Source organism: Myodes glareolus, chromosome 5 (assembly GCF_982192425.1).
Source record: "Myodes glareolus chromosome 5, mMyoGla1.1, whole genome shotgun sequence".
NCBI classification, from domain to species: domain Eukaryota; kingdom Metazoa; phylum Chordata; class Mammalia; order Rodentia; family Cricetidae; genus Myodes; species Myodes glareolus.
The window spans coordinates 92,032,418-92,134,050 of record NC_142030.1 but is presented as its reverse complement, the minus strand read 5'-3'; the positions used below and the strand labels follow the sequence as shown (position 1 = coordinate 92,134,050).

The following is a 101,633-nucleotide window of genomic DNA, read 5'->3' as shown; positions in this document are numbered from 1 at the left end:
CCATGACTGACTAATATATAATATGTATATCTATTTAATTTTATTTTTAAGATTTATGTGTCATCCAGGTGTGGTGGTGCACACCTTTAATCCCAGTACTCTGGAGGCAGAGGCAGGAGGATCTCTGAGTGTGAGGTCAGCCTGGTCTGCTGAGTGAATTCCAAGACAGTCAGAGCTACACACAAAAAACCTTGTGTTTTTTGCAAAACAAACAAACAAACAAACAAACAAACAAAGGCTTAGGTGTTTTACCTGTATGTTTCTCTGTCCACTGTGTGCCTGCTGTACCAGCAGAGACCAGAAGATGGCGTCAGATCTTTTGGAACTGAAGTTACAGTTAATTGTGAACCATTATATTCTGTACATTCTGGAAATCAAATCTGGCTCCTCTGGAAGAGCACCCGGCATTCTTAAGTGCCGAACTCTCTCTTCAACCCCATATAGTAAATGTTTTTGTTAGCATTGGGGATTGAACTCATTGTCTTTCATGTGGTAGGTAAGCACACTATCCCTGGAGGTATGTCCTGACCCTTTGGGGACATTTTATTAAACAGATACATCAGGACTCCTGATTCAAACTCAAGATGACAGCTTTTATTTACACATGTATCTTATCTATCTCATTTTCCCCACACTGACAAAGAACTGAAGGCCTGGTCCAGAGTGAGTGAGTGTGTGTGTGTGTGTGTGTGTGTGTGTGTGTGTGTAAAAAGGCCCACTGTCAGGTTATCACTGTGACTGGCCATCAGCTCAGAACCTGACCCCTTGGAGCCAATGGTTTTTTTCTCTTTGGGGTCCCCCGCTTCTCCACAGGGTTTACAAAGGATGGATCCTTAGGAACCAGGAAGCTTAGGCACAGAGTAACATTTCTGCATAAATTCTGAGTAACGGGGACATGTTACTGTCCCCACAGGTGACTAGGTCTTCGTAGGTTTGAACCACATTCCTCAAACTAACTCCCGACTGACTGAGAAATCAGAAGGACTGAAGAAATCAGAAGCAGGAAGAAGGGGAGCTATGGAAAGCGGGTAGGAAGTGGTCTCATACATGAGCTAACTGGCCCTCTCGCTGTGGCTGGCAGGCTAGTGCAGCCTGGGCCCTGAGGGTGCATTTCATGGGGGTGGAGAGGAAAAAGCTGGGCTAACTCTAATGCAGAGATGTGTCAGACAGTTGGTGAGTAGCAAATGCAGACTGAGTTCAGAGGAGGGGAGAATGTGATTTCTTGTGGACGGAGGAGGAAAGTCCAGACTGATATAGCTTCCCGTGGTAGTCTGAATGTAATTGGCCCCCATAAGCTCTTAGGGAGTAGTACTATTAAGAGGTTAGAGTGGGTGTGGCCTCGTTGGAGGAAGTGTGTTTCTGTGGAGGCGGGCTTTGAGATGTCATGTATGTTCAGGCCTTGCCCTGTGTCTCAGTTCATTTCCTGTTGCCCGTGGATCAAAGCCGTAGAGAGAACTCTCAGCTCCTTCTCCAGCACCTTGTCTGCCTGCCTGCCGCCTGTCCCACTGTGATGATAATGGACTGAATCTCTGAACTGTAAGCCACTCAATCAAATGTTTTCCTTCAGAAGAAGGAAGGTCATGATGTCTCTTCACAGCCATAGTAACCCTAAGTCACTTCCCCTGCCTGCTGCTACTGGGCCCAGCTGTTTCAGATAAGGGACAGTGACCCGAAGATGTGAAGAAGGGGCTTGGGTAGGACTGGGTGTGTGATGTCTCGTCTTCCATATTCTCTAGACCTTTTTTGGCCCTCTGGCCCCCTCTGCAGAGCCTCGAGTTACCCCTGCACCACTGTGTGTGTGTGTGTGTAGGGGAGAGGGACGTTGGTTTCCAGAGTAAGGGTTGATTACAGTAGCCTGGCAATCCTGTCACTGTTGGCTGGAGGCTGTTGGGAGCTGCAACTTTCAGACACACAATACTGTTACCAGATCGCCCTGCGTTATTTAGAGACGGCTTTATATGACCCAGAACAATATTGCTTGACCTCAGTCTGCTCTCGCTGGACCTTGGCCATGGACAGATGGCCATGCATGTGTCCGTGGGGTACTGATTAGCTCAACTTCATCCCTGTAGCCTTTAGCAAATTTGCAGCTCCCACATATTGCTGTCTTTAAATCATAGTTATCACTTTCGATGTGCTGAACCTCTGTGATCCCTGGGCTGGTCAGTGGTAATTGTGTGCTCGTGGAGGCACCGGGAACTCTGGGAAGGGTGTCTCACAAACCGTAGACTGCAGCCTGCTGGTATTTTGTTGCAGGGATGTATGATAGAGTGGATGGCTCAGGAAGAGATGTTGACACCTAATCCAGCGCACTGGAGGTTGTAGAACCGGGCCTTGAGGAGGGGAATCGGTCATGAAGAGTCAGGAGGGTAAAATCCTGAATGGGGTTTGAGGCTCCACAAGCCAGTCACAAGGCCTGTGCCTAAAATCCTAGCACTTGGAAGGTAGACACAGAGGATAGAGAATTCCAGGTCAGCCAGAGCTTCAAGCAGAGCTTCAAGCAGAGCAGAGGTGTACAGAAAGCCACCACAATATCTTACACCTTTTCTACAGATCTAATATTAAACATTTAGAAAGCTGTTTTAAAAAGTGCACGGGGCCTTTAAGAAACCCTCCTGCCTGACAGTAATGCATTAGGTCATCCAGTCATCGCTGCATCCTGAGGTCCTGGTGGGCGCTCAACTGCTGGGCACTGTGGGGCAGCCTAAGATGCTGTTCTTGCTCTCTGTGATTCTCACCGTCTGTGCACAGGAGCTGAACCTTTAAACTGTGCCTCATCCAGAGGGCTGTCATCTAAGAAGACCATGGCTTGGCACCTGAGAAGCCTGTCTTCCACCTCATCCTTAGCTAGCAGGTTGTACAGGGAGGGTCATTTGGAAGTCAGCCATTCCAAAATTTAGTCTTGCCCTCTGGCCAGGAGGTCAATCTTGTCTCTGAGATTTATAGTTATCTTTTAGGGTTTCTATTTCTGTGAAGAGACACCATGACCATAGCAACTTTTATAAAGGAAAATATTTAATTGGGGCTGGCTTACAGTTTCAGAGGCTTAGTCTATTATCACTGTGGTGAGAAGCATGGTGGCATGCTTGCAGATGTGGTGCTGGAGAAGGAGCTGAGAGTTCTACATCTTGATCCACAGGCAGCAGGAAACTGTGCACCGCACTAGGTGTAGCTTGAGCATATGAGACCTGGAAATCTGCCCCCACAGTGACACACTTCCCCCAACAAGGCCATACCTCCTAATAGTGCCTTTCCCTAATGGGCCAAGCATTCAAGCCCATGAGCCTATGGGGGCAATATTCAAACCATCATGATAGTGTACTTCCTACCATATCCTTTCTCTGTGCAGCAGGGGAGGGCTGATGTGTATCAAGGCCTCTGACCTTTGAGTCTTGCATTTCTCCTAAGCCTGATGTTTGGATGGCATCTAGATCGAAGGTTAATCCAGAACAAACAATTAGCAGTGTATGCCTGTAGATGCCTTTCTGCAGAACAAAGTACATGTGTGTGTATGTGGTTTTTTTTTTTAAATCATGTGTATAGATGTTCTGCCTGCATGAACATCTGTGCACCATGTACTTGACTGGTGCCCATGGAGACCCAAAGAGGGCATCAAAGTCCCTAGAACTGAAGTGTGAGCTGCCATGTTGGTGTTGAGAATTGAACCTGTATCCTATGGAAGAGCAGTCAGTGCTCTTAACTGCTGAGCTATTGCTCCAGCCCCTATATGTGCTCTCTGAAGGGTTCTCAGATGATCTCAGTCTTCCCAAGGGAAGGGCAAGACGTGTCCAGTGAACTTGCTTCTCCCAGGTGGCCAATGCTAGCATGAATTTGAGGGGTGTGGCAACACCACTGATAAGGAAGATGTCTTAAAACAGGAATAAAGATCGGTGTACATGCCTGTAAATCTCAGTGCTCAGTAGGCTGAGGCAGGAGGACTAAACTCCAGAGGCCAGCTGGGCTACAGAGCAAAACACTTGGATAAAAGTCATTTCCCAACCGGACTAGTGGTAGCACACACCTTTAATCCCAGCACTCAAGAGGCAGAAGCAAATGGATCTCTATTTACAGCCTGGTTTACAGAACAGGTTCCAGGACAGCCAGGGATACACAGAGAGACCCTGTTTTGAAAAAAGAACAATAAAAATAAGTAATTTCCCTTAGGAAACTAGTTTAGAGCTTTTTTTTTTTCACTTAATGAACTGAGAAAGATGTGTGTGCTTCAGTTGATAGTGTGTGTATTCATTCAGCCTTCATGCATTAGTAAAACTCCCAGCCTAACAGGACAGAAGAGAGAAGGCCCAGAGGTTAAAAGCACTGTCTGCTCTTCCAGAGGATACAGGTTCAAGTCCTAACAAACACATAGTGGCTCACAACGGTCTGTAACTCCAGTTCCAGGACATCTGATGCCCTCTCCTGGTTTCCATGGATGGGCACCAGTCATGCAAATCATATACAGACATGTATACAAGCAGAATATTCATACATATAAAATAAAATTAAAAACTACTAGGCCAGCCTGGGCTACATACATAGCAAGACCTCAATTCTACATCCCAATATCCCTCACAAGGATTGTCTGATGGCTGGTTGACCATGGTGAGTCAAGGACTCTTAAGAGACTTCACACTACTCCTCTCCCTCTCTCTCCCTTCCCTCCTCTCCTTCCCTCCCTCCTTCCCTCCCTCCTTCCCTCCCTCCTTCCTTCTCTTCCTCTTCATCCTTTCGAGTCAGCATCTTTCATCTGCCCCAGACTGGCTGCAAGTTCAGTATGCAACCAAAGATGGCTTTGCAGTTGCGACCCTCCTGCCCCTAACTTTCTAGTGCTGGGCTCACAGGCATAGATTGTCGTGTGCCTGGCTAGAGACGCACACTTCTGCGCATAGCACACGAGCCAGGTGCTTCTCATATTGCCCCATCCACCGCTTTCACACACTAATCCTGCTTCCCCAACTCAAAGCCTGTGCTAACCACAATGAGCTGTTTCCTGGCACTCGAGCAAATTCTGCTCATGGGTGCCTCTGTGCCTTTGCGCTTGCCGCACCCCTTCTGTGGAGAAGCCTCCACCTTGTCTCTGCCCCCTGAGGTCGTGCTTATTCTCCAACTCCAACTGCACCTTTTCCTTTTATGACTCCCTGAGGCTGTTCGCTTTCTCCTTTGTGTGCCTATATCATGTACTACTATGGAATTAATGAAAATTAGGTAGTGGCTTCAACTTACCTGACATAATCATTGATCTAATTTTTTTTTTGAGATAGAGTTTCTCTGTGTAGCTTTGGAGCCTGTCCTGGAACTAGCTCTTGTAGACCAGGCTGGCCTTGAACTCACAGAGATCCGTCTCCCAAGTGCTGGGATTAAAGACATGTGCTACCACTTCTGGGCATAATCATCTGTCTTTAATACAAAAATTCATTAAGTCACCACCACATGACAGGTTGAAGACGGGGGATGTAGTTCCTACTTCCTTGGATGTCTGCAGCCAAGAGTGTTCACAGACACCATTCCAGAAGGCGTGATGGCGGTGGGCAACTGGCTTGGCACTAGTCGAGTGGGTAGAGGGTCCTGAGACCAGCCTGAGATGGGGCCGTGGGGACCAGGACGACTCCTCGGGGAAGTAACAAGCTCTTCCAGTGAGAAGCCTGCATCTTAGTCATGGCTGTATTGTTCCACATCAGCTCAGTGTTTCCACGCAGGAGGCTCTTAATGTGTATGTGCTTGGTTAAATGCACGAGTGAGCAAATGCAATGGATGGCCGGGTGAAATGCTGAGCAAGAGTGTGACCTCAGCCTGACACTCCCGTTAGCCACCCAGACTGACACCGAGGCCGCCTTGGCCTTTGCATAACACATAGTTTATTGTGGGTTTGCCTGACCTTTGCGCTGAGTTCAGTGTTACAACAGCTGTCTACATCCTAAAACCCCAGTGCATTCCTGAGATTGCAAATAGGGCTCAGCCAACCAGAGTAATAAATAGATACTCTTTCCCCATATATATATATAACACATAAAGCGTTTAAATCCTAAGTTAGGCACAGGGACACTAACAAGAGTAACTAATGAAATCAGACATTTGTAGCTATATCCCACAATGAAAGTTGTGTGGATGCAGTCTCTGCTCCCACAGGCAGGTAGCGTATACTTTGTGGAAACTCTGAACGATGGCTTATGTCTCAGGTGAGATGGGGCAGGGTAACGCAGACGTTTTCGCGCTCGTCAGAAAAGCAGGCGAAACTCTTATGAATTGTCTGCTTCTAGAATTTTCCACTCATGTTTTTGAATTGTGGGTGACTGTGGGAAACAAACCACAGAAAGTGAAACCAGGGAGAAGGGGGAACCATTGTGCCGTGGGAGTGATCAGCGGTTTCACAGTTCTGAGGAAGAATTTGTGGCTTTTGTTTTGGTGTATGAAGCCAGAACTGCTTATTTAGCAGCACTCGGGAGTAGAGGCAGGAGGATCTCTGTGAGTTCAAGGCCAGCCTGGTCTACAGAATGAGTTCCAGGACAGCCAGTGCTACACAGTAAGAAATCCTGTCTTGGGGAAAAGGAGAGTTAAAAAAATAAAAAAGGGGGGCTGGAGAGATGGCTCAGTGGTTAAGAACATTGCCTGCTCTTCCAAAGGAACCGAGTTCAATTCCCAGCAACCACATAGTGGCTCACAACCATCTGTAATGAGGTCTGGTGCTGTCTTCTGGCCTGCAGACATACACACAGAAAGAATATTGTATACTAAATAAATAAATTTAAAAAAAAATTTTAAAAAAGGTTATAAAGAGTAATAGAAAGGAATCATGGGATATGGGCCGGCGTTGAGAGAAGTCATCCAGATAACTGAGCTAGCTGTGACTTTGTAACCTGAGTCCCAGGAACCTACTCACCTGGAAGTGCCCTGTTCGCAGCCAAGCTCAGACCTTGGGGGTGTCCATCACCTGCCTCTAAGAATATGCTGGTGAGCTGGGGGGGGGTGACTCAGTGAGTAAGAGCACGTGCTTCGTAAGTGTGATGACTTGAGTGTGAAATCCAGGCACCCGTGTAAAAGTCAGGCATGACTGCACATGCCTATAACTAAAGCCAGGCATGACTTCACATGCCTGTAACTCCAGCACCAGGAGGTACAAACAGGCTGATTTCAAGCCCTCACTGGCCAGCCAGCATAGACTAAATGGTGGGCTTCAGGTTTAGTGAGAGACCCTGCCTCAAAGCATCACAGTGGAGAGCACCAGAGAAGGACACTGGTGTCCTCTGTTGGCCTCTCTGCACCACAAACACACATGCACGCATGTATGCGCACACACATATACATACACACAAATATGATGATTTATGTGTCTGGATGAAGTACCTAGATATTTGATCAAAAAATATTCTCAGTGTTACAGTGAACCTGTTTTGGGTGAGCAGCTAAGTATAGCTGATTGCCCTTCTTTATGTGAGCAGTCTCAGCTAATCAGCTGAATGCCTGACTGGAACAAGAGGCTGAGCCATTCACTGAACACCAATGAACTCTTCCTGCCTGGCTGCCTTTAGCTGGTTATTGATGTCTTGCACCACTGCTCTCCTGAGGCTCCAGCTTTGGAAAAGTGCAGATTTGAGGATTTGGCAGCCTCTATAATTTTGTAATCTGATGTCTGTCTCTCCCCTTCCCCCACCGTGTGTATATGTCTGTCCTTGTGTTCGTGTGTACCCATGTGCATGAAGTGGACAGAGGTCAATATGAGTGTCTTCCTCTATCATCTATTACTTTCCATTTTATTTATTTATTTATTTGAGAAAGCATTTCTTATTGAACCTTGAATTCATTGGTTTGGCCAGACTAGATGGCCATTGATCGCCAGGGATCTGCCTGTCTCTACCCAGACCCTGCTCTGCAATGCTGGAATTAGAGATGTCTACGTTACACCTGTTTTTATCTGCCGTGAGGTATCTGAACTCAGATCTTTATTCTTGTACAGCAGGCATTTCAACAACTAAACCATCTTCCCAGGTTCCTAATGATCCAGTTCCTTCAATTTGAAAAATTATTTATTTTTATTTTATGCATTTGAGTGTTTTGCCTGTGTGATGTGCATGTGCGTGTGCGTGTGCGTGTCTCTGTGTGCTCGGGCATGCATGCAGTGCCCATGAAAGCCAGAAGAGGGCATCATATCCATTGGAACTGAAGTTAAGGTTGGTTGTGGCTTCCTTATGAATAATGGCAACTAAACAGGAGTCTCCCAAAAGAGCAGCAAAGGCTCTTAACCTCTGAGCCATCTCTCCACCTGCCCCATTCTTTATTGTAATTTCCTCCCTCCCTCCTTCCCTCTCTTCCTTCTTTTTGGTACAGTTTTTTTCACTATGTAGCCATTGGGCCAGGAAATTGCAGTGACTCCTTTCACCCTGCCTCTTAAGTGCTGTAGAATAACAGACACATACCACCACAACCAGCATATATACAACTCTCTCTCTCTCTCTCCCTCTCCCTCTCCCTCTCCCTCTCTACTCATTCCGTTTCTCTGGAGAGCCCTGATTATGTAGCATAGCTGTGTAGGAAGCCCAGGGCTGGGTAGTACAGAGGCAGCCCTTCCTGTGTTTACTAACACCAAGGAAGCTGTGAACTTTGCATGCTAAAGCTAGACAGACTCTCAGTGAGTGACAGGGGATCTAGAATCAGTCTTACCCCTGACCTTACTTGGAGATCATACTCAGAAACAGGACTGTATGTGCAAGGGCTGCAGAGATGGCTCAGGAGTTAAGAGTCTTTGCTACTCTTGCAGAGGACTTGAATTCAGTTCCAGCACCCATATGAGGTGACTCATAACCACCTGTACCTCCAGCTCTAGGAGATCTGAACTCTCTTCTGGCCTCCTCAGGCACCTGTACTCAGATATACATACACACATAATTTTCTTTTTCTTTTTTTTTTCCCGGCTGTTCCACACATAATTTTTAAAGAAAAGACTTTGTCGGGCAGTGGTAGCTCACGCCTTTAGTCCCAGTACTCAGGCGGTAGAGGGAGGTAGATCTCTGTGAGTTTGAGGCCAGTCTGGTTTACAGCGCAAGTTCCAGGTCAGGTTCCAAAGCTCCATAGAGAAACCCTGTCTCAGAAACAAAACAAAACAAAACAAAAGACTTTGAACACCAGAATTCCTGGTTATAATAATATGTTGGCATTGCTTTTTATGAAAACTTAAACAACTGGATGAAAGGTTTCCCCCTCAAATTTTTTATTTTCAGTTCTGAGCACTGAACTCCAAACTTCGCGCATGCCAGACATTCTCTCCCCTTGAGCCGCACCTCCAATCATGAAGAGCCACTTTGGTGAGGGAAAACACATAGGAAACCAGATGGTAGACTCTGTCTTCTCAGCAATCCGTGCAGTGGGTTTCAGAAGGTGCACAAGCAGAATCCACACAGCATGGGCTTCCTCAGAAAGGAAAAGAAGAGGCTCCTGAGACAGTACCTAGGGAGGAGTGGAGCAAACCATGACCCCAGCTCCTTGTCTGTGGGGCACTGCAATTCCTGAGAATTTAAACTGTATCCATCTTGGGGGAATGAATGACTCGAAGCTTAATTCAGAAACTTTCTGAAAATGGACTTCTTGCACCTCCTTTTAAAAATAACATTTTGGGAACTGGGTGCAGCGCAGTTGGTAGAGTTTGAAGGACTAGAGGCTGCTGCAGGACAAGTTACTATTTTATCACTTGTGCCTGTTTTTGTTTCCGTTTGTTTGGTTTTAAATTAGGTAGAAGCCAGGTGTGATAGCACATCAGAAGTAGAGGCAAGAATTATCTATGCGTTTGAGGCTAGCGTGGTCTACATAGTACATTTCAGGATAGCCAGGGTACCACAGCAAGACTCTGTTTAAAAAAAAAATTTGTACAGAACTAGCTGAGCCTGGGAGCTCAAGCCTGTAGTCCTCTGGAAGAGAAGCAGTTGCTCTTAACCCCTGAGCCATTTCTCCAGCACCTCAAATTAATTCTAACTGAAGAAGAAAAACTTTGTACTCAACGCTTTTAAGACATACAAGATGGGAGCTGGCTCAGTGGTTAAAAGCATTGACTGCCTTTACAGAGGACCGTGGTTCAATTCCCAGTACCTCCATGATGGCTCTTCCCAGGGGACCCAATACCCTCTCTTGACTTCCTTGGTTACCAGTCATTGCATATGGTGCATGGACATTTCAACACTCATACACATAAAATAAATAAATCTTTTCTTTTTAAAGATCCACAGAGGAGAAACCCTTCTATAGCTTAAAATTCAAACCCTGCGAGGCGTTGCACCTTCTAGCCAGGATCTTCAACTGTGATCCAAGATTGAAATTCAAGAGTTTTTAATCAATCAGGGAGTTTTCTTCCAAGGTCCAATTAGAAACAGAGTAGTAGGTTCCCTCTGCCACTTCAGTTTTTATAAGCCCAGAAAAGTGCATTTATCAGACTAATAAAATTATTTTTCATCAGAGGTATTAGTGGAGAAAGAAGCAAGTAGACTGGGTGTAGAGACCAAGATTCAAATCATATGATGTTCTATTCCTGGCTGTGTTTGTGAAGCAATTAGTCTTAGGTCATGGCTATGCCCCAGGCACGTAACTGTGGTAATTCATGTCTTGTCAAGCCCTCTGCAAATGATGCATACTGTGGGCTGGCAGATGGTGTCTGAGCTTACCTCATAGTCTAGAGGCCATAGTACCGTGTTAAAGGATCTTTCTATGAGGATTGTCTCTGAGCCCTGAATCCTTTTTGAATTATCTTAACAAGGAGGAAACTTCTTTCCCGAGAGTAATATTGTTGGTGAAAGATATCGCTAAACATCATTTTATTGGTTTTACTTGGCAAAGTTTTTGACTTGGCTATGGAGTTTACAGATGCCACCCACTAGGTTCAATTTACAACTACTCAGCACTTATTTTCAATAACAACTTCTCTTCAAAGATGTTATTTCACACACATGGTATCTGTAAGGTAGTTTAATATGGGCTGGAAGCACAGTTTGATGAACTAACTTTTCCTTTTACTCTATCACAACCAAGAAGTGAAAGGTGTAAGCCTCTTCTCCTTTCCTCTCTCCCTTCCTTTTCAGGATCTCATGATGCCCAGGCTGGCTTCCAACTCACTATGTAGCTAAGGCTGGCCTGGAACTTTTGATCCTTTGACCTCTACCTCCCAAGTGCTGCCACTACAGTTGTGAACCACTACACCCAGTTCTGAGTCTCTTATTTTTAAAGAAGTAAAAAGTGATATCCAGAAAGGCCATCACAAGCATTCTCTCAGGAGGATCAAGCTCTTGAGTTTAGGGAGGCCCCAGAGGCATGAACCAGCAATCTCTGGTCTTTATTCTTATGTGTGGCTCATGTTGAAATTAATCTACTTTGAACTTCTCTCCTGCTGGTGTGGGTACCTCCTCCAACTTAAAGACATTGCAGGTGATGAGATGGTTATTTTGTTGTTTGTTTTTTGAAACAGGGTCTCACTGTGTGGCTCTGGCTGGCTCTGAGCTCTTTGTAGATCAGTCTGCCCTTGAACTGGAAGAGGTCCACCTGCTTGTCTCCTCAGTGCTGGGACTAAAGGAGTGTGCCACCACACCCAGCCTCCCTGTTTACTTCTGTTAGCCAGAATCAAGGAGACATGACTTTAGAGAAGAAGGAAACTAACTGGGGTCACAACAGGGCAGTGAAGTAGAAACGAAGGGAGGGACACCATCTTGAGAAGAATGATCCTGAGCAGGTGTTTCTGGGATAGGAAAGATCAATCAAGCGGTGGTCCCTGGGCTGAGCTGGGTGCCAGGACAAACAACTGAGGGATGGGGAGACATGGTATGTTCTAATAACATCCACTCATGTGCACTGAGGTGGCCCTGAGAAGGTAGGGTAAGACTGGACATACATCTACAGTGGAAAACGAAGAGACAGATAACAAAGCAGCAGTAGTTTTGGTTGACCAATCACCATGAGGTTTGGCAAAAGCAGACCCATGTGCTCTGTAAGAAACAGTAGAGAGCCACTCTGCAGACTCCTGAGGGCAAACCAGGCGCATTACTGAGTCCTCCAGTGTCTAGTACTCTGATTGGAAATTCACTTTCCCCAGTTTCTGTCAACATGTACAGCATTAAAAAAAAAAAAAGTCAATGTAAAAGCAGACAGGCTTGCTATGACTAATATCAGAACTCCCAAAGCAGACTTTTTCCAAAAATACACTGTAATTGATAGCAGTATAAGCTCAGTATAAAAGGCTGTGACACAGCTTCTGGCCTCGGGCTGAGCCAGATGTTTCCTCTTGGTTCAGGAGCAACAGGAACATCTGCAGGTCTCCATACTCCGTCACTGCTTTTGCTATGGTGCTTTAAGTGACTTAAGTCACACTTTTCCAGAAGTGAATGTTTCCAATGGGTATATTCAAACTGTCCTCTACCTTTGTAGTCCGTAGTTTTCCTTTTAGTAAGTTGTTAGAAGAAAAAAAATTAGAATAGAGGTCAAGATGATTACTGCTTTTCAGATATTGTGTTTCTTTTACTCTCTCTCTCTCTCTCAATATACATACATACATACATACATACATACATACATACATTCATATATATATGCATGCCTGGGACAGAACTCAGGGCCTCACTCACATTAAATGTGTGCTCTACCATTAAGCTATATTCCCTTTGTGGAAAATTTATTTTGAGACAGTGTCTCAACTAAATCTCCTAGGCAAGCCTCTAAATTGTCATCCTCCTGTCTTAGGCCCCCAAGTAGTTGGTGTTATGACTGTGTACCACACTAGACTTAAACAAGTATTTCTGAATTAAAATATTTTACATCCTTTGTGGGATTTTTTTTTTAGGTCTGTTTAGAGAAGTCTTGCTGTGTAACCCGGTGTGGACTAAGAACTCTCTCTGAAGCCCAGGATTGCCTTAGTTTTGCAGACCTTCTCCTGTGCCTCTGGGGTTACAGACATGCACCATCATGCCTAGCTTGCCCAATTTAGGCTTTGGGTTCGGTTCAGTTGTTGTTTTAAGACAGAGATTTCCTATGTGGCCCTGGTTGGTCTGGAACTCATTATGCAGAACAGGCTGGTCTCCAGTTTGTGGGTCTCCTGCTTCTGCTCCGGAGTGCTGGGATCACAGGTGTGTGCCACCACACTCAACTCCAAAATTAGCTTTGAAAAACTCACAGCTTTTGGTCAAGTTGGTCTTACAGGCTTAGTTATCTCTGTGTATTTCAGTTATCAGGTGTTATGGGAAAGGTTGGAGACACAGGAATTTTCCAAAAATTTACAGAGGGATGACAGGGTTGCAGTCATGCGGTGTGCCCAATTAACTTTACCCTGAGTTCAACTGTGGGAGAGAAGTGATAGGGAGAAAGAAATGACATCAGCTTTACAGAGTGTCCACTTTGTAGCATCGAGAAGTCATGGTCTTCATTTAACCCTCTCTAATGCTGCACATTACCATCTTTTGACAATATGCACGAACTAAAAAGATCAGAGCAGTTGAGCAGCTCATCAAAAGCAACCCAGCTAGCAAACAGCCAGGAAAACCAGTAATGCAGACACTGACCTGTCTGGCAACCCATTAAACCTAAGATCACAATCTATTTCTTCAGAGTTTTTCAGCAGTCACAGTTTATTAATGGCCCTACATTCCTTTGGCTGCTATTTCAAATGGTTTCCTGAACCAAGTGTGACTTGGCTCCTTAAGAATAGCTCTGGGGTGTTGGAGAGATGGCTCAGTGGTTAAGAGTGGACCTAGCTAGGTTCTCGGCACCCTTGTGGGTGGTTCACAACAGCAGTCAGTTCAGCTCCGGGAGATCCGGATTCGGACATTCTCTCCCGGCTTCCTTGGGCAGGTACTGACTGGGAAGTTTCCCCTTTGTTGATTAGCTTTCACAATACTGGGAGGGGTTGTGCAGGTTTCTGGGGAAGAAAAGTAACCAAGTCTTATCCAGCAGTGAACCCTGTGAGCTACAGTAACAACTGGCTTTGCTAGACGCACCAGTGGTGTAATAGTGCCATGAATATTATGGAAGCAACCAACTACTTTCTGGTTGGGTTTAAGTGCCACTCTACAGGAGGTAACTCGACAGCCCAGTACTGTAAATTTGGCCATGATTCAGTAGCTAGAGAGCTCATAGGTTTAGAAGTGAATCTGCTTCTAAGGGAATTTTGCTAAATGCACGCAGTATCAAACTGCCCTGTAAACACTTATCATTAAACCAAGATACTAGTGCAACTCTCGGCCCTCCTCAGAGAAGCTTCGTTTTGCCATGCACAGCAGGTTATATATAGAATCACAACTGGTCAAAGTGCTCAGTCATAAACGGGACAGCTCTATCAGGTCACCTCCACCCGCGCGAGGCTCAGGGAGCCCTGAGGAAGAGGAGGTGGAATGATTGTAAGAGCCAGACATCTGGGATGACTGTTCTCTTCTGATCATGACCTCTGCACTCATGAATCCACAGCGGTCATGGCTGCCTGTGAAAAGATCGCTCCAAGAGCGAGCAGCCACCATTTCAGTACGAATAGCAATAGAAACCCCGCCCCCAGCTGAAGAGCTATTGGCTCTTGATGGTTGCTTGGAGAAAGAGTCAGTTTTCTTTAGGAATGAGTCCCTGGTTGATGACCCTAGTGGATGGCCTCACACCCGTAAATACATGGGCAACACTAACTGGACTCAGGGTTATTTAACAAGCAACAAGAAAAAGAGGACATCAAGTTGAATGGGGTACCTGGGAGGAGTTGGAGGGTGAGGGAAGGGGAATATGACTGAAATACACTGTATGCATGTATGAAGTTCTCAAAAGATAAAATCATAAATAAAATAAAATCACGTTGATATATTTTTAAAAATTATACATATGAAACTGGACATGGTATTGAAAGTCCATAATCTTATCACTTGGGAGGTAGAAAACACGGGATCAGGAGTTCAAAGTCAACCTCGGCATGGACTTCATGAAACCTTGTTTCCAAAAACAAAGCAAATTTGTATGAACCGGCTTGGCTGCTTGCCCTTATCATCCTAGCACTGGAGATACAGAGACAGAATTGCTGAGAGTTCAAGGCTCACCTCAGCTGCACGGTCAATTCCATGGCAGTTTGAACTACAGAAGCCCTGAAGCCCTGTCTCAAAAAGCCCAAGTAACAGACACACTCATTTGTTTGATGGGTCGGGGAGACATGGTCTCAGTGTGCAGCCCGGCTAGCCTGGAACTCTTAACCGCCTCAGCCTTTAGAATTCGAACATACTGAGACCCATATTGCAAACGTGTGAATTTGGCAGTGATTTTTGCACCCCTTCTTTAGTCGTTAGAACTTTAAGACTCGGTTCTCTCAGTCACTTTACAGACGATTAACTGATGTTTCAGATTTTTATTTATTTATTTTTGGAGACTTTTTTTTTTTTTTGGTGTGTGTGTGTGTGTGTGTGTGTGTGTGTGTGTGTGGCCTTGGCTGTCCTGGAACTCAGAGGTTCACTTGCTTCTGCCTCCTGAGTGCCAAGATTAATGGCCTGCGCGACCTCCGCCAGGCCTTATTTATATTCGTTAACTTAGCCAGGCAAGGTGATACACATTTGTAATCCTAGCACTCAGGAGGTAGGGGGCGGCAAATCTTTTGTGCATGTAAGCAGTCAAGGGTTATGTGTTGAAACGCTGTCTCAAAAACAAAAATAATAAAGTCACTTAAAGTCCTGGAACTAGCACAGCTGGTAAACCGGAAAGCTTTTCCCACACCACCAGAGAGGCTGCTTGTCAATGATAATGATCAAGGGGTGGTGGAGGCTCCGCGGAGGGCGTCGCCCTCACACGTCAATTCCGCTGTCACCGAGCTCTCCCCAAACTGCGACCCCCGACGTCCCAAGCCCGACTTTGGGCCTGCGGGGAAGGACGAACGTCCCGCCGCCGAGCTGGAGGCCCCAGAGCGAGGGCACCGGACGGCCTAATAGGGTGCAAACGCGAGCCAGAGGCCAGAAACAAAACACGGGCTTCGGGGCTCAGCCCCTCCCCCGGAAGTGACGCGAGGCGACGGCGTCGAGGAAGGGCCCCGGCACTGCCGGGGGGGTTTGAGAGTGGCGGCGGCCGCAGAGTGACGGGGGAGCCGGGCCGTAGAGCGCGGGTCTGGCGAGTGGCAGCCCAACTAGCCACATCGCCGCCCCAGCCGCGTGTGCGGGGGCGGAGGGCGGGGCTCGAGACCTGTGGCGGCTGGAGATGCGGGCGGCTGCAGGCACGCGGCTGGCTCGGCTCGGCCGCCGCCGCCTTCTCGGGCCCCGGTGCGGGGGTCGCCGCGGATGCGGCGCCGTCCTTGAGTTCCTAGCGTGAGGAGCGGTCGGAGAGTCGAGCACCGCGTTCGAGGCCGAGGTGGAGTCCCGCGCGCACGGCCTGGTGAGCGGTACACCCACGCCCCGTCGGGGTCTCGCACCACCGCCCCTCAGCCCGGTTCAGCACGGGCCGGGCGGGGGCTGCGGGCGCGGCAGGAAATGCGCCCGGCGGCGGCGGTGGGGGCGGGGCCGGGCGGCGGAGAGGGCGGGGCCGGGCGGTGGGTGGGCGGGGCCTGGTGGCGCGCTCGCCTAGGGAGCTGCTCCGCGGCGCTCAGGTGCTCGCCGGAGCGCCCTCTCCGCCCTTCCCGCACAACGGTGGGTCGTGAGAAGTCCCTTAGGCGGAAGGCAGCGGTTTTTGTTGCCTGGGTGGGGTGGAGGGGAACAGTTTTAACTTGTTGCAGTGGCAGGAAGTTGGAAAGTGAAAGTACTTTCATGGCTCGCCCACGGGCCGGAGGTTTGCGTCTCCCCGCACTTTGATCTCGGGATGTGCGGCCTCGCGCCGCGTTCTTTCCTTCCCCAAGCTCGCTGTCTATCCGGCCACGGCTTTTTCTTTCTTTCCTTTTCAGCAACTCTCCTCGCTTACTGTACAGCTGTGGCAAGCCTTTCCTCCGAACAGCATTGGAAACATCTTTTGGGCGAGGAATTTTAACAGGCATCCGCAGGAAATAAGGGGAATTTTTTGGGTGAAGTCAGAAGACACAGTTGGCTTTTTTCTCGAGCTGTTGCAATTTGAAGATTAGGTCATTTTAAGTAAGATTCCTTCAGCAGAACGGTTACCTGTGTGTCATTCTAGAGTCAGATTTCTTTTCCTTTCTCCCCGTGCACAGAACTTCTTGAAGCTTCTGATTTCCAGCTGGCCGTGGTGTTTTTGTTAAAACAGTATGATTCAACTTTCCCCTGTAGGAACTCTTTGTTCTTTGAGCCTTGGTTTTATTTAAAAGTGGAAACTGCTTACGTGGAGTTCATTATATTTTTTGGGAAATACTTTAAGTTTTGGGATACCATTATATGTTTGAGTCTGGGAATGTATTGAGTGATAACTACTCAGTCACCAGCCTCCCCCGCCCAAAAAGGGAAAAATTTACATTTAATATCCTCTCTGTAGGATCCTGTGACTCTCGCTTATCTTTGTGCTTTCTCTCTCTCCCCTCCTCCTTGTGTTGGGTACCCAAACCCCGGTCTGTAGCAGGTGTTCATCAGCTGATCTGCACCCCAGGGTCCCCTGTTCTTTTTCCCTTGCACTCCTTGGCGAAGGTAGCAGCAGCTTTCATTGCCTGTGTGCGGTACTAGCCGTCTAACCCTTGTTCTCAAGAATACTAGACAAGCACGCCATCGCTGAGCTGCTCTCATCGTTGAGCTGCTCTCCAGCCCTTTCTTTCTGTGTCGCTTAGAGCTTGGTCTTTGAGTGGTAAACCTTTTCTAGCATTTAACCTGTCAACGGTCAGATTCCATCGTTTGGGTCCTTTTAACTCTGTCTTTGTTATATTTCTAAAAAACCTTTGGCCGGTCTCTGGTGGCACACACCTTTATTGGTAGATCTCTGAGAGTTCCAGGACAGCCTGATCTACGAAGTGAGTTCCAGGACAGCCAGGGCTGTTATACAGGGAAACCTTGTCTCAAAAAACAACAACAGCAAACAACCTTTAAAGCATTGACTGTTGTTAATTAGACTCTGTCTTTCTTCATGTATTGTGTATGTTTGTGTTTCTGTCTGTCGATACGGCTTACACACAGCCCTCCATGCTTCCTTCATGGTCAGGAGAGCCAGGATTATAGTCATGCACCTGGCCTGTTTCATCTTGTCTTCTGGTTTGGTTTTGGAGACAGCATCTCATGTAGCCCTAGCTGGCCTGGAACTCACTGTATACACTGTGCTAGCTAAGAATTTACAGAGGTCCAACTGCCTTTGCCTCAGAGTGCTGGGATTAAAGGTGTATGTCAGAATGCCAAGCCCAGTTCTCTATTATATTTGAGGAAATCATTGAAGTTCATAATTAATATCATACTTGTCGGAACTAAAGTGAAGAATTACTACTGTGTATTTAGGAGTTCATTAAAAGAATAACCTGACACAGAAATTGAATTATGGGTTGAGAATTGTAGCTCAGTAGTAGAGCCCATGTTTACTGTGTGAAACCTTGGATTTGATCCCCAGCACTACACATTTTTGGTGTTGTGTTTTTACTGTCTTGAGACATGGTCTCATACAGGTCAGGGTGGCCTTGATCTCTTAATTCTCTGCTTCCCAAGTGCTGAGGCGTACAAACTTACTGTAACAGATCAGCTGTCCTGGAACATGCTGGCTGTGAACTCAGAATCTACCTGTCTCTGCCTCCTGAGTGCTGGAATTAAAGGCGTGTGCCACCAGGCAAGGCTCCTGCAGACATTCTTGATGTGATGGTGATGTCTGAAATGTGTTTTCACTTTAGGCTCCTATTTATTGGAGTAGTTTTAACAGGCTGGACTAGAATATAATTGCCAAAATTGGGAAACTACTAATAAAAAGAATAAGAATAGATATAAGAATTGCTATAAGAATAGACATCAAATAAGAAAAAAAAAAGGTCCGTTTGGAAAACTCAAAACAATGGCGGGGATCATGCCGCCCTCCCTTGCTACACTTAGTGGATAATGACTTTTCAACTCTTGCTTAAGTAAGGCTGTGGGGACGATGTCTAGTGGCATGAAAGGAGCTCGTTGTGGATTGGTATCGCGGTCTCTGGTGTTTAATGCTGGCAAGGCTGTGGCTGGATGGAGAAGCAGCTTTTCTCAGGCCTGGCGGAGTGCGTGACTGATGGAGGAGCCTGGGATTCCTATCTCACTTCATCAGCTCTGACTGTGGGAGGCATCCCTCTTCTGTTTTACTGTCTCTACTTTTGGATCACAGTGCCTGCACAGACAGCATCAAGACTGGTAGCTAAGGATGAAAGGAAGGCACTTTCGTGCTAGAGAGCAGTTCTAGAAACCCAGACATTTTCCTGGCTGCCGCTCACTCATCCGTCCTCTGAGTCATGTATTGTTTGGCTTAGTCTTCTCATGCCTGGATTTTGTAATCATGCCTGGATGTTGGTTACGTTCGATTTGTTTGTTTTAAACATCTTCATTGAGAGTGGCATCACCTGCCGAGAGCATTTAGTTGAGTGCTTTTTAATCCACATAGAACGGAATCTCTATGATCTTGGCTTGAGAACATTTTCAGCCACCTGAAAAGAAGCCTGTGGTCATCGGCTTTCATTCTCCAATTTTCTCCCCACTGCTCCTTCCACTTGATGCTTCTCCATCTCTCTCAGCTGGCTCAGCCACATTGATCTCCCTTTGGTCTGTGGAATGGTCTGGTCTGAACATTTCATATCACTGGAGCCACTCTCTGGCCCTCTGTGGCTGGTGCTTTTCACTTCTGTCATGTTTTCAAGGTTCATCCGTGCTGTGTCAGTGCGTGCTTGCTTACTTGCTTCCTTGCTTCTTTCCTTCCTTCCTTCCTTCCTTCCTTCCTTCCTTCCTTCCTTCCTTCCTTCTTTCTTTCCTTCCTTCTTCTTTCCTTCCTTCCTTCCTTCTTTTCCTTTTTTTTTTTTTTGAAAAAAGTGTGTGTGTGTGTGTGTGTGTGTGCGTGTGCGTGCACACGCGCGCCCACTATTAGGAACCAGTTCCTTTCTTTCACTGTGGGTTCTTGACAACAAACTCAGGTTATCAGATGTGGTTGTTCGAATGTAACTGCCCCTATAATGTCATAGGGAGTAGCACTATTAGGAGGTGTGGTTTTGTTGGAGTAGGTATGGCCTTGTTGGAGGAAGTGTGTCACTGTGGGGGAGGGCTTTGAAGTTTCCTATGCTCAGGATACTGTTCAGTAAGTCAGTCAACTTCCTGCTACCTGCAAGGTGTAGGCCTCTCAGCTACCAGCTCCACATCTGCCTGCACACTGCCATACTCCCTGTTCTGATTTAATGGGCCAAACTGAAACTGTAAGCGAGCCACCCAATTAAATGTTTCCTTCATAAGAATTGCTGTGGCCATGGTGTCTTTTCATAGCAGTAAAAACTCCAAGGCATCATGTTTGTATAGCAAGTGATTTTTATCCAGAGTCACTTATTTAAACTTAATAGGGTTTTTATCTTTGTGTGTGATCTTATGTTTGTGTGTGTATGTGTGTAACATTATGTACCAGGACAGCTTCCAGTGTTAGCTCTCCCCTTTCATCTTGTATGAGACAGGGTCTTGTTGTTCTGCCACCATGTACTGCAGCCAACTGGCCCTGAGCTTGTAGAGATTCTCCTGTCTACTCACATTTCCCCAGACACTGGGGTTTCAGATGTTCACTGCTGCTTTATGTAGATTCTGGGAATTTGAACTCAGCCCTCATGCTTGTACAGCAAGTGCTTTAATAACTGAGCCATCTTTCCAATCCAGTGTCTCACAGCAGCTATTGTTTTTGTACATTGCCATTTAAAAAAATTGAAAGTCAACGAAGCACCATACAGGATCCAGACACACTGTATTTCCCATCTTTACATGGCTTATGTTTTTATATTACTTTACTCTCTTTAAAAACTTTATTTTGCTATTTATAAACTATTTACTTTTTTTCCATGACAGTCTATATACATTTTCTTCAGCAACTAAAACACATTTTTAAACATACTGTACTTTTTTTTTTTTTTTTGGTTTTTCGAGACAGGGTTTCTCTGTAACTTTGGAGCCTGTCCTGGAACTAGCTCTTGAAGACCAGGTTGGCCTCGAACTCACAGAGATCCACCTGTCTCTGCCTCCCAAGTGCTGGGATTAAAGGCGTGCACCACCACTGCCCAGCTCATACTGTACCTTTTTAGAGGTTTTTCTGCATTGGGACCTGGCTTTACTAAACATCTGCAGTGTTTTCTGACCATGTGAGACAAATCTTTTCCTTTTAATTGTTTTTATTGCACTATATATTTTTCTCCACTCCCCTCCCTTTCTCCCCCCTACTCTTCTACCCTCTCCCATGATCCCCACACTTCCAGTTTACTCAGATCTTGTCTTTTTCTACTTCCCATATAGATTCGATCCATGCATGGCTCTCTTAGGGTCCTCTTTGTTTAGTTTCTCTGGGATTGTGAATTGTACACTGGTTTTCCTTTGCTTTAGGTCTAAAAGCCACTTATGAGTGAGAACATATGACATTTGTCTTTCTGGGTCTGTGCCTCACTCAATGTGATGTTTTCTAGATCTATCCATTTGTCTGCAAATTTCAAGATTTTTCCCCCTTGCTGTGTCCATTGTGTAAATGTACCACATCTTCTTTATCCATTCTTCAGTTGAGGGGCATTTAGGTTGTTTCCAGGTTCTGGCTATGACAAACAATGCTGCTATGAACATCATAGCACATGTCCTTGTGGTACAATCGAGCATCCTTTGGATATATATCCAAAAGTGGTATTACTGGGTCTTGAGGAAGGTTGTTTCCTGATTTTCTGAGAAATTGCCATACTAATATCCAAAGGGGTTGTACCAGCTTGCATTCCCACCAGCAATGTAGGAGTGCTCCCTTTTCCCCACATCCTCTCCAGAATAAATTGTCATCAGTGTTTTTGATCTTGGCCATTCTTAACAGGTGTATGAAATCTCAGAGTTCTTTTGATTTGCATTTCTCTGATGGCTAAGGATGTTGAACATTTTTTTAAGTTTCTTTCAGCCATTTTAGATTCCTCTGTTGAGAGTTCTCTATTTAGGTCTGTACCCCATTTTTTTTATTGGATTTTTTGTTCTTTTGATAACCAATTTCTTGAGTTGTTTGTATATTTTGGAGATTTATAGAACAGGCTCCTCTAGATGGATATAAAGTATCGCCAAGTCCTTTGAGTTTTAAGCTATGGCTAGTAGTTCTCAGGCAAATATTTTTGTTTTATAAATGTTGAAGTTTAGGGCTAAGCATAGTGGGGTATCTAATCCCAGTTTGGGTCTTAGCTATCGTGTTTTGGGTGAATTAGAATTATTTTCGTTATTGGTTTTAAGTCCAGCGATAAATTTTCACATATTGGATGGATTTTAATTCTATTTTTTGTGTTCCCAGTAACACGTTTTACGCCGAGAATAATTAGTTTGGGTTAATCGTATGACCGCGGTGGCTGGCACGAAATTTACCAACCCTTAAAGAGGTATGGCTAAGTCAAACTTTCGTTTATTGCTTAATTTTTATCACTGCTGGGTCCCGTGGGGGCGTGGCTAGGCAAGGCGTCTTTAGCTATGTTGTATGTACTTGATCCCCTCTCCTTAGAGTTTAGAAACTCTGTGGGATTTGACACTGGTTTAGGGATGTTTGCATGTGTAATTCTACCTCCAATTAATTATAAGGCCAGGACCAAACCTTTTAATGTTTATGGGATGCTTGCATCCATCTAAGCATTTTTAGTGCTTTGCTTTATATAAGCTACATTAACAAATGGACATACTAAAATTGTACTTAAAAAATTTGGGAGTTTTGGGTTGTTTTCCGGTGTTGAGATTTTAGTTATTTTTTTTTTTTTAATACTAAATTTTAAGCTGTGTTTAGAGCATTACCAGAATAGATGAAAGACCTGAATATTGAGTCCCTTGCTTTTGGGGTTTGACAAGGATAGGCAAATTCGGGCAAAATCTCTGCCTGATGTGAGGTTATTGAAGTTTTTTTTTCCATTCTGTAGGCCACCGTTTTGTCTTGTTGACCATGTCCTTTCCTTTAAATGAAGCTTCTCAGTTTCAAGAAGTCCATTTATTGTTTCTCTCAGTGTCTGTGCTACTGGGTTGTATTTAGGAATTAGTGTCCTGTGCCAATGCTTTCAAATGTATTTCCCTCTTTCTCTTCTATGAGGTTCAGTGTGGTTGGTTTTATGTTGAAGTCTTTGATCCGTTTGGACTTGAGTTTTGTGCATGGTGATAGATACGGATCTATTTTCATTCTTCTACATGTTGATATCCGCTTATGCCAGCACCATTTGTTGAATATGCTTTCTTTTTTCCATTTTATTTTTTTGCTTTGTCAAAAATCAGATGTTCGTAGGTGTGTGGATCCCTGTCTTCGATTTGGTTCCATTGGTCCTCCTGTCTGTTCTTATGCCAATACCAGACTGTTTTCATTATTGTAGCTCAGTAGTAGAGTTTGAAGTCAGGGATTGTGATTCCTCCAGAAGTTCCTTTATTGTACAGGATTGTTTTGGCTATCCTGGGTTTTTTGCTTTTTCATATGAAGTTGAGTATCGTTCTTTCAAGGTCTGTGAAGAATTTTGCTGGGATTTTGATGGGCATATCATTGAATTTGTAGATTGCTTTTGGTAAAATTGCCATTTTTACTATGTTAATTCTACCTACCCAAGAGAATGGGAGATCTTTCCATTTTCTGGTGTCGTCTTCAATTTCTTTCTTTAAAGATTTAAAGTCTTGTCATACAGGTCTTCCACTTGTTTGGTCGGAGTTACTCCAAGATATTTTATGTTATTTGTGGCTATTGTGAAGGGTGATGTTTCTCTGATTTCTTTCTCAGCCCATTTATCATCTGTGTAAAGGAGGGCTACTGTTTTTTTTCGAGTTAATCTTATACTCTTGGATTCTTTTAATGGCTGAATGATACTGCAACATATGTACTATATTTTATTATTGTATTCATAAGTCAGATGAACATTTGAATTGGTTCTGTGCTTATGATTTATGATTAAAATCAGCTATGAATATTTCTGGGTTTTTTGTTTGTTTGTTTTGAGACAGTTTTGCAATGCATTTCTGACTGGCTTAGAACTTGTTATGCTGACCAGGCTGGCATTGAGCTCACAGAATTCTGCTTCTGCCTCCTAGAGTTGGACTTAAAGGCATGTGCTACCGTGTAGCTCTTCTATGGACATTCGTTTCCATTATCTAGACGTGTACCTGATCATGTGGTAAACTTGGCTGTAGAAGAATTGCATTTAATACTTCTACCAGCAACGTGTGAGTTTCAGTTTCTGTCTTCGTCAGCTTATTGTTGCTTTTTCTGGTTACAAGAGGCATCTGGTGGGTTTTGCTTGTTTTTGAGTTCCAGTCCTTATTGTTAATGATGGGGAGATCTTTCTAAGAGCTTATTGGCTATTTCCGGCTTTTCTCTGGAGAGACTCCAGTACCTGGCTTTTCTTTTTATGCTATGAGAGTTGTTTACCTGCTTCAGGTGCAAGTTCCTTTTATGGCACATGATTTGTGAGAGTGTTTTGGGGTTAGAATATACAGGGGGGATTGTTTGCTGGCTTGCTGGTATTCACAGCACAGTTTGCAGTTTTGATGTAGTTCAGTTTGCCTGTCTGTGTAGTGTTTCAGTATATCTGATCTGTCTTCAAACCTTCTTCTGACCTGCTGGGATTTCATTCCTAGAGAGTGAGGGTTTTTCTGATTTTATTATGTGAATAATCGTATGTTGATCCGGTCAGAGGTACTGTGTAAGGAATCCTTCCCTTGAAGTTCTATCTGGAAAATGTCCCTGTGAGAGCAGGGTTTCTGTGTGCTGTCTGGGAGAGTGGTTGTCAGCTGGGATGGTTTGATTGCAGAGGTGGTCTCAGTGGCAAGGGGACTAATGTCTAGTGGGTGAAAGCCAGGGTGCTGTTGAACCAGCTGCAGTGTGCTGGACAGTCCCACAGCACCGGGTTAACTAGCTCCAGTGGCAGGCTAGCTGGAATTGAGAACAGTGCAACTGGAAGACCCCAACATTGAAGGCTTTTTCTTCTTTTCCTGTTCTGATCACTAATTAAATAGAAGAAGAAACTCTGTAGGCTGTGAACAGTAACAGAACTTCCAGATTGAATTGGGGAACATTTTGTTGACTTCTCAGCGTTGCCAATTTATATGTAAACTACCCTGCCATGGTGCTTACTATTTGGAGGAGAAATACCAGTTGAACTAGGAACAAATTGTTCCCTCCACCTCAGCCTCCTAGACACACAACTTGTCAGATAAGCACAGTGGGCTTTTAGCTAGACACTGAAATGGTGGTCTTCTGAGACTTTGAAGGTAAAAGTTAACTGACCCTCTGTTGACTTCCAGTCTTTAGCTTGCTCCTATCATTTATGGAACCAGTTTTATTTTCCTTGGAAGCTGCTTGTTTTAAGGTAACTTTTTTCCTGTCATGCTGGAGATGGAACCCAAAGCCTCCTGCATGCACTGGGTATTGCTGCTTAGCCATACCCAGCCACGCTTAAGACTTGTGAAGCTGAGGACTGGAGAGATGGCTCAGCTAATAAGAGTGTGTACTGCTTTTGGGTACTTGAGTTTGGTTCCCAACACTCATGTCAAGCACTCCATCCAGCTCCAGGGGCTCTGACAACCCCTTTTGGCCCCTGTGGGACACTGTCATGTCCACAAATGCACACACAGACACACACATACACATGCATAATACACATAATTCAAAATAAAATTTTTTGAAAAGGATTCTTAAGGGAGCTGGCCATAGTGGTACATAATTTAATCCCAGTGCTTGACTGGCTGAAGCAGGAGAACTGTGAGTTCAAGGCCAGCCAAGGCCACACAGGAGACAGACACTGTTGAAACAAAACCTAAGTAGCATAGCTTATCTAAGAATGTGAGCTCTGGATTCAGGTTTCCTAGGCATAAGTCTTAGTGTTAGCATTTGCTGTGTGTCCTTGGACAAGATACTTAGCCCAGTGTTAATCTGCCTTTTAACTGTGGAATGATGGTGGAGTAGTGTGTGTCTTGCAGGAGTGTTGTGCAGGGCACTTAGAACACTTATCACAGTGCCTGTTGGCATTAAGTGACTGTCTACCTATCCATATGCTCTTCCAGCCAATTGCTATGGACAGTGCCATCACTCTGTGGCAGTTCCTTCTTCAGCTCCTGCAGGAACCTCAGAATGAGCACATGATCTGCTGGACATCTAACAATGGGGAGTTCAAGCTTCTGCAGGCTGAGGAGGTGGCTCGTCTCTGGGGAATTCGCAAGAACAAGCCTAATATGAATTATGATAAGCTCAGCAGAGCTCTGAGATACTACTATGTAAAGGTAAACCCCTGCCCTGACCCTGACACTATACAGAGAATCTCAAAACAAGAAGTAGTCCTTTGTTTCTGTTGAGGTGTTGAGTACTAATGTGGCTTACTTAGCCCAGTTTATTTAACAACTTCAGTGATTTTGATTATATTCCTACAATCTCCTTAAAAGTTTTTAAATATTATCTTCATTGGTACCCATGTGGAGGTCAGAGGATGACTTGTCAGAGTTGATTCTCTCCTCCCATTATATGGGTCCCAAGGGTCAAATCCAGGTAATCGGGCTTGGTGGCAAGCTTATTTTATGTGAATGAGTGTTTCGCCTGCATGGATGTCTGTGTATCATGTCCATACAGTGCCCCCAGATGCCAGAAGAGGGCATCGCCCCCTTAGAACTGGAGTTACCAACAGTTGTTAGCTACCTGACATGGGTCTGGGAAGTGAGCTCAGGTTCATGTTCTTAACCACTGAGCCATCTCTCTAGCCCAAAATTTTATTTTTTACTATCTTGTGACTTTTTAATATTTTCTTGGAGAAAAATACACATCTCCAAAGAATGGACTCAGAGTAGGAGTCTGAGCTGTTGCTTCTTCCGCCTTGCAGGAGTTGACCTTTCCAGCCTTCCTGAGGTCAGGTCAGCTGAAGAGGGAAGCTCACCGCTGTCATGCTCTGAGACCCCTTAGCTTCCTCAGAATGCTTGTGGTTTACTCCACTGGACCTGTTTGAGATTGGAGTTCAGTGAGTTCTGACTTAATACAGGTGTATGATGGAAAGCGTCAGACAATCACAGCCTCAGCTCCTATGTGCTATCTTAGTCCAGTTGCTCAGGAGGCTTTGAACTGCTTTAATTTCTCTGAGCAGGCACTGTATTTGGCCTGGGTAGGTGAATATTGATGCTTCTAAAGCTTTTTTAAAGCTATGCATAGTTCTCAAATAGGGCACTCACTTAGGTTCCCTTTTGCATGAATTATGAGATGTAAATTTATAAGTAAGTTTGAGTGTGCTTATCTTTTCTGTCTACAGAACATCATTAAAAAAGTGAATGGTCAGAAATTTGTGTACAAGTTTGTCTCTTATCCAGAGATTTTGAAAATGGATCCACTGACAGTAGGCAGGATTGAGGGAGACTGTGAAACTCTAACTTCCATTGAAGCCAGCAGTTCCAAAGATGCTGAGAGCGGGGGAAAGGAACGGGCACCTCAGCCGACAGCCAAGACATCTAGTCGGAATGACTACATACACTCTGGTTTGTATTCTTCATTTACTCTCAACTCTTTGAACACCTCCAATAAGAAGCTTTTCAAGTCAATAAAGATAGAAAATCCAGCTGAAAAACTGGCAGAGAAAAAAACTCAGGAGCCAACACCATCTGTCATCAAATTTGTAACAACACCTGCTAAAAAGCCACCCATCGACCCTGTTGCCATTACCCTCTCAACAAGCCCAAGCATTTCTCCGTCTTCTGAAGAAACTATCCAAGCTTTGGAGACACTGGTTCCTCCCACACTACCTTCTCTGGAAGCTCCAGCCTCTTCATCCATTCTGGCTACCACTTTTAACCCCACTTCTCCTGTTCCCTCCGGACCCCTTCCTCAAAAGGACCTTCCCAGGACGCCTTCTCCACCATTGAGTTCTAACCCAGACATTGACACAGACATTGACTCAGTGGCTTCTCAGCCAATGGAACTTCCAGAGAACTTGTCACTGGAGACTAAAAATGAGGATTCAGCTTTGCCAGAAAAGGACAAAACAAATAACTCATCAAGATCCAAGAAGCCCAAAGGGTTAGAACTGACGCCTGCCCTTGTGGTCACAGGCAGTGACCCCAGCCCCCTGGGGATCTTAAGCCCATCGCTCCCAACAGCGTCTCTTACACCAGCACTTTTCTCACAGGTAGCTTGCTCTTCCTCTTAAGTGGGACTGCGTTTATTCACCTTTTAAATTGTCTTGAGAGTTTATACCTGTAAAATTCAATTTCTGCTAATTAGGGCTGTCTTAGAAAGGTTATATGGAAACTGGGAAATTCATTTCTTTACCTTAACTAGAATCTGCAAAACAAAAAAGATTTGCCATTTCATCTTTTAAAATTCATTGTTCTTGGGTCGAGGATGTAGCCCGGATGGTGGAGTGCCTGCCTAGCATGCACAGATCCCTGGGTTTCATCCCTAGCATTGAATAAACCAGACATGGGCTGCATACCTGAAATCCCAGTACTCAGGAGGTAGAGGCAGGAATATCAGAAGTTAAAGGTCATCTTTGCCTACATAGCCAGTTTGAGAGCAGCCTGGGCTACATGAGATTAAATAAAGCAGAAGCATTTATCTGCAAGATTTTCTGTCTCCTTCTAAAGAAAGCAAGTTCAGAGACTCCCTTAAAACTGTTGCTGTCTTAGGAGAGAGAAAACAGAAGTGACTGAGAGCCTTGAGAGAAGGAATGTGTGGCTTTGTAGCCTACCTAGTTACATTATGTATTAACTTGGTCACCTTGAGGAGCTCTTGGATAAGATCACCCCAGATGGTCTGATCTAGGGACTTGGCTGTTGTTCTTTTGTACTGGATTTAGGTTTGCTTTCTAGTTTGGAAAGACCAGGTAAAAGTTAGGTTTTAAAGTGATTTTTGTGACCTTTACCTTTTCTAGGTTATAAAGAGATTTCTGAGCTTTTCATCATGATAAAATTTTGGGCTTAGAGATGTTTGGGGAGGAGAAGGACATATTATGTGGATTCTGTTTGTATCTTTGGAATGACAGAGCAATCCTGGCAAGTCCTTGAGCGATCTTCTTGTGTATTGCAGACACCCATCTTGCTGACTCCGAGCCCCTTGCTCTCCAGTATCCACTTCTGGAGTACTCTCAGCCCGTTTGCTCCTCTGAGCCCAGCCAGACTGCAAGGTGCTAATACGCTTTTCCAGGTAAATTACACAGTGTGCCTCTTGTCATTGGGGAATGTGTACTGCAGGAATGGGCAGGGGTTGTGCTCAGTGTCATTGTCACACACGACTGCAGGTTCTTTGCTTTTCCTTGTGATCCAGTATGTGATTGGGGAACTGTGGCTCTCAGTTGCTGCCCAGTATAGCAAGAAACTTTCATACTGAAAATTGCTAGCCCAGAAAAATACTGATGTTCAAGGTATAGTTTCTATTGAATGCATATGGCATTTTTTGTGCTCTGTTAAGTTAAACCACTGTAAATCAGGCAGTCTGTGTACATATACTACTATGTGTATACATACAAAGCCAATATGAGGTCACATTTAGTGCAATTTTGATCGGAATTGCATACGTACACACACATTCAGCCTAGTCCCCTTGCTTATCCTCCTTCTGTTCTCTTTGGAACCCTTCTTCTCCCTCTTCACAACACATCCTCTTGTTTATGTCTTTTGTTTTTTTGTTTTGTTTTGTTTTTTGGTTACTTGCCTTGCAATGAATGGGCATGGGCTTATTTACTGGATCTGGGGCTACACCCTGAAGAAAAGTGAGTCCTCCTCAGTCAGCAGCTCCTAACTATCACAGATCCTCTTCTATCCGTGCTGGAATGTTGATTTGCTTGATTTTGCTTGATCTAGTGTGAGCAACTGGAGCTGCTGTGAGTTAATGACTGAAACACCATGTCACACTGAGAAAAAAGTACATCACAGCACTGTTCCCATCCTCTGTCCCCTCCATCACAATGCCTCCTGAGTCTTGGGGTGCGTGTGTGTGTGTGTGCATGTGTGCGTGTGCTATAGACATCCCATTAATGGCTGAGCATGCCACAGACACTTGCTGGTGTGGGTCTCAATATTAACCATCATTTATTGCAAAAAGAAACCTCTCTAGAGCTGGAGAAGCGGCTTAGCGCTTAAGAGAGTGCATTGCTCTTGCTGTGGACCAGAGTTCAGATCCTAGCCCCCTTTGGGCACCTGCACTCACATCTGCAAACCTACACACACAGACATGTAATTTTTTTTTTAAAGAAAAAGCTTCACTTATGGGGGTTGAGAGCTGCATTCATCACTTGCTGAAAATTTTAAGTATTTAGAAGGCTGTTTGACAACATGTCCATTTAGCAAAGCAATAATACTAGGTCCCTTTAAGGCCTATGAGCACCCCAGCCATGGGTTTTGACCAGATTTATAGTACTAGGCATGGGCTCTCAGCTGTGAAGTGGGCTTTAAATCTAATTAACAAAAGTGGTTGGTTACTCCCATAATATTGGTGGTACAGCAGCACCAGTACACATGTTGCCTGGCAGGTCAATATTCAGCATGTAAGATCCATTGCTAGTTATCACTGATGGCTCTTCTCTTCCAGAGGCCTACATACCATGTTCCTGCACTATGCAAGCTAGCCAGCAGGGAGGAAGTTTCTGGGTCAGTTCCAGCTTGATTTCTCTGACCTGCAACCAAAGTGTCTTTAGCAGTAGGTCTTAGCAACAGGTGGGCAATCAAGAGCAGTAGCAATAACCTACATTGTTTCTGAGGACTCCCTGGCCAACAGCTCATAAGGAGGTGTCCCGTGCTTGGCACTGCAATTTGTTTAATTGCCCATGACTTCTGGGTGCAGCATTATTCACCCATGCAAGGTGTCTTCATTTAAACTACTTTTTTTTAAATCTTTTTTTTTTAATCAGCTTACAAAGTAGTAAATTACATTAAGAATTTTAAAGTACTTTGGTTTTTGGTTTATCTCCCACTCCCTTCTTTCTCCTCCTTCCTTCCCACTCCCATTCCTGCTTAAACTTTTCCTTTCTCAGTACCCCTCGTCCCCCCGGAGCACACGTGTTCTACTGTTGACAGGGACATATTTTGAGAAAGGAATTACTAAGTGGTTTTTGTTTTGTGCTATCATGTTGTACTTATGTATGATGGAATAGCCTGGTATTCTGTGTGTATGTGAGGTGCAAGGTGAGAAATAATTCTGGACCTCATGCCTGTAATCCCAGGCCTCATGCCTGTAATCCCAGGCCTCATGCCTGTAATCCCAGCATTTGGGAGACTAGGGAAGAGGGTCACAGTGAGTTTGAGCTACTTAGTTCCAGGCCAGCCTAAGATAATGTGACCCTGTCTGAAAACAGTGGAAAGTCTAAGGCTGCTGGTGCTAAGAGGACACTAAAGTAATAATGTGAATGGTAGATATATAAACCAGTGATGTTTTCATTACTAAGTTCACAGCTCCGTGAGCTGCACTGGTGCTTCCCTCCAAGGAGCCCTGCAGTGGATGATTGACACAAGCAGTGTGTCACACGAAGACTCGAGGATAGCTGTAACTAGCTGATCGAACGTTTCAGCCCCACAGAAGTGTGCTCTGCCTGACTCTGGGTACACACGTGCTAGGGGCAGATTCTGCCCATAGGTTTCTCTCTTTAAAATGTAATTACTTATTTGTAGGTTCCCACTTTTAATTACATTTAATTTAATTTTCTTTTTGAAATTTTTTAAGTTATTTATTCCTTTTTATTTTATGTATGTTGGTGTCTTACCTGCATGCATGTCTGTGAGAGAGTTTTGGGTACCCTGAAACTGGAGTTACAAACAGTTGTGAGCTGCCATTACGGTGCTGGGAATTGAACTGGGTCCTCTGGAAGAGCAGCCAGTGTTTTTAACCTCTGAGCCATCTCTCCAGCCTTTTTTTTTTTTTAAGAGGAAACTCTTGAGACTCTTGTATCAGTTACCTCTCAGAGTTGATATATGCCAGCATTTTCCTGCTGAGCCATCCTCCCAGCCTGTATCAGCACTTTAACTAGGAAGTGTAGGGACTGAATTTTGTATTATCTCCCCACCAAAGTATTAGGAAGGTTCTTGTATTGAGGTTTCAGATCACTTTATTTATTTATTTATCTATTTATTATGTATACAGTGTTCTGTATGTCTGTATGCTTGCTGACCAGAAGAGGGCACCAGATCTCATTACAGATGGCTGTGAGCCACCATGTGGTTGCTGGGAATTAAACTCAGGTCCTCTGGAAGAGCAGTCAGTGCTCTTAACCTCTGAGCCATCTCTCCAGCCCTTCAGATCACTCTTAATGCCCCCCCTCACCCAGGGAAAATCACTCCTCATATACAAAAAACGTAAAAATGAAATATTGCAAAACTTAATGTTCTTCTCATTTAGTAACATTTAGTAGTCTGATCTCACCTTTATCCTGCCCCAAGCATTTAGACTATAAACGGCAGGCATTCTTCTAGCTGACTTATTTACTTCTGGGGTGACTGGCCCTGGGTACTTTTCTTAATAAAGAAATTTTATAATTAATAATTTATTCTCTCAAGAATAAAATAATAAAATAAAATAAGGCTGCTGCCACTGCCTGTAATCTCACTTACTCCAAAGGCAGAGTTCAAGGCCAGCCTGGGCAGCTTCTTGAGACTTGATCTCAATATTATAAAGGAAGGATGTGGTTATATAGCTCAGTGATAACATTCTTGCCTGGCACATGTTCCTAATACTGTAAAAAATAGAAATATCAGCCGGACGGTGGTGGCGCACGCCTTTAATCCCAGCACTCGGGAGGCAGAGGCAGGCGAATCCCTGTGAGTTCGAGGCCAGCCTGGTCTACAAGAGCTAGTTCCAGGACAGGCACCAAAAACTATAGAGAAACCCTGTCTCAAAAAAAAAAAAAATAGAAATATCATAAGGAGAGCTGGGTGTGATGACACAAGCCTATGATGGTAGCACCTGAGAGGGACGTAGACAGTGGATGTTGAACAGCAGGTGATATTAGGCTACAGAGTCAGACACTGGGTTTTATTTTATTTTATTTATTTATTTATTTATTTTTTTTGAGACAGGGTTTTTGTGTAACATTCCTGAGTGTCCCGGAAGTTGCTTTGTAGACCAGACTGGCCTTGAACTCACTGAGATCCACCTCTCTCTCTGCCTCCTAAATTAAGTGTTAGGATTAAAGGTGTGCACCACCACTACCTGGCCAGAAATTGGTTTTAAAAAAGGAAAAACAACAGCAGTCAGGAGACAGAAAAAAGCATGTCTCTGTGAGTTTGAGGCCAGCCTGGTCTACAGAGAAAGTTCTAGGACAGGCTACAGAAAAACCCTGTCTTGAAAAACAAGACAAAACAAAAAGGAAAAACAAAACAGAGCAAAAAAAAAAACAAAAAACAAACACTTCAACATCTTAGGGACTGGGGTCTGAGTAGCTCAGTGATAGTTAGGCTGTGGATTTGGTCCCAGCACTAGATACTAGATTCCACCCTAAGGCCGTTCTGTTTCTGCCTGATTTGTTTGTTTGTTTTTTGGTGTGATACTGGGGATTGGATTTGGAGCCTTGCATGTGTGTGGAATATTCATCACTGCTGTCCTATGCTTTCCCCCCAATTCTTAAATTATTGGATGTTACTGTATGGGAAGAGCATCGAGAGGTTTTTTTCCCCTGTTACGTTTTTAGTTCTCCGTATGTGAGGGGTGGTTCTCCCCAGAAGTGGAGTGTGGAGCCATCTGAAACCTTAAGCCGCTCCTGATGCTGTTCCAGGAGTCTCAGCCTGGAGTGCTGTGCAGGCGCTCTAAGAATGTTGGGCCTCTGTCTTCTAGGATGAGCATCCGCTAATCACTATGCCTCTCTGGACTTCTTGTTGAGAGTTCAGGGTTGACCCTGTTACTAACCCCTGTAGTGACTATTGTCATTTAATGAATTTCTTAACCCTTTCAGATTAGATGTGAAGGTCTGTATCAGGATATCATTAGGGTAAAGGTCGCCATTCCTTTGCAATAGATTAGAAAGAGTTAGTCTATACATTGTTAGGATAAAGAGTTTTTTTTAAAAAAATTTATTAAAAACATTTTTTAGGGGCTGGGGAGATGGCTCAGTGGTTAAGAGCATTGCCTGCTCTTGCAAAGGTCCTGTGTTCAATTCCCAGCAACCACATGGTGGCTCACAACCATCTGTAATGAGGTCTGGTGCCCTCTTCTGGCCTTCAGTCAGAAATAAATAATATTTAAATAAATAAATAAATAAATAAATATTTTTTTAAAAAAACATTTTTTTTACAATATAGTTTGATCATATTCTTTCTGCTCCCCCAACTTCTCCAACGTCCTTCTCACTTCCTTACCCACCCAACTACACGTTCGCTTTCTCTTTCTCTCTCTCTTTCCTTCTCGCTGTCTAATAAATACATGGTCTGTTTATCTCTTAAAAACTAACAGAAAGATGTGTGGTGGTGGCACATGCTTTTAATCCTAGCACTCGGGAGGCAAAGGCAGGTGGATCTCTGTGAGTTTGAGGCCAGCCTGGTCTACAGAGTGAGACTCAGTCTCGAAAACAACCAAAAAACCCAACAGAAAAAAATGTAAATCAAATAGACAAACTAAAAATAAATCAGTAAGACAGGAGAAAAAAGCTCAACCACAAAACCAGGGGTCTGTTTTGTATTGGCAACTACTGCTCCTTGACACGGGGTCTGGAGTATGGTTGGTATACCCAGGAATGGTTCATGGAGAAGACTGATTTTCCCTTCGCCAGCGGGGATATCAATTGCAAATAGCTTCTGGGAGGACAAAGAAATTCTTGTTTGTATGTCCTTGCCACAATAATATGTGGGCCTGCGAGATGTCACAGTGGGTAAAGTACTCGCTGAGCAAGTCTGGCAGCCTGTCTGATCCCTGGAACCCACATAGAGGTGGAAGGAGAGAACAGCGTTTACAGTGGTCTCTGACATCACACCGCTGCCATGGTGCCCGTGTGTGTACCACCCCACCTTGCCCCACACGTGAAATGCATTGTAGTCTTCTGTGATATGGTCACTGCTGTTATCTTGAGGACGTGTCTTGTGTTCGTCCTGCTGTGGGGGAATAGGAGGGACAGAAAGTGGAAGCAGAGGTTGTAATAGGATGCTGATCTGCTTTTGTCTCCCCAGTTTCCTTCTGTGCTCAACAGTCATGGACCATTTACTCTGTCCAGCCTGGATGGACCTTCCACTCCTGGCCCATTTTCTCCAGACCTGCAGAAGACATAACCCATGCAGTTGGGAACTAAGAGACCAAGGAACTAAGACGCAGTGATGTCCAGCAGGATTGGTTTGAAATGAGGGATAGTTCTGCAGTGCTCTTATAGACTGTCGTAATTTTCCCATTGCCTGTTGAAAGCCTTTTCAGGATTCTCAAAAGTTGGACTGTATAAAGATGCCTTAATTGGAGTTCAAACTCCGCCTCACTTCTTTTTTTAAAAAGGTGTTTTGTTGTTGTTGTTGTTGTTGCTGTTTTTTTGTTTGTTTAAGCTTTGTGCAAAAAACATTGGTCTCTTGGGGTTCAGCAGCTGTGTTTTGCAAGAAAGCCGCAGAACAAAGTTACTGGTCCTGGATGTTAGGACTCTTTGGCCAGGGGGAAAAGTATGCTTAGAATCTGTTATTTAAAGAAATACTTGTTAGCTGTGTATGATGACCTGCTTCTGTGATCTCAGCACTTGGGAAGCTGAGGCAGGAAGAGAACACCAAGAGTTGAGGGCCAGCCTAGGCTATAAATAAAGTGAGACTGTCTCAAAGGGATAAAAATACTACTTAAACGAAGTTGATAGTATGTTTAGTAGTAAGTGTGCTCTGTTGAATGACTGAAAGGAGCCACTCCCCAACAGTGGGAGAGAGAATCATTCCTATTCTGAGGAGGATTAGAGTATTACCACACGGGAGGCTCTGTCATGCCGTGAGCTCTGACGGGATAGCTCTTGTTTGTGCTCATCCTGGCTGGATCTCTGCTCTACCCTTGATCTCGTCTGAACCTGTCAATTGATCCTGGCCCCGAGCTTTTTAAACACAAGACTTTGGAAGCTCAGTTTTAATGTGGGTTTTGGAGCATTCAGTGGGACTTACAGGACTCCACCTGGGGCACAGCGCTCTCGTCTGCTCTGCGTGGTGTGGTTCTGTGCAACACATCTTGGAAAATGATGACTTTAGGAAGTAGAGTTGGGGTTTGAAAATTGAATATTAGAAGCAAGCAAAAAAGTTGAATACCCTGAGACACAGGTGGGGGCTTTTCCAGCTAGAAAACCCAGAGTGACAGACTCCCTTTCCTTCTTCCTGCTAATTTTACCCACTCTGCTCTGTACTTACCAGGCTTCCTTCTAAACCTAAGGTCAGAGGGTGAAGCACCATTCATTCAGGTGCAGTCAGGAAGGTGGACTTCAAAGTGATGTTTGCCGGTCAGGAAATAAAGATGTGTTTACTTCTTTCCAAAAATGTTTTAAATGAAGGAAGATCAGATTGCATTTGGGCATTCTCATACATAGGAATATGACTGTTAAATTAGTAGTGAGAACTACTTTTCATTGCTATGGACCTTCGTCTGCAGATTGTCACATCTATAAAATGCTGTGTGTAAGTCAGAGACAGGTACATTGTAAGTCACACAGGTACATTGATCTCTCAGTCTGAATTGAGGGCAATATCACAGTAGAATCTTGAAAATTTCGACTCTACAGTCCAGAACTAAATTAAATTACATGCCCTGCCCTCCACCCATTAAACCCCAGACATGACCAGAGTGGAATGATGTAGGGACCTGCAGGCTCAGAATAACACTGATGCAGAGTGACATCTTTCAGGTGCACAGCATTGGCTGTCCAGTGCAGAGATGCTTACATATGGAAGTGTGTGCTGGCTGGGTAGTGAAGGGCGACAGTTGGAGACCTGTTACTGGTTCATTTGTGGTTATCTAAGTGTCCTGTTCCCATGATGTGCAATAGTAGGGCTGAAAGGTAGTGCTCAGAGTGCTGGGATCAGGCACTGCAGTGGGCTTTCTTCCCATGTTGGAATATGTAGTTTGAATGCATATTTGGAATTACCCTCAGCAGCACTTTGTAGTAATTTAGTGGGTTTTCATTATGTGCACTTAGTAAATATTGAGAGTTGACCTAACTAGATGTTTGCAGTTCTGAAAACATCAAGTTTTATCTTCTTGAGTTAAAGGAGAAAAGCCATTGGTTTGTTTTGACAGGTGATATATTTGATAATTTACTGTTTTAGCACAGGGTGCCATGGGCTCAAGGGCACCATTTAAACTCTGGCTGGGTGTGGTAGCAAGGTCTGTGATCCCAGCACTTGGGAAGTAGAAGCTGGAGGATCAAGAATCAGGGATAGCGTCAGCTACATAATGAGTTTGACACTAGCTTGGACTATATGAGATCTTGTCTTAAAAAAACAGAAGCAAAAAACTCAGAGCAAGTTAATAAGAAACCATGAGGCCTTGGGGGGCAGATGGACCTGCTCTCTTCTTGAAATGAGTGAATTCCAGGAAGCGTGTGCTTGTTCTCTGTGCGTGTGTGTTTCCGCCTTGCTGTGTGTGTGAGGCAGACATTTCTTTCTGTAGACTACCTCCTTCCTGAAAAAGTTTGAGCTTTGTATAGTTGAATAGCCATAGAATTCTTAGTGTCAACAGATCAGTATTCAGGGAGAATTCTGGACTTTCGGCTCACATCTGGTGTCCACCCAGCCACCTTGCCAGGCGAATGGTGCTGAGCATCGGTAGCCTGGGCAGGGTCTCTAGGTCCTGGGAATGCCTGGGTTTGAGGGATCTGCCAGTTTCCTTGGTTTTCTGTGGCTCAGTGTGGCGCTGCCACACACCCTGTGTGTGCTTCTCTGCGTGCATTTTCACTTGGACTGTACTTTGCTCTTACTCAGGCTGATTTTTCTTAAAATACAAAATGAAAATGTCAGGTCTAACTTAAATAATCTTTTAATGATTTCTTAGAGTATTATTGTGATGTTACAGTCTCTGTGGCATAGTCTGTGTGTTTGAATAAGGGTAGAAATTTCCACTGATTTAAAAAAGTATATAATATATAATTGAATCTAGAAGCCCTCAAAAGGCCAATCTTAAGCTTCATCAAGTTAAAATATAAGTTTATTTTCCTTTACATCTTAACAGTTAAAATATAATTTTTTTCACTGTGTTTTTTTGTTTTTTGTTTTTGAGATAGGATCATTCTTTATCACCCCGGCTGACTGTGAACAGAATCCCAAATGCACAAGTGTTCACCATTGACTGTTTTTTCAAATTTTGGTGGAGAAAGTAAGGCCATAAACTTGCGTAGAGTACTGGATTTTTCTTCTTAACCTGGAAAATTCCTTTCAGATGTGTGCTATACTAGAGATCAAAAGGGGCATGAGTAGCTGGCCCTGTGCTGGAGGCTTGGTGTTCATGGCTTACTGTCAGCTGCTGATATTGCCAGCGTTACTTAGTTCACCTTGGCCCTGTGCTGTGTGAGCCTATGGTTTAGCATCTGAAAGGCAGCTTTGTGTCTGACGTCTTCAGCACCATGGAGGCCCTCAGTGAAGGTGCCCAGCAGTCAGCAGTCTTCTGGACACACATCTTGATTAGGAAAAGGTTTTCTTTTTTGATTTTTGAAACTGGGTCTAAGTCTTTAGTCTAGGCTGGCCTCAAACTTGGCAATTCTCCTGCCTTGACATCCCAAGTACTGAGATTATGAAAGTGAGCTACTGTTTGGCACAGTAGAAGTTTGTCAACACAGAAATTTCTCTCAAAAAAAAATATATATACATATCTCACTCCATTAAAGTAACAGTCCCACTCTACTGTAACATACAAAGGAAATTCTGTAAAGCATCCAGTCCTTCTGAGTCCTTCCTGCACCCAGCAGATGCCTCTACACCTGGAATCAATTTCCTAAGTCATTGACTCAACATGAAGTTGCTCATTTGGTTCTCAAATACAGATTTTTTTTTTTCTTTTAATGTGGAGAAATTCTAGCTTAATTTTCTGGAGCTTTGTCATAGCTTTTCAAATTTCCCTGTAATTCTTTCTCGTGGGGATTCATTCCCAAATGCTGTTTGCATTCCGTGCACGTCCTGACAGCTTTTCCTTTTCATCTCTGTGTTACGCATGACTGACAATTTTATTTTTATAGTCTTCTTAAAAACTTCTTTGGCCTTGGGTTATATTTATCAGTAGCCTCACAGTACGTCAGGCCATTTTATGCTAAAGGATATGGCAAGTTCAGCTTTCTTGCTGGATTAGAAAGTGCTGTTTTTGTTGTGTCTTTTTATTTGGGACATTTAAGCATCTGAAGGAATAGTTTACTCAGTGGCTTGTTCTGTTTGTCACTTATTTACTACATATGTGTCATTTGCCTGTGCCGAGAACTGCGAGTCATGCCATGGTGCCGTTCTTTGGCTTGGAAAGATGTGGAGACAAGTGCAGGCCTGAACAGAAACCCAAGGCTCGGAATGGATTCCAAACCAACAAGATTGAGAGTGTTGATGCTGTAGTCTGTTGTCGGGTGGGGGTGGGGTCCCGAGTGGATTGGAGCAGCTCAGTGTTCTTTGACACACAGTTCTGGGAAGGGACAGACACATGGTCTGTCTCTGGCAGACTCTCCCAGACGCTGGCTTCTGTGGGAAGCGCTTTGCTCCTTTTCTTCTAGGTCTGCTGTTGTCAGTGCTGGTGCTGCCCCTTCTTCTCATATATTATCAGAACTACTTACTGAAGGCGCGGGCTCCGTCTCTGAGCGGGTTCTTAGGGGCGATGGTGTGTCTTGTGCTCTGTGGAACTGGTCACTATCAGGGTCATGTCTTCACCTGTAAACAGATGGGAGAGGTCAGTTGTCTTCACACTGCCAGTCCAGCCAGTGTTCCATCTCAAGCTGCTTTGCTGTTGCTGAAACAGAATGTGACGTGGCTAGCTTGCCAAAAAGAAGCCATTTCTTAGGTGCTGCTGTTTGTAGTTAGCCCTGTGGAAGGTAGCGATATAGGGTGGCTTGTGGGAGACTTGCTCTGTAACATGATTTGACTTGATGCTGTGGAGCTGGGGACGGAACCGGGGCCCTCACACATGCTAAATAAGTGACCCTGCTGGACTGCATCCTAGCAACACCTCCCCGAAACTAAATGGCAGCTTCACCAGGAAATTCCTGAGGATTACAGCGGTCTCCTGAAGGTCAAGTGTACTGCACACAGGGAAGTTTCAGGAAGTTAACTTGACCTTGAAGTACGCACCTGGGAACCAAGCACATTTCTAAGTCCTTCTGAGGTACTGGCTGTGTACAACTTTATGCTACCGTGTTGATCAGGCTATGTGAATCTTTTTCCAGGAGAGGCGTATTTCTCTCCTAGGATGGAAACCCCTTACTGCTGTGCCTACAGCTGTCACCTTTTAAAGACAGTGCCTTGTTCTGTTCAGTTCTTAGTGCACAGGATTATAGGCCTTACAGACCAGTTGCCGCTGTGTTGAGACCCCAATCTTAGACTACTCCCAACAGTCATCTTGCCCTGCACGCTTCTCTTCATGCAGTAAGTGTGAGGACATCTTTCCTAAAGCTCTCTGCATGTCTGTTTGCTCCTAGGTTGTCTGGGAAGTTTCTCATGAGGAGTCCAAGGTGTAAGTGGAGGGAGGACTTCTGGCTTGTTGGCATAATGAACCCTTTAAACCCCATATTAGTAGCATTAGCAGAAACCTCCGAGGGGGTCAGGCTGAATAGCCTCAGCTTTGCCTTGTTCCCATCTTAGTAAGGTCCACTGATTCCCATCCCTCCAGGGATTATGAGCTGTGCTCACACAGTCTGGAATCTTCTTGATAAGGTGAGAGGGAGATGGTGTGTCTGACGGCTGGCCCACGAGTCCTGCCAATAGAATCATTCACTCTGCCAGTTTTCAGGAGTGGGAATTCTGTGGACTGCTATTAAATCACTTGGCACTTTCTTGGGATTTATATTAGCACTGTTTGCTTGTTTGTTGTTTTTTGTTGGTTGGTTTTTGAGACAGTGTCTCACTGTGTAGCTCTGAGAAACTTACTATGTGAACCAGGCTGGCCTTGAACTCACATAGATCCTCATTCCTCCGCCTCTAAGTGGCATGCACCATCATGCCAGCTGTTTTTGTTCTTAATAACTGGAAGCAGTTAAGGGTTATTTTGCTTGATTTCAGCTTCAGGATATTGAGGGTCAGGGAATTATGGTTCATTTCTCATTTCTAGTTTTGGGAACCTAGGTGTGTCTGGAGAAGGAGAAATGGATTACCTGATGAGTCTTCTTCCAGGCTCGGTAAGACACCTCTTCCAGCTAAGATGTAAATGACTCACAAACTTTTAATATTGTTCTTTGTAGAAATTTATGATTTTGAAAGATTTGCATTGGTAGATTGCACTGTAAATTTGAAAAGTATACAATTGCAAGGAATTTTAGTTGTTGCTTTCCTTCCTTGTTTATTTCTGTTATGTAGGGAACACAGTCCTTTCTGAGATATTTCATTGTTTGCTTGAGGACAGTATTACCAGTGGCCTGTGTTTGGCAGCAGTTGCTGCTGCCTTTGCTGGTATGTGCGATGGAACAGCGTGTTTCAGCCCTCCCCGCTGGGCGTTCTGGAGGCCTGCTTACCAGTGTGGCCGAGGTTCTTCCCTTTGCTTCTAGTGGTTTCATGTATCTTTGTGGGTAGGAAAGACTAAGTATAAAAGCACATGCCTGTAATCCTAATGCTTGGGAGGTACAGGAAGGAGGATTCTAGAGTTCAGGGTCATCCTTGGCTACAGAGCGAGTGAGCAGCCTGAGTTTTATGTGACAGCCTGCATTTAAAAAGAAGAGGCGAGGGTTCAGTGGTTCAGAGCACTGGGTGCTCTTCTAGAGGACCCATGGCAGGTGGCTCAAAATTGCTGTACTCCCGTGCTAGAGGATCTGACACCCTCTTATGGCCTCCGTGGGCATCTGCACGCATATTGAACACACGCCACCTTTTTTTTTTTTTTTTTTTTTTTTTAAAGAAGCCTTAGTTCATTTTGATACTGATTAGTTTGAGTCTAAACTTAAAATTTTGGGTTAAAATTAGTTTATTAGAATTAAGTCCTTTATTCACCAAATAATTAAATTGACTTTTTTTTTTTTTAAGTAGATTTTGTTTTTATGTGCTGGGTCTTGTCTTGCTTGCCTGGTTACAACAGTCTCTTCAGTCAACATCCTGAGTAGCTGGGACTACAGGTGCATGCTACCACATCCGTCTTAAGTCTCCATTTAAGAACAACCTAATGATTTCCCGTGAGTCCTGCTAGAACTTCTTTTTAAAGAGGACCTCCTAAGCTGGGACTTCAGCTCAGTTGGTAGAGTGTCTGCCTGACATACTAGCTCAAAGTTTGATCCCTGTTATGTCATAAACTGGGGGAGGCAAAACCTGTAATCCTAGCACTAGGAATGTAGAGTCCAAGGTCAGGTGGCAAGTTCGGGGCCAACCTGAGGTACAAGATCCTTATGATTAATGGGAAATAACCACGGGTTGTTTTAAATGATGTGTGCTAGGTGGTTGAGTCACAGTGAACCTGGCAGTTGCTGCACTATAAGGAGTGAACATGAGTTAAAAGGTAAATGACATTAAATAACAAACTCTTTCCATTCAGTTAACCTGTAATTTAGTAAAAAGCATGTGTTCTGCCATAGAGTGATTGCAATGTATACCCACCAGTGTTTGCACAGGATGATGGGGTGGGGACAGGTTCCTGTGTGTGTGAGTTTGGGGTGGGTGGTAAAGGACCTGGCAGGGCATAGCTCCTTAGAGGAACTGCTGCCTGTGTGTCCACCCCTCCTTGCTTATTTTATTGAAATCTATGTCTCATATTACTCAATGTCACCACTTGGTATAAGTAGATCTTAGGTGTAAGCAACACCTGCCCAAAAGAGCTGTCAGGGCGATACTAGTAACATGTCTTAATTTAGTTTAGTTTATATAAAAGAGATCTGCAGAGTATTAAATCACTTTTTGTTCTTTTTGGAAAAAGCAGTTGAAATGGTAACTGCTAACAGTCCTTAAAATTAACACTGGTGGTTCTTACACCTGGACAGACTGCGTCATCTCACCCAGCTACAGAGTAGTAACACTTAACTGTAGAGACAAAGGGGTGTTGTTTTCAGGCTGGTGAAGCCGGTATGGAGTCTTGAATTCTGCCTTGGGGTGACAGAAATGTCATGGAGTTGGGGGGAGGGGGTGAAGGACGCATGCGCACTTTGAGGGCTTTCTAACGCACTGCTGTTCAAAAACAAGATGGCGGTCCACTGGGTGCCGTCTGCAGGCATTGCAAGGGACCTTCTGTTGCTTCTAAGCTTTATGCAAAAGCTTTGTTAACTTCTATAAAGATCATGTGTATTTTGAGAAAATGATACATTTTTTTAAAAACTTTTATGTAAGAACTGACAGAGGGATTTACTTGTATGTGGGAAGCTGGCTTTGAGGAAGCACTCTGGCGTGTTTACTATAAGTCCAGAGCTGTAGAGATCTGTTTATAGTTATATGTGCAACTAGATATGGACAACGTATTTTTTTAAAATAAATATTTTTAACAAAATGACGTGAGTTGATCATTCCTTCCCCTGCCTCACGTCCATCACAGTATCGCTGGTATTTTCATCACACTGACTGGGTAAGGACTGAATTCGGTGGGTGCTGTTGAAACGTGGTCTCCGGCTGCTTGACACGTCTCCGTGAAAGTGTTTAAAGCCCAGGTCAGAAGAGGTAGTGAGGAGGGAGATGGCAAAATGATTGTTGGCGTGGAACAGATGGGCTGGGGGCACTTGGTCACAAACACAAGATCTGAAAGCCACCTCCACAGCGACACACTTCCTCCAGCAAGGCCACACCTCCTAACAGTGCCACCCCGTTTTCTTACAAACCACGATAGAGACAGTGCTTGAGAGTCATAAGATCACACATTCATCTTTACTACCAAACGATTCGCCGACCAGGGTACACCTGAACAGAAGTACAGTGGCGTGTCAGTGAGACTGCCCAGGAGTGGAAATTTCAGCAGTGGTGTAGGCTCCTGGCAGACGCTGGCAGTGCTGCTGGAGTGTAAGTGTGTTGATCCCACATATTTTGAACACACTGCTATCATTTACCAAAGTGCCCCTTGTCTGGCCCAGTGGTGGTTTGGTCCTGCTATGACCTCTCCTTGAGATGCCCTTTGCATACCTTCCAGGAAACCACTTTGGCCCTGAAATGTCTCTACCTCTGGCTTCTCATTTTTATTCTACTGCATCTGTTCCTTTTCTAACCCTCTAGTTTTGGGAGAACTGCCAGGGTTCAAACTCTCCCAGTCCCTTCAACCACTAACTAGGTAATTTCATTTGGTCCCTTGGCTTTGAACACTGTAAGTTATATGACTTACATAAAACATCATAAACAGATATGCAAAACGGTTTTTTGGGGGGATTAAAATTTTTTAATTGATTTTTATTAAGCTCTACATTTTTCTCTGCTCCCCTCCCTGCCTCTCCCCTCCCCTTTAACCTTCTCCCAAAGTCCCCATGCTCCCAATCTACTCTGGAGATCTTGTCTTTTTCTACTTCCCATGTAGATTATTAGATCTATGTAAGTCTCTCTTAGGGTTCTCATTGTTGTCTAAATTCTCTGGGATTGTGATTTGCGGGCTGGTTTTCTTTGCTTTATGTTTAAAAACCACTTATGAGTGAGTACATGTAATAATTGTCTTTCTAAATCTGGGTTACCTCACTCAAAATGATGTTTTCTAGCTCCATCCATTTGCAAAACTGTTTTTAAAAAGACATGGCCTCACTATGTAGCTCTGGCTGGCCTGACTCAATATGTAAACCAAGCTGGCTTCAAACTCACAGATCTACCTACCTCTCTCTCCTGAGTGTTGGCATTAAAGGTGTGCACCACCACACATATCAGCTAATCTGATTTTTGGTAGCTATTCTTGAAAGATACATATTTTCACTTTTTATGTGTAGAAGTGTTTGGCCTGCGTATGTATAAATGTAGCACACAGGTGCGAGACCGGAAGCAATGATCAGATCCCCTGGGAGGAGTTAGAACTGACAGTGGGTTGTCAGGTGGTGCTGGGAACTGAACCTGAGTCCTCTGGAAGAGCAAGTGTCCCCAGCTGCTGACCTCTCTCCAACCCTAACAGCTCTTGGGTATTCCTGGGCTTCCAGTGTTGAAACTGTTACCAGAGGCCTCTGTCTGGACTGAGCGTTTCTAGCTTCATGGCATCCTTCAGAGAGTTCAATAAACAATAGTGAGGCAGTGAGAGTGTGTCGAGGAGCTAAGTGAGCACGGAGTAGATACACCTAGATACACCAAGCTCAGTGGGTAACGGTGCTTCCTGCACAAGCCTGGCAACCTGAGTTTAGATCTCCGGAATACAAGGAAAAGCCACATTTACAATCCTAGCTTCTTCTATCCCAGTGGTTCTTAACCTATCGCTGTAACCCTTTGATAAGTTTCCTGGTACTCACACGTGGGTGTGTCTGCATGAGAGTGGACCTGCCTGGAGAGAGGAGCAGTGTCCCAGTTCCTAAGGCCATCAAAAATTGTGTTTTCCAATGGTCATAGGTGACCCCAAAGGGGTTGTGACCCCCAGGTTGAGAACTACTGCTCTACCCAGAGATGGGAAGCTAAGACCGGAGAATCCACCAGAAGTTTTGGGCCTGTGCAGCAGCAAAGAGCTGTCCCTTCCCAGACAGGATGGAAAGGCAGGGACTAACACCTGAAGGATGCTTTCTGACCTCCACAGGTGTGGTATGGATGCATGCACTGTACATGCCTTTCCCATGATGCATCTGATTTTAACATCCTGCACAGGCATGGTGAGGGTAAGTAGGGATTTTCTTACATGTACTCCAAACCAGTCCAGGCTGCCTCACATTCCCAGCCAGACACGTTTCAGACTGTGTGTGACCATAGAAGGGGGGTTACTAAGGATTGCTAGCAGACTCCATCCAGGTCAGTGTTTCTAGGTACTTTATTTAGGGAGGGGTGTGCAGCTCCATGTTGGCAAGCTCTCACTGGTAAGTGCCGTGTATATAGTTCAGGCTAAGTGGAGTTTTCCCATTGCGTGCTTGCCTCAAAACGGGCTCATACCCGGGCACAGGCCAGACACCTGGGGCTTATCTGGGACTGCCACCTTTCTCAGACACACCCAACCCATCAGCAGCTTCCGCCAGCTTGACCTTCAGACTGAATTCACTCTCACCACTCCTACCCACGCGGTCACTGTCACTTCTCTAGCTGAGCTGTACCTGAGTTGAACTTCTCAACTCAGCCCCGCAGTCGTCTGACAACCAAGACCATTTTAAACACGGAAATCATGCCATGTCACTTGCCGATTACCGCACGTCCCCCAGAAGAACCGACATTCTTAGCCTGGTATGTGTGATCTGGGCCTCAACTAGCATGCCATCCTGTTTCTTGCCACCGTCTGTCTCTGCAGCTGGTCCACACCAGCCTGCCGGTAACTTCTCAGATTCTAGGAAGCATAGTCCAACTCAAAGCCCTTTCTTTCCCCTGCTGTAGCCCCTGCCTGGCAAGATTATCCCCAGGTACCCAGCCGGCTTGCTTCTGTGTAGCACAAATGCTGTCCTCTTGGCAAGGTAGCCTGAGCATCTCTAGACATCTCCATGCCTATGCCTTACCTGGTTTTTCTTTATGGTACTCCACCATCCACATGTTATCTGCTTATTTGCTGTTTCTGTGGCTTTGACCTTCAGCCCTTGTGAGGCAGGGACTTTCTCATCCACTGCTGAAACTGCACTTCAGCTTCTGCCTGCCTGCCTGCCTGCCTGCCTGCCTGCCTGCCTGCCTGCCTGCCTGCCTGCCTGCCTGCCTGCCTTCCTTCCTTCCTTCCTTCCTTTCTTCCTTCCTTCCTTCCTTCCTTCCTTCCTTCCTTCCTTCCATTGGGTAAATGCAGTCTCTAAGAAACCAAACCCCTCTGGTACCCTCTGGTAGATCACCTCCTTCCCTCCCTCCCCTCGTGCACTCTGCGTTTGGTCCCCAGACCCACATAAACTGGCTGTGGTGAGGCATGTCTGTAATCTTAGTTTTTGGGATGTAGATACAGGAAAATCAGGAGTTCAAGATAATTTGAACTACATAGCAAGATCTATGTAAGACCTGCTTTAAACAGAAAGAAAGACCCTTTCCAGTGGAGACCCTAGAACTTGCCTCTCGCAAAGATCTCCTTCATCCCTTTCCAGAAGAGGAGAAGAGGAAACACAAGAAAAAGTGCCTGGAGCAGAGCCCCAGCTCCTAGTTTACAGGTGTGACGTGCCCAGGATGCTGTAAAATCACCATGGTATTTAGCCATGCACAAATGGTGGTGTCGGCTGTCCCACTGTCCTGACAGCCCACAGGAAGAGCAAGGCTGACAGAAGGGATGCTCCTTCAGGAGGACGCAGCACTGAAAACACCTGATTCAAGATGAGTTGGTACCATCCCAAGAAACACTTTGGAAAAAAAATATATATAGATATATGAAAGAAAAAATATATGAAATAATAATAACCCTCATTTATGTCACTGTGCCTTCCTTTAGGGAACAAGGTGTGCTGGCGGGTTAGATTCCCATGTCTGCAAAAGGAATCTGGGAACAGGGAGGCTTCACAACACTCTGAAATGACAAGAGTTTCGAGAACTAGAAGTGAGGCTCAGGGATAAGTGCTTGCCTGGAATAGAATAGTGCTAGCATAGAAATCCCTAGCACTGCCCCACACCCCCAGTGTTTACATACATAATACATATGTGCTTGTCATATAGGTATCACAGATATGAGGTATGTGCGTGTGCACCGTGTGAACCTATAAGGGAGACCTATCTCCGGGGAGCATTAGACCATTCGAGCGTCTGTAAAAAGGGTCACCTGCCTTTCATGATGGATCACACGCCTACTAATTTTAAAATAGTTTATTTTAGGAAAGTATTAGATTTATTTAATCTTCTCTATTAATACATCAATCGTCACCAATGTAGATATAACCAGTGATTTTTCTTTCTAAATCTGTATAAAAAGAATGTTTTCTTGAAAAACTACAAGAAAAATACGACTGCTTTCCTCCTTGCCCAGGTCAGTTACTGCAGTTAGATTGCACATTTCAGCTTGGCTAGCATCAGGTGCTTCGGAAAGGATTTATAAATAGAGTTAAAAGGATTTGCTTAGGCCATCGGCGTTTCAAAGTGGCCTTTGCTTGCATTACAGTTTGTACCAAATGTGAATGGCGTCGAAGCTGCTCACGAGACTTGTAATAAAAGTGAAATCTTGAGCACTCGGAAGGTAGTTCCCGTGTTGGGCATGTAGCAAATACTGCATACACACTTAATTCTCTCAGAATGCCTGTGAGGTAGGGTGCTTTTAGAAAGCCACCATACTGGTAATGCCTGGGGCGGGGTGGGAGGCGGGGCCGGGGGCGGGGCCAGGCTCATAGCTTGAAGGTGCGGCTGGTACTTGATCCAGGTCTCTGCTCTGTTAGTGTCTCGTGTGTGAACAGCCCTTGGGCTTTCACATGAACACATGTCTATGCACGGAGAATGTACAGGTAAACCCCATGACTATAACGGAATGTTTCATTCCTTCCAGAAGTCATGTAACAGCCACACCAGTGATTCCAGAAACCTTGTGCCCAGCCTTGTCCAGGCTGGTGAGCCTGCATTCTTGCATTCTCTGCATTACTAACCCTCTGTGTTCTGTACAGAACTGCGGACTCCTGACAGACACCGCTCTCTGTATACTTCCTGGCTTGAATTAGTCAGTAGGCCTAGATTTCTATGAAAAAAAAAAAAAAAAGACTTTGACACCATATAAAATTTTCCTCTATAAAAGGTACAAAACGTCAATGAGCTATTTTCTAAAATTCTCAGCGCTGCTTCTGCACCTTGTAGATGTCAGTAAAGAAAAACAGGATGTCCATTTCATTCTCCTTGTGCTTTCTGAACCAATTAAACTTTGCTTACTAGCAGTGCGATGCTGGTCAAACCATCTGTTCCCGGGGATGTGTAGGCTTTGCCATTTCTGTGCCATGGCTGACCTCGGGCTGTCACTAAGCAGCTGAGAGGAGCGGCAGCATTCTGTCACATAGAAATGCCACCCCTCCTGTGTCACAGACACATGACCCCAGGAGCATCAGCCATGTAAAATTGGAAAGTGGTGTCTTGAGTATTACCTTCGTTCAGCTGCAAATTAATGTACTTAGACATCATGGCTGCACAACTTAGCTCTCAAAATGAAAACTGAACAGTCGACTTCTTTAAAGCTGGTCCAAGTTAGCCCCGTGTGCCACTGACCTAGGGTCTCAAGACAAGATTCAGCATCTCCTTTGCTGTCTTAGGACACAAGTGACCTCCTGGTTTCTGCAGGAGTAATGTGAGGGACTCTGGACCATGGGTAAGGGAAGAAACACATAAATCTTCTTCAACATGCCAGAGGGTTTTGATTAACTTAAAATAGATCTAAATATATCTATACCTAGCAGTGATTAAGCTTTATGATTTTGGCATTTTTGTCAAACCTCAACTAAAAGTGATCTCAAACCCAGAGTGTAGCCCATGCACAGGGTGATGGGGCGGGGAGATGTGAGCGCTGTCTTTTGCCCTCCCATCTGGTTACCGTGGACTAAAAGTCTGAACCAGAGAAGAAGACACTAAAGTGCCAGGCAGGTGCTTGATTTGTCCAGGGAACACTCAGGGAACAGGACCCAACTTCTTGGCTAAGTGTGAAAGGAAAAGATAAGAAGCGAGGTGGCAGGAGAGCCCTCCTGTGACCCTTGGCCTCCTGTGTCAGTTTGATCACCCTGTCGCTCAGGAGGCTGAGGTCTTCACCTCTGGTAGCTCTCGGGGTTCTCCACGCCAAGGGGTTTGTCTTGGGTAAGGACTACGAAAGAACACATAGACAGCACAGGTAGCAGACGTGGGTGGTCCCAGCTTGCTCCATGACAGCTCGCTCTAGAGAGTGAAGAAGGTTTTCGCTTCTCTGCTGTTCTGGGGCTCTGTAGCTAGCATACACGGTGGGAAGTCAGACCAAGTTCTGGTGAAGTGCTGATAGGGGCAGCTAGCTGAGACTAGTGCCTGGGGCTCAGGGAGACACAGGGGCTGTCAGTCATTGGATATTTGATAGAATGGCGTTCTTTTTTCTTCTTCCTCCTCCTCTCGTCCTCCTCCTCCTTCTTCTGCACAGTCTTTAGTGGGATATTTGTGTGTGTGTGTGTGTGTGTGTGTGTGTGTGTGTGTGTGTGTGTGTGTGTTGGCCTCTCTCCTGCTGGGCCTCTATAGTTCTTGGCAGTGGGGAGTCCTCTCTCCTGCTGGGTCTCTAGTTCTGGGGGATGGGGTGTCTTCTGTCCTTCTGGGCCTCTATAGTTCTGGGGGTTAGGGTGTCTTCTCTCCTGTTGGGCCTGTATAGTTAATTTTTGTTGGTTTCTGTTTTGTTTTGTTGAGACAGAGTCTCACTATGTAGTCCCGACTGACCTGAAACTCACTCTGTAGACCAGGCTGGCCTTGAACTCACAGAGAACCACCTGCCTCTGCCTCCCAAGTGCTGGGATTAAAGGCATATGCCACCATGCCTGGTTCAGTGCTTAGTATGTAGAGTGGACATAGCTACTTAGCAAGACAGGGTAGTAGTTCTTCAGGGTTTTTTTTTTTTTTTGTATGTGTATGTGTGTGTGTTGTGTGTATTATTCTGCTTTCACAGAAAGAACGCTGGTTCTGCTTGGGCACCTTCTGCTAAGAACAGCACAATGCATGGCTGAAGTCCCTGGGCAAGGGACATGCAGAGTTACAAAAATAGCCTTCGCACTACCCTGGCCTGGGGTCTTTAGGAGGGAGACTATTCTTAGGAGTGTCTCTGTCCCAAAGGAACTCTTCCCTGCCATTTGGCCAAAATGATTTCGTTTTGAAGAAGCAATTTGGACAAGAGTCAAAACCTCAAACTGCAAGGAAGTGGCCAGTTAGGCCACTGGGCCAAGCTCCAGTCAGGGAGGCAAGCTCTGTCCTCTCCTGCTCTCGACTTTTGGCCCCAGACCCACTGTGAAAGGAACTGCAGGAAGACAGGTTCACGGTCCATGCCCCTCTGCTAGCAGGGAAGCCGTGAGTCAGCCTGTTCTACTCTCGGCTGCCTTCGGACTCCAGTGTGAACAATCAAGGAAAGCAGGAAGAGGGGAAAGGGCAGCGGTAGGAAAATAAACACTTCCTTGCACTTCACTTGGGACAGAACAGCTCTTCTGACTGTTAAAATCACATTCTTTCCCCGCCCCCGCTGTTTCCCCCCTCTATGCAGAAACAAATTTTCTCCTTACCTGATGAGAGTTCAGGGTGTATCCTGTGGAAAAACAGGAGCGAGATGTAGAAGATAAAAGCCAGGCAGCCAAAGATCACCCCACAGACCAGGAAACTGTAACTGCCCTGGGCCTGGAAGATCTGCCAGAGAGGAACAGAAGAGTGGCCATTAAATTCCCACGTGACCGAGCACCGGAAAAAAAATGGTCGCCTTGGGCCCTGGTAGGCTTCTCAGTCAAGTTGGGGCCATTTTACCAGATGCAAGAATGTAGGGAAAGTCTTCCCAAGGTTACAGGTCTGGTGAAGACAAAAGCTCTGCTCTAAAGCCAGGGTTGGACCTGTCTATACCCCATATACTCTTTCAGCTGCATCTTCGAGAACTTCTGGAAAACTCCATATGATAACTGAAATTTCAAATACATGAGAAGTTTCTATTCTCATAGGTCTAACTGAAACCTTGCAGAAGGTGTGTGAGAGAGGGGGGGGGGATCTTTTAATTTTTTATTACGGGAATTTAGAACACGTCAAAGTAGCAAATAGAGCTTTCCTAGGCCACCAACTTAAACCACACCACGTCCAGTATGGTGGTGCACACCTTTAATCCCAGTACTTGGGAGCGAGAGGCAGGTGGATCTCTGTGAGTTCAAGGCCAGCCTTGTCTACCTAGCAAGTTCCAGGACTACATAAAGAAACTGTCTAAAATTTAAAAAAAGAAAAAAGAAGAAAGAAACGACATCAAATCAGACCCCAGACATGGCATTTAAATGCTGAGAACAACAAAATTAATTCTTCGCCTTCATCGGGATGGAGGGAAGAGAAAGGAGGCTCCAGGAGCTGGCGGGAATTTTGGAGGGTATACAACCCACAACCTAGGCTACACACCCCTGCTGGCTGTTACTAAGAGTCAGCTGACCTAGGGAAAACTGCTCTGTTTATTTATGTTTCGGGGTCCTGTGCTGCAAAAAGCCTGGCCTCTCTGCATGGTAGTCAAGGGAAGCAGTGTTGATTTTAACATTTGATTTCCTGGGAAACAAATGTAACCTGGACGTGTTGAAGGAAAGCTAGGGCAGGCGCTGGACGTGAGGGGGGTCCTGGTTAGCATGACCACAGACTGGGAGACATGGACCTGGGCAGATGGATAACGAACACTGCCAGACTCAGGGCACACCATCTGGACTCTGAGGGCCAACAGCATTCTCATGGGGCCCCCTGGCCTCAGGCCCAGACAGCCGTGTTTGCTTTGGATTCGTGCATTCGGTCATTAAGGTCTCCACATCCCACATTTGGAGGCCTGGCTTTTGAGTCTGGCTGGCTCGGAAATGGAAACAGCTAGCTCCAGCCTGGTGGGATTCAGGAAGTGAGAGCTTGGACTTAAAGGTGGTTGGCCGAATCTTCTCATCTACTTGGAGGAGTGCTCCCCAACCACTGCCCTCCACCTGAGAGGACCCCACTTACCAAACCAACCAGCATCTGTAGGACCATCTCGCCGATTCCTGCCCCGGTCACCAGCACTGTAGTTGCACAGCCTAGCCAAACGGGAAGGGAAGGTTGGGTGAGAGCAAGCCAAGGATGCAGAAGTGAAGCTATCTGAATCCAGAGCATCCTGGGACGCCTCCGAAAGGTCTAAGAGAGGACTGTGGGTTAAGACATCTAGGGCTCCGATCTGTGACTACTTCGGGATTGTCTCCCTCCGGTTATTCATATGTCTCTTTCTTGTTCTCAAACCTTCAATCCTTCATAGTTGTGTAGCCTGGCCATTTGGGATTCTTCTCAGCCTGACCACTGCCTGCCCTTCCAGAGGGATCGAGACCTTCAGAGCATAAGTGTAGCGTCAGAACCTGAAGTCCAAGGCCGGTTATAACACCCCTCATCAGGTGCCCTTTGACAAGTTGCATGGTTCTCTAGAAAGCTGGTCCAGGACAGATGCTTGAAGCCAGGTCCCTCCACTTCAGGACAAGTTTAAATGCTTATGTGGTTTGTAAAGTCGTCTCTCACACTTTCCGGCTCCCAAGCCACCCTTCAACCAGGATAAATTGACGTCATGACCTGTGTTGCGGCCTGTCTTGGATGAGGTCCTTTACTGACCTGTGGAAGATTCCTCTCGCTCTGCCAGCTCATGTGTTGTGCCTGAGTTTCCTTTAAGTACATCTTCCACAGTCCCTATGCGTAGGATGGCAGCTTCTTCTCTATCCCTAAGTGCCCCGTTCCCAGCACATTCTGACCCCACTAGCTGATGGCCTTTCTTGGCTACCAGACACTATTCCAGGAGGGTGACTGCCTCTCTGGTTCCCTGAGGGCTCCACTTTCTTCCAGCTCTTTCTCTCTCAAGTCAATCCCTGTCCTGCTTGTGCCTGCACATCCTTCCTCTGCATCTTACTTCCGTTTCCCACCCTTTTCTCCGTGCAGGGCGGCTCACATCCTGTCAGATTTCTAAACTGCACGCTGCTCACTCCCCTCTCTGAATTCCAAGGGCTCCCCACTGTTGTGTGTGCTCTTTTGAGTCACCCTGGGACCCTTCTGCACATCAGTAATAGTGTCATAAACGTGCAGCTAGAGAGTCCTGTGAGCTGTCGGTGATGCCAATCAACCAAGAGCTTTCCATTTTCTACCATGCAGAGCATTCCTATGGGATCAGCATCTGTCTTTGGGTTGTTTTCGTGGTGCTGGGGAGCAAAGTCAGAGCAAGTGCTCTGCCAATGAGGTACAACCAGCCCAGCAGAGGAAGGCTGCTGCTGCTTCCTCCCTCTTCTTCCTCCTTCCTCTTCTTTCTTCTTCTTCCTCTTTCCTCCTCCCTCTCCTTCCTCCTCCATCGTCTTCCTCTCTCCTCCCTACTCTTCCTCCTCCTTCTTCCTCCTCCCTACTCTTCCTCTTCCTTTTTCCTACTCTCTCCTCTTTCTCCTTCTTCCTCCTCCCTCCTCTTCCTCCTCCTTCTTCCTCCTCTTCCTCTTCCTTTTTTGAGATCAGGTCTTACTATGTAGCACTGACTGGCCTAGAACTTATGTAGATCTGCCAGCTTCTGTTTCCCAAGTGTTAGAATTACAGGTGTGAGCCACCGTATGACAGACAAGAAAACTGAGGCTCTGTGAGAAGTAAGAAATGAGGTCACTGGAGGTCACTGACCTGAAAATAAAGAGGTGGGACTGATGCTTGTGTCTGCAATGTCCCTAAAGCCTAGACTTTCTGTCGTCCCTTTCTGGGACTGTGTTGGAGAGGACACAGCCTAGGCACAGAAGCTGTGAGATGGGCCACACAGCAGGGACAGGCCTGAGTCAGTGGGCCACAAAGAAGGCGGCCACTCCTCTCCGTGGAGATCAGAGATACTTCCTGGGAGGACACAGGGTGGGGGAGTTGATGGAGGCGGTCCAGATCAGGAGTGGTTATGGCGAAAGCATGATGGGTCAAAGTGACCGCTGTGTCATCAAGGAACTCCAAGTAGTTAGTGTGGCTAGACTGCAGGCCTGTCACTCAGAGGGCCCCCTACGGCAGCACAGAGAGTGGCCTTGTGACATTCCCACACCTAGATGCTGTTAGAGCAGGCCACCTCCTGCTCTGTGCCATCCCACTCAGAGGAGCCTGGGCTCTGGCTGTAGAACCCCAGGGAATCCCAGTGCTGAGCCAGTGGGTCAGAGGGAGGCAAGACTGAAGGGCAACGAGCAAGTTCAGACCTACAAAGGCAGAGGGGGTGACTGGAAAGGGCAGCACTATTAATATTAAATATGCCAAGCAAGTAAATGATAAGACAGGCTGAATTAAGTGTGGGCCGTGGGAAGTGACAGGCAGATGGGGCTGAGTGTCATCTGGCAGAGCCTGTTACCGCCATGGGGCTGAGCGGTCATCCGGCAGAGACTCTTACCACCATACTGGAACACCAGTGCATCTCTCAAAACTGACATGGGACATTGTTCCATCACTTAATTGACTCTCCTGAGTTAGAGTCTGAGAACTTTGGTCTCCCGGGAACTTGCCCTCCCTGCTGCCAGGATGAGCTGAGGGAAGGGACTGTGTCTCCTGGGCATGTCCCCTGTTCTTCATGATGTCCTCAGTACCAATGAGGTACAACCTCAGTACGGGCGTGTTCCCAGGATGGGTGCTGACTCTGCCCTCAGTTCCATCTAGACCAAGGCTGCTTCTGAACCACCGTTCCAAAGAACTTTTCCTGATTGCAGATTTCAGGTGTGTTTCAGCCATGTGCTGAACCCCACTTAGAGGATCCAGAAGCCAGAAATCAAAGACACTTGATTCTTCAACTCATCCTATCCCATGAATTGTTTTTCTTCTAAGTTAAACACAGACATGACACGATGGCGGCCAATATGTCAGCTGACCCATAATGTTTGTGAGGAAGAGGAAGGAGATGAACGAGGGAGCCGCAAGACTTCCCTGTGGCCTGCAAGGACACACACACAGGAGACACAGAAAGCCACGGACTGGACACCCATGACCAAACATGCTTGCTCTCACAAGGCCAGTGGGCATTTTAACTTTCCCGGTAAAAGAAAGTCCAGGCCTAGAATTCCACAACAAGCTGGGAGCGGGAGAGGAGGTGGCCACCAGCTGTAGAGAACATGCTTCTGTGTGCCTCCACCACTCACCTTTGTATTGGAGGATGTCCTCAGTGTAGGCCAGCATACTGGGGAAGGTGCTACTCAGAAACAGGCCCAGGCTTGCGGTCCCCACGAACAGGAAGATGATATTGTAGGAGAAAATAAGCAGCAACAGGAATGTCACCACCACTCCCACCTGTCACAGCGGAGGCAGAGGCAGTTTAGAGAGGGCACAAGGCCGGGCATCTTGGAGAAAGGCAGGCGCAGCCTCGCTGGCCCCAGGAGAATGGTGTAGCCCACGCGCCACCCTGTGGTCTCACTGGTACCTGCAACATCGCTAGTGCAGGGTCCGGGAAAGACTGCAACCTGGGCCGTCAGGCACTCCCACCCCACCTCCAGCATACAGTGAACACAGGGACTAAGCACTGCTGGTCCCCAGGGTATGAATCTATGAATCTGGGTCATCAATATTCCCCACTCTTCTACGAAGTGTCGTTTCTTGTCCCGATACCTGAGTGCCAGGGTCCAGAGTGAGGAAGCCATGAGCCAGCAGGAAGGGTGGTGGACATTGGGTCCCCACCCTCTGGGACTCCAACACAAGCACCCAGGAGGATCAGTGGTGGTGGCATCCAGCTTGGTGCCTCCTAGATTTCTCTTAAATCCCATGGCTGGAGCTCATAAATGGTTAGCTCAGATTGCATGCTCAGACATCTTTGTGGCTCAGCCAAGTCTCTGCCCTACAGGCAGAGTTTCACGAAAATAACCCAGTTTCTATGCCCTTTAAAAATTTTTTTTATGTAAGTGTTGAGTGATTTCTATGCGAAACCCAATTGGGAAGAAAGCAGAGCAGTACAAGGCTGGGAGTCCAAAGCCCCAGGAGCGGGTCCACGCTGAGAGCCTCCCAGTGTGGAACCCTGAAGTGGCAATCCCCGTGAACCCTGTAGTTTTCATCTTTACACCAGGCATCAGCAAGGGGACGACAAGCTGGTGGTGAAATGATCTGAGACTGTTCTAGGATTTCTGTGTGGTTTCCCCACCCCAAAGGCTGGGAGACAAACCCACGACTTAGTGCCCTTGGCAAGTCCTGCACCACCGAGCTGCAGCCCCAGCTCTGCGCTCTAAAGAAACTCCATGTTCTATGTCAAGTCCTAGCTTTGATGGGAAGATGTCCCTGGATTTGGGGCTGTACATGTAGATCAGCATTAGAGAACTCAGCCTGGGCGCCCAAGGCCCTGGGTTTGATCCTCAGCACCACAAAGCAAATTGTATCCTAGGATGTGCCTGTATGTTTGTTTCTAGGAGAATAAATACACAGACCTAAAAATCATGCAAAAAATCACAGCCAGTCCCGAACCCATTCCTCCATTCGCAGATGAAGGACTGGACAGGCTGAGAGGAAGGGACCTTCTTAGAGTCACAGCAGACCTTGGGGGAGAGGGAGGTGAGTGACCCCAACACATGAACCCCATTAGCTCTGCCTCAAGATCTCTCAGAGGTGAGGTGTTCTAGAATCACCCTCCCCTTCCTGTCAAGAGAAAGCCATCAGGAAATAGAAGCTAAAGATGAACATGTCTCTTCACCATGGAGAGGCAGCTTCAAGGCCTCTTTCATGTGGTAAAAACACAAAGGCAACGGGCTATGGTGGTGCACACCTGTAATCCCAGGGTTTAGGAGTCTGAGGCAGGAGGATTATGAATTAGAAGCAACCTGGGCTACAAGGTAAGACCTTGTCTCAAACAAACCACACAAAACCAGAAAAGTCAGCACTGGAGTGATTACTCCGGTTAGAGAGCATTGGCTATTCTTTCAGAGGACCTGGGTTTAAGTCCCAGCACCTACATGATGACTCACAGGCAGCTGTAACTCCAGTTCCAGGGAGTCTGATGTTCCCCGCTCCCCGCCCCTGCCTCTCTGGGCACCAGGCAGGCAAGAGACACACAGACATATATTCAGGCAAAGCACCTATACACAACACCCTGGAACCCTCATAAAGTTGGAAAGAGAAAACCAGCTCTTCAGAGTTGTCCTGTGGCCTCCACATACATACCATGGTCCAGGTATACCTCCTGACATCTCTCTCTCTCTCTCTCTCTCTCTCTCTCTCTCTCTCTCTCTCACACACACACACACACACACACACACACACACACACACTCCTACTACTACTACTAAATTAAGTTAAAAGAGCAGAAGTTGCTGGGCGGCAGTGGCGCACACCTTTAATCCCAGCACTCAAGAGGCAGGCAGACCTCTGTGAGTTTGAGATCAGCCTGGTCTACAAGAGCTAGCTCCAGGACAGGCTCCAAAGCAACAGAAAGAAACCCTGTCTCAAAAAAGAAAGAAAGAAAGAAAGAAAGAAAGAAAGAAAGAAAGAAAGAAAGAAAGAAAGAAAGAAAGGAAGAAAGAAAGAAAGAAAAAGCAGAAGTCACAGGTATATCTATGGTTCCAAATATAACACATTTCTTTGACACAATGACCCCATAGCTCTGTTTATTCTTTCTTCCTCTCTGCTCAGTTCCTGGGCATGACCAGAATTCTATTGTGGGGTCTCCATTCATATCCCATTTGCTGCAGTCACAAGGTTCAAATGTCTCCATGCTAGGGACACTTACTATCCTTACAACCATGATGTTGGTCCAGAAATCCAGACACACGTAAGAAACTGCTCCACAGACACAGCCATCCCCTGGACCACTGACAGTGTGATCCCCACTGAACTCAGAGTTTCCACTACCTGTCTGTCTCTGCCCAGCAACTAAATGAAAACCCTATTCATTCTCTGCTGCTCACCAGTTGTGTTTAGGAGTTGGCTCTAGGGGCTGGAATAGCTCAGCAGTCTAGCACATCCTTAGCAGCTCTCACAAAAAAAAAAAAAAAAAAATAGACTCCACACACCTGTAACTCAGAAACAAAGCAGGCATTGTTCTGGAGTCTGCTGAACATTGGTGGTGCTTAACCAGAGGTGCTGAAAACCATCCTGAACCCTGGTGGCCCAACACTTGGAACTCATGAAGCCGTGAAAGCCTCTGCCTAGCGCCAAGCGCCTTTTTGTGCACCTGCACCTAACTGTGAGGAGCTGCTTTGTTTGTCAAGGTGGTGAAGCCTTTGAGGCTGGGCGCATCAACCTGGTGACTAAGACATAGGGGTGGATTGGTGGGCTGCGGGAAACCCCTAGCGTGGTCAGCTGCTACCGTGTGCTGGTTAAAGACTAGCGCAAAGAGTCACCTCAAGATGCCATCAAAGATGACTTTACGCACAGGAAATGAGCCAAGGAAATATTTAGCTCTGAGGGGCGGGGGAGCACTTCCGTGTCCTCATTTGGATTTCAGAAGACCCACAGGTACAGGCTGGGTCTTTAGGGTCTTTTTGCAGCTTGAACTTACAGGCGGTAGGATCCTGACCCTGTGGGAACTCCCTAGGTCACTGGAGGCATGTCGTTGGCAGGGACTGTGGCAATCCTACCCTTCCCTTCTGCCCTTTTCCCCGGCTTATGACACTACTCCAGCCTTTGCCACCCATCACCCCATAGACTAGATCATAGACTAGAACACCCCAAAGTGAGAGCCAGACTAACCCCTTTCTCTTTATAGTTACCGTACGCATGTCACTGTAGTGACGGAAGGGCCCCATCCATGTGGTCGCTCTAGCCCCCTCCTTGAATCCTGTTTTCTTCCTCCTTCACACGGAAAAGTCCTGTCCACCCTGCCCCACGAAGCGTCAGAGAACCTTGCTACCTAGTTCTGCCCTCTCTCAGCTATTCTGCAGGAGTGAACCACCTCTCCCTGACTACCGTCAGAAGCATTTTAATTGCTGCTTATTTATTCACAGGTGAGTTTTCTCTGTTGCCCAGGCTGACCTTGAACTTAACCCTTCTGTCGCCTCCCAAGTGCTGGGACTGTAGGGATGCACCACCACCACACCCAGCTGGGAAGTCTTTCTTTGTTTGTTTTTCTTTTCTTTTCTTTTTTTTAAAAAATGTTTTGTGCATGGGTGTTTTGCTTGCATATATATGTCTGTGCACCAAATGTGTGCAATGCCAGAGGAGGACACAAGAGGGCGTCAGATCCCCTGGAACTGGATTTACAGAGAGTTGTCAGTCATCCATCCTATGGGTACTAGAAACTGAACCTGGGTCCTGGAAGGGCAACCAGTACCCTTAACCACTGGGCCATCACTCCAGCTTAGGAAGTGCTTTCTTTCAGTGGAGTTCCTAGAAAAGCCGTGAGTTCCCAATCCCTGGAGGTTTTAAAACAGAGACTGGCAGGGATATCGCAGAAGTGACGCAAGACTCAGGGGAAGTTTGACCGAGATGTACCCTAAGGGATCTGTAATCTGGAGTCCTGTGTCATAGATGGTGACATGGACCTACATCAGGACATGAATCTTTATCTATCGCTTGGCCCAGACCCTGTTCCCAGCCAAGCTAGTTCCTTTGCCTGGCTACATGCTAGTCTGGCCATCCAAGACTCTCCTGGAGAGCTGCCAAAGGCAAATCCTAAGTCAGGCAGAAGCATTGACTCCAAAGCCTTGCTCCACTGGTGAGAGGGCTCCGAACAGCCGGGCTCGGTGAGAAGAGCAGTAGGACCAAGGCTGAGATCCTCACCCCTCATAATCCCGGCAGATGTCAGCTAAGGACCACTTCCCACGCCATAGTAACCACCTACTGTCTCTTCTGTTGAGGTGTTTAAGGATGTAAAGTCAGAGGCCCAGACAGAGGAAGGAACTCTGCCAAGGGTACACAGCAGGCTCCTCTTCCTTGATCTCCATCCTCTTGCCGGCATCTCCCCTCCGCCATTTCTACCTCCTCACCGCTCCAGAAGAATACAGTCCTGAACAGATGCCTCGGGCAGTGGCATGGACAGGAATAAACACAGCCTGTGTTCCTAAGAAGGGAAAGGCGGCCGCTTGGCCACTTACCACGTTGATGAACACCATGGTGGCTGGCCTCATCCTTGAGGAGACAGGGATGGAGATGAGCCGGCCCAGGGTGATGAAGCCCCAGAAGAGGCTGGGGAGGTAACCAGCCGTCTTGTGTCCGACAGACAGTGGCTTCTCCACCGCGTAGCTATACACAAAGGCAGAATAAGCACCCTGTGTGGAGAGTGGAGAGATGGAGCCTCACTGAGCATGCCAGTGCTTCAGCTGGGACAGGCTGGGGAGGGTGGCAGAGGCCATCTGGTCTCGTCCCTAGTGGCTCAGCCCAAGATCATGTGGGACACTCACACCCAAGCTGAGGACAGAAATGGTGCCACATATGGCACCTGAGATGTCACTAGGTCCCCATGGGGAGTCCCCACAGGGCTTGGGCAGACAGGCCTGGCTAGAAGGAAAAGGTCTTAAGCTCTTGCTTTACAGATGAAAGAAAGAGAGGAGAGGGGTCCACATTCACCCTAGAGCGGTCTGCTGTGGGTTTGGGCTTGTGACTAGGGCCTTCTCTTAGGAATGTCCCTCCTACAGCAGACAATCATTCAGCCCATCAAGACTTCTCTAACCTAGAAGACTTCTGGAAAGGGCACTAAATAGAGTTAACAGAGTCACCCACTGGATGGACAGATGGGCTGGAGTGTGGCTTGTTTATGACATTAGTTTGTGAAGCCCCATTGACAGCACATGCCAAGAACCTGAGCACACTGGAGTTTACAGAGTGTGGCCTCTTGCAGGGCAACAGGGCTGTGAGCTTTCAAAACTGTGGGTCACAGCCAGGCATGGTGCTTTTGGGAGAAGGATCAAGAGTTCAAAGCCAGCCTAGGCTACATTTGATCTTGGCCAAAAGAGAGCAAAGCAACTAAAACTGAAAAATCTTGGGCCACATAGAATTGGAAATAAAACAAACAAAACAACAGACAGGCCTCTTTCTAGAATTCAGCAATAAAACCAATTGGTGAGAACAGAATGGACTCCTGGTTCTCATGGGCTTTGGGCACCGTAGGAGATGGGCAGGACACCAGTTCACTGCTCTGCGGACCCCCTGTGCTTTCCTCTTCTTGCCAGTTCAGATTGGGTGCCAGGGTAGAGGCCTCTCAGCAGAGCATGCTTCGGAGGGAGGCTCACCATCATCCCGTCCGTCATGAAGAGGACCAGAGCAGCTGTGATGTGGATGGCGAAGAAGGAGCACGGGGCACCCCGGAAGTTCGTCCTCTGACAGCAGCTGAACAGGTCCTCCTGCCCTGAGGGAGGCACAGAAGGGCGGGGAGAGTCAGCCCTTGCTCCCTCCCCTCTGCTCGCCTAGTTAGGGGAGTCGGCAGGGGCTGCTTGCCACCTCCACCTCTCCTAGCTTTCAGGTACCTGTGAGGAGCAGCCACTGTTCTTTGCCCACTCCTGGGGGAACTCAGGCTCACAGAGGTTAACTAGCTCCCCTAAGGTAACCCGGGAGAGAGCGGAGAGGATGGAGACAGTCTGCCCTTTTCATCCTTCCTGCCAGGACCAAAGATCGTTTCTGACCCCCAGCCCTGCGCTCTAGGTTCATCTTCTGGGTGTGGGGTTTCTAGGGCAGCCAGAATAGATGACAAGAGCCCGCACCTGGGTGTGACTGAAACCTGGGGGCCAGTGAGGAGGTGTCTTCCTTCTCAGCGGGCCGGGTCTCCAGTGCCAGCTCGTCTGCAGACAGGAGCAGTGGCTTCCGCTGGGGGCAGGTCAGCAGCCGCTCCTTGGACAGCAGGAACAGAACAGCCAGGGGCACTGGGAGCTGAGGACAGTCGAGGGATCAGGAGGGTCTGGCTTGCTACATGTGGTCCATGTGGCAGGCTCACAGTCCAAGGTGCCCACCTCACCAAAGAGCCTTTGCCAACCCATGAGCCATGTATCTGGGTACCATCTAGGCTTGGTGTGAGCACTGCTGGCCTTGGCCACACCTATTTCTCACGGGAGATAGGGAAGCCTTTCAAAGCCTGGACTTACAAGGGTCCTGACTCCTTAGGCCAGGTGCTGGGTGACTGGCTACTAATAGCCTTACTCCCAATACTGCTACAGCACAGTGCGCCATGTTTCTACGTGTCACAGCCAGATAAAATGTGACTGGGGGTGGCAGTCTGGAAAGATGGCTCAGCAGTTAAGAGCACTTGCTGTTCTTGCTGAGGGCTTAGATTTAGTTCCCAGTACCCACATGGTGCTTCACAACTGTCTATAACTCTAGTTCCCGGGGATCCGACACCGTTTCCTGGCCTTCGCCGTCACTAGATGCACCCGAGATACACTGACACGCAGGCAAAATACTCATATGCATCATGTCGTTTTTGAAAGGGTCATTAGGGGGCAGAGGATGCGGCTCAGTGGACGGTACCTGTCTACCGAGCATGAGGCCCCTGGGTTCTCTCCCTGGTACTATCAAGGGGTGAGAAAAATGTGCTGAAAAGATTTGTTATCACATTTCCCAGATGGGACAAACGAGGCTCAAAGTTATTATACCTCCACATACTGTTAGGACTGGAGGAGACCTGGGAGGTGGACTAGACACAGAGAGTGCAGGGTTCCCCCACACAGCCAGCACTTGCTTTCGGATTCCAGCCTGCATGTTCCTACCTCTGGGCTGCTGAAGTGACGCTGTATCCTTGGAGGGTACCGAGCTCTGTTAGGAGCTAGATGACTAAGCTAGAAAACACAGGCATGGGAAAGTGCCCATTTCCCCTCCCCCTGCCCAGCTCTCTGCTCTCCACACGGAGCCATTTAGTCCCAAAGGTGCTCCCTAACCCAGTAGGAAACTCCTCCTACTTCTGGGGTTGCCTGGAGAAGTGGCCACTGCCTCCCACAGGTGTTCCTGGCCAGGCCCAATCACCTTCACTACCAGGAAACCTTATGAAATCTAACTGCTGTTCTTCCTGGTCTGGCTGTAAAGATGCTCACACCAGTCTGAAGACAAAAAGCCACCCAACCCCGCGCTGACACCTCCCTATGGTGATCTTGAGAGCCTATTTCAACACTCGAAAGGCAGTCAAGGTCACAGTTAGGTGTGTCGCCACACACCTGGAGAGTCTCAGCTGCTCAAAAGGCAGGAGTCGAAGATCAGCCCAGGGCACCCCAAGTGTAACCCCAACTCACAATTTACAACAACAGGGTCAAGTTCAAACAGCCCCTGGAGGTTATAAAGCCACACACGGAGGCCTGCATGGCAAGAGACCTGTGTCTCTGTGCTGGGGAGACTCAGCCCTCCCTCCAGCAACTGGGGAAGCAGGAAGCAGGCGTAGAGGCCTTAGCAGCAGAAACCTGACAGAAAGCCAAGGGGAAGCAGCTGAACCCCAGGCCTGGCACTTGGGAGGCCTAAGGAGGTGGGTGAAGGGAACGGCTTCACGACAGATTAGCTGGCAGGAACATACCTCGCTTTTACAGGAATCTCATTTGGGGACACCGGTGCCACCCTGAAGACCAGCCAGTGCCAGGCAGGTGTGTATGTGTGTGAGCATAAGGAAGCCAGTCCATCTACTGCTGTAATTCTTTCGGCCGTGGGCTATTTATGTTCAGACACACACAAATAGGGAAATTCCCGGAAATCTTGCAGCAAGCAGCCTCTCCAGGCTGCACCTTTGTGGGGAAAATAGACCCTGGGCCTATGCAGGGCTTCCTGCATGCAGAGTCATAGCAGGGATCCTTCCCTAAGCAGGGATGCAGGTTCAAAGCTGCCTTGATCCAAAATGGTGGCCACGGGTATAAAAGGGACAGGAGAGAGGAAAAGTGGTACCTTGCTGAGGGCATCCCTGAACTTCCAGCCCAGGGAAAGGAGCAGACTAGGCCTCTCTCAGTTCCCTATCAGGACCTCAGGCCAGTGAGGTGTGACGCCTGTCTGCATGCCCAGCACTGATATGGTCAGGGCTTAGGACCCTTTCAGTCCTTCATGCAGGCATTCCTTTGAAGCAGCGCAGTAGCCAACGGCCTCTGGAGGACTGGGAAGGCCTACGGCAGAGAGGCCCTGGGCGAAAATGAGGAGGCTCACACAGGACTCTCTCCCACAGCCAGGCTATTGGCCACCTGGAACATCTTCACTTCCAGCCCATGATGAGGCCGGTCATTAAGATGGCTTGAGCGGTCACTCCAAAGCCTGGTGGATGGGGGACCAACAATCTCCCCTGGGGTCACAGGGGATTCTCTTGAGATGCAGAGCACTGGAGGGTTCTAGGTGGAAGCCAGAATCAACGCTGACTTGGCCACGTGCACGAAAGGGGCCTGAGCAGCTAAGCTGGTCGGGATCAGTGGCCTCTGTGTTGTTTAGTGTCTTAATAATGACCCAAACTGGAGTCACATGGAAACAGGGAACCTAAACTGAGAAAAATGCCCCATCAGATTGGCCCGAGGTCACGTTTGTGGGGCATTTTATTGATTTATGCTTGACGTGGGTGGTGTTGCCCCTGAGCAGGTAGTTCTGAGTTGCTTTTAAAAAGTGAGCTGGGGGGAGGGAGGAGCTGGGTAGATCATGGCTCAGCAGTTGAGAGCACTGGCTGCTCTTCCAGAGAACCTTGTTCAATTCTAGCACCCACATAGCAGCTCACACATGTCTGTAACTTCAGTTCTAGGGGTTCTGACACCCTCACACAGACATACATGCAGGTGAAACACCACAGAACATAAAATAAAAACGAATTATTAAAAAAAAAAAAAAGCAAGCTGAATAAGCCACGGGGAGCAGGCAGCAAGCAGTGTTCCTCCATGGCTTCTGCTTCAGTTCCTGCCTCCAGGTTCCCGCCCTGGCTTTCCTCCATCATGGACTATAAAGCGAAAGCCAAAATAAATCCTTTTCCCCTTTAGCTGCTTATGGTCACAGAACAAACCAAATGAGGACAGCCTCTCTGTCGTTTCTACCACAGGAAGCAGGAGTTCAAGGCCCAGGGCCCAGGAGATCCCCATCAGTGATGAAGGACCCCAGAGAAGAAGCCACTATCTGCCATGATGGGCCTCTTGGTCACGGAGGAACAGAAACGGTTTCCCACAGGCCTCAGAGAACTTGGAAGCTGATCCTGATTTTCACCGTGTAAACATAGCCACAGCCTTCCTTTCTTGAGAACTGCCAACATAGAGACCCAGTGAGGGACTTTGGAGATGATCTCTACAGGTCACTTCTTTCTTCTGACTGCGCACCACGGGCCCTGGCAAGTTTCTTGGGTCTGAAGATTCTGTGCTGGGAAGCTGGACTGGGAGGCATGCATCGTCCCCCAGCTCCTTACCCTACCTGCAGCAGAGACACTTACGTTGATGAGAGCCATAATCCAGAAGGCATAGGATACGTGGTTCTCTGTCGAATCCTTTGGGGGCAGCCTAGGGACCGTCTGATTTGACCAAGGCTGAGTTGCTGCATGATGCTGGCCCAGGACCGGGGATGCATGGAACAGGTGGCTTCTGGAGGTGGCATTGGCTGTGCTATTAGCAGGAAAGCAGTTGGCCTCTGACAGGAAGGGATCAGCAATCAGGGGGCTCAGCAGAGCACCAAAGCCCACGAAGAAATGGAGGACCTGGGTGGGGGGTGGGTACCACTCAGCCTGCTTCAGGACTTGCTTCCAGAGGGTGCAACCTCCCCTCACCTTTACCTGGAGTCCCAGCCAGGGTCCCCCTGCCTGGCCCGAGAGTTGGGAGGAAGACTCAGGAAGCAGGAGAGAAAAGGAAGAATGTCGAGAAAAGCCCCCTTGCACCATACTCAGTACCTGGGGTAACTGGTGTGGCAGGAGTCAACCCTTCCTCCCCGTCTCCCTTCCGTAACTCTATTGGCACTGGTGCTGTGCCTGTTATGATGGTCAGTTTCACCAGCTTGATTGGATTAAGACACACCCGGGGCACTAGGAAAGCACCCCTCTGGGGATGTCTGTGAAGGCATTTCCAGGGAGGCTTAACTAATGAGGGAAGACCCATCCCAAATACGGGTGACCCCATTCCATCAGCCGGGGGGCTGAGGCTGAGTCACAAAAGGAAAAGGAGGCAGCCAAAACCTGGTATTCCCCTCTCTGTTCCCTGGTTGGTGCCAAGGACCGAGCCACTCCTGACCACACCGTTCCCCACCCCCATCGTGGACTGCATCCCCCTAAACTGTGAGTCAAAATTAACTCTATTCTCTTAACTTGCTTCCTTGGGTACTTGGTAACAGTCACAAATGCTGGGTGACTGGAAGGAAAGAGGAGAGGAGGAGAGAGATGTGAGAACGGACAGCGAGCCCTCAGTAACACTGCCTTTCCTCGTTAGAGAACTTTAGTTAACACCCGGATTCCTGGGAGAGGTCAACAAGGCAGGCAGAGATCACCCCTGGAGAGAGGGAGAAAGCCAAACCCAGGTATTAGGTTATTGATGCTGTGTGGCCCAGCTAGTAAGTGATCGGGACAGGCTGAGCCACCACCATCCCTGGGGAGGGCCTGGGAGCTCCCTACGCTCTGCCCACTACCCAGCCTCCCCCTGTGCAGCTCACCTGAAGGAAGAAGGCTGAGTCCTTCTGGTATATCCTCACCAGCTGCATGTTGGCCACGGTGTCGATGCAGCCCATGGCTAGGCCCGCCAGCGCTATGACCGAGGCCAATACCTTCACATCATGGCAGAAGGGGATGACAGCAAATACCAGGGAGATGGCCAGGGTAGAGGTGAAGAGGGCCCATAACGACTGGGCCAGGCTGGGCAGGGGAGAGCTGGAGTCAGCAGAGGAGCCCAGAGCCTCCCTGGAAGGCCCCTGCTCCTTGTCATTTCTCTGCTACCAGCGGGAAGGAAACTGCTCACAAGCTGTGGACTGCAGGCAGGTGTGTGAGTAAGCGCGTCCTAAGTGCAGCAATAGCCTCTCATGGCTGCCACAAGTACGACAGATGTTGTACGGTGGATGTCATACGCGTGCTCACTAAGCTCAGCTACCACGTTATGTTGCTAAAACTTTAAATTATCCACTTTAAGCAATTCTGTGAGGCAATATTCCTGTCCCTCTCAGGGAGGCTCCTTTGAGCATCTTCAAGGGACATCTGCAGATGAGGGTTGGGGACCCAGGATGAGCCTGAGTCTGGAAGTCCTCAGCTGGGCAAGAGTAGGGCCCGGCTACGTGTACCCTTCACACAGGAACTGACAAGAGCTGTCTTTCCAGGCAGAGCCAAGCTGCCAGGAGCAAAGCCACAGCACAGAATCTGGTTAATTCAGTACGCCTCTTTCAAGGACAGAGGTCAGGGGCTATCCCCACGGAGACCAGTCTGAGCAGTTCCCGGTTCTGACAGACATCAGAACATGCGGAGGGCTATCCCCATGAGAGATGGATGTCAAGATCCTTTTGGCAGGGAGTTCTACCTTATAACCAAATGCCTAGAGACAGGATCAGGCTTGTGTGTTTAGGACCACTTTGTAGGCTAACGGGCTGTGTCGGGGAAGAGCTTGGGCAACAAGAAGGTTCTGGAGGCTGTGGAAGAATGACCTCAGATTATGAAAAGGGAGAGGGGTGATTCCAGAACACTGGAAGAGCAGAGGGGACCCCCCAGAGGTGGAGCAGACTATCTTTTGCCAGCATTCGACTCTGGTCCCCGGGCACTCGGCCACCTCATCTCCTTGCATCCGATTAAAGCCTTTATCAGAGGAGTTCTGTTGATAGCAGCAGTTCATTATCTTGTTATTTTCTCATTTCCAGGCTGATATGCTGAGGAGATTACTGTTCATGACCCCTGTCTGTTCCCACTCAGAACCTGGGGGTAGACTTGCTTCAAGGCCTGACTGAAGAGGGTAGAGGGAAGGTGGCTGCACTGTGGCTGCAATCTTGCAGCTCTCCCTTGGTCCCTGCTCTGACAGTCCCCAGCCCTGACCACCCAGCTACCTTACTCTGGCGCTTGCTTGTGTTCCTGCTTCCTGCTCTGTGATACCACATCTCACTGGCCTCTTCCTCCGGACCCAGTTCAGAGGGGATGCCTATGCACACAAGGCTTGACGAAAATGGTAGACCTTAACTTTCCACCCTCTCTCTCTCCTCCCACACTTCCTTTCCTTGTCTAAGACAGGCAGGCAACCTCTTGCAGATCAACTTCAGGAATAACAAGGTCACTTCTATATGTACTTTCACCGGCCCGTTACCACGACCTCACTCACAGATCAAGTACAAATACTCTCTGAGGAATTAACCCATTATGTATGGCAGCTCTCTTAGCACTCTGAGGTAGGAGGAGGAAGACGGAGAGTTCAGCACAGCCTGGGCTACACAGAGAGACCATTTATCAAAAACGCAAAAGAAACCAAACAATTGGATGAGACCTGGGGGAGTGGCCACACTGTGCGTAGTGTGTGTCAGCAGGTATCCTGGGGTACGGCTTGTGTGGAAGTGGTCCAGTACAGCACCCAGGCTTGTCGCAAAACCCTGAGGGCGTGGAATCTAAGACCTATAAGCTGTGACAGAAGAAACCACGGGGAGGTAGGAAAGGGAAGGATGGGTAACGCCTGGTGTTGCCATGTGTGCACAAGCCACCGGCATTCATTCCCAGTGGTACAGACTTCTAGTACACGTGAGCTGAACATACTGGGAGATAGACCTCATGCCTGTGCCCATTTGACTCATGAGTGAACCCAGGCTAGGAGGAAGCGGACATGGAAAATCCCTTCCCTGTGTCTCTTGTCAGGACTTGGGCTGTGGTTGGAGTCTAAGCTGGCCACCAGAGTCTGGCAGGCTGACCCCACATTTGTCCTGGGTTCTTGGGCCCAAGAGTAAACCAGCGGTTCACTCTTGCAGGTATTGGAGGGCTGTGTGTAGACATTCCAGAAATCCTTTAGAATGGAACGTGGCTCCCAGGGCCAGGCTAAAGTATATGCATTGCCGCTTTTAAACCCCTTTCAGGAAGGTGGGTAACTGGAGATTACAGAGTAATAATATTAAAAAGATTTTGTCATCAGAAACGCAGTGAACTGTGTGATGAAAACACTTGGTTCGAGGCTCACCTCTGATTCTGCCCGAAGTGTGACCCGTGGTAAGTCACTACCTCTCCCCTCTTGAGCCTCGCTTTCCTCCCCTCTAACTGAGGCTAGCCACGTGCTCCATCTTGAGGCCTCATGCGGTTCCCTCTCCAGTTCTCATCCCTCCTTGCAGCGCTGGACCCAGGACACATGCCAGCAAGAAGAAGGCCGGGCCCAGGGCCAGCTCTAGGTGCCTTCCCACCTTTCTCGTGAGTGATCCCCATAGGCCGACCCAGGAATATCCTAGGAGCCCACCTCCTGGCCACATGGTGTGTTCCAGTGAGAGCAGCTCAGCTAACACCTAGGGACCGTCTCACCCTTAAAGACCAGGAAGCTGAGGTCTAGATGGGAAGACAGTAGTGCGGAACTGAGCCCATGGGCTTGGCGCCCAACTGAGGCCAACATCCATCAGAGCCATTGGCCTGCCCTCCACTGGAACTCAGCCGTGAATGTTAAATGAATCTCTTTCCTCCAGGGCCTAAGAAACATATGCCAGAAAGCCTGATAAATGGTCAAGTTACTTATTAATGACTTCACAGGAAGCCGTAAATGGGAGTGGAGAGAAGGAGGGGCCCAGCATCCTCCTTCAAGTTGGCTGTGGTTACATGGAGGCATTGCCTGTTGGGCCACTTTGGCTCTGTGACCTTGAGTAAGCGGCTCTAACCCCTCTCGGCGCTGGTTGCCAGGTACACGTGTGACCACCTTGGTGTGTCCCTGCCTTGGGCACCTGGTGCCGTGAAAGGACTGCACAGCTCTTTACAGGCAGAGCCCTCTCTTGCTCTGTCTGCAGCTGGGGAGAATTCTGCTGAGGCCTAATTCCACGCTGCTGGAGTCACCGGGGGTCTGGGATACCTCTGTTCTCAGGAACTCCCTCTCCGTCACAAGATGCTTGGGACCTCACCTTTCCGGGTTCCAGTGGACCCACCTCTTTCTATAGAAGACCCAGGGAAAGGATGGGGGACAGATTGGTGGAAGTCCCAGGAGAAGCCTCACCTACCTACCTTGAGGGACAGAAAGTCCTTCCAGGATCTAGGATCAGTTGGCAATTATCTCTCAAGCCAGGCTGGTGAGGGCAAGAAGGACTCCCTATACCTCAGTCACCTCAAGCCTCCATATGGATGTTCATGGCCCCATGTTGGGGAGGCAGGACTGCCCTGTTTGACCCAGGCTGTGGCTGCACCCTGCCCCAATGTCTCTCTGGGTGATGAACATTTGCAAAGTGCATTAGAGCCAAACCTTAGGTCTGTCTGCCTAGACAACTCTCCCCCAGTTCCTGACATACCTGACTTGTTTCTCAAGAGGCAGGTTTTTTTTTGTTTGTTTGTTTGTTTTGGTTTTGGTTTTGTCTTTTTGAGTCAGGGTTTCTCTGTGAAACAGTCCTGGTTGTCCTGGAACTCACACTGCAGACCAGGCTGGCCTTGAACTCACAGAGATCCACCTGGCTCTGCCTCGCGAGTGCTGGGATTAAAGGTGTGCACCATCACTGCCCGGCTAAGAGCCAGTTCTTAATGTCACCTTCCCAAAGTGGACTACCCTGAGCACCTAGCTAGAGTAGCCCACAGCTCCGTCACCCTCTCTCCCTGTCCTGTTTCACTATCACACATTGCCTTCCAGAATGGACATTTAGGAAGAGCAGGGACCTTGTCTGGAGCCCTCAGCCCTGAAACAGAGTGTGGTTCAAGGAGCATTTGTTGATGAATGAATTAATCCATGGGATGAGTTCTGAGATGCTTTCATTAAAACTATAGAAACTATATAGTATATGGTTTCTATACTATAAAATTCACCTATTTAAGTGTATAGCTCAATGTTTGTTTTTATTCATATCGTGAGTAGTGAACCCATTACCATAGTTTAAGTTTTGAGGTTTGCTTGTTGTCTTTGTAAGGCAGGGTCTCACTACACAGCCAAGGTTTTTCTAGAACTCACAATCCTTCTGCCTCAGCATCCCCACCCTCACCCTGTCTAAATCCACCCCACCCCCAGACTCCAAGTGCTGGGATTATCTTTAATTTAAAAACATTTCTGTCATCTCAGAGAGAAATCTTCCATCCATCAGCAGTGACCCCTGTGTTTCTCCACACCCATCTCCAGCCTAGGGCTACTTCCCACCTCTTTCTATGAGACTTTCTGTCACTCGGATCGTCCGTGCTGGGACAGCCCATGCGAACGGTCTCATTCCCTGACTGGCCATTTCAGGACTAGAACTTTGGCTGCACCAGACACCCTTGTAAGCATGGCCCCATAGGCTTGCCTGCGCCTTTGTTTATGCATCGTTTCTTTTACCTGATCACCTACTTGTGAAAATCTGGTTTATTTCCACTTATTTATGACGAGCAATGTTGCTGTGCACATTTTGGTGTGGGCAAAGGTTTTCCCTCCTCTTGAGCGTAGACTGAGGAGCAGAGCTGTTGGGTTCATGGTAACTCCAGGCTGGAGCTTTGCTCTTGTCCTATTTTGATTGAGACAAGTTCTCAGGTAGTCTAGGCTGGCCTCAAAGGCCTTATGTAGGGAAGGGTAACTATGAATCTCGATCCTCCTGTCTCTGTCTCCCATGGACTGGGCTTGCACCCCTATGCCTGGCTTTCAGATGCTTTTTAAACAAGAACCTTTCTGGTGCTGAACTCCCAGTAGGACTCTGGCACATGGTGGACAAGCTGTTGATGGGACAAACAGAGGCTTCTGGAAGTGAGGTCAATCAGAGCCCAGCCCAGAGAGGGGAACTGGAGGTGTTAAGTTCCAGGGTCTGCAAGGGGCCAGTGACTTGAGACGCAAGGGGACTTGGAGCTGGCTATGAGGAAAGTGTGAAGACTCAGTTTGCTATAAGGGTTTGCAGGAGGGATTTTTAGCTGGGTCTAGGCAGCAGGAGACTTGACGATGGAGGGACTTAGATTTAAAAAGATAGACAAGGAAGGGGTCAATTGGCACATGTAGCTATTCAGCCCTTGACCACTTAGTGCAGGGGAGAAGCCAAGGAGATGTTGGCGATCTGAGATTGTCAATCTACTAATGTCCTGAGATAAGGGGGTTTCCCAGCTAACCAGGGTGGTTAGACAGGTCCTACAAAACCAGAAAAAACCTTTTGTCTAAATACCCCTTACCTGTCCAGTCAATCACATGCCTTCCCAGCCTGCCAGCCACGTGGCTTTCTACGTCTCTTCTCTAGATTTCCTCTTTGCGCTAAACAAGATTTTCTTTTTTTAAAATATTTATTTATTTATTATGTATACAACATTCTGTCTGTGTATATGCCTGCAGGCCAGAAGAGGGCACCAGACCCCATTACAGATGGTTGTGAACCACCATGTGGTTGCTGGAAATTGAACTCAGGACCTTTGGAAGAGCAGGCAATGCTCTTAACCTCTGAGCCATCTCAAGATTTTCCTAGGGAGGCTCCAGTTCAGGTTCCAGTGGCTGTTCCTCCTCTGCTGGCCCTGCAGATGGCCTTCTTTAAAGGCCAAGCTCTTTGTCTCTGCTAAGGGTAGGGGAGAAAGGCTGGTGTTGCCCTGAGGTCCCACTCCAACGCTTGCCCTACAGAGGCATCTAGAAGGCTCTCTGTGGCCCAGGGCCCTCAGATGAGGCAGGAGATAGGACCTAGGCAGAACCCTAAAGCAAAGCATCTGTGTGTCATCCCCCCCCACACACACACCCTCTCTACAGCTGGCCCCTGAGATTTGTTAAGGCAATCCCCCATCCTGAGTGTCAGCCTGGCACACTGACTGGTAATCACTTAAGCTGAAAAGCACTTCCTTGCAGCGACATCAGCATTTCAACAGACGGGAAGGTTGTGCTCCCCACTTTAGAGGCCACATCGGGTTTGGCTGGACTTCTGTTCACTTCGGTGGTGGGGGTGGGAATGGAGAGACTGCTCAGACTTAGCCAGGTGGGGGGCCATCATTGCAGACACTCAGAATCTTCCCTTCTTCCCCACCAGAACCCTGCTTTGCTCCATATCAAAGAAAACAGTTCTTGGTGGCATTTGGTCTTGAAGCCTTGAGGGCTGAGACTCAGAATTTAAAGGCCAACCCCGAGAGCCCTGCCTGGTTCTGGAAGAGCCCAGAGGTCCACATTGCCTTCCCAGGCACTGTCAGAGCCCAAGAAAACTAGCTCACAAAGACCAACAGGGTATCTATGCATCTTCATCTCCTGCACAAGCCTTAGCAATAGAGCAGTCACATCAGAGCAGAAGCCCCTTCCAAAGCACCTGGGACCATGGACAAACGCCCACATGCAAACCCTGGAACTGTGCAAGGTGGGACAAAGTCCCCCTTCCTTCCCTTTCATTCTTTCTTTTTTCTTTCTTTCCTTTTCCTTTTTTTTTTTTAAATTTTGTTTTAGTTGCCTGAGACAAGGTCTTGCTATGAAGCCCAGGCTGGCCTTCAACTCAAGGTTCTCCTGACTCAGCCTCCGGAGAGCTGGGATTACCACACCTAGGTGAATTTCATAACCACTCTGTGCCTCAGATTCCTTGTGTATAAAACGGAGACAATATTATTACTTTGCAGGGTTGGTGTGAAAATTAAATGGGTTGATATAAGAACTAAGAATAGCCCTGGCACAGGCCTTTTGCACAATGGTTTAGTAACTATTGTTGACATTGCTGTGGTTTCCTGCTGCAGGGCTCTCTCTGTTGCCTATTCCGAGCCCTGGTGGATAAGGGACCTAGAGACAGGAGCAAAGCCAGGGAGAGATGGCCCAGTTGGGTGAAATGTGTCTTCCCATTTCAGAAAAACAAGCTTGCCAACCTGCCACTTAGAATGATCTTCATTCACCTTTCTGTTTGCACTACATGTGTTCCTAAAAAGTTCTAGGAAGAAGAGCTTCTCCAAGTCACATCCGTGAGCGTCAGGAGTGTGGCCCAGCAGCAGGGAGCTTGCCTGACACACATGCATCCGTGGGTTTCACGCGCAGCACCGCCACACAACAACAGACTCCCCTCCTCTGACAGTCAAGAGATATTCCCTCTTTCTTTTCATTAATTTTCTAGGTTGAACAGGTCTTTAAAATTTCTGTATATCTGATCCTATCCCAAACCCACACACAAAAAAAAACCCTAAACAAATCAAACAACAACAAAAAACAAAACAAAAAAAACCACTGGTAGGTACAAGACTTGCTTCGGAAAATTCTCACATTCGCAAGAGAATATGGGGGAAATGAAAACCGTCACTTTCCAATTACTGAGGTACGGCAGGCTCTGGATCCCTTTGACTGGGGTCCACTTTATGTTGACATCTGTACTGCATCTTCCCACCGCTGCACACACAGCTGGAGGATTAAGCACCAGAGCCCTCAGGCCCAGAATGGTCCCTACACCCGGTTTTTAAAAATTACTTCTTTTGCGATAGACCTCCCAACCGTGGTTTTACGTCTAGGTGGAATGAGGAGGACGGCATAGGAGCCTCAGCTCTAGGTTTCTCTCCGCTCCTGGCTGAACAGAAAAGGAAGGCTGCTGCCTTTCTAGAATAGGGGCTCCTATACAGTTAGCCAGGACAATAATACTCTGCGTGGCACCCAAAGGGTGTCATTCCGAGGGCCAGAGAGAGATCAGAGCTCTGTCCTGGCAGAAGCCAGGGAGGAGTAACAAGGTAGAGGGGTACAGAGGGGGACCCTGGGCACCAGAGATAGAGGATGGACGAGAAGCTTTATATTTCTTTACCCACTCCTCACTCTACAAGTCTCAGAGGCCCAAGGGCTCAACCTCCGCAGGCCAGCGCTGCAACCGTGTCCTGGCTCCCTCAGGAGACCCCAGGGGCCTCACCACCTGTGCCAGTTGATGTGGAGCTACTATTAGTAGAGCCAACAAGGGGTGCCTGTTCAAACCCACAGGCCAGTCCTGTCACCGAGAACTGCTCCCTGAACTGGCACCACCAACTGTCTTCCCATCTCAGTGCCAATTCCACCTCCAGTGCTGGGGCTACAAAATCTCAAGAGGAACAGCGAAATAAGGGTCCTACGCATCTCTGCACATTCCATCACTTCTTGGCTGGTGGGTATGGAGAGCGAGGGCGGACCGGTTTTAAGCTCTCAGGGTTAAGTGAAGGCAAATACATAGCCCAGAAGTCACCTTCAGTCCCGGGAGAGTTTTCCGGGAGAGCTTGTGGTGGGGGAGGGAGGCAGCCCCTGGGCTAAGACCCAGCCCAGCAGGGCAGGTGGTCGCAGCCGCGGGGATATGGAGGGGCGCGCGGGCGCGACACTCACGTCCTTTTGAAGACGCCCCCGAGGGCGCTGCCCAGCAGGAGGCAGAGCTGCTGCGAGAAGAAGACCCAGGAGATCTGGGGCAGCGAGCTGTGCGTTTGGCAGCGGAGGTCCAGCAGCGTGGGCCCCAGGAAGGCGATGCACAGGCCGAAGCTGAAGAAGACGCTCCAGTAGGTGAGCGTGGGCTGCAGGTTGCGGCGGAGCAGCCCCGACACCCGGCCGTCGCAGCCCATGGCTCGGCCGGCTGCTCGCAGCGAGCCCAGGGCCGAGTGCGGCGGTCGACAGGAGGCCGGGCGGGAGGAGGAGAAGAGAGGAGGGGAGCGCCAAGCGGCTGCCCCGCCCTCGGCCAGCGCGGGGACGCCCGGCGGTCTGGGGCGCCGTGGACGCACGTGTCCCGCCGCGGGGACCGCCCCGCCTCGCCCCGCCTTGCCTCGAGTCCCCGGGGGCCCGGGCTAGAACCCACCCGGGCACGACCCACCGGCTAGCGCCAAACGCTCCACGAACCCCACACGACAGCCTTTCCTCTTGGAGACCTGAATCCTCTTCAGTTGATCCTGGGGGTGCTGCAGGTGGACTTCGAGGATCTGCCAGTGCCTCCCTCTACCCCACCCCAAGAGAAAAAGTAGTCTCGTGTGTACATTGTTTTCTTGTGGCTTTCATTTGTAACCTCAAGGGGTTCAGCATATTGTCTCTTGGAGCCCCTCATCCCCACGCGTAGAAACTTGGACCTTCGTTTCGCTGCTTTTGGGTTCTGGGATTGATTCTAAGGCCTACAGCATGGTAGGCAAGTATCCCCAGTCTTAGAAACTTAGGTCTTCTCCACTCTAAGCTTGGGGATAGGAGGGCAACGCCGGCACCTGTCCCGTAGCAGGTGTGACATGCAGGAAGACCAGGCTCCTTTCAAGACCATTTCTTCCCAGTGCAGTGAGGGAGGACAGAAACCCTAAGACTTCTAGAGTGATTCTGAGATAATCCTCCAGAATTCTCTTTCTTGAAAAGGTCTGCACGGGGTGGAGGGGCTTGTCTATGCTTCAGGACCCTGCTGCAGACCCCAGTAGCCCTGGATGGGTGTGTGTGGTCCCGCCTCTGAGGGAGCTAGGATGTGCCTGTACCAGACCCTAGGAGCAGAGCAGTAAGGCCTTTCAGTGTCTTTGTTGCTACGTGTTCTAATAGCGGTGGAGGTAGAGACATCTTGCCCGCTTGTATCTAGGGGTGCCAGGACTGAAAGTTCCCAAGCAGTGTTTGGCTGAGTGACCCCCATGGCGACTTGGCACGAAGTGGAGACTACCAACTTCTCTTGCAGGCACACCACCTCACTATGCTACCCCATACCTGTTCCATCCTGTCCTGGGCTATATTTATTCATCAGAGGAAGGCTCCAGGAAGTGTCCCGTAGTCTCAGTCACTCTGTGGATGATGGCAGGGACTAACTTAATGGTAGTAAGGGTGGGCTTTGCAGTACTTGTTATAAAGTATAAAGTTACCATGAGTTCTCTCAGCCACTGCTGCAACATTCTAGAGCGGTGGAGCTCAGAAATGGGGAGGGTGACCTCGGGTTCAGACCCTTGCCTCCTCCCGTTGTCCCAGTGATAGCTTGATTGCTTTGTTCCTGGCTGACACTTCTACTGATGGAGACTTTGCTTGCCATTTCCTTCTCATTTTTAATGTTTTCAAAGATTTATTTATTTTATGTATGACTTGCCAGCATGTATGTCTGTGGACCATGTTGCATGCCTGGTGCCGGTGGAGGTCAGAAGAGGGTGTCAGATCGCCTGGAACTGGAGTTACAGATCGTTGTGAGCCACCATGTGGGTGCTGGGAATCCGATATGGGTCCTCTGGAAGAGCAGCCAGTGCTCTGAACTGCTGAGCCATCTCTCCAGCTCCTGCTTGTCATTTCCTGGAGACCAGTTTTCATCGTGAGTCAGCTCTTGGGTAGGCCGCCTTCCACTGAGCCGAAAAGTCCTTCTTGTAGTTAGCCGTTCCCCAAAGCCTCACACAGAATGACCCTCCTGCTCCGCACCTGTTAGTCCTTCCAACGTGTGATCTGGATGCAGGGATTTCACACGTGACCTGGACACGGGGATTTCACTTCTCCAACCAGGTTACCTGGAGCTCTTCGTGATTTTTCCAGATGGTGCATTCCAACTGCCTTCGCCTACCTACCAGCTGGCTTCTCTGCAACAATGACCATGACCCTGATAACTGGGAGCAGCCCAGTGTCTGGGATGATAAAAATATTTTATAGTTTGGTCTGAATAGAAGTTGCTGTTGACTTTGAGAGGATACCTCCAATATATTGCTTTTTTTTTTTTTTTTTTTTTTTTTTTTTTTTTTTGGCAAGCTGAGCAATTCGAGTTAAACAGAAAACAAAAGTCTTATATACAGTGTTTGAAATCGGGACCTTGTAGCCTGTACTTTCCCTTCCTACCTCTCCCCTTCCCTTTCCCCTCTCTTCCCCTCTTCACCCCCTTTCCTTTTTTCTTTCTCTTTCCATCTTTTGTTTTTGTCTGCCTGTCTGTTTCCCCACTTGGTGCTAAGGACCAAACTCAGGGCATTGTCCATCTGGTGTGCCACTCAGCCCCACACTCTCTACAGATTTGTTAAGGCAATCCCCACTCCGTACTACATGCATGTTCTGTCACTGCGCCAAACCCCCAGGCTTCCCTGAACCCTGCCCTGCCCCTCTCCCCTAAGCACAGAGAGAGCAAGCTCTGTGGAAATCTCTTATCAGCAATAAGGCCAGATTACAAAGGGAGCCCATTGTCCATCTCAAAAGACTGGGGACCTGAACACATACAGAATGGCAACTGTCCTTGTGGCCATTTGAACTCCAGAACCAGATACTTCCTGATAATCCCTTAAAAAGCTCTTAAAATTGTCTGTGTCTATTCTCTTCTCCTCTACAGAAAGAGACATCTAAGCTTCTAAGTGATGTCGTTTGGGTAAGTTATCACACCCCTGTGATTTCACCCGTGTGGGTTCAACTTTTTATCACATTTAATGTTCCTCAGTTTATTCTAGAAAGCTTTCAAAGGACAAAGGGAATCTCCCTTTACCCCCACATTACCCATTAGAAGCATCTGTAGAAGCTTACTGGGCTGTACACTTACGAAGTGGGCATTTTATCATATGTAATTTATACTATAGTAAAATAGCCATAGAAGAAAGTAAGCGGGAGTGAGGTGAACACCCTGCACTGAGTCTGTGCTCAGTCTTCTTACATCCGCTGGAGGCTCTACTGTACCAGGCTTTGGGCAGAGATATCCAGCAAGGAGATGGGCAGCTAGGGATGCCCTCTGCAGGGGGGATAACTCAGAGACCAGAGGAGCTCTGCCTGGGAAGAGGACATGCAGAGGTGACGGAAGCAGATCCAGAAGATGAACTGGGGACAGCAGGGTCAGGCTCATCTTTTTTCTTTCATGTCTTCTATTTCACACATTCTCCACATCCTCCTGAAGAATTCCAGCTCGGACACTGTAAAAGCCAGGCGACCTCATCTGGGGTCTAAGAACTGCAGCCGGGAAAGTCCAGATCCCACAGCCGTGAGGGCGCCAAAGCGACTCAGCTGACAGATGTTAAGGACAGAGGGAGTGCCACAGGGACCTGGGAGGAGGGCGGCTGTCAGACACACAGGCTTCTCACCCACCAGGCTACTGTTCCGGGCTTGCACACGATTGGCTGAGCTGTCTGTACAGGTATAAAATTCGTTAGTTGTTTATGAGCCTGTTACAGCTACCGTATCCAATAAAAAACATTAATACCTTCCAAGGCCTTGACCCAGCTCAAAGTTCTCGTTCCCGTGCCATTTTCATGACCAGTTTAAGAATGCTCTCTCCCTCGCCAGGAGGCTACATGTCTATATTCCCAGTACTTGAAGGCTAGAGTTCCAGGTCACCCTAGCTACACAGAGAGTTGGCTAAGTTACATGAAGCCCTGCCTCAAAAACTAAACAATAAATCCTTATGCAGCAGCCCAATATTTGCATAGATCAGTAGTTCCTTGAAGAACCCCAATTCCATTTTTTTTTTGTTTATTTTTTGTCTTTCTGAGGCAGGGTTTCTTTCTATAGTCCTGACTGTCCTGGAACTCGCTCTGTAAGCCAGGCTGGCCTCAAACTCACAGAGATCTGACTGCCTCTGCCTCCTGAGTGCTGGGATTAAAGATGTGTACCACCACATTTGATTTATGGCTCCAATTTTATTTTAAAATCTCAAGAGTTAGCTTTTATGAGGAAGGGAGGCTTACAAGGCCCCATCCTTCCTTGAGGATCCTTAGGTAGTTAGTGGTTGCTAACTAAGGAGGTGGAAGAGACATTTTTTTCAGTGATGTGGCCTCTGGTAAGTCACTCATGTTCCTATAAATAGCCCCCTCTTGGCGTTCTGTAAGTAACCCTAGTTAAATTCATTGAAAAACATGACACAAACACACACACCACACACAAACCACACAAACATGCATACCACACACAAACACTCATATCACACATACACACATATCACATACAAACACACATATGCATATTACATACAAACACCAAATACACACACTACACACAAGCAACATATTACACATATACACCACACAAACACACACACAAACATACCACACAAACACACACACAGGAAAGTACCAGGAGGACTAGCAGGGAAGAAGCAAGGGCTCTGAGGGAGTGGAGGGAATGAGAGGGTAATAGGGAGGATGAACATGATAAAAGGGCATTTTGAACACATATGAAAATGTCAAAATGAAACCCATTATTGCTGCAACTAATGTATGATAATAAAAAATATTTTTTTTAAAAAAAAATGTTTTAGTCTGTGATGGTTACTTAGAATGCTAAGGTGTGCCCTCCTCCTGCATTTAAAATAAAATCAAACGGGGGGCTGGAGAGATGGCTCAGTGGTTAGGAGCACTGGCCGCTCTTCCAGAGGACCCGAGGTTTGTTTTCTAGTACCACGTGGCAGCCCACAGCCATCTTTGACTCCTGTCCCTCTTCTGACCTCAGCAGGCAATGGGCACACAAACGTTGCACAGATGGACATGCAGGCAAAGCATCCATACACATAAAGTAAAAACAAAAAGTCTTTAAAAAGAAACAGACCGAGGGGCTGGAGAGATGGCTCCGTGGGTAAAGGCACTCGCTGCCAAGCCTGGTGACCTGAGTTCGATCCTTAGGGCCCATATGGTAGAAGGAGAGACTGACTCCTGCAAGTGGCAGATATGTGTCCACACTGTCCCCCACACTAATATAAATACATAAAATGTGAAGATTGAATAGAAACAAAATGCAAATAAAAGAACCCCTCCATCTCCACCCAAGTTAGTCTCATGGTAATTTTCTTTCCAACTCCATGCTCCTTTAGGAACCTTCCCAGATAAACTCTGCCCGACTCCCCTCCACCCTGCACATCTTCCTTCTGCTCAGACCGTTCTAGCTGCTGCCAGACTCTGCACTGCACAGTTCAGTGCTTCAGAACTGCCCCACGAGCTCTTGGGCCCCAGGGCAGTAACCTAGGTTCCAGCTTCCTGCTCCTTCCCCTTTCCCAGGATGCCTTGCCTTCCAACAGGACAGCAAGAATTGGATACACAGCTAGGAGCTGTTATTTGCACAACTTCTTTACAACTTTTGGTTTTGTGTTTCTATACCTTATCGCTCAACTAAAACAAGTCCCTTAAGAACAGAGGCTGTCCTTGTTTTCTTGTTTTAAGACAGGTCTTGATGACTCTTGAGACAGACCCAGCTGCCCTTGAACCCATAACCATTCTTCTGCCTCAGGATCCCAAGTACGAGGATTCCAAGCATGTGCACCTGACTCTAGTTTTCATTATGTTGTGTATTTAAACCTTTCAATTGATCCTGGGGAGCCTGGGGGGTTCCAGGGATGGAACTCAGATCTTCAGGCTTGTCAGCCCGTATCTGCTGAGCCATCTCACCAGCTCTCGGTTGTGTACTTAAACGTCTATTCTTGGGGCTGGGGAGAGTATTGCCTGACGTGTGTGAAGTCCTGGGTTTGACCCACAGCATCACAAAAACAAAAGATCTTGCCTGTGATCTCTTTCTTATAAACTGGAAGGAAATTGCCCCCACCCCTCACAAACTCCAGGGAGGAATTTAGGCTACCTCTCCCCCCGAAATGTGAAGAAGCTGGGAGGAAAGAGTGCTCAGGGGTGAAGGGTTTCTAGCTTGGAAATAAACCTGTTGGTTTTCAAAAGTCACCTAAAGCTCCGCTGACCTTCCTGGGTCCCTGCACGGGACTGGTAAACTATCTCCACCATCACTACTTGTTCACTGATGCTCTTCGAAGACAAGGATGTGGAGTTTGGTCCTTGCTGGGTGCCCAGGTCTCCTAGTTCTTCACACTGAAATCCTGCACTCCGTTGGGAAGTTGCGTCAATCTGCAGTCCTTTACACAGGGGTGGGAGTGGGGTTGGTGGGAGGGGGAGAAACTGACCACGCCCTGGCCACCCTCCTTTACGTTCACCGCTGCTGCCGGATTCCTTAGTGTCTAAATCCGCACTGCCCAGCTTGGGTTTGCTACCATTTCTATTAGAACTGAAACTCTTCAAAGTAAAAATAACGTACAAGGAGAAAAGGTCTGTGCCCCCAGGCATGGGCCTGTCGTCATGCTTGGCTGGGTCATCTACATGATCCTGAAGCCCTGTAGAGTCGCAGGGCCCTACCTGGAGCAGCACCAAGGGGTCCGCTCAGTTCAAGGTCAGTCAGTACACTCTGCCATTCCTGTAGCCAACCTGGAGCATGCGGTCACCCTGTCCACACCTTCAGTGCTGTCATCGCAACTGCCACATCACTGCCCTGCTGGCAGCAGCGTGGAACAAGCTTTCGTAGGCTGTGCGTGGGGGGCGGGGTGGCGGCACAGAGCAGGTGAGATAGCTGGGTGCCAAGAACATTACCTTGGTAGTTAGGCCACCTTGCCACACACGAACTCGAATAGAGCAGAGGCAGGTGTGTGCACAGAGAGCCTCCTTTACCAAATATCCACGTGAAGTCCAAGTACCCAGCCTGCCTGGAAAGGGGAGGGTGTAGTCGGAGGTGCCAAGGAGGACAGGAGAGGTGAGAAGAAGTGAGATGGCCAGAAATCACTGGATAGAGAGAGAGCTGAAAACCCTCTGGAGAGACTGTACAGGAGCTGCTATTTTGTTGATGCTTAGTATGTGCTCATGTTTAGACCTACTGGCTGTAGACAGCCCCACTTAAGAGTCCAGAGGATCTGAAATGGTCTCATGTAATCTCCCACTGGAAAGTGAAACTCTGCCCTACAGAAAGTCACTCAGTCTCAGCTCGAATATGCCCAGGATTATGGCCAGGGGCGTCTCATCTGCAAGATTGGAGACTCAGTGCACTCCTCTCTAAAATGGGGAGACTTGTGAGTCCTACAGAGAGGAAATGTCACCAGTATGCAACATAGGAGCCAGTCCCCATGAATTCTTTTTGGAGGGAGGGGATGAAGAAAGTATTCTTTCATAAGTCATTGGGTAGCAGAAATCTCTTCTCTGCTGTGAGAAGCCAGTCCTAGTTTGTTTTTGTTTTTGTTTTTTTCAACACATAGCCAAGGACGACCTTGACCTTCTGATTTTCCTGCTCCACCTCCTGAATGCTAAGATTGCAGGCTTACACCACTGCACCTGGTTTAAACAATGCTGGGGACTGAACTCAAGGCTTTGTGTGTATTAGGCTAGCACTCTGCTACTGGGGCTATATTCCCAGCAATCCCTGTGAATTCTCACTGTCAACAGCATCACAAACTCCCATCCTGGTTTGGCGCACTAAAGACTAGCAAAGTGCATTCACGGCCTAGCAGCAGAAGCATGCCCAAAGAACTTGCCAGAAATGCAGATTCTAGGTCTTGCTGAGTTAGAAACAGGATGGGCTCAGTAGCTGTGTCTCAACAGCCTCCCAGGAGCGTGGAGGTGGCTGAGGTTTAGAATCAGTGCTTTAGGCTAGGAAGAAGAAGTCTGCTTCCCATCGACTATTCAACAATGGCAATCACTATTTGAAGACACTGGCTACTCCGCCTCCCAGGCCACCCTTGCCACATAGCATTTACCACAGTTCCCATATCATCTAGTCATTGAGTAGTGCTCCCATGGTCAGTGACTTTAAAAGCGACTCCTAACGACTGTTGTCTCCTTTGTTCTGGAAATTCTAGTGAGATGGTATTTTATTGTTATTTTGTTTGTTTGAATAAGATGGCCTGGATCCCAATGCTGGGGTTATAGGTGTGTGCCACCATGCTCTGGTTATGCGGTGCTGGGTGAGGATGGCCACGCACACTAGCCCAGTACTTACCAACTGAGCTACATCTCAAGCCTTGGACTTTGGGTTTGTCTTTTGTCTGTTAGATGAGATTTTGTAATGTAGCCCAGGCTAGCCTCAAATTCAGGGTCCTCCTGTTTCAGCCTCCCGAGTACTGGGATTACAGGCGTATATCACTATTTCCACCTTTATTCTGGAAATTATGACAAGTACTTATCTCAGGGCTACTCTGTTCTAAACACACGGCATACAGCAACTTCTTGTGCTTTTTAAAGGTTGGGTGGTCTCGTTTTGTTTGAAGTGACTGAACCCAGAGTCTTGTGCATGATTGGCAAGCACTCTTCCACTGAGTTACATACCTAAGCTTGTTTTTTTTTAAAAAAAAATATTTATTTATTTATTATGTATACAATATTCTGTCTGTGTGTATGCCTGCAGGCCAGAAGAGGGCACCAGACCTCATTACAGATGGTTGCCAGGAATTGAACTCAGGAAGAACCTTTGGAAGAGCAGGCAATGCTCTTAACCGCTAAGCCATCTCTCCAGTCCCCCTAAGCTTTTTTTTTTTTTAAAAAAAAAACGAAGTTACACTTACATATACTAAAATGTGCAAGAATCAAGAATAATAACATGGTGAATTTTGACGTGCGATCTTCGCTCAGAATGAAGTCTAGGACAATTCTAGTACCCGCCCAAGAAGCGCCAGAACATATGTTCAACAGTGTCTGTGAGAGAGTGTCTGCTTCCTCTGCATTGCCTGTTCTATGGCCCTACCATATTTCCTCACTCTTTGTGCTTGGTGGGCATTCAGATTGTTTCCAAATAGAATCTGTAATGCACAAGGTTCTTCTGAATACCCGTACATGGTCTTGTGGTGGACAGTGTTGGAGAAGGCCGCTTATTGGTTTTTGGCCGCCCAGCTAAAATCGGTAGAGCATGGGACTCTTAATCGCAGGTCATTGGTTTGTGCCCCACGTTGGGCACCAATTTGTTGTAGGAAACAGGCCGCTAGTTAGTTCCTGGCTGCTTAACTCCAAAATAATCACACAGAAACTGTATTAATTAAATCACTGCTTGGCCCATTAGCTCTAGCTTCTTATTGGCTAACTCTTACATATTAATTTAACCCATTTCTAGTAATCAGTGTATCGCCATGTGGCTGTGGCTTACTGAGTAAAGTTCCAGCATCTGTCTTCAGTGGGGCTCCATGGCTTCTCTCTGACTCTGCCCTTCTTCCTCCCAGCATTCAGCTTAGTTTTTTCTGCCTAGCTAAGTTCTGCCCTGCTATTGGTCCAAAGCAGTTTCTTAATTCATTAATGGTAATCACAGCATGCAGAGAGAAATCATACATCACCTTACAACAGATTGGTGTGCCAATGTAGTGGACTAAAATCTACATAAAACCTGAGAACCCTTGGAAAAGAATCCTAAACACAAAAGAACAGAGTTAAGCATGGCTTCTTGGTAGCCAGCATTTTGCTGGCAGCATGCTGTGACTCCTTTAAGAAAGGTTTTTCTGATTCAGTGGTAGCAGAAAAAAAGCATTGGTTTTGAAATGCCAGCTTTCTGGGTTGTGCTGGCAGTGCAACCTCTGACTCTTTCTGGAGGTCCAGCCTTGAACCCCACAAAAAATTACTTCTCCCAATAAACAGCAGGAAGCAGTTTGGAGAATAACTATGCCCATATTCTCAAATATGTTTGTAAATATTGTTTGTAAAGGTTTCTTTACATTTAAAGGGGAATATGCTATAGAGATTTGCATTGGTATGGATTTTGGTTTATTGATACAAACTTAAGGTCAATTTTGTTATATGTATTTCTGCTCTTAATTAAGGTATATGTTTGTGCAGCTCATTTAAAAATGTAATGTATAATTAAGAAATATAGGTAAATAGGGAGTCATCTATAATAGTCAAGCTTGTAGTCATGTTAGTTAGGTTTTCTAGATATATACAGATATATTTCAGTTAGACAGGTATTCTTCAAACCTTTCAAAGTCTACAGAATATGGCATTTAAAATGTTTAAGAACTTAAAACTTTTCATGACAGTGAGACACATCTGTTCCTGGCAGCACCAAGCTACTTCAAGAGTAATGAACATCAAAGAGGCTCCTTATGGAGTTTATTTAGCCATTTGAGAAAGAAACTGCTCTTGCCTGGACTGCTTGATGAACTAGACATGCAGAACCCACAGAGAAATGACTGCTGAATTTGCCTAAAGGTGAGACCATTCTTCAGGATTCCTGCTTTATGAAAGAGTCTGCAAGACATTCTGCAGGGCAGAATGTGACAAACTGCCAATATAGGTGGAACTATCTTTGAAATTTCCCGCTTCCTGGAAAAGTCTGCTGGATACTATGGGCCTATAGGCTGAAGACGAATGCCCCAACAATACAGAAGAACTTTAGGTGACTGTCCAGGCAGTGAGATGTCTCTGTCAATTCTAGAGTTTTGGAACTTGTTTATAATGCACTTCCTGTTTTCTTAGGTAACATTACATCCTTCTGGAGTCTTTGATGGAGTTGAAGAATTTATAGTTATAGTTTTCCTTAGTCATGATAAAAGATAAAATAGATATAAATATTGTAACTGTAATACTTGCTTGATACCTGTTTTGTTATATGTAATTTTACTATGTTAAAGTTAAAACCTTCCTTTTTTATTTAAATAGAAAAGTGGAGGTGATGTGGGATTTCCCTCTGTATGTTATGATTACCATTAGTGAATAAAGAAACTGCTTTGGACCAAGAGCAGGGCAGAACTTAGCTAGGCAGAGAAAACTAAGCTGAATGCTGGGAGGAAGAAGGGTAGAGTCAGAGAGATGCCATGGGGCCACCACCAGAGACAGATGCTGGGAACATTACCTGGTAAGCCACAGCCACGTGGCGATACACTGATTACTAGAAATGGGTTAAATTAATATGTAAGAGTTAGCCAATAAGAAGCTAATGGGCCAAGTAGTGATTTAATTAATACAGTTTCTGTTTGGTTATTTTTGGGCTAAGCTGCCAAGAACCAACTAGTGGCCTCTCTCCTACAACAGGATGGTATGCCCAGAAATGGAGTCATTAGGTCAGAATATTCAGCCTAGTCAGATGCCACCATGGTTTTTCCAAGTGGCTATACTAATGTGAAGATTGTCATGGCTTATTGGTACCCCAGTTGTCCCATGGGCTTCTCAACATTTGTCATTTGAAGTCATGTGAACGTTAGCTGCTTTTCTGAGGAGCACTGAAGTCTCAGGGCTCTTTGTGTTCATTTCCCTTCTGCTGATAAGGCTCAGTGCCTTCTGTGCATATTAGCTATTTGTACATCTCTTAGGAAATTCTCCTTAAACACGTCTACCTACTTCTTCTTTGCATGCAAGAAACTTCAGTTTCTGTTTTAAGTATCACGGCTGTAAGGTATGCTGTGATAGTTCAATGTAGTGTGCTGCATAGTTTTTGGTCTACTTATCATAAAGTAGGGTCATCTGGGAGAAGGGAGCCTCCGCTATCAGGCTGGTCTGCAGGCAAGGCTGTGGGACATTTTCTTGACTGATAATTGATGTGAGAGGTCCAGTCTATGGGTGGTGCCACCCCTGGGCAGCTGATGCTGGGTTGAATGAAAAAGCAAGCAGGAGGCTGTGTATAGGGATGCACGCCTTTAGCCCTCACATTTAGGAGGCAGAGGCGAGCATTTAGAGGTGAGTTTGAGGTCAGCCTGATTCAGTGAAACAAGCTCAGTGTGCTATACAATTCTGCTCCAGTCCCTACCTCCAGTCTTCTGCATTGAGCTACTGTGCCATCTTCCCTCCACAGGGACTAAAAGCTCTTTGTTCTTTTTTTTTAAAGTAATATTATATTACATGTATTTATTTGTGTGTTGGGGAGAATGCTGGTGTGTGTGTGTGCTATGGCACACATGTGGAAATCAGAGGACAGCTGTCTAGAATTTGTTTTCTCCTCCACCACGTAAGTCTAGGAGACTGAACTCAGGGTGTCAGTGTCCTTACCACATGGGGACCTTTATGCTGGCCCCACTCTGAATCTCTGTAACATTAGCTTTTCTTTTCGCATTTCTGGAGATCCATCCCAGGGGCTCACAATGCCACTGAATCTCACCTGTAGCCCCGAGGGCACATTTTTGCTTTCTACCTACATATGAAAACATGGAGAGAGCCTTTTTGTCTTCTGTGCATAACCTTTTAAAAAATTATTTTTCTCTCTTTATTTCAAGATACAGGATCTCATTTATCTCTGTAGTCCTGGCAGGCCTGGAACTTACTACTGTGTATGTAATCCAAAGGCATCTTGAACTTGTGGCAATCCTCCTGTTTCAGCCTCCCAAGACAAGGGACAGGATTATAAGAGTATGTTTACCATACTTCACTTACGTACCCATTTTTATGGCAAGGTCATACTGTTTGGCTTTTTATGGCTTTGTAATTTGTTTTGAGGTGTTTGATGAAAGAGGTTCTCGCTTTATAGCCTTAAATTATCCTTTAGCTCCAGCTTCCACATGCTGGGAGTAATGTCGTTCCTCCGCTGTATGGTTTGAAGTCAGGCTTTGATTCTCCCCTTTATAATCTTTGCTCAGGATTGCTTTGTCTTTGGGAAGGTCTTCATGGTTTTATATGAATTTTAGGAGTGTTTTCATATCTCTAAAGAATGCCATTGGTATTTTTATAGAAATTGATTCTGCTTGATTTTTTTTTTAAACAAACAAATAAAAAAAATCAGGGTTTTGCTATGTAGTCCAGAGTCACTTGACCTCGTGAGCCTCCTGTTTCATCCAGGTTCTCAGATTACAGTACGTCTTGCCATTCTGGGCTAAACATTTTGCATAGTTTTAAATCAGACTGTGTGTGTTAGTTGTAGTTTTGTTGCTGTGTTGCCAAGAGAAACAGTCCAGAACAGAAAATGTTTATCTTGGTTCATGGTCTTGGAGGTCTCTGTGTGTGATCACTTGGCTCACAGTCTTAGAGGTCTCTGTCTAGGGTCACCTGGCTCACAGTCTTGGAGGTCTCTGCCTGTGATCACCTGGCTCATGGTTTTGGAGGCCTCTGTCTGTGATTACTTGGTTCATGGTCTTGGAGGTCTCTGTCTGTGGCCAGCTAGCTCTGGGGCTTCAAGCCTAAGGTGGAGCAGAGCATCATGGCTAAAGGTTGTGCAAAAATGAAGTTTTTTACCTTATAAGGCCAGGCCGTGATTGGAAACAAGGCATGTCTGTCCAGGGCACATTCCCAGTGACCCACTTTCCGTATTTCCAACACATGCTCATTGTCTGTTCTGATCTTGAGTCCATCAGTTGATGAATACCTTGATAAGGGCAGAACCCTCATGACTCAACCCCTTCTCTAAAGCCATGCTTCCAACACTGCCCTTAATACATGGGCCTTCGTCAAATATACGTTAACAGCTCCTACCCCTTTGATATCTACTTTAATTTGTGATATATTCTTGCTCTGAGCAATATACATGTTCCAATTTCATTTCTGTTTCTGTGATAAGACACCCTGAGGAAAAGCAGCTCAGGAGAGAAGGGATTTATATGGCTTATAAATCCTTCCTTGTGGGGAAGTCAAAGCGGGAACTAAACTTGCACCCTGACAGTCATGAACAGAGAGAAATAGAGCCGAGTATGCTGCTTCCTTGCTTGCTTGCTCCAGCTCGCTTTCTCTCTTAACACTGTTCTGGACTCCCTGCCTGGGAATGGTGCCACCCACAATGGGCTGGGTCTTCCTACATCAATTAACAATCAAGATGGTTCTCTGCAGACATGCCCACAGGCCAACCTGGTCCGGATGATGCCTCATTAAGGATCTTGTCAGGTGGTTCTAGGTTGTGAAACCGACAGTGAAAACTAGCCAGAACACACATATCGCAAATGCCTTCTTGTCTGCACAAATGCGATCTTTAATCCTCACAGTGATTCTGTGAGGTAGCACTCATTATCCTTGTCCTAGACAAGGAAAGTGAAGCTCAGGAAGGCAGAGAGCCTTGCCTGCAGTCACACTACCAGATAGTACTGAAGCTGTGTATTGAGCCCAGATCTGCCTCCAAATCTAGATCTTTCCCAGGAGCCTGTCTGCCTCTCACAGTCTGCCCCAGTTTACAAACCCACGGCAAGTGGTAGCCGCTAACACATCCTCCTCAGGAGTTGCCATGGAATCAGCCGTCTTGCCTGGTCTATATACAGCCCATGTTTTCAATCAAAGCGCAGGACTTGACCCACGTGGAGTAACGGAATGAGGTGGGATGGAGTTTGGGTGGCCACACACTTGCTGTGCCAACTCAGGGCTGCCACTTTGGCATCAGGAGCCTAATTGCTCATCTGTGACCGTTGGTGGGGGGTGAAAAAGAGTGTGTGCTTTGAAAGCACTCAGTTTCTCCGGCTCCTGTCCTTAACACCTTGCCGGGCTCCAGCCTTGTCTAGTTTAGGGCTCCTCTCCTCTGCCAGTCAGCCACATATCAGTGGGTGCCCTTGCAGCTGCTCTGGAGTGAGGATGGTACCTCACAGGCCTGGAGGATGGAACTGTTACTCATCCAAGTTTGGAGGAAACGCTGAACAGAACACTGTATTCTCCTCTCTGCTTTTGTGCTGATGGAGGAGATCTGGGAGTCCCCATCTCAGCACAGGGCTGTCTTGTTCCTGCCTGTGTTTCCTCCAGCCCCTCACTGCCCTTTCCTGTGTTCACCAGTTGCTGTGTCCATGACAACAGAGTGAGGTCCCATATTCATCATGGAGGATTTAGTGGGTTGAGCTGCATTTATCTGTGACTGGGGAGTCTCAGCACTTGGCGGCAGTCACTCGGTGTGGCCCTGTGTTGGTATTTGGAAAGCCCCTGGTGATCCAGGCAGACAAAGACCTTCTGTCCTGGTAGTAACAGAAATGAAAATGGAGGCTTGACATGGGGGCTGAATGCTCAGAAAACTGAGGCAGGAGGATCACTACAAGTCTGAGACCAGTCTGGGCTTCACAGTGAGTTCTAGACTAGCCTAGGCTACAGAGCATGACCCTAACACACTTTTTTTCTGAGTGGGTGAGAGGCTTGGGTACAGCACTGGCAGAGAGGGCTCAGTCTGCTGCACATCAACAGAAAAACAGGCCCCATTGTCAGGTTTCTGTGATGTCCCGCACATTTTCTATGAATAACGAGACTGGCATACTTTTTTCAACATGATTTATTTATTTTTATTTTATGGGCATTGGTGCTTTGCCTACCTGTATGTCTGTGAGGGTGTCAAATCACTTGGAGCTGGAGTTACAGGCAATTGTGTGCTGACAATTGTGTGCTGGGAATTGAACCTGGTCCTCTAGAAGAGCAGCCAGTGCTCTTAACCACTGAGCCGTCTCTCCAGTCCCAGGATGACATCTTAAGACATTTTTTCCCCTTACATTTTAAGATTTGCTTGTGTAAGACACAGACCAGTTCTTTAAGGACCTAAAGGCATCATCCTGCTTTTGGAAGAATTTTGTCCTCACGATAAGAACAGGAGTCTAGGAAAGACATAGTTCATACAAACACTGTCAGCTGGAGAGGCGGGCAGACATATCTTCCTTTTACAGAATGTGAGTTAAGAGCTCAGAGGTGCCCATGATGGCTAATCTTGGTTGTCAGCCTTATCCACCTGGGAAATGAGGAACGGCCTCCATCAGATTGGCCTCTGAGCATGTCTGGAGGGCATTTCCTTCATTGCTCATGCCTGCCTATAACTCCACTTCCAGGGGATTCGACATCCTCACACAGGCAGACACACAGGCTAAAACACCAATGCACATAAATTAAAAATAAACTTAAAAAAAGCAAAAGCAAAACATCTCTGGCCTCCACATCCACACGCACATGTGCACACTCACATACAAACCCATACACCAGACACGCCCAGACCAACCAAACCAACAAGAGACATAAAACAAAAGTTAGAGAATGGTGACTAATGGTTCCCAAAGTGGTGGCAGCAAAGAGAATTTGAGCAAGGTTTGGCCCAAATCTCCCGTGGCATCCCTTTTGGTTATATGTACACTCACTTTTAACTTCTCTATTTCTCCCTTGGTGTTAACCTTTGCCTGCCTGGGGTCTTCAGCCAGTCATAGCAGGTGGAGGTTAACAGGAACAGACAGACCTTCTCTGTTTTGTCAATGAAATTAGACATGGGTCAAGGGACTTAATGAGCCTTAGGCCAGCCAGTGACTCACTGTGCTATTGTTTCCTTCATGGACCTCAGCTAAGGCTTTAGTGTTTCAGTGGTGGAGCTGGCCCAGAGAGGGGAGCTGATGGTCCCTCTGGCTCCAGTGCACTCGGGTGGGGCAGCTTACTCTCGCCTTGGGGTTAGGTGGTATTTGTAAGAGCCTATGGGTTCCTTGTTTTATTGCTTCACTGGTGTTTATATAAAAACAATTTCAGAAGAGGTCCGGCATTTAATCCTGGAATAAGGAGAAGGTATTATAAACCATAGAGCCGAGTATAGACAAGTATCCAGTTTGACGGGAAGCCACACAAAGCTGTCTTTTTGTGTGTGTATGACCATCTGGCTATTGGATTATTTTGGCGTTGTGCTTGCTAGAGCCCTGATTACGGACCTGGCATCTGGCCTTGACTTGATACACCTAGATAATGTCATAGCGGTGACTGGCTTTGAGTAACTCCAGTGTACAAGGTTTGAGAGGACACTGGATAGATAGGCTGTAGCTCAAAACAAGAGACATTTAGTGGCTAGACTTCCACTGGCATTTTTGTCCCATAGGTAGACACCCTCATGAGAAGACAAATCTTTGCTCAGAGATCTATGTACTTAAATGCACAATGAAATGGCATCACGGCAATTTGCTAAGACTGCCTGCTGGATGCCTTCTGCAGGAGCTGGGGCTGCTCGGGATCAGGACTTCTCGTGGCTGCCGGTTCAGAAGCTACGGGTGTGGTCGAGAGTTGTAAGAATTTGTCAGCTGTTCTCCCAGCTCTGAATAGATCCTTTGTTGACAGCTGGTGTGACTGTTAGAGCCGTGTCTCAGATTCAGTGTGGCTCCCCCGCTGTGTATGACACCAGGATTTTATCTGAGCGTGTTCCAGACCAAGTAAGAGGCCCTAAATCACCCTTTTCCTTTCTACTGTAAAGGTCAGCGGAGGCCCCTTGGGTGTTACTTTTGGGGCCCTTCAATGCTCCCCTGCACTGTCTAGGTCCAGTGATTCTCAACCTTCCTAATGCTGCAACCCTTTAACACAGTTCCTCATGTTGTGGTGCCTGCCCCCCCAATCATAAAATTATTCTCATTGCAGCTTCATAACTGTAATTTTGCTACTGTTATGAATGGCAATGTAAATATCTGATATTTCCAATGGTCTTAGGTGACCCTTGTGGAAAGGGAGGTTGACCCCCAAGCGGGTCACGACCCACAGGTTAAGAACGACTGGCAGGAGCCGATGCTGCTGGGGTTAGAGCCGTACCTAAGCTCCAGGTCCCCAGTTATGTCGAGAGACCTGCTTGTGGGTCTCAGACCACTGAGGTCCCGCATTAAATGTCTTCAGTGAATTACCCTAGGAATTTATGGCTAGCCTGAGTGTCCCCAGGGCAGAGCTGTGTAGCTCCTGGAGTTCTAGGGATGTCACCGCAATGGGTTCTCCATAGGAAAGCACATTGAGAGATTTCTGTTGGGCACAAGGACCAGAGAAAACTGCGGTCCCCTGAGCAACCAGTTGTTGTTTAACTAAAGGGTTCTGGGAATCGTTTAACTCTGCTGTTTTCCAACCTTGTAGTAACTGCTCACGGCCAAAGTTGTGGACCCTCTTAATCACTTGCACAGAATTTTATGATATATATGCTGCATATCAAATTAGTTCTCTTTATTTTCTGTCCTTCTTTCCCCTCTTCAATGTAGTGGTAGTTTTTTGTTTGTTTGTTTGTTTGATTGATTGATTGATTGATTGATTGTTTTGGGTTCAGATAATTAACATATCACAAAATTCACCTTTTAAAGTGTCTAGTGTCATGAGTTTTATTATATCTGTTAGATTGAGTGATCTATTACCACTACCTAGCCTTATATTCTGTCATGATTTTAGAGTGTATGTGGTGTGAGTGTGTGTGCATGTATGTGTGAGTATGTGTGTATGTGTCTGTGTGTGACAGTGTGTGTGAGTGTGTGTATGTGTGTATATGTGTAAGTATGTGTGTGTGTGTATAGATCACAGGTTGATGTTAGGTGTACTCTTCAGTTCAGTAACTCTCCACATTATTTCTTGAGGTAGAGCCTCTCACTAAACCTAGAGCTTCCTATCTGACTAGGCTGGCTGGCTGGCTGGTAAGTCCCAGGGATCCTCCTGGCTCTTCCTCCCCAGGACTGGCATTACAGGTGTGCATCGCAGCATCTGGCCTCTTACCTGGGTACTGGGGATCTGAACTCAGGTCCTTATGTGTGAGGTGCAATCATTTTACTGACTGAACCATCTCTCCAGTCCCTGATCTGAGAGTTTCACCTAAATGGAACCAAATAGCACGCAGCTTTTAAGGCCTAGTTTATCTTGCTAAGCCTAATGTTTCCACATTTCTTCCATGTTATAGCATGAACTACGCCCCTCATTTTTTTTTCTGCTTTTGGAAATAGGGTTTCACGCAGCCCAGATTGGCCTCAAACTCACTATGTAGCCAAGGATGATATGAACTTGTGATCCTACTGCATTTACTTCACAGCTGTTGAGGTTACAGGCATGCAGCTCCACACCTGGCCTGCCTGCCTGCCTGCCTGCCTGCCTTCCTTCCTTCCTTCCTTCCTTCCTTCCTTCCTTCCTTCCTTCCTCCCTCCCTCCCTCCCTCCCTCCCTCCCTCCCTCCCTTCCTTCCTTCCTTCCTTCCTTCTTTCCCTTGTCCCTCCCTCCCTCTTTTCTTTCCGTCTTTTCTCCTTCTTTCTTCCCTTTCTTCTCTGAAATAGGCCCTCATTATGCGGTCTAGACCACATTTGAACTCATGGCTATGCTCCTGCCTTATGTCTCCAGTGCTGTCATTGCGGGCACGTGTTTAGCTTTTTTGAGACCCTGTGCTCACTAACTTTTCTGTCTTGTTGTACTGTACATAGCTCTATAAGCTACTGCAAAAATCTCTTTTTGGAATGAGGCAGAGTATAAATAAAAATAAACCCCCCAACAACTCCCAAACCATCTGTTTAATAATCTGTGCGAGAATTTTGCCAGGATTCTATATTGAGCCACTTGGTCTATAGTTTCCAGAAATATCTTCCGTCTCCCCGTAAAAACCAGAGCATTTGCTCGCCCAGTGCCACCACCAGAGCGTTTGCTCGCCCCGTGTCCTCCTGAATCGCCTCTCTGCTTGGCCTGGTCTTTCCTGAGTCTGGCGCGTGATTCATCTGAATCCAGCCCCCAGGCTCAGCTACAGCCCCAAGCTCTCACCTCCGCCTTCTCCTCTGTCTCATAGTGTTCCTTCATTTTAATATCATCGTCATGTATGCACATGGTTAAAAATATAACAGAACAGAAGCGCTCACCAAACAAGTCCCGCCCGTCCTGCCCACCCTCTCTGTTTCCCAACTGTTCTCAATTCTCAGTGCTTACGCTAGGGCAATGGTCCTCAACCTGTGGGTCGCAACCTCTTTGGGGATCAAGCGACCCTTTCACAGGGGTCACCTAAGACCACTGGGAAACACAGAAACATGCATTATGGTTCACAACAGTAGCAAAATTACAGTTATAATGTAGAAACAAAAATAATTTATGGGGATCACCAAAACATGTGGAACTGTGTTAAAGGGTCATAGCATTGGGGGTTACTGCTATGACTTGCAGGTCTCCAAGACAGGCTCTTGCTGCCGTTCCCTGGCTTCTCATGCTTAAATACCCTGCACTGACTTGTGTCTAGGAAAACTGAAGGTTGAGCTTACACGCACCATCCAAACAGCAGCCCCCACTCACCATGTGGCTAGATGGCTGTCTTTACTTAGTTCCTCTAAATAAAATTGAAATAAATATGTTAATTATCTTTGTCACTTCAAGCAATACACTTGAATCTCTCTCTCTCTCTCTCTTTTGAGATAGGGTCTCACAGCCCAGGCTGGCCTCCAATTCACTATGTATCTGAGAATGACCTTAAACTTGCCATTCTCCTGCCTCTACCCCTTAAATTCTGAGATTACAGATGTGTACTCTCACTCCTAAAGGTTTTTCACTTTAAATTTTATTATACACACACACACACACACACACACACACACACACACACACGCTATATATATATGTGTGTGTGTGTGTGTGTGTGTGTGTGTGTGTGTGAGGGAGGAGGGAGGGAGAGAGAACTTTTGGGGGTCAGTTCTCATTTTGGGGGTTCTGCAGTTCCCACTGGGATCTGCCCAAGCTGTCGGGCTTGAATGGCCAGTTCCTATACCCACGGACCTGTCTCACCTGCCTTGTCCTTTTTTTAAAAAATAACATCTGTATTTTCATTTTCTAAGCATAATCAGGTCTTCCATGCTTTATTAATGGATTAGTTCTTGGAGATTAAATCCAGTACATGGTTTACATTTTTGTGAATATTTATGTAACTATAGACTATTGCAGAGTCACCCAATGGTCTCTTATCCATTTCCTTGCTTCTGTTTCTGTAGTGTTTCCCAGTTTCTGACACCATTCCTTCCCTTTCCTTTGTCTTCTCTCCCAGTACTCCAGTCATTTGCTCAGTGCCGATACCGGACTACCAGGCTGGTGGGTTATAAAATCCAGGGGTTTGTTTTGCTCACAGTTCTGGCCCAAGGTCAGGGCTACATCTGTTTGTGGTCTTTCAGCTTTTACAGAGGACTTCATGGCTAGAAAGCCTATCAACCTTGAATCCCCGAGGCCTGCTGAATGAGACTGGCCACCATAGGCTCTCTTATTTGAAAGTTTAGTCACCAGGGAGTGGAACTGTTTGGTAGGATTATAAGGATTAGGAGGTGTGGCCTTGTCGGAGGAAGTGTGCCACTGGGCCGGCTTTGAGGTTTCAGAAGCCCATGCCAGCCTTGCTCTCCCTCTCCACCCGTGAATCAGGATGTGGTTCTCAGCTACCGCTCCAGCACTTGCCTGCACACCACCATGCTTTCTGCCACGATGGTAATGGACTAAACCTCTGAAACTGTAAGCCAACCTCCACTTAAATGTTTTCTTTCATAAGGGTTGCCTTGGTCATGGTGTCTGTGACTAAAATAATCCCTTAATCCATTAATTCAATGATTGGATTAATCCCCTCAAGAACTAATCCCTAACCACTTCTGAGAAGGTCCCACCCCCTGAGACAGACTACTCAGGTCCCAGCTCTGAGACGGTCCCCTCTCCCTACCTGGCACACATCCCCCGCACCCCCTCCCACCCTCTGAGACATCCCCCACTCTCTGAGACACCGCTACAGTCTCTGAGACACCCTACCCTATAAGACAACCCCCAATTTCTGTTACATCCCCCCAGTTTCTGTGATACCCCCACACTCTCTGAGACACCCCCACTCTCTAAGACATCCCCCACTCTCTAAGACAGACATCCCCCACTCTCTGTGACATCCCCCACTCTCTGTGACACCCCCCACTCTCTGTGACATCCCCCACTCTCTGTGACATCCCCCACTCTGTGTGACATCCTCCACTCTCTGAGACATCCCCCACTCTCTGAGACAGACATCCCCCACTCTCTGAGACACCCCCCATTCTCTGAGACAGACATCCTCCACTCTCTGAGACATCCCCCATTCTCTGAGACATCCCCCACTCTCTGTGACATCCTCCACTCTCTGAGACACCCCCCACTCTCTGAGACATCCCCCACTCTCTGAGACATCCTCCACTCTCTGAGACATCCCCCACTCTCTGTGACACCCTCCACTCTCTAAGACACCCCCCACTCTCTGAGACATCCCCCACTCTCTGAGACATCCCCCACTCTCTGTGACATCCTCCACTCTCTGAGACACCCCCCACTCTCTGAGACACCCCCCACTCTCTGAGACAGACATCCCCCACTCTCTGTGACATCCCCCACTCTCTGTGACATCCCCCACTCTCTGAGACACCCCCACTCTCTGAGACATCCCCCACTCTCTGAGACATCCCCCACTCTCTGTGACACCCCCCACTCTCTGTGACATCCCCCACTCTCTGTGACATCCTCCACTCTCTGAGACACTCCCCACTCTCTGAGACACCCCCCACTCTCTGAGACACCCCCCACTCACTCTCTGAGACAGACATCCCCCACTCTCTGAGACACCCCCCACTCTCTGAGACAGACATCCTCCACTCTCTGAGACACCCCCCACTCTCTGAGACAGACATCCCCCACTCTCTGTGACATCCCCCACTCTCTGTGACATCCCCCACTCTCTGAGACACCCCCACTCTCTGAGACATCCCCCACTCTCTGAGACATCCCCCACTCTCTGTGACACCCCCCACTCTCTGTGACATCCCCCACTCTCTGTGACATCCTCCACTCTCTGAGACACTCCCCACTCTCTGAGACACCCCCCACTCTCTGAGACACCCCCCACTCACTCTCTGAGACAGACATCCCCCACTCTCTGAGACACCCCCCACTCTCTGAGACAGACATCCTCCACTCTCTGAGACACCCCCCACTCTCTGAGACAGACATCCCCCACTCTCTGTGACATCCCCCACTCTCTGTGACATCCTCCACTCTCTGAGACACCCCCCACTCTCTGAGACACCCCCCACTCTCTGAGACAGACATCCCCCACTCTCTGAGACACCCCCTACTCTCTATGACATCCCCCACACTCTGAGACATCCCCCCACTCCCTCTCGCTCCCCCACTCTCTGAGACATTCTCCCCAACTTTTTGACACCCAGGCCCAGCTCCCCTTCTATTTCCTTCTCTTCTTTTTTCTGTTCTTCACCTGTTCATGTAGCCCTGCCATCTCTAGGGTTAGTAGTCTGCAGGTTTTCTGAGTCCTTTTGATCTCAAAGTGGTATTGCTCCACCCTCACACCTAAATGACAATTTTTAAATTATTTTTTACTCTTGACAATCACCCTGCATGACCCTAGCTGCCATCAAAATCTCCATCCTCCTGGCTCAGCTTCTGGAGTGCTGATTACGGGTGTGTGTCACCCAGGCTGAACGGCAGTTTGGACAGCTAAATACTCTTGGTTTAAAACAGCAGCTCTCAGCAAGCTGAGGGCATTTTCTGGCCTTTTCTAATAAGACTCCTGAGGCCAACTTGCTGATTCTTTTTTTTTCTTTTTTTTTAAATGTGTCCATGAGTATTTTGCCTGCATGTATGTCTGCACACAATCTGCATGCAGTGCTGAGGAGACCAGAAAAGGGCATCAGATTCCCTGGAACTGGAGTTACAGACAGTTGTGAGCCACCATGTGGGTGCTGAGAACTGAGCCTGGGTTTTGAGGAGTCAATGCGCTTAACCCCTGAGCCACTCTCCAACCCCTCCTAAGTTACTATTTAAAAGAACAGTGTTCTGCTAAGTATAATATTTCAAATAACTTATATGCTAATCTACATACACTCTGAATTCAGAAACTATTTTAATACAGGTTGAATATGCCTTGGAGGTAATGCTTGGAGAACCAGAAGAGTTTCAAGTTTAAGCTGTTTTTATAATTTAGGATATCAACATACATATTTTGTCTTGTGGATGGGATCATAGCTTACTTATGTTTAATGTACACTTTACACGCATTGCCTGAAGGCAGTGGTGGCTGCTGCTGCCGTTTCTCCTCCTCTTCCTTCTATTATCACCAATATAATGGTGATGATGATGATGATGACAACGATAATGATGATGACGACAATGATGATAACGATGATGATGATGATGATGATGATGACGACGACGACGACAATGATGATGACGACAATGATGATAACGATGATGACGATGACGACGATGACGACGATGATGATGATGATGATGATAACAATGATGATGATGATGACGATGATGATGGTGATGATAACAATGATGATGATGATGATGATGATGATGATGACGATGATAACGATGACGACGATGATGATAACGATGATGATGATGATGATGACAGCGATGGTGATGATAAACGAACCCAAAACATCACGCACACTGAGCACACATTCCACCACGGAACTACACTCCTTGCCAGAAGCTAACCTTATGCAATGTTTTTAGCGCACTTGCATGTAACCGCAACCTGCCACACAAAGGCAAGTGTGGACTTTTCTTTCTACTTGTAATGTCCATCAGGGCTCCCAAAGTTCCAGATTGTGGAGTATTTTGGAGCTGCAGTTAAGGATGCTCAACTGGTGTAGCATAATCTTGATTATAAACTATGGAGTTTTGCTACACTAATATGCCCATAGGATCAGGGGTTACAGCTCTGCGATAGTGCACTGGCCTCTCATGTGGGAGGTCCTGGGTTCATCACCAGCATCGCAGAACAAAATGAATAAAAATACACACTGCCTATGCAGCGCATGTTGTTCTAGTTCTGTGTGTGTGTGTGTGTGTGTGTGTGTGTGTGAGAGAGAGAGAGAGAGAGAGAGAGAGAGAGAGAGAGATCTGTAGATGTACATACCCGCACAATCTGTGCATCGGCATCAAGAGGCATCAAGGGTCTCTTCCTGGATTGGAAACTTGCCTATTCAAGTAGGCTGATACCGCTGAACTCCCAGGATCCAGCTGTCTTTATCCCCAATGCTGAGGTTACAGACTCACTCGGCCATGCCTGTCTTCTTACATGGGCCCTGGGGATTTGAACCCAAGTCTGTATGTTTGCACAGCTAGGGTTGTTACCCATGGAGCCATCTCCCTAGCTGCCTGTGGTACATGCCTATAATTCAGCATATGGTATTAGGGATAAACCCAGGGCTTGTGTCATGCTGAGGAACACACACCATTGAGTCATAGGATGACTTGGAACTTGAGAAATTTTCTTTCAGCCTTCTCAGCCTCTGGGGTCACAGGGTCTCCAGGTGGGCGTTATCACGCTTATCAGTATGTATTGTGTGTGTATGTGTTCTACATGTCTTGATGTTTGTGTGCCCCTGCGTTCTGATACATTGCGTAAGCATACGTGTGGAGGTCAGGGGTCAACACTACGTGTCATTCTCTGTTGTTCCTCATCTTATTTCTTGAGGCAGTAGCCTGGCTTTCCTTCCAGGTAGGTACCACTATGCTGGCCATTTACACGATGCTAGGGATCCAAACTCAGGTCTGCAAGGTTTACAGACTGATAAATCTCTCCATCTCCCTTTGCATATATTTTAAAACTTTTATTTGTTTATTTTATGTGTATGTGTACCTTAGTATATGTATGTGTACCGTGTGCAATCTGTACCCAAATAAGTATCAGATTTCTTGGACCTGGAGTTACAGGTGGCTGTGAGCCATCTGAGGTGAGACCTGGGAACTAAATTTGGTTCCTCTGGGAAGAGCAGCAGGTGCTCTTAACCACTGAGCCATCTCTTCAGTCCTCATACACTTTTTGAACCGAGACTTTCGTACAGAGGCAGTGTGTTTTGATCAAATCCACCCGTGTTACCTCCCCTCCAGTTCTTTCCC

General features: G+C 47.0%; 2 protein-coding genes across 5 annotated transcripts; one reads left to right on the top strand and one right to left on the bottom strand.

Annotated features, from left to right (window-relative positions):
* Positions 1-15,813: 15,813 nt before the first annotated feature.
* Positions 15,814-43,506, top strand: Elk4 (ETS transcription factor ELK4). 3 transcript variants are annotated; one of them, XM_087906529.1, is made up of 6 exons: positions 15,814-16,338; positions 22,318-22,402; positions 26,043-26,258; positions 27,269-28,138; positions 29,038-29,154; positions 35,094-43,506. In XM_087906529.1, exons 3-6 carry the CDS (start codon positions 26,052-26,054, stop codon positions 35,190-35,192), a joined length of 1,293 nt encoding a protein of 430 aa, XP_087762655.1. In that variant the 5' UTR covers positions 15,814-16,338; positions 22,318-22,402; positions 26,043-26,051; the 3' UTR covers positions 35,193-43,506. The 3 variants fall into 3 exon arrangements, with proteins under 3 accessions (XP_087762655.1, XP_087762654.1, XP_048286662.3); XM_087906528.1 differs by lacking the exon at positions 22,318-22,402 and having other exon boundaries at positions 15,815-16,338; XM_048430705.3 differs by lacking the exons at positions 15,814-16,338; positions 22,318-22,402 and adding an exon at positions 16,514-16,589.
* Slc60a1 (solute carrier family 60 member 1) lies at positions 38,053-76,123 on the bottom strand. Of its 2 annotated transcripts, none has more exons than XM_087906527.1 (10): positions 75,833-76,123; positions 67,140-67,338; positions 65,938-66,198; positions 62,285-62,450; positions 61,817-61,932; positions 60,683-60,856; positions 55,814-55,961; positions 52,677-52,747; positions 51,242-51,362; positions 38,053-39,764 (listed from the first exon to the last, which is right to left on the bottom strand). In XM_087906527.1, the coding sequence occupies exons 1-10, from the start codon at positions 76,060-76,062 to the stop codon at positions 39,703-39,705; spliced, it is 1,548 nt and encodes a 515-aa protein (XP_087762653.1). In that variant the 5' UTR covers positions 76,063-76,123; the 3' UTR covers positions 38,053-39,702. The 2 variants fall into 2 exon arrangements, with proteins under 2 accessions (XP_087762653.1, XP_048286661.1); XM_048430704.3 differs by lacking the exon at positions 38,053-39,764 and adding an exon at positions 47,847-49,821 and having other exon boundaries at positions 75,833-76,122.
* Between the last annotated feature and the right edge of the window lie 25,510 nt (positions 76,124-101,633).

Excerpts from the sequence above, each read along its gene's own strand:
- Elk4 (XM_087906529.1), top strand. The coding sequence starts at position 26,052 with ATGGACAGTGCCATCACTCTGTGGCAGTTCCTTCTTCAGCTCCTGCAG. Across the intron at positions 26,259-27,268 it reads TGAGATACTACTATGTAAAG|AACATCATTAAAAAAGTGAA; the intron begins GTAAACCCCTGC and ends TTCTGTCTACAG. Across the intron at positions 28,139-29,037 it reads CACCAGCACTTTTCTCACAG|ACACCCATCTTGCTGACTCC; the intron begins GTAGCTTGCTCT and ends TGTGTATTGCAG.
- Slc60a1 (XM_087906527.1), bottom strand. The coding sequence starts at position 76,062 with ATGGGCTGCGACGGCCGGGTGTCGGGGCTGCTCCGCCGCAACCTGCAG. Across the intron at positions 66,199-67,139 it reads ACTCAGCCTTCTTCCTTCAG|GTCCTCCATTTCTTCGTGGG; the intron begins GTGAGCTGCACA and ends CCCCCCACCCAG. Across the intron at positions 61,933-62,284 it reads CAGGTTTCAGTCACACCCAG|GGCAGGAGGACCTGTTCAGC; the intron begins GTGCGGGCTCTT and ends TGCCTCCCTCAG.